We start from the raw sequence: 127760 nt of genomic DNA on the forward strand, positions 1-127760 counted from the left end.
AGGTACAGGGTGAAACTTGCACTCACATCCCAGAGAGTGACTGGTACAGGGTGACAACCACATGCACAAGCATAGACGGGCAGATACAGGCTAAAATCCACACTCCCATACCAGAAACAGGCAGCAACTGATTAAAACCTTACTCATATAATAGAAACTGACAGATACAGCATAAATCCCCACTCACGTACTTGAAACTGACATTTACAGAGATCACACCACACTCACATACAATAGACAGAATGGTACAGAGTGAAACACATACTCACACAGCAGAAGCTGACAGATAAAGAATAAAATCCCAGAGACTGACAGATACGGAGTAAAGACCACACACAAATTCCAGACTCGGAATGAAAAAGGGGACAACATAACTCAGGCACTAGAGAATAACAGCTAGGGATAAATGCCATTACTCACAAACCAGTGACGTACAGATGCAGACTAAACTCCACACTCCCATCCCAGAAACTGACAGGTACTGAACAAAACCCTTACTCTTACAACAGAAATTGACAGGTACAGCATAAAACCCACAATCACATACCAGAGACTGTCAGGTACAGAGTGAAACTCACACTCACATACCAGAGACTGTCAGATACAGGGTGAAACTCACAGTCACATACCAGAGATTGTCAGATACAGAGTGAAACTCATATTCACATACCAGAAACTGAAGATAGTGAAATAACATAACACTCACATTCAAGTGACTGACAGAAACAGAATAAAATCCACAATCATATCAAGAGACTGTCAGCTATAAGAAAATAAGAAATAGTTATAAAGCCCGTCAAGCTAGCTCCGACGTTCAATTCAGATTATGGCCCCGACCTGCACTTAGCTTGCGCGCCAGCCGTTGAGCTGTGGGCCCCCATGGAATTCTGATCCGGGGCCTGGTCCAGCTGCCGGCGCACAAGTGCTTGCATCTCCCAGGGGTGCAGTTAGTTCAATGCCTCCCCGGGATCACGTGGGCCATGGGGAGCCAATCGGAGCAGGGAATGCTCCATTCATAAGATTGACAAGAAGAGCTGTCAAGACTTATAAATAGTATGGCCCCAAAAACAGCACTAAATGTTCAAATAAATTTTTTTATAAATCACATTTTTTAATAATAAACTATAAATTACATGAAATAACTTTTAAACAATAATTTAAATTTTTGAAATAAATAATTTTATTTTCTAACGGGGCTAAAAATAAACTTACCTTGCTTTAAAGAATTTAAAAATAATAAACCTGTCGAAAAAATATTTTAATTTTAATTAATTCACCACTTACTTTGTAAAAAGCAGGCCCTATGCCTGCTTTTTACATGTGTAACTTCTGGAGACTTACCCTCCCGGGAAAACCTGCGAAAATAACCTAAGTTCGATGCGCACGCGCAGCCTCTCCCATGCATGCGTTCGAACTCTGAACCCCTTCTTTCAGCGGAACGGAAGTGCCGGTTTCCCGCGCATGCTCAGTGCATGCAGGAAACCGGCACTTCCATTGGGCTTATGGGTGAGTACCCCGTGCGTACTCACTCGTGGAGACCCGAATTTCTGGGCCCATATCTGATCTTCTGCCACAACTCCAATATCCCACCCTATCCCTATATCCCTTGATTCCCTTAGTGCCACAAAATATATTATCTCAGTCTTGAATACACTCATCGACTGAGCATCCACAGCCCCATGCAGTAGAGAATTCCAAAGATTCACAACACTCTGAGTGGATACATTTCTCATCAACTCATTCCTAATTGTCCGATGCCTTATCATGAGCCTATGAACCCTAGTTCTAGACTCTCCTGCCAGTGGAAACAGCCTCGCCGCATCTACCCCTGGCAAACACACTAAGAATTTGAAATGATTCAATGAGATCACCTCTCATTTTTCTAAATTCCAGAGAATATTTGCCTATTATCATCAATCTCTCCTAATAGGACAGCCTAGGAATCAATCTCGTGAACATTTGATAAACCCCATCTAAAACATGTTTATTCTGCCTTAGATAAGGAGTCCAAATTGTGCAAAGTACTCCAGTTATGGTATAACCAAAGGCCTATAAAATTGCAGCAACACATACTTATACTTTTACTGCAACACCTTTGCAATAAATGCAAAGATACCTTTTACCATTCTAATTGTACCTGCATGATAACTTTCTCTGATTCGAGTAAAAGGACACTCAAATCCCTCTGAATAGGGACAGAGAAAAACCCACATTCACATACCAGAGACAGTGAGTAACAAAGTAAAATCCTCAATCATATAACAGAAACTGACAGATATATAATACAACACATTCACACATACTAGAAAAAACAGGTACAAAATAAAGCCTACATTTTGATACCAGACACTGACTGTTACAAAGAAAAAATCACACTCACATCAAAGGGACAGAGAGGTACAGAGTAAAACACACACACACGTGGCAGAAACTGAATATTACAGTCAAAAACCCACACACACCTCCCAGAGATATAAGCATTAGAAGCACCAATGGGTCATACAGTTACTTGAGCCTCACAGATATAGAATAAAGCCACACTCACACAAAAGGCACTATCAGGTACAGAATGACCATACACACTTCCATGCCAGAAACTGACAGGTAAAGATTAAAACCTGGCACTCAGAAAACAGAAACTGACAGATGTAGAGTAAAAACCACCCTTGCACACCAAAGACTAACAAATACAGAGTAAAATGTGTACACACATCCCAGAGTATGACAGATACTGAGCAAACCCCACAAACACATCCCAGAGTATGACAGATCCAGAGAAAAAAACACACTCGCATTCCAGAATATGACTAATACAGGGTAAACGCCCCACCACACCTCCCAGATTATGACATATACAGAGTAAACCCCCCACCACACATCCCAGATTATGACATTTACAGAGTAAAACCCTAACACACATCCCAGAGTATAACATTTACAGAGTAAAACCCACACTCACATCCCAGAGTGTGACATATACAGAGTAAAACCCACACTCACACACAAAAGACTGTGAGATAAAGTGTAAGTCCCACATTCACATACCAGAGACTAACAGACACAGAGTAAATCTCACACTCACATCCCAGAAACAAGCAAGTATTGATTCAAATCCTCACACATACAACAGAAACTAAAAAGTAAAGAATACAACCTACTCACGCATACAAGAAACCAAAATGTACAGAATAATATCCGTCCTCACAATCCACACACTGACAGGTACAAAGAAAAATGCACACACTGATACCAGAAACTGACAGAGACAGAATAATCAAACACTCGTTCACCTGTGACTGACTGATACAGAAAAAACCCACACTCACATACCAGAAGCTGACAGGTACTTAATAAAACACACCTTTGCATAACAGAAAATGAAGTTAGTGAAAAAGACACTCACATATCAGAGACTGACAGATAAAGAAGAAAAACCACGCCCACGAACCAGAACCTTACAGATTCGGAGTGAACCTTTTCTTCCATAGCAGAAATTGACAGTTAGATAGGAAACCCCACACTCATGTATCAGAAACTGACTGGCACTGAGTAAAACCAGTACTAGCGTACTGGAGATCGACAGAATAGAACCCACGTTCACAAACCAGAGACTGATTGATGCAGAGTAAATCTCACAATCACTGATCAGAAACAGCCAGTGGTAGCATAAAACCCACACTCAAACTTCAGACACTAATAGATAGAAAATAAAAAATGCATTCAAATACCATTGACAGGTACAGACTGAAACCTACATTCACAAACCAAAGGCTGACAGAAATAGCATAAAAACAATTCTCACAGAACAGAAATTGCAAGATGCAGAATAAAACCCACACTCTCTCATCAGAGACTGACAGGTACAGAGTAAAACCCACATTCACGTGCAGAATCAATCAACACTGACACAGATTATCAGAGACTGACAGGTACAGAATAAATCTCAGGCTCACATACTGTATCAGAGAAGACATTTATACAGAATGAATCTCACACTCTCATACGGTGCCAGGTAGTGACAAAGAGAGAATTAATCTAACTCTCACATACAATATCAGTGACTGACAGGTACAGAATAAATCTCAAACTCACATGCCATACCAGGCACTGACAAATATAGAAAATATCTCAATCTCACATACAGTATACAGATTGGCACAGAAAGAGAATGAATCTCACACTGACACAGTGTATCAGACGGTGACAGACCCAGAATTAATACACACTTGTACACTGTATCAGTAAATGAGACACAGTTAACCCCACATTAAAGACTGATTGGTGTAGAATGAATCTCAATCTCACATAAAGTACCAGAGATTGAAAGATATCTAATTATCTAAGGGGATTTGGGGAAAAACTTTTTCACCCAGAGGGTGATTGGAATCTGGAACTCACTGCCTGAAAGGGTGGTAGAGGCAGGAACCCTCACAACATTCAAGAAGCATTTGGATGAGCACTTGAAATGCCATAGCATACAAGGCTACGGACCAAATTGTGGAAAATGGGATTAGATTAGACAGGGCTTGATGGCCGGCGCGGACGAGATTGGCCGAAGGGCCTCTTTCTGTGCTGTATAACTCTATGGCCTAGAAATTCAGTATAGCCACGTTCGGGGTGCTACAATCGGGCGGCCGCTAAAGTTTGCGCCCGGCGCAAGTTCGCGCCACCTTCGCCGATATTCAGTCGCATCGCCCCAAGAGGTTGCTGCTGCGCTAAACCAGGCGATGCATGACTATCATTAGGCGCTAAGCCGGCGGTCCGGGGCGATACCCCGAGGGCGGGTGCAGCGCAGGTGCGGCGAGTTGCTGATTGACGGCAGACACTCTGGCGCCAGTCAGCTCTTAAAGGGGCAGGGTGGACTTGTCTGGCTGCCATGCCCTGCGCACTGCAGCCCTGAAGCAAGGCCTGACCAATGCTGCTTCATCAGTTCTATGCCCTGGACCATGGGGAAGCCCGCTATTCTTTCAAATCCCATTGTACGCTCTTGCTGCTTGTCCAGGGTCATGGGGAAGGAGATGTACTGTCGTCTCCTTCTGAAAAGGGCATTGTTCACCTGTCGGATGCAGCAATGTACTGCGAACTGGGAGATGTTGGCAATGTCCCCAGTAGCGGATTGGAAGGAGCCGGTGGCATAGAAGTTGAGAGCCACCGTCACCTTCACTGCCACCGACAGAGACGTCCTGCTCCTCAGCTGTGGCTGCAGATCTCTGCGAAGCAGGTGGCAGATCTCAGTGACCACCTCCCTTCTGAATCGCAGCCTCCAAACACACTGCTCCTCAGACATGTTCAGATATGAGAACTGCTGGCGGTATACCCTGGGTGGGTAAGGCCTCCTGTGCCGACACCTGTTGGCCCTTCTCCGTCTGGCCATGACTGGCACTCTCTCACGGCGTCTCTGATCCCTTTGAATGCAATGCAGAAAGCCAACGTTTCCACCCATTGTAGCCCCCATTACAGTATATGTGGTGACTCAAGGCTATGGCACTGAAAGTGAAATCCAAGTGCAAAGCTCTGGCCTGAAGCCAGAAATACCTTTGCGAGCGCTGAGTCAAAGCAGATAGCTCTCTGCCTTTGTCTCTCACACAGAAGGATTGGCACAAACTGGCTGTCACTTATAATGCAGGAGGAGTCCCCTTTAAATAGCGCCCCCCGCACCCCGCAGCGACTGGGAACCGTTCCCTTCTACCAGTCGCTGGGGGCGCCAGGCGCAAAGAAGGGCGGCGCCACTGAAGTTCCGGTTTGGGGCGCACAAAGGGCGTTGCACGATGAAATGACGTCAGGACCTGCACGCGCAGCTGAGCGCACGCAAAGACTTTGCGCCGACGCTAAATCTCTAGTGAAGTTGGGGAGAGGCGCAGATCGCGCTGCGCCCGGCCGCTAGCCGCCTATTGCCCAACATCTCCTCCTAAGGCGCTACCGGTTGGCGCAAGCAACTGAATTTCTAGGCCTATGACTCTATGACTATGACTCTACTCTAACACACACATACAGAACAGAGACTGACAGACAGAGAATGAATCTCACAGTAACACAGAGCATCAGAGGGCCTGGCAGATACAGAATGACTAAACAATCACATGCATTACAATTGATTACAGATAGATTCAGTCCCACACTCAGATACAGTACCAGAAACTAGCTGAAATGTAAGGAATCTCAAACTAACATCAAGTAGCAGACTGATAGATGCAGTACGAATCCCACTTTCAAAAACCGAGTGTGTAGCATATTCATGCAGAATCCTTCACTGAAAAACAGTGCGAGAGACAGACTGATTCAAAACTAATCCGACACTAACATACAGTACCAGAGACTGACAGATACAGAATGAATCTCAGGCTCGCACATCCCAGTGACAGACAGATACAGGATTAACATCGCACACGTACATTAACAGAGAATGACAGATTCTGAATGAATCCAAACACTGACACACGGTACCAGATTTTGACGGATACAGATGGAATCCCACCCTGACACGTGATATCGGTGATGGACAGGAAACGAATGGATCCCACACTCACATACTGTAACAGAGACTGAGATTGAGAATGATTCCCACAATTACATAAATCACCAGAGATTGAGTGATACAGAACTATTCTCCCACACACAAATTGCTCGAGACTGGCAGATACTGAACTAATGTGGCGGGGACCACACCGCAAGGCGTGAATATGGTGCACAGTTTGGAGGAAGTACATCTAAATTGCTGTCCCGTCTGATATGCTTGGGGCATTGCATAATGGTGTGGGAATTGGTGAATGGGGAGATGAATCTCCCTCTGCTCTTGGGATGACCTTTCTGACTGCAGTGGACGCACTGGTGGCAAACACGCAATCTGATTGGATACATAAAGAAACCTATCAGAGAGATGCAGAACAATGGAAACTGACATCATTCCTGACCAGCCAATCATAATTATTGCCTTCACCCATCCCTCATTAGTATAGGGCTGTGGGGACAGCCTATTTAAGCCGAGCGCGGAGCCGGTTTGCGTCATTTTGTGTTGACATCGAGTTTGAGAATGGTTGACGAAAAGAAAACAGTGGTCAAGAAGGGCGCCAAGTAAACCGTCACTGAACCATCAGCGAAGGGCGGCAAGAAGCGCAGAAAGTCAAGGGAGGAGAGTTACTCCATCTACATCTACAAAGTGATGAAGCAGGTTCACCCCAACACCGGCATCTCCTCCAAGGCCATGGGCATCATGAATTCGTTTGTGAACGATATTTTCGAGCGCATCGCGGGTGAGGCTTCCCGCCTGGCCCATTACAACAAGCGGCACACCATCAGCTCCTGGGAGATCCAGATCGCCGTGCGCCTGCTGCTGCCCGGGGAGCTGACCAAGCACGCCGTGTCGGAAGGGACAAAGGCGGTGACCAAATACACCAGCTCCAAGTAAAACTCCACGCTGTTCTGAAAACCCAAAACACAACGGTCCTTTTAAGAGCCACCCACAACCTCTCTGAAGGAGCTACTCAAACCCGTGTCCCTTTCGAGACAATTTGCTGCTATTTTTCTCAGTTTACTGTAATTATTTCCTGATCAAATGTTTTTGAGATCATTCTTTTAAGTTCCGGATGCAGATTTAGTTTGGAATTCTCAGATAAGCATTTTCATCGTCCGTTTCGACCTGCGCGTCGCTGTTGAATTTCCATCCCAGCAAACTACAAACACGGTCCATGGTCGTTCGTTGTCTTTACTCTCAGACCGGACGAATTAAAATCTTGTGTTAGGGATGAGGTGGACGAATTGGCTGCACAAATAGAGGTAAACGAACATGATTTGGTTGGGATTACGGAAACGTGGCTCAAGGATGGCCAAGACTGGGAACTCAACATCCAGGGGTATTCGATATTCAGGAAAGATAGGCAAAAAGGAAAGGGAGGTGGGGTAGCATTACTGGTTAAAGAAGGGATTAATACAATTGTAATGAAGGTTATTAGCTCTGATGATGTGGAATCTGTGTGGGTAGAATTGACAAATACTAAGGGGAAAAAAACATTAGTGGGCATGGTTTGTAGACCTCCCAACAGTAAGGCAGAGGTTGGGGATGGCATGAAAAGGGAAATTAAAGAAGCGTGCAATAAGGGCACAGCAGTCATCATGGGTGACTTTAATCTACATATAGATTGGGCCAACCAAATTAGTAACAATACTGTGGAGGAGGAATTCCTGGAGTGTTTACAGGATGGTTTCCTGGACCAATATGTCGAGGAACCAACCAGAGATCAGGCCATCTGAGACTGGGTATTATGTAACGAGAAAGGATTAATTAGCAATCTTGTTGTACGAGGCCCCTTGGGTCTGAGCGATCATAATATGATCGAATTCTTCATTAAGATGGAGAATGAAGTAGTTGACTCAGAGACTAGGGTCCTCAATTTAAATAAAGGAAACTACAATGGTCTGAGGAGCGAGTTGGGTAGGATTGATTGGGGAATGGCACTCAAAGGGTTGACGGTGGATAGGCAATGGCAAACATTCAAAGACCGAATGGATGAGCTACAGAATTTGTTCATCCCAATTTGGCATAAAAATAAAACAAAAAATGTGACTTAACCGTGGCTAACAAGGGAAATTAGGGACAGCATAAGATCCAAGTAGACGACATATAAATTGGACAGAAAAAGCAATAATCCTGAGGATTGGGAGCAGTTTAGGATTCAACAAAGGAGGACAAAGGGATTAATTAAGAAAGGGAAAATAGAATATGAGAGTAAGCTTGCTGGGAACATAAAAACTGACTTTAAAAGCTTTTTTAGATATGTGAAGAGAAAAAGATTGGTGAAGTCAAGCGTCGGTCCCTTGCAGTCAGAATCAGGGGAATTTATAATGGGAAACAATTGTGGTAAACCACTTTTATCGTTCACTATCATTACACTATGGTTATCACTGTTTATATCGTTACACTATGGTTATCACTGTTTACACTGTTTTATCACTACACAAGGTTACCTCTTGCCATGCTGTTATACCTGGGCTGACCACAGCTGACTCCGCCCATGGCTCCGCCTGCTTGCCCAGGTATAAAGGTGGTCGACTGGCTGGTATTCCTCCTTGTTGGATCCGATCACCCACGAGGGTGGGCTCTGTTATTTAGCCAATAAAAACCTATAGTTACTAACTTAACTCGTCACTTTTCATGAACTGAATTGATAGGTATGTCAACAATGAAATGGCAGACCAACTAAATTCATACTTTGGTTCTGTCTTCACAAAGGAGGACAGAAATAACCTCCAAGAGATGCCGGGGAACATAGGGCCTGATGCAAGGGTGGAACTGAAAGAAATCAGTATTTGTAGGGAAATGGTGTTAGGAAAATTGATGGGACTGAAGGCCGATAAATCCCCAGGGCCTGATAATCTACATCCCAGGGTACTTAAGGAAGTGGCCCTAGAAATAGTTGATGCATTGCTGGTCATCTTCCAGAACTTGATAGACTCTGGAACAGTACCCATGGATTGGAGGGTAGCTAATGTTACCCCACTATTCAAAAAAGGTAGTAGAGAAAAAGCGGGGAATTATAGACCGGTAAGCCTGACATCGGTAGTGGGGAAAATGCGGGAATCTATTATAAAAGATGTAATAGCTGAGCACTTGGAAAGCAGCGACAGGATCGGACAAAATCAACATGGATTTACAAAAGGTAAATCATGCTTGACTAATCTACTGGAATTTTTTGAGGATGTAACTGGTAAAATAGTTAAGGGAGAACCAGTGGATGTGGTGTATTTGGACTTTCAGAAGGCTTTCGATAAGGTCCCACATAAGAGATTAGCGTGCAAAATTAAGGCACATGGGATTGGGGGCAAGGTATTGATTTGTATAGAGAACTGGTTGGTGGACAGAAGGCAGAGAGTTGGAATAAACGGGTCATTTTCCGAGTGGCAGGCAGTGACTAGTGGGGTACTGCAAGGATCGGTCCTAGGACCCCAGCTGTTCACAATATATATTAATGACCTGGACGAAGGAATTGGATGTAATATCTCCAAATTTGCAGACGACACAAAGCTGGGTGGGAGGGTAAGCTGTGAGGAGGATGTCGAGAAACTCCAGTACGATTTGGACAGATTGGGTGATTGGGCAGAAACATGGCAAATGCACTATAATGTGGATAAATGTGAGGTTATCCACTTTGGTGGCAAAAACAGGAAGGCAGATTATTATTTGAATGGCAATAGATTGGGAGAAGGGGAAGTGCAAAGAGACCTGGGTGTTCTTGTGCACCAGTCGCTGAAGGTAAGCATGCAGGTGCAGCAGGCAGTTAAGAAGGCAAATGGTATGTTGGCCTTCGTAGCAAGAAGGTTCGAGTACAGGAACAAGGATCTCTTGCTACAGCTGTACAGGGCCTTGGTGAGACCACACCTTGAGTATTGTGTGCAGTTTTGGTCGCCTTACCTGAGGAAGGACGTTCTTGCCATGGAAGGAGTACAGCGAAGATTCACCAGGCTGATACCTGGGATGGCAGGAATGACGAAAGAGGAGAGATTGTGTCGATTGGGCTTATACTCACTGGAGTTTAGAAGATTGAGGGGATCTCATCGAAACCTATAAAATTCTGTCAAGCCTCGACAGACTAGATGCAGGAAGGATGTTTCTGATGGCCGGGGAGTCCAGAACCAGGGGCCATAGTCTAAGGATAAGGGGTAAGCCATTTAGGACTGAAATGAGGAGGAATTTCTTCACCCAGAGAGTGGTGAACCTATGGAATTCTCTGCCACAGAGGGCGGTGGAGGCCAGTTCATTAAATATATTTAAAAAGGAGTTGGATATATTTCTTAAGGCTAAAGGGATCAAGGGATATGGGGAGAAGGCAGGGACAGGGTACTGAATTTGGATGATCAGCCATGATCTCATTGAATGGCAGAGCAGGCTCGAAAGGCCAAATGGCCTACTCCTGCTCCTATCTTCTATGTTTCTATGAAACTTGGATTTCAGTCACTTCGTTCTCTGTCAATACCTTTTAATTTTTTTTATAATGCCAGTTGGGAGTCAACCCATTTGTTAACCCGAGACTTCCTGCAGTGTACAGCCCAGAATGGGAGTTCGTACAGAGACCAGAACCGGGGGCAGTTTGATCACTCTGTCCCTCTTCCCTTCTTACAGAAGGACTCCCTGTTCTGGTTTCACTGCCGCAGCAGCGCCTGTGCAAAGGATCGATCGATAATCTGTGAATCCTCACTTTTACAAAGATTGAACTGGAATGTCTCCCGTTACAGAATCAATGCAAATTGATTCCCGCCCGATACAGTTTGAAATTGAACCCGGAATTAATCCTGATTGTAACAGCCTAGAATTTGCAATGGAGTGATGGAATAAGACAAAAGGAATAAAAAAAATGTCCAGAAATCTTTGGCTAATAGTGAATTTATTAACTTCAAATCAAATCAAATCAACTTTTATTGTCATTGTTAGTGCACAAGTGCAGTACAATTCGCTGGTCTAGGAAAATATTGGCGGGCTTTTTGAAATTAAAAATTCGTTGGCGGTTTGACTGTTGAGAACAATTATTTCCACTAACTTGCCATTGGTGGAAAAACAGACTGTGATTGGTCACCGGAAAACACCAATGAAATTCACCACAGAGCGACCAATTCACCAAGTTCGCTGTCTTCATTCCTCCAGAAGCTTTAAGAAGGGCAGATGTGGGAGGAGCTTCTCATTATAATTCTGAACGAGGGAATTGTGGAGATGTCTGGAAGAGGAAAAACCGGCGGTAAAGCTCGGGCCAAAGCCAAGTCTCGCTCATCCCGGGCCGGACTGCAGTTCCCTGTGGGCCGTGTTCACAGGCACCTGCGAAAGGGCAACTATGCTGAGCGTGTGGGTGCCGGAGCCCCGGTCTACATGGCTGCTGTGCTCGAGTATCTGACCGCTGAAATCCTGGAGCTGGCCGGCAACGCGGCCCGTGACAACAAGAAGACCCGCATCATCCCCAGACACCTGCAGCTGGCCATCCGCAACGACGAGGAACTCAACAAGCTGTTGGGAAAGGTGACCATCGCTCAGGGCGGGGTGCTGCCTAATATCCAGGCGGTGCTACTACCCAAGAAAACCAGCACTGCCAGCTCCAAGAGCAAGTAAAACGCACAAGATTCAATCTAATAACCCAAAGGCTCTTTTCAGAGCCACCCACTTTATCTGTGAAAGGGTTGCTTATTGTTTAGCCATTTTCAGTAAACTGTCGAACATGTAGAAATCCAGATCCACAAACACTGCAGCGGGCTTGCTGTTGGCGAATATTCAGATCAGTGATTCAATATAGAGAAGGTCTGGCTTCAGCAAAAAACAACACTCGGAACCCTAACGAGACCGGCACTCAATGAACACGTTGCTGGGATAGCTGAATATGAACCGATGTTTAGAACCGAGTACAAAGTGAGACCGCGGTTGTTGGGCTTACCGTTTCTTATTGGGACAATAATTCCATAGGGAGAAATATATACATCCGGAACCATACAAACATTTCCCTTTTAATTGGCAGACAGGATCGAACCAGAATTACAGCTCTGGTTAATTTTCAAATATTCCAAATAGTAACTAAAGTTCCCACCTGTCCCCGCATTAAGAGCTGGTTTTAAAGGTGAGATTCAGACTTCAGGCACCTCGTTCTCTCTCGGATCTATCCCGGTATGTGGAATTAGATCAATTTACTATCGTTATTGCCACTTATAGTTTCCGACTCGCACTGGGCGAGATCATTCAGTCTACTGGGCAGCTCACTCACAGTTTAACCTCGATCATAAACGCAGTCAGATATTCAATGCCGAAGTTTATAAATCCCGTTACATTAACACTACAAGACCTGCAGTGTGTGCAGAACCCAGTCTGAGTGGCAGAGAACGCAGCTCTTTTTTTTGCTGATTTGGTGGCTCTTAAAAGAGCCGTTGTTGTATTTGGTGTTAAAGTTTGGAGCCGGGCAGGGTGAGTTTAGGCGCGCTCCCCGCGGATGCGGCGGGCCAGCTGGATGTCTTTGGGCATGATGGTGACTCGCTTGGCGTGGATGGCGCACAAGTTGTTGTCCTCAAAGAGCCCCACCAGGTAAGCCTCGCTGGCCTCCTGCAGGGCCATGACGGCCGAGCTCTGGAAGCGCAGGTCGGTCTTGAAGTCCTGAGCGATCTCCCGCACCAGGCGCTGGAAGGGCAGTTTGCGGATCAGCAGCTCGGTGGATTTCTGGTAGCGGCGGATCTCCCTCAGAGCCACAGTGCCGGGTCTGTAGCGATGGGGTTTCTTCACTCCGCCCGTGGCTGGAGCGCTCTTCCGGGCCGCTTTGGTCGCCAGCTGTTTGCGAGGAGCTTTCCCTCCGGTCGATTTGCGCGCTGTCTGCTTGGATGTTGTCACGGAGCACTTTACGGTGGCGCTTGGCTCCGCCTTTGCCCAGTCCTTTGCCTCCTTTACCTAGTCCAGTCATGATGATTCCTCAGTCAAACTTTCTGCTGAATGAAAAACAAACTGCTTCTGGCTGCTCTTATATACAGCCGACTCCGACCTGACTGAGAAAGCGCAGAGTAAGAGAGGAGGGGAGGGGAGGAGACAGAGTGAGAGATTAAACCGAGAGAGCGGGAGGGGAGGAGACAATTTCAAGAGTGACAGACAGAGCAGAGAGCGGCCTCTGATCTTCCAGTTCCACCTCCAGCTTTCTGCAATCGCCATATTCAAACCGTTTATCGACAGTAGAACCGAAACACAGCGCTCCGCACAAACCCTTACAGACTTGGACTTCATACTCAAGGGTTCCCTGAAACCAGAATCTTTTAAATAAGGTCCTGTTACCATTAACAATCAGTAATATTCCCGCCTATATACAGTTCCTTCTGTCACAAGTCAACCCGTCTCCTTCCATGTCAATCTCAGACCTTATTCCTTCTCCCCACACAGACGGGTTCAGCAGTTTACAAACACCTTATTCCAGGTGATTTGGAGAATCTCATATGTTGGGGTTTAGGTCGTGACGCGGGGTATCTCTGCCAGTGTCTCCGTCTCACAGAGACTCTCACCCTGAACCTGTGAACTGAAAATGACCATGAACTGAGCCTGGAGCCGAACACCCCCCCCAGTTAGAGTGAGGCGGGCCCGGGACATCCCATTCTCTGTGTTTTATTGCAGACACTGGGGGAGGGGTGGGTGCAGCGAATGTCAGCGAGTCACCAGGGAGCCGGGGTTCATTTGAAAAGATTCCAATCGGGAATCTGAGCGCGGCCCCGGGACATGGATCATTTGATTCCGTGATCAGCTCTTTTTGGAAAGACGTGGGTGGCTCTGAAAAGAGCCTTTAGTTTCACATGTTTACAAGTTGTCCTTTTTACTTTCTTTTGCTCGCTGCTTTCTGAGACTTTGCTGATTTGGGCTTGGCCTTCGGTTTTTCCACCTTCTTGGCTGCCTTCACCTTTCCGCCTGTGGCCTTCTTGGGGCTCTTGGGCTTCTTCACCGCCGCCTTCTTCCCAGCCGTCGCTTTCTCTGTCTTTTTTGACTTTGATGCCTTCTTGATGATCGTTTTCTTGGCTGCTGGTTTCTTGGCTGGAGATTTCTTGGCTGCTGGTTTCTTGGCTGGAGATTTCTTAGCTGGTGATTTCTTGGCTGCTGGTTTCTTGGCTGGAGATTTCTTGGCTGCTGGTTCCTTGGCTGGAGATTTCTTGGCTGCTGGTTTCTTGGCTGGAGATTTCTTGGCTGCTGGTTTCTTGGCTGCAGATTTCTTGGCTGCTGGTTTCTTGGCTGGAGATTTCTTGGCTGACGGTTTCTTCACCTTATTTCCCTCTTTCCTCTGGGATTCCTTCTTAGCGAGCCTGAAGGAACCCGCGGCGCCCGTGCCCTTTGTCTGCTCCAGGGAGCCGTTTTCCACTTGCCTCTTGATACTTAACCTGATCTGGGAACTTAACTTCAGCACATCGACGCCGTTGGCAGCCAGAGCCTTCTTTATCGCGGCCAGCGATATCCCCTTGCGATCGCTGCCACTCGCCACAACCTTGAGGATCTGCTCGCCCAACGTGGGACCAACTGGCTTGGAGCGGGGAGCCGCTTTCTTCTTCTTGCTGGGAGACTGGATTTGAGCGGCGGCGGCAGGAGGAGCCGTTTCGGCGGCTGCAGTCTCAGTCATGTCCGCGACTCTGTAGAAAATCTCTCTGATACTCAGAGCTAGGTCAGAAATGAAACGAGAGGCGGTGGCACAGAGCAACTTAAAGGCAGCGAGCGGACGGGGCGGAGACATCCTGCTGTCAGCTCCCGGCCCCTCCAGCCTCTCTGTGTTTCTCTCTCCTCATTAACACACCGATTCCAAATAAACTCGGGCTCTCCAGATTCCCAGACTGGCCTCTTTCTGTCTCGAAGACCGGGATGTTTGCTGTCGAGAAAGTTTCATCAGAATTCAAGGCAGCAATTTCAATTTAAAGCCGTTTCATTGCTGCACTGACCGCGCTCTTTCACCCGATCGCCGACATGTTCTCTGTTTTTTGACTGAAATTTGAAATCAACTAAAACTTCATGTTTAATTCCCACTTCAGGGCTGAGCAGGGGGGCAGGGCGATCCTATGACAGGGAAATCTTTGAATTTTACACAAGAGGGTCTCTGAAATCCGGCGATGAGTGCGGACACACAAACACAGTGACATTAGTCTAACCCGCCCGCCCATTTAACACACCCTCGTTGACACAGTGTTCACTCTGCTCATTCACAGCACAATCTGTTCCCAGATTTACAGTTCCCGGGACAGGTTTTCCTCTCCGCTCGGCCTGTGCTGCCGATTCTCGGGGTTAGTTGGAGTTTCCCAGCTCAGTCAGTGTTAAACACTCTGAGGCCGGCGCTCCTCACAGTGTCTGTTCCCCAGATTCAGGGGCAGGAGCCAATCACAGCTCTGGCTGTGTTCACCCATATCTGGATTGAAGGTATTAAATTGTTCGCAGGCAGGAATATGTTTGATTTATGATCTCACCAGCCATCTAGCCTCTGTCCATCTCTCTCTCCGAAACTGAGGAACAGAACTGAGGAACTGGTGTCCGATGCATTCCATTCTCAACACCCAGAGACAGCAACCAGAGAGAGAGAGAGAGAGACAGAGAGAGAGACTGTATCAGTCTGAATGTTCCTACTCTGAGCCAGGCGGCCCACGCACTCTCTGTTACCGAGATTTAGGGGCAGGAACGTGTCACAGTTTGGCTGTGTGGATCCTAGCCTGCTTTTAGATTACTGTATTATTCACAGAAATAGTGAGACTTTCTGTTCACCGCACATGCCTTGAGCTCGGTTTCAATAGACCTAAAACTGAGAGGTTCAGCATCGTTCCAGGTATAACAGGCAGGGCTGGGGGATAGTACGACTGGGGATTGATCCTGTACACAAGGCAGAGAGACAGACACAGGGCGTGACAGTCAGACAGGCCCGGGATCTTGTCTCGTGTCTGTCGGCGACTCGCCCAGCGGAGACAGGCAGAGACTGATTAAACTCCCCACTCACCAGCAGTTCAGTGTCAGAGATTGACAGAGCCTGTTCCTCTCCACTGTTCCATACAGTATTGGGGAGACAAATCGCTAAAGGGACAGGATTCGAGTCGCTCTCACACTCACCGGCAGCAACTGACGTGTGTCCAGAGTCGCTTTCTCCTCTCCTAATATCTCCTTATCAGTCTCGATGTCAATGTTTCTTTGATAAGGCTCATGAGAAGCTCATTGGGACGATTTATTCCGTTTAAGGCGTTATATATATTCATGTTGTTGTTGTTATTGCTATATTTAATTTGAGTGTCAGGAAGACAGGTCTGAGCATATGTGATAAGCACTTGCCTGCTCCTCCCTCTCTCCCCACAGTGTTTAAAGCGACAGGAAGGGCCCGTGCGAGCTTCCCTCTCCCAGCTCTGCCAGCGGGGGCCGTTTCCTCTGTGCTCGGCTGATGATCGCTGAACACATCAGGGAGCGGAGATATCACGGGCCCGAGTAAGGGAGCAAACAGCAGCCTCCTCACAGCAGCACATCACATTGGGACTGTGTCCGCAGATGGGCTTTGAGTCGGGGTATGTTCAGCGGCAGTCGGGGACATTTTGTACGAGACAGCGTGGAGCAGCAACTCGCTCCGGAACTTGGAGTGAGTGGGGGAAGGGAGAGGCCATTCTCGGGCTGTGTTTGTACAGTGTAAGGTAACATAGAAACTAAATCACCTCGCTCTTTCAAATCATTGCTGCTTTCTTCCCCCAAAGCAGGAGTGGATATTCCTGATTCAGATCCAGTCACACGGTGTCTGTTGTTCTTGAACAGTGAACATTGGATTGGAGCCTGAGAGTGAGGATGTGAGGAGTTTCACAAAGTGCATCTATTGCAGGCACCAGGTGAGAAGTGTGAAAGAACACATTTCAAAAATCGGTGATTTTGTTTCGGTGCGTTGAGTTCTCCAAAACCGTGTTGCTGGTGATTGGGAGATACATAGTCGCTACTTCAGGTACATCAGGATCCGTGCTCTGAGACATTCTGTTAATTACACAGGCCCTCAACTCGGTTTCAATGGAATGATAGAGCCATAATCATAGAGTCATAACGGCACAGAAGGAAGCCATCGAGTCCGTGCCATCTCTCTGCAGAGCAATCCAGTCAGTCCCATTCCCCCGCTCCAACCCGTAGCCCTGCAAGTTTATTTCCCACAAGTCCCCTTGAAGACATTGAGTGTGTCCGCTTCCACCACTTCTGTCGGCAGCGAGTTCCAGGTCCTCAACATTCGCTGCGTAAAAATGTTTTTCCTCACACCACCGCACCACCCACCCCATCTCTTGCCCAAAACCTCAAATCTCTTTCCCCTAGTCCTGATACCAACAACCAGTGGGAAGAGCCTTTCCCCGTCTAGCCGATCCAAACCCGTCATAATCTTGTACACCTCTATCAAATCACCCCTCAACCTCCTTTGCTCTAATGAAAAAAATCCAGCATCTCCAACATTTGCTTGTAGCTAAGATTCCCAATCCGCAGAACTTTTTGATAAAGCTCCTCTGCACCCTCTCAAGGGCCTTCACATCCTTCCTAAAGTGTGGTGACCAGAACTGGACGCAATTCTTCAGTTGTGCCCTAACCAGTGCTTTATAATGATTCAGCATAACTTCTCTACATTTGTACTCAATACCTCTATTTATGAATCCCAAGATCCCATATCCTTTGCTAACCGCTATCTCAATATGTCCTGCTACATTCAGGGACCTATGCCCATTAACTCCCAGGTCCCTCTGTCCCTGCACACTCTTTACAATTGTGCCAATACGTGTATATTGCCTCTCCCTGTTTCCTCTGCCAAAATGCATCACCTCACTCTTCTCTGTTTAAATTCCATCTGCCACTTGTCTGTCCATTCTGCCAATCTTTCTATGTCCTGTTGCAGTCGATTGGTATCATCCTCACTCTATGGCACACCCCCACATGAGGTGTGAATTGGAAATTTAGAAATGTTATTTTGTATTCCAATTTCCAGGTCATTTATAAATATAATAAAGAATGCAGTGGCCCCAGCACTGACAGTTGGTGAACACTACTGTCTACCATCCTTCTCTCTGAATAACAGCCATTTACCACAACTCGCTGTTTTCTGTCCATAGACTGAAAACAATTGCTTTACAGACCAGGTACCTGTGGTTATATTCCAGGAAGCCTTGCAGAATTTGATAGGTAGTCCAATGGGACTGGGAGATATAAACCTGAACTGTGGCAATAGGGTCATCCCATTCATGGTCCAATGCTGGGGTTGGTTTGTGTCTGGATGCTGATAACTTACTATAGAACTGTCCTACACACCTGCTGTGGAGCATCTGGGACCCGCTGTATTGCAGTAAGATCAGACCATGACACAATTTGTATCGCAGTTTCCTCTCCCCAGATACTTTACTTTGTTATTATAAACAAACACATTAATTATTAATTTATTTTTATATTCTACCCACAACTGTCCATATTGTATAACTAATTCTGTTCTCATATTATCATTCTCAGTGCAAAATACTTCACTGAGCCAGAATAAATGTGATCTTTCCTCCACACGGAACAGGAGGAGCAGTGCAGGCAGCTCCTTCTCACACACAGTAAGTACATTATCACTCACAGAATGACAGATTGAGATTGAATCACAATCACTTACTGTAACTGAGATTGACTGACAGATACAGATGAAGACCTACACTCAAATACCAGAGATAGACAGTTACTGAGTAAAATCCACACTCCCATACTAGACACAGACAGATAGACAGAAACTGAAGCTCACATAGCAGATACAGACAGGTAATGACTGAAATCCACAGTCACTCACCAGAAACTGACAGGTACAGAAAACACCCAATGAGAAGCTGACGGGTACAGGACAAAATTCCACTCACATACCAGAAACTGACAGGTACAGGACAAATTCCCCCTCACATACCAGAAACTGACAGATACTGGACAAAAAACCCTCACATTACAAATACTGACAGGTACAGGACAAAATCCCCCTCACAAAACAAAAACTGACAGGTGCAGTGGAAAATTCACTCACATACCAGAAACTGACAGGTATTGGACAAAAACCCATGCGCATACCAGAAACTGACAGGTACAGGACAAAATCCCCCTCACATACCAGAAACTGACAGGTACAGTGGAAAATTCACTCACATACCAGAAACTGACAGGTACTGGACCAAAACCCATGCACATACCAGAAACTGACTGGTACAGTGGAAAATTCACTCACATACCAGAAACTGACAGGTACTGGACAAAAACCCATGCACATACCAGAAACTGACAGGTACAGGACAAAATTCCCCTCACATACCAGAAACTGACAGGTAGAGTGGAAAATTCACTCACATACCAGAAACTGACACGTACTGGACAAAAACCCATGCACATACCAAAAACTGACTGGTACAGGATAAAACCCCACTCACATATCAGAAATGGACAGGTACAGTACAAAATCCCACTCACATACAAGATAATGGCAGCTACATTACTAAATCTCACCCACATATCAGAAACTGTCAGATAAAGAACAAAACCCCAATCATATATCAGAAACTGATATTTACAGGACAAATCCTCCCTCACATTTCAAAATCTGGCAGGTACAGGACAAAACCACACTCGCATATCAGAAGTTGTCAGGAACAGGCCAAAACCAAACTCACAGACGAGAAACTGACAGGAAGAGGTCAAAACCCCACTCACATATCAGAAACTGCCATATACAGGGCAAAACATCACTCACATACCGGAAATTGACAGATACAGGACAATACCCCTCTCACAGATCAGATACTGACAGCTACAGGAAAAAAGAACAATAACATAAAGAAACTGCCAAATACAGGACAAAACCCACTCACATACCAGAAACTGACAGGTACAGGACAAAAACCCACTCACATACCAAAAACTGACAGGTACAGGGCCAATTCAGACACACATATCAGATACTGACAGGTACAGGACAGAATCCCACACACATTGCAGAAACTGAGAAATGGTTCATTCTCGGGTTGGCAATCAGTAACTAGTGGTTTTCCGCAGGGGTCAGTGCTGGGACCCCAACTCTTTACAATCTATATTAATGATTTGGAGGAGGGGACCAAATGCAACTTATCCAAGTTTGCTGACGATACAAAGATGCGAGGGAAAGCAGTGAGTGAGGAGGATATAAAAAACCTGCAAAGGGACATAGACAGCCTAAGTGAGTGGGCAGAAATTTGGCAGATGGAATATAATGTTGGAAAGTGTGAGCTTATGCACTTTGGCAGAAAAAATCAAAGAGCAAGATATTATCTAAATGGAAAGAAACTGCAAAGTGCTACAGTACAAAGGGATCTGGGGGTCCTGGTGCATGAAACACAGAAGGTTAGTATGCAGGTACAGCAGGTGATCAGGAAGGCCAATGGAATCTTGGCTTTTATTGCAAGGGGGATGGAGTATAAAAGCAGGGAAGTGTTGCTTCAGTTATACAGGGTACTGATGAGGCCACACCTGGAATACTGCATACAGTTTTGGTTTCCATATTTAAGAAAAGATATACTTGCTCTCGAGGCAGTTCAGAGAAGGTTCACTCGGTTGATTCCGGAGATGAGGGGGTTGCCTTATGAGGAAAGGTTGAGTAGGTTGGGCCTCTACTTATTGGAATTCAGAAGAATGAGAGGCGATCTTATCGAAACATATAAGATTGTGAGGGGGCTTGATCGGGTGGATGCGGGGTAGATGTTTCCACTGATGGGTGAGACTAGAACTAGGGGGCATAATCTTAGAATAATGGGCTGCCGTTTCAAAACTGAGATGAGGAGAAACTTCTTCACTCAGAGGGTAGTAAATCTATGGAATTTGCTACCTCAGAGAGCTGTGGAAGCTGCGACATTAAATAAATTTAAAACGGAGATAGACAGTTTCCTAGCTGATAAGGGAATTAGGGGTTACGGGGAGCGGGCAGGGAAGTGGACGTGAGTCTAGGTTCAGATCAGCCATGATCCTATTGAATGGCGGAGCAGGCCTGAGGGGCCATATGGCCTACTCCTGCTCCAACTGCTTATATTCTTATGTTCTTATGAACAGGACAAAATAAGTTCCAGAAAGTGACAGTAAAAGGAAAAAACTTAATTCACATATCAGAAACTGACAGGTACAGGAAAAACACAATGAACATACCAGAAAATGTCAGGTACAGGACAAAGCCCCACTCACATACCTGGAACTGATAGGTACAGGAAACATCCCCACTCACGTAACAGTAACTGACAGGTACAGGACAAAACCCCACTCACATAACAGAAACTGTCAGGTACAGGACAAAACCCAAATCACAAATCAGAAACTGACAAGTAAAGGACAAAATCCCACTCACGTATCAGAATCTGACAGCTACAGGAAAAATGAACACTAACATAAAGAAACTGCCAGGTACAGGATGAAGTCCCATTCACTTACCAGGTACTGATAAATGTAAGAAGTCATACAACGCCAGGTTATAGTCCAACAGCTTTATTTGAAATCACAAGCTTTCGGAGCGCTGCTCCTTCTTCAGGTGAAGTGGAGAAATGCATAAAGACACAGCTTATATAGTCAGAGAATCATGTCAGATGTTTACAGGTAACCTTTCCAACTGCCATTTATCACACCTTGGCAGAGAGATAATCACAGCAGTCAAAGGTGTGAATGGTGTCCAAACAGGTCAGTCAGGGAAACATTACATCAAAGAACAATGAGGTGGGGTCACAAGGGGTCAAATATTGCAGATGCTGGGGTCTGTATGAAAAACAAAAAAACAGACAAAAAACATTTTTTTTGGCTGGAAATCACAGCAGGTCCGGCCGCATCTGTGTAGAGAGAACAAGCCAATGTCGACTCGAGTCTGGATGACCCTGCATCAGGTGGGGTTACATGTAGCGTGACATGAACCCAAGATCTCGGTTGAGGCCGTCCTCATGGGTGCGGAACTTGGCTATCAGTTTCTGCTCGACGATTTTGCATTGTCGTGTGTCTCGAAGGCCACCTTGGAGAACTCCGGCATCTCCACACCACAGGTACTGATAGGTACATAACAAAACCCCATTCAGGTACCAGAATCTGACAGCTACAGGAATAACAGAACACAAACATAAAGAAACAGACAGGTACTGGACAAAACCCCGCTCACGTACCAGAAACTGACAGGTACAGGACAGAACCCCACTCAAGTAATGTATATACCTTTAAGGGTGGAACTACTTTTTACAGCTCATGTATACTGTAGCACCGGCAGTGACCACACCTGTATATAGCACTGAGTAGTAATCTGTACAGCCAGTTCCAGAGTGAGCCACGTTGTGTAAACACCGGTTGTACTGTTCTCCTGCAGTCTGTGTCTTACTACTGAGGGACACAACATTGGTGACGAGGCAAATTCGATCCTATCTGCAACTCTGCATCACCTCCCAGGGATTCGTTCCTGGAGACCAGTAGATTGGAGGTCAAGGCCAGAGACACGGGCGTTGACCACGGGCAACCACCCAGTCATCCAGCAGAGACTCAAGAATTGCGGGAGAGGCTGTTGAGAGCCAGGCTTGGCGTTCCAGTCGTGGTGGTCCAGCAAAACGGGCTGGCAACAGGCAGTGCGCAGACCCTTTCCAGACAACGGCAGGCTAGAGCCCGACCGAGCGGCACAGCAAAGGGCTGAGCAGCATCGACGGGAGAGAGAGAGAGGGCAGAGCACACAGGGCACAGCCGGTGTTCAGGGGCCAAGCAGCGTCGACGGGAGAGAGAGGGCAGAGCGCACAGGGTGCAGCCGGTGTTCAGGGGCCGAGCAGCATTGAGGAGAGTGAGAGAGATGCGCAGAAACCCGCGAGGCAGTGCCATTGCCACGAGGACTGCCGAGAGCAGCGTTGGCAGCAGTGTTGGAGAAGCGCGCGAAACCTACAGGGCCCCGCCATTGCCATGAGGACTGCCGAGAGCGGCGATGGCAGCAGCGGGGGAGGAATGAAAGCACGGGAGATGCCATTTTAAGCCATTGTAAACCACACCCAAAATGCCGAAGAGTGGCAGTATCACCGCATTTGACAATGAAGTCGAAGATTGGACTACATATGTCGAACGAATAGAGGTATATTGCAAGGCAAATCAGATGACAAGAAAGCGCCGGTATTGTTAAATTTAATGGGTGCAAAGACGTATGGCTTATTACAAAATCTAGTAACCCCAGCGAAGCCAGCGGAAAAGAGTTTTGGAGACATAGTGACGATACTACAGGAACATTTAAACCCCACACCGCTGCTGATAGCAGAAAGATTCAAGTTTCACAAACGGAACCAGCATAAGGATGAAAGCAATGCTGAATATTTAACAGAACTGCGCAAACTATCGAAACACTGCCAGTTTGGAACGGGACTGGCAGATACCTTAAGGGACAAGTTTGTGTGTGGGCTTCAAAGTGAAGGAACCCAGAAACGGCTTTTATCTGAAAAGGACCTTACGCTGGACAAGGCTTTCAGCATTGTGGTATCATATGAAGCAGCAGCACGGGGCGCTGCAGAGATACAACAGAGACCGCAAGAATATGGCACAAAAAAAATGTCATACAGAACAGAGAAGTGCTATCGCTGCAGCAGAACAACACACAACCACAATGATTGCTGGTTCAAAGACAAAGTGTGCAGACAGTGTGGAAAAGTAGGACACATAGCACGAGTCTGCAGGTCGGGAAAGAAAACCAGCAATAAGAAATCTCCAAAAGAAAAGTACAAGAAGTTACATAAGGTGACGGAGAATAGTTCAGACGAACAAAAGAGTGATACTGACTCCGAAAACAGGGAGTTGAGTTGTCTGAAACTACATAATGTGATCAAAACGGATAATCACCGAACCATTTGGGTCAATCTCAAGATAGCAGGAGTCCAGGTAAAAATGGAATTGGACACAGGATCAGCCCTAACAGTCATAAACTGATGGGACTACGAGCGGCTATTCTCACACATACCCTTGAGAGACACAAAAATTATTTTGAAGACGTACACGGGGCAAAAAGTCTACCCCAAAGGAAAAATAAGGGTGACCGTTATATATAACGGTAAGGAAACACCAAAACTAGACCTGTATGTATTGCAAGATGGAGGACCACCATTACTGGGACATGAATGGATCCGGAAAATACAGCTGGATTGGCATTGGCATTCCACTGACTGTGGCTGCCAAAAAGGATGACGACGTCACACCTGGGCGACTGTCAAAGATCCTAACCGACGCGCAAGAAGTGTTCCAGCAAGGACTCGGAACACTAAAAGGCATGACAGCAACAATTAAAATCAAAGAAAACGCAAGCCCAAAATTTTTTAAGGCCAGCCGTCGAAGCAGTGCTGGAGAGTTTGGAATGTTCAGGAGTACTGTCCAAGGTAGACTGGAGTGAGTGGGCTACATCCATCGTCACTGTGATGAAAAAGTCGTTGAGCAGCACGCCTGGGGAACCAAGGAAGGTTCGCATTTGTGGGGACTTTAAGGTAACAGTGAACCCAATCCACCACACCGTGCAATATCCACTTCCGCGGATTGAAGATATTTTCGCCTCGCTATCTGGAGGGAAACGCTTCACTAAGATTGATCTGGCCCAGGCGTATCTGCAAATGGAGGTAGAAGAAGCATCAAAAAATACCTCCCAATCAACACCCATAAAGGTCTCCACCAACACAACCGGCTGGTATTCGGGGTAGCATCAGCTCCGGCTATTTGGCAAAAGGCAATGGAACAAGTCCTGCAAGGGATCCCAGGGACCCAGTGTTATTTGGACGACATCCTGGTCACGGGCGAAAATGACAGTGATCACCTCGCCAACCTAGAGCAGGTGCTCACGAGATTGAAGGAATATGGGCTCCGAGCTAACCGCCCCAAATGCGAGTTTTTTAAAAAACAGATCTCATATTGTGGCCACGTTATCGATAAAGAGAGGTTACATAAGTCCCCAGAAAAGATTGAGGCAGCAGTCAAGGCTCCAGCACCAGAAAACGTGTCACAATTGAGGTCATTCCTCGGGCTGGTAAACTACTACCATAAGTTCTTGCCAAATTTGTCTGCTATACTACACCCACTGAACACCCTACTGCAAACTGGAGCACCATGGAAGTGGAGTGACGAATGTAAACAAGCTTTCCAGAAGAGCAAAACACTAATCACATTGAAAGAGGTATTGGCCCATTTCAACCCAGCACTACCAATTTGGTTGGCGTGTGATGCATCACCCTACGGCATTGGAGCGGTGCTGTCGCACAAATTCTCGGACGGCTCAGAGAGGCCAATAGCCCTTGCATCACGATCACTAACCTCAGCCGAGCGTAACTACACCCAGATTGACAGGGAGGCCCTCAGCCTAGTGTGGGGAGTGAAAAAGTTCAATCACTATCTGCACGGGCAGAAATTCACCTTGCTGACTGACCACCAGCCACTTGTCTCCATTTTTAATCTGAAGAAGGGCGTTCCGGTGATGACTGCGCAACAACTACAAAGATGGTCACTCTTTCTAGGGGCGCACCACTATGAGATTGAATATAAGGGCACGAAACAGCATGGAAATGCTGATGGGCTATCACGCCTGCCACTGCCTACTGCGGAGGAAGCACCAGCAGTGGATCCTGTCAAAATATTTCATTCGACTATAGTTGAATACCTACCGGTAACTAACGCTCGTATAGAAAAGGAGACCCGAAATGATCCGACACTGTCTCAGGTATATGATTTGACAGTGAAGGGATGGCCAACACATGGCGACTCACTGTTGCCAGCATTCTCATCCAGAAGAGAACAGCTGTCAGTGTGCTGGGGGGCCTTGATGTGTGGATCCCGAGTGGTAATTCCACCCAAGTTAAAGGAGAGAGTGCTCAATGAGCTTCACGAAGGCCATCTGGGAGGGGTGAAAATGAAAAGCCTTGCTAGGGCTTATGTGTGGTGGCCGGGGATCGATCAACAAATCGAGGACCTAATAAAAAGCTGCTCAGGATGCCAGAAGGTCCAAAATGCACCACCACATGCCCTTCTACACCCATGGGAGTGGCCCTCCTCTCCATGGCAATGGGTGCATATTGATTTTGCTGGTCCATTCATGGACTCAATGTTTGTAATAGCCGTGGATGCGCACTCGAAATGGCCTGAGGTCATCAAAATGTCCTCCACCACCACGGAGAAAACTATTGCAGTCCTATGGACCATTTTTGCCAGGAACGGCTTGCCAGAACAGATTTGCACTGATAACGGACCACAGTTTGTGTCCGAAGAATTCCGGAGGTTTATGAAGAAGAATGGGGTAAGGCATTACACATCCGCCCCGTATCATCCAGCCACAAATGGATTGGCTGAGAGGTTAGTACAAACCTTTAAGAAGGCAATAAAGGCTATGTACAATGACAACATTCCGCTGCAGCATAAGGTGGACAATTTCCTGTTTGCCTACCGGAATGCGACACATGCAGTCACCAACCAGGCCTCGGCCATGATGTTCTTTAACTGAAGGTTAAGATCTCGCCTGGAATTGCTCAGACCAAACGTACGAAGAGATGTTGAGAGTAGGCAATTCCAGCACATCCATGAGAAGCCAACAAGGAGCTTCAATGTAGGGCAACCAGTCTTGGCCCGCGACTACCGAACAGAAAAATGGCAGCCAGGAACGATATGCACATGGCAGGGCCCACTAATGTACACAGTGGACGTTGGGGAGAACATCGTGAGATGCCATGCTGATCAGATCCTAGAGTCACAGGAACAAATCAACCCCATGCCTCGCCCATACGTACCTGGTGAGGAACCCGACTTCCAGGTCGCATCTACTCCAGAAAGAGTAGCATCGGAAGCTGATGACCCAACTGACGACAGGGTGCCAGAATCGCCTCCGCACCAAGAGCAAGGCACTTGGGAAAGGCACTATCCAGAAAGGATCAGGAAGCCTCCCCAAAGACTGAATATATAAATGGACTATTTTCAGCTAACGTTGTATGTTAAAAGTGTTAATTGTAATTAGTTTGATATTTAATTGTTAAATGAGTGTTATGGTACTGTTAATCTAAAAGGGGAGGAATTGTAATGTATATACCTTTAAGGGGGGAACTACTTTTTACAGCTCATGTATACTGTAGTACCGGCAGTGACCACACCTGTATATAGCACTGAGTAGAAATCTGTACAGTCAGTTCCAGAGTGAGCCATGTTGAGTAAACATCGGTTGTACCATTCTCCTGCAGTCTGTGTCTTACTACTGATGGACACAACAACTCACATACCAGAAACTGACAGGTACAGGGCTAATCCGACTCACAGATCAGATATAAGACAGTTACAGGACAAAATTCCATGCACATTTCAGAAACTGAGAGGTACAGGAAAGAAACCAAAACACATATCTGAAACTGAGAGATGCAGCACAAAACCCACTCACAAACCTGAAACTGATTGGTACAGTACAAAACCCCACTCACAAACCAGAAACAGACAGTGAGAGGACAAAACCCGACTCACATATCAGATACTGACATTTACTGGACAAAGACCCACTCACATATCAGGAACTGAGAGGTACAGGACAAAAGCCCTCTCAAATACCAGAAACTGACAGGTACAGGATATAACCCCATTCACATACCAGAGACTGATAGGTACATGAGAAATCCCAACTCATATACCAGAAACTGACAGGTACAGGATAAAAACCTCACTCACATCACAGAAACTGACAGGCAAATGCATATCCGCAATAACATGCCACAAACCAACAGGTACAGAATAAAATCCCTCTCACCTACAAGGAGCTGACAGGTACAGGACAAAACCGCACTCAGAGATCAGAAAATGACAGCTATAGTACAAAACCCCGCTCACATACCAGAAGCTGACAGGTACAGGACAAAACCCCACTCACAGATCAGAAAATGGCAGCTATAGTACAAAACCCCGCTCACATAACAGAACCTGACAGGTACAGGATAAAATTCCTCTCACATACCAGAAGCTGACAGCTAAGGGACAAAACACCACTCACATACCAGAAACTGACAGGTACAGGAGAAAACCTCACTCACATAACAGAAACTGACAGGCAAATGCACTTCCACACTCACATAACAGAAACTGACAGGTACAGGACAAAACACCACCAACATACCAGAGAATGACAGGTAGAGGACAAAGCCCCACTCACATACCTGCGGGGTGCTGAATGTTTTCCTGGAGAATGTGATCAGGGATGCGGTCACCTACACTGAGCATGCCAAGCGCAAGACGGTCACTGCCATGGACGTGGTGTACGCTCTGAAACGGCAGGGCTGCACTCTCTATGGATTCGGTGGCTGAACAACTCGACCCTTTCCACCAAACACAACACAAAGGCTCTTTTAAGAGCCACCCACCACCTCACAGAGAGAGCAGTGACCTGGGAGCGAGGGTAGACAGTTGATTTACATTGTGATCGGTGTAATTCTATATTTTACTCCAAGATCTATATCTTGGTGTGTGGATGTTTTAAATCAACATAGGCACGATGGGCTGAATGATCTTTATTCACAGAATCATAGACATTTGCGGTACAGAAGGATTCAGCACAAAAAATATCTATGCTGTCGAATCACACTTTCCAGATCTTGGTCCTTAGCTTTTCAGTTTATGACACTTCAAGGGCGTAACATATAGTTTTTAAATATGATGAGGGTTTCTGCCTCTACCTCACTTTCAGGCAAAACGTTCCAGACCCCCAACAACCTATGGGTGAAAAAAGTTCTGCTCAACTCTCCTCTACTTCTTCTACCAATTATTTTAAATCTTTACCCCCTGGTGATTGATCTCTCTGCTAAGGGAAATAGGTCTTTCCTGTCCACTCTATGTAGGCCCTTCATATACACATCAATCAAGTCTCCTCTCGGCCTGCTAATGTGCGGAATCGTTCTGTGATTCTATAAATGGACGATATCCCGAATGAATAATTTGACTATATTAATGCTGCGACTTCCTCTGAAAAGAGCCGTTGCTTTGTTTTGTGCTTTTACAGTGCGTTTTGAAATTTATTTGCTGTTGTCCCTTCCGACACCCCGTGCTTGGCCAGCTCCCGGGCAGCACCAGGCTCACGGCGGTCTGGATGTGTGGACACAATCCGCACTCTCCAAACTATTGGAGGTTGGTGCCATCTCCTGGCCGCCAGACAGTGGTGCAACAGGAAAACCATTCATCAGTAACTATTTTAAACTGGAGAGAAATAACCTGAACATCTTGTTTCCATTCAGTCTAAGATGATTGCAAAGTGTTTTACACGTCCTGACTAAAGCTCCAAAGACCTATGGCGAATGATCTGTAAATACAGCGTCTAACAATTTAAAATTAGGGCGATGAATTTATCGTGGTGTGGCTCGCTGCCCTCCCTCGCGAGTTCATTGAAGTTCGATTCCAGGCATCGCAGCCAGGCTCCTGTTAACACAGTTTAGGTCATCCTATCGCAGTTTATAGCAGATGCATTGCTGGTCATCGTCCAAAATTCTATAGGATCTGGAACAGTTCCCATGGATTGGAGGATAGCTAATGTAACCCCACTATTTAAAAAAGGTGGTAGAGAGAAAACGGGGAATTACAGACCGGTAAGCCTGACATCGGTAGTGGGGAAATGCTAGAATCCATTGTAAAAGATGTAATAGCAGAGCACATGGAAAACAGTGACAGGATCGGACAAAGTCAACATGGATTTACAAAAGGTAAACCGTGCTTGACTAATCTACTGGAATTTCTTGAGGATGTAACTGCTAGAATAGTTAAATGAGAACCAGTGGATGTGGTGTATTTGGACTTTCAGAAGGCTTTCAATAAGGTCCCGCATAAGAGATTAGCGTGCATAGTTAAAGCACATGGGATTGGGGGTAAGGTACTGTCTTGGATAGAGAACTGGTTGGCAGAAAGGAAGCAAAGAGTTGGAATAAATGGGTGACTAGTGGGGTAATGCAGGGATCGGTGCTAGGACCCCAGCTATTCACAATATATATAAATGATCTAGACGAGGGAACTAGATGTAATATCTCCAAGTTTGCAGATGATACAAAGCTAGGTGGGTGCGTGTGCTGTGAGGAGGATGCAGTGAAACTCCAGTATGATTTGGACAGGTTGAGCGATTGGGCAGATGCATGGCAAATGCAGTATAATGTGGATAAATGCGAGGTTATCCATTTTGGTATCAAAAACAGGAAGGCAGATTATTATCTGAATGGCAATAGATTGGGAGAAGGGGAAGTGCAACGAGACCTGGGGGTCATTGTGCACCAGTCGCTGAATGTAAGCATGCAGGTGCAGCAGGCGGTTAAGAAGACAAATGTTGGCCCTCATAGCGAGAGGATTCGAGTACATGAGCAAGGATGTCTTGCTGCAGGTGTACAAGGCCTTGGTGAGACCACACCTTGAGTATTGTGTGCAGTTTAGGTCGCCTTATCTGAGGAAGGATGTTCTTGCCATGGAGAGAGTGCAGCGGAGATTCACCAGATTGATACCTGGAATGGCAGGAATGACTTATAAAGAGAGATTGGGTCGATTAGGTTTATACTCACTAGAGTTTAGAAGAATGAGAGGGGATCTCATTGGAACTTATAAAATTCTAACAGGACTAGACAGACTAGATGCAGGAAGGATGTTCCCGATGGTGGGGGAGTCCAGAACCAGGGGTCACAATCTAAGGATAAGGGGTAAGCCATTTAGGACTGAGATGAGGAGGAATTTCTTCACCCAGAGAGTGGTGAACCTGTGGAATTCTCTACCACAGAAGGCAGTTGAGGCCAATTCATTAAATATAATCAAGAAAGAGTTAGATATATTTCTTAAGGTTAATGGGATCAAGGGATATGGGGAGAAAGCAGGGACAGGGTACTGAATTTGGATGATCAGCCATGATCTCATTAAATGGCGGAACAGGCTCGAGGGGCCGAATGGCCTACTCCTGCTCCTATCTTCTATGTTTCTACGTTTCCCTTTATTCTCAGACCCGTTCATTTACAGCGCCTGCCGACGAATTAAGAGCTTGTTCTACGGGTAAGACTCAGATTCCAGTCACATCGTTCTCTCTCAAGGCATTTTCAGGTTTTAAAAATAACTGTTGGGGGTTTATTAACCCGAGACTTCTTGCAGTGTAACAGCCCAGAATGGGAGTTCTAACAGAGACCGGAACGGGGGCAGTTTGAACACTGTCCCTCTTCTCTTTTCACAGGGCTCCCGGTTCTGTTTTCACTCCCGCCTGTGCAAAGGATCGATCGATAATTATTGAAACCTCACTTTTACAAAGATTGAGCTGGAATCTGTCCGCTTACAGAATCAATGGGGGTTGATTCCCGCCCGTTACATTCTGAAATTAAACAGGCTGATTATCACAAGCGAAATATGGAATAAGACAAACGGGAATAAAACGTGCTTGGAAATCTTTGGCAAATGGTGAATTTATTAATATAATTCTCAATTTAAAAATTATTGGCGGGGATTTTGAGATTTAAAAAATCGTTGGAGGTCTGACTGCTGAGGCAGTTATTTCCACCCTCTTTGCATTGGTGGGAAAAGCAGACTGTGATTGGTCACCGGAAAGCACCAATGAAATTCACCACAGTGCGACCAATCACAAGTTAGGTCCCTGCATTGCTCCAAAAGGTATAAGAAGGGCAGATGTGGGAGGAGATTTTCATTCTTTCTCTCACCGTATTGATGGTGGAAATGTCTGGAAGAGGAAAAACCAGCGGTAAAGTTCGGGCCAAAACTAAGTCTTGCTCATCCCGGGCCGGACTGCAGTTCCCTGTGGGCCGTGTTCACAGGCACCTGCGAAAGGGCAACTACGCTGAGCGTGTGGGTGCCGGAGCCCCGGTCTACATGGCTGCTGTGCTCGAGTATCTGACCGCTTAAATCCTGGAGCTGGCCGGCAACGCGGCCCGCGACAACAAGAAGACCCGCATCATCCCCAGACACCCGCAACGACGAGGAGCTCAACAAGCTGCTGGGAAAGGTGACCATTGCTCAGGGCGGGGTGCTGCCTAATATCCAGGCGGTGCTGCTGCCCAAGAAAACCAGCACTGCCAGCTCCAAGAGCAAGTAAAGCGCACAAGATTCAATCTAATAACCAAAACGCTCTTTTCAGAGCCACCCACATTATCTTTGAAAGGGCTGGTTACTGTTCTGTTTAATGGGTCACAATTATACCAGATCTGATTTAACATGTTAAATCTTAAAATCTACTTTGAAATTCATTTGCCACAGTTTTGCCCATTACATTATCTATCCACCACTCACCTGACAATCAAACGCTGCCACATAGTAACAGAGTGACAGATACAATTGCTATCCTGTATGAACGAATACTCCCTCACTCATGCAGTACCAGTGAGTGAGTGGTAGTGCTTTTCCTATACTCACCTATCAATCCCACACTAACGCACAGTACCAGAGAGTGACAGATACAGTATCTATCCCATATTCAGCAGTGAATCCCACATTGGCACAAAGTACCAGAATGACAGAGGAAGTGTTTATCCCACACTCAATGATCAACCACACTGTTCACACTAGAATCGGGTGAGCGCGTCCATCTGCATTTAATGGTTCGATAGCAAAATACTGCGGATGGCAGCTGTCTCCCATTCTGCCAGCGCATTTCACACCTAATCTAGAGCTGTCTTTTGTCTCCACTAGTCCTATCACCATCTCGTCTCGTTTTGAATACCTCGTAATGTCTCTTCTCTTGTTGTCTCCCAGCCTGGCATCTTAATCTATTTCATTCCCTGTACCTCTTTAGTCTTGATAAAGGGCTTTGACCCGAAACGTTGACTCTAATTTCTCTCCACGGATGTTGCCTGGCCTGCTGAGTTTTTCCTGCATTTAATGGTTGTTTGGAGTTTTCAGCTGGACCAATAAACTACTTGGCAATGTTTTTAAGCGGAACATAAACAGGGTACTGAGGTATCTGTCGAAATCAAAATGGTTTCTGCTGAATCATTGTCTCTTGTTGCAGCACTCGCTATCGGCCAGGAGATGGCACCAACCTCTAATAGTTTGGAGAGTGCGGATTGTGTCCACACATCCAGACCGCCGTGAGTCTGGTGCTGTCCGGGGAGCTGGCCAAGCACGGGGTGGCCAAGAACGCCAGCTCCAAGTAAAACTCCACAATTTACTGACAAAAAAAAACACAACGGCTCGTTTAAGAGCCACCCACAGCCTCTCTGAAGGAGCCGCCTGTTTAATGCACTGATTTCGTCAGTTTATTCATTCCGGCTTAACGTCCTTTCAATCTGGTGATGACATTATCAGACAAATAGGGAAACTGCCGCATTTTAAAATCTGTCTCTGTCGAATTTATTAATTATAAATAAAAGTATTTATTTTTTTGAATTTAGCGGATTGTTTCAAGATTAATTTATAAATTCTTCAATTGAGGCCAATAGTTATTTTTGTTAAGGTAATGAGATTTCTATCAAGCGACCAATCCGAAGTAGCCTCAGGTTACAGCGGCCTCCTAGAGTTAGAACTGGAGACATTACAGTCCATTCAATGACTTTTCTTAAACCCTTGAATTCCACAATCCCCGCCAGTATCTGTGGAGGAAGCAAACTTCTGAAGGAGAATAATCTCACAAGTTGGCCTCTTGTCATAGAAGCTCGGTTTAAACTATTGTGAGGTGGAAAGCTCCGGTTCCCCGTCACACCATCTGTCTGATATATAAAAGCTGAATGGAAACAGAACACTGAGCGCATGGACACCCAGGAAGACTAAAAGAGCTTTTCACTGTGAGGGGAGAATACAGGGTCCGGCCCAAAGAGTCTCTTGTAACCCTGTCTGTTATGCCAGTGTCTGCAAAATGTCAATGAATGACAAGTATTTCAGCAGGCACTACGGTGCCATTTTAAAATTTCCTCCAACAGCCCCTCCTTTTTGTCCTGGAGCACGATCCTCTTGCTCCCAGATGACCATCGTTCTTCGTTTCTTCACAGGGTTGGTTTACAGCCACTGACTCATCCACTGAGAACCGGCCATTCCGGCCATGTCATCATACGTTTCTTCTTCTTCACCCATATTTCTGGGCAGGAGGTCGGTGTATTCTTCGACAGAAGCTACTGGCAGCACAGCTTTCACAGCAGTTTGACAGCACATTTTAATGATACTCAATGCACAGCACAGCAGTATACATATCACAGCCATGATCAATATCATTTGCACTAGCCAAGCACCCCAGCCTGATCCTCCCAGTAACCAATCAAACCATCCGCCTCCAATATTGGATTGATGGAGCAAAGCTACTTGTTTTTGAATATGGTCCGCTAGGTTGGTAATATTTTCAGAACTGTCTGGGATGTATGTACAGCATTCTGCTACTATCATGGCACATGTACCTCCCTGTGCAGCTAGTAGGTAATCTAGTGCCATTCTATTTTGTAGGGCGACAGTTCTTAGGGCTACCATTTCGGCACTCATCTCTCTCAGGGATTCAGCCGTGTCATTGGCTACTCCCTCAATTATGGTTGCCAATAACCATATTTCTTGAGAAGTAAGCACTATTCCAGCCGTGGGGAACATAGCTCCTAGTAACACCTGCCAGGTGGGAAGTTCTCTTTTAGTACGACTATGCTTTCAATTCCTTTATGTGGTGTATATATGGTACTACATACTACATACCCCAAAAACATGATCCTGCCCAATTCTCTGGTGGCCAGGGGTATGCTCTATGACCGCATATGAAGTATGTCCCATTATATGCTGTCATTATCTGTCCCGGTTGTTCGGGGTTTATGTTGGTGCGGAAGACGGTAAAACCCATCTGGTTGTCAGTATTTGTTCGCCTGGTCCCATTCCATGGTTTATTATTGGTCAAATTCATCAAATTGGTGGTATTGAACCACCAGCTTTCCATGGAATTTCCTGCATTATATGTGGTAAAATTTTGTATACAATGACTTTTCCCCACATCAATTCTGATCCCTTCAGTCTGTTCTGTACCGCGTTCCCAACATATCTCCCCGATCGGCTGGCCCTTTCCTGACGTATTGGCAAGAACTAAAAAGTGGGGTTCTTTCGTATAATTATATGTTGGCTTATACCATTCTTTAAAATTTTCTAACGAATATCCTCCCCCCTGGAACTCATTCCTTAGGCTAGTCCATTTCTGTTCCCAGGTTTTTCCGAAGGTGGATAAAGTGGTATTTTTCGGTTTCGTATGATTTCTATTAATTATCCATTCTGCCATATCTGTGAGGTTCAAGGGTATTGGTCGCAAGGGTATCCCTCCTTTCGCATGAGTGGGAGTATGGCTACATACCCAACAGGCATCTATCCCACTCCGTTTGGCATACTTATATGACATATATAAAAACGTATTTACATACAATCCCCGTTTTCTATGCGGTCCTGTCGCCGCATCTCCCGTGACAATACGTATCAACGCAACTATACACAGTAACTTATACATGTTTTTGATGCAATATTCTTCTTCCAGTTATTGCCGAAGGGGTCTCTTTTTTTTCTGTGGAACAGATTCAGAACAGTGGGGGTAATTATTCACGTTCATGTCCTTTATATAAATTCAACTGAGTCCAATGTTTCCATATGCCCTTTCCCCTTATGTCCAGACAGGCACAGGTGTCCCCACTGATTATGATCTCATAGGGTCCGCTCCATTTCGGCGCGAACCCCGGTTTGCCAGATAGATTTCTTACCATGACCCACGCTCCGGCGGGGGGAATGTCCGGGAGCGTGTTAAGTTCTAGCTCCTTGTCCCTTTCCCGCTGTTGGTCACGGATATTTTTACGCATCTCCTTTAATTGAGTGCTGAGTTCCAAAACGAATCGTTTTAATTTATCTTTTAGAGGACCTACATCGGCCCCCCCTGTTATGATGCCTTCGGGTAATTGCATCGCCCTTCCTGTCATTAGTTCATAAGGGGTAAGGCCAGTCGTTCGGTTTGTAGTGGCCCGAAGTTTCATCAGGATGATGGGCAGCACTTCAGTCCATGTTTTTCCCGATGTTTGCATCGCCTTGGCCAATGCATTTTTAAGGGTACGGTTCATCCGTTCCACCATTCCTGAACTTTGTGGGTGGTAGGGGATGTGGAACTTCTGTTTTATACCCATTAATTGACATACGGTTTTTATGACACTACCAGTAAAGTGAGTGCCTTGATCGGAGTCGATTTGAAGGGGCACTTCCCATCGGGGAATTACTTCTTCTTCTAGGATTCTGGCAACCGTCAGGGCGGTGCAGTTCCGTGTTGGAAAAGCCTCCACCCATCGAGTGAATTGGTCTATGATTACCAGGCAGTAAGTTTTACCGTGGGACGGGGGTAGAGGGCCAGTAAAATTGATTGCAAATGTTCCCATGGGCCTCGTGGCTTGGGTTGATGTCCCATATTAACCTTTATTGGCCTGCCTGGATTCTACTGTGCAGACGTAACACACTAGTGGCAGTGTTTAGCAATATCTCTCCCCATCCCTTTCCACCACCATTCTGTACCGAGACTTCCTGTCATTGCCTCTCTTCCCGAGTGAGAGAGCCCGTGGTGAATTTCCAACAGAGTGTTTTGTATGCACTCTGGGGCCATTAACTTATCATCCTTTCGCCAGACGTTATCGCTCCCTCGTATAGCGCCTTGTTTCTCACACGTACCTTTCTCAACATCTGGTGTGTCCTCGTGCAGTTCTTCAATACTTATCTCATCTCCTGGGTTACTTATGCTAGCCACTGGTGTGTCGCTAATCTCCTCTTGTTCTAACGCGAATTGTGCAGCTTTGTCCGCTGCTTGGTTCCCCTGGTGGTTTAACCAATCTCGGCTAGTTCTGTCCGGCTCTCTCTGGTGTGCCTTGATTTTTATTACTGCAACTTGTTGGGGCTTATTACTAGCCTCAAGGAGGGCCTCTATCCTTCTCTGATGTTTTATAGGATTGCCTCCTGTCGTAATGAATCCTCTCCTACCCCAGGCGGTCATATAGTCATGGACTACCCCAAAGGCGTATCTACTATCTGTGTAGATGTTTACCACTTTATTTTCCGACATCTCCAGTGCCTTAGTGAGTGCCACTAACTCGGCCACTTGGGCTGACAAACCCCCATCGATTCGCCCTGACTCTACTGTTTCCAATCGGTCATTAACTACGGCCCACCCTGTGCGGGGTAGTCCATCCATATGTTTGCGCGACCCATCTACATAAAGTGTTCCTTCGGCCGTCGCCAGAGGGTTATCCTTTATTCTATCTTCTTCTAAGTTCATATCTACATCCCCACAGTTATGAGGCTCTCCGGTTCCTAATATTCCTTCTGCCGGATTGTCCCCCATATCCCTAATGATGGTTACTGCTTTACTCGGAGGGAGGAGGACCGCTTCCCATTTTGCTCGTCTCATATTTGAGACGGATCTCAATTTTCCCGTGTTCAGCATTTCTACCAAGGTGTGTTTGGTGTGAAGGATAATGTTTCCTGTCATCACAATTGGCTCGCTGACCTTTATGGCCCAGGCAGCACAATCTAATGCGGCTATACACCGTGAAAGCCCGGTTACTACAGGTCCTTCTGCAGTGGAGTAGTATGCCACTGGCCTGCGCTTGTCCCCATGATCCTGTGTTACCATCGCGGGATAAAATCCCCCTTCATTATTGCAGTGTATGTGGAAGTCTTTGCACATGTCTGGTAATCCCAATCCTGGGGCTGACATTAATTCTGACTTCAGTTGGATATAAGCTTCCTCCTGCTCTGGGCCCCATTCTATTGAGTCCAGTGCTGGTTTGCCCCCTTTCACTAGCCGCTGTATGGGTTCTGCTATTTTAGCGAACCCTGGGATAAAGTTTCTACTATAATTAAAGAGGCCTAATACCTTCCTTACTCCCCTCACAGTTACGGGCCTGGGCATACTCTGGACAGCGTCCTTTCTGTCCGGTGGCATTTCTTTAAGTCCCTGGGAGATAAGGTGTCCCAGATACAATACCTGGGTTTTTCCTATCTGTGCCTTTTTGGGGCTCACCTTTAGGCCAGCCGTCTCCAATGTTTTTAATACTAGGTACAGGGTCGTCTGGTGCCCTTCTTTCGTTTCCGAAGCTATTAGTATGTCATCAACATACTGGAGAATCATACTCCCGCTGGGCAGTTCTACCCTTTTTAAGATGTCGCTCATGACTCGGTGAAAGATAGCCGGGCGATTGTGAAACCCCTGTGGGAGCCGGGTCCAGGTATACTGTTTGTCCCCTACCGTAAACGCAAATTTTTCCTGTGATTCTGGGTCCAAGGGTAAGGCCCTGAATCCGTTGGCTATGTCCAGGACCGTGAAGATCTGGTGTTCTGGGGCTAGACCGTTTAAGATGGTTGAGGGGCTGGCAACGATAGGATGTAACTTAGGGGTGACCTTGTTGAGGGCAGTTTAATCTATAGTTAACCTATAGCTTCCGTCAGGTTTTCCTACTGGCCATGTAGGGGAATTGGTTGTACTTGTTGTTTCTCTCAGGATGCCTTTCTCTACAAGTCCTTTTACTATGTCTATGACTGCCTTTCTTGCCTCGGTTTTTATGGGGTACTGGCGGTGTGGCTTATGTTCTGGTCCTGGGATCTTGATAGGGTCAATACCAGCTTTTCCTGTGTCTAGTTTTGTTTCTGCCCAAACTCCGGGGACGGCATGGTCCCTTTTTGGGTCTTGCTCCAGTTTCCAATTGGCCGACCGCAGCTATTTTTTCTTGTTTAGCTTTTGTCACTATCTCATCCTTCATCCCGTTTCCGGCTATTTCACATGCCCATGATCATAATTTCTTGCGCTCACTACTCCCATTTTTATGATTGTTTGGTGTGCCGGTGATAAGCCATCCTTAAATGCTTGTATAAATGCCGGATCTGTCCTGACAGTGTTTGGTTGGCCCGAACTTTCCTGGTAAATACTAAATAGTCGCTCGCCATATTCTGAGGCCCCTTCTCCCTTTTGTTTTTTAGTCGCTGTAATTTTACTCCAATTAGTGGGGGAGTCACCTAAAACCCGTTGGACTTCAGTTTTAAAGAGAACAAAGGGTGCATGTTGGGCGTCTACTTTGGCAGTGAGGGCTACTGCATGTGTCCAGCGTCCCCCACTGTAATCCCTTGCGGCTGCGGTGGCGCCCGCACCGGGATCGCCCGCCACAAGTCGCCACCTGTCCGCCGGACAGGCTGCCCGAACTAACTGATGGATGTCTCTTAGATGTAACTGATGCCCCACCCAAACGGTGTTGAGTTCTGCCCAAAACTTTGCGTTCAGGCTACGGGTCTGGAGTTTTCCCAGGACTGTCATGATTTGTTGTCTCTCCCCGGGGGTAAAGGGTTTATAACTCACTGTTGGTGCAGCGGCGTTTCCACCCCGGGTTACTGGGGCCATGTCGACACTTTCTACCTTTTCCTCAAACATGGGAGCCGTTGGATCTAGTGTCTCGTATGGGGGAGGGAAGTAGCATCCGTCCAACCACTCATTCGTCCGCCCTCACATGTAGCACTCTTTTCTAAATCCTTAATTACCTTAACTTGGCAAGTTATCTTTGTTTCGAGAGTTTTAATGTCCTGTGTTTTATCTTTAACAATTTTCTTAATTACATTTTCTTGTTCTATCAGTCCTGACAATTGGTGTACTAGTAACACCCTCGCCTTTTTAGTTTTATCCTTTTTCTGTTTACTCAGCCAATTTCTCTGAAGTTCTAATGTCTGTGATACGTCCCATCCGTCCTTCTGCATTTTTTAAATTAGTGAATGCCTGTCTGTCATATATGAATCGTTGAGGGAGCCCGGGGGCCCCCTCTTAATCTCCTTACCTGACATCATTAGTCCACCGACCTTTCCTCTTTGTCTGGAGTCACGTTTTTGAATGCCCCCCTATTCTTTTCTTCTAAGAATACCCGGGCGTTTTAACATACTCGAAGCGGCGTTCTCAGAGGTCTGGGTTTCTCTGTCTTTCAAGAGTGCCCGGACGTGTAACGTTTTACCCCGCTCCACAAGTTCCTAACATCAGTCTGTTAGTCCCGAATAAGACCTGAGGATTAAAATTTTGTCAATACAGATACGAATATAAGTTCATCACAGACAAATGTCAAGTGCAGACCCACACTCCACTAGTCCACTTACTTATTCTTTGATCACTCTGCGTCCTTATACTTGATCAGAGTACTAAAACACCGGTGACCCTGCTCGCAGTGCCAATTTGTTACCGCCGAATTGGAGCCTGAACGGACCCAGTGATATACAGGGTCGACGTATACCCAACTTCGACTTATAGAGCAATAAACTCAGACTACTGCGGACCTTGCTGGAATGTGCGAGTACACTTTTATTTACAGAGCACTCTGGGAGAAGTGCTATACACCCTCTTGGTGCAATCGCCAGCTTCTCAGCTTTACAATAGCAGCCGCGCTCCTTTTATACAATTTAAAAACAGGAAAGATACCATATTACATTAATTCCTTGGCCAATCTGGTACTTTAGCATCCTTTAACTTTGGCCAATCCGATACCTTAGCAACCCTTAATCACACTCTGTCAAAAACAAGTTGATTATATTATTATACCGTTAGCAAGCAACTTAATTATATTACTGTTCTGTACAAGTGACATCACACATTTGGTGTAAGCAGATCAAGTCAGCTGTCTGTTAAGCCAGTGTCTGCAAAATGTCAATGAATGTCAAGTATTTCAGCAGGCACTACGGTGCCATTTTAAAATTTCCTCCAACAGGAACAGTCCCACTTTGATCCGAATTTCCAGAGTTACATTATGAATCTCACAGTCGTTATCTGAGGAATGTTGTCCTTACCTGAGGAAGGATGGCCTTATCTGAGGAAGGATGTTCTTGCCATGCAGGGAGTGCAGTGAAGATTCACCAGACTGATACCTGGGATGGCAGGAATGATGTATGAGGAGAGATTGGGTCGATTAGGCTTATATTCGGTAGAATTTAGATGAATGAGAGGGGATCTCATTGAAACTTATAAAATTCTAACAGGACTAGACAGAATAGATGCAGGAAGGATGTTCACGATGGCAGGGGAGTCCAGAACCAGGGGTCACAGACTAAGGATAAGGGGTAAGCCATTTAGGACTGAGATGAGGAGGAATTTCTTCACCCAGAGAGTGGTGAACCTGTGGAATTCACTACCACAGAAAACAGTTGAGGCCAATTCATTAAATATATTCAAGAAGCAGTTAGATATATTTCTTAAGGCTAAGGGGATCAAGGGGTATGGGGAGAAAGCAGGGACAGGGTACTGAATTTGGATGATCAGCCATGATCGCATTGAATGGCGGAGCAGGCTCGAGGGGCTGAATGGCCTAATCCTGCTCCTATCTTCTATGTTTCTATGTCACTTGCAGCAGCAGAATAAGATGTTATTTCAAAGCCCAAACACATTGCAATGATTGGCAGATCCATTTTCACTCCCTTACTCACAAACACGAACAGATAGACACTGATATGGAGTCAATGCTCGCTGCTGACAGTACATGGACTATCAAACCAAACAACTACCATACAAGACCAGAGAATCGGAGGTAATGGACTGAACCAAATCCTGAGACAGCCACTTATGATCACAAACTAGCACTAGCTTACACAGATGGAGAAGGAATGCAATCCAACATTCACACAGAGCAAGAATAGTACAGTACAATAGACTGTCAATTACATAATAACTCACATATATTACCAGTCTAACAGATACAGAATTAATCCCACACTCACAAACAGTAGCAAAAACTGACAGCCACAGAATAAAGCCCACATTCACAAAGCAGAGACTGACAGGTACATAGTAAATTACAGAATCACACCAGAAACTGACAGACAAAACAGTACATCTATATACTGGAAAATGAGTTAGAGGATTATCCACACACACATCCCAGAGACGGATATTGCTAGGCGAAATCCCACATTCATATACCAGGTTGACAGCTATAGACAAAATCAATACACATTTAAAAGAGACTGACAGATACAGAGTGAAACTCACACTCGCATCACAGAGAGTGACAGGTACAGGGGGAAACTTGCACTCACATCCCAGAGACTGTCACCCACAACCACAAACAAAGACTGGCAGAAACTCCGCACTTCCATAACAGAAACAGCAGTAACTGATTAAAACCCTTACTCATATAACAGAAACTGACAGGTACAGCATAAAACCCCACTCACGCACTAGAAACTGGCATTTACAGAGATAATACCACAATCACATACAAGAGACAGAAAGTAACAGAGTGATATCCACACCCGCACAACAGAAGGTGACAGATACAGAATAACATCCCGGAGATTGACAGGTACAGAGTAAAGCCCACACTCACACTCCAGACTCTGAATGATAAAGAGGAAAATAAAACTCAGGCACTGGAGAATAACAGATACAAATTAATGCCGCTACTCACAAACCAGTGACTTACAGATACAGAGTGAAACTCACACTCACATACCAGAGACTGTCAGATACAGAGTGAAACTCACACTCACATACCAGAGACTGTCAGAAACAGAGTGAAACTCACACTCACATACCAGAGACTGTCAGATACAGAGTGAAACTCACACTCACAAACCAGTGACTTACAGATACAGAGTGAAACTCACACTCACATACCAGAGACTGTCAGATACAGAATGAAACTCACACTCATATGCCAGAGACTGTCAGATACAGAGTGAAACTCACACTCACATACCAGAGACTGTCAGAAACAGAGTGAAACTCACACTCACATACCAGAGACTGTCAGATACAGAGTGAAACTCACACTCACATACCAGAGCCTGTCAGAAACAGATTGAAACTCACACTCACATACCAGAGACTGTCAGATACAGAGTGAAACTCACACTCACATACCAGAGACTGTCAGATAGAGTGAAACTCACACTCACATACCAGAGACTGACAGATACAGAGTGAAACTCACACTCACATTCCAGAAACTGTCAGATACAGAGTGAAACTCACACTCACATACCAGAGACTGTCAGATACAGAGTGAAACTCACACTCACATACCAGAGACTGTCAGATATAGAGTGAAACTCACATTCACAAACCAGAGACTGTCAGATACAGAGTGAAACTCACACTCACTTACCAGAGACTGTCAGATACAGAGTGAAACTCACACTGACATACCAGAGACTGTCAGATACAGTGTGATACACACACTCACATACCAGGGACTGTCAGATACAGAGTGAAACTCACACTCACATACCAGAGACTGTCAGATACAGAGTGAAACTCACACTGACTTACCAGAGACTGTCAGATACAGAGTGAAACTCACACTCACATACCAGAGACTGTCAGCTACAGAGTGAAACTCACACTCACATACCAGAGACTGTCAGATACAGAGTGAAACTCACACTCACATACCAGAGACTGTCAGATAGAGTGAAACTCACACTCACTTACCAGAGACTGTCAGATACAGAGTGAAACTCACACTCATACCAGAGACTGTCAGATACAGAGTGAAACTCACACTCACATTCCAGCGACTGACAGATACAGAATAAAATCCACACTCGCATCCAAGTGACTGTCAGCTATAAGAAGATAAGAAATAGTAGCAGGAATACATTATAAAGCCCCTCAAGCCTGCTCTGACATTCAATAAGATCATATCTGAACTTCGACCACAACTCCAATATCCCACCCTATCCCTATATCCCTTGATTCCCTTAGTGCCCAAAAATCTATGATCTCAGTCTTGAATACACTCATCGACGGAGCATCCACAGCCCCATGCAGTAGAGAATTCCAAAGATTCACGACACTCTGAGTGGATACATTTATCATCAACAAGTCCTAATTTTCTGATGCCTTATCGTGAGACTATGAACCCTAGTTTTAGACTCTCCTGCCAGGGGAAACAGCCTCGCAGCATCTACCCCTGTCAAGCCCGCTAAGAATTTGAAATGTTTCAATGAAATCACCTCTCATTCTTCTAAACTCCTGAGAACATATGCCCATTATACTGAGTCCCTCTCATCCCAGGAATAAATCTCGTGAACATTTGATGCACCCCCTCTAAAGCATATATATCCTGCCTTAGATAAGGAGTCCAAAATGTGCAAAGTACTCCAGTAATGATATAACCAAAGGCCTATATAATTGCAGCAACACATACTTACGCTTTACTGCAAACCCTTTGCAATAAATGCTAACATATGTTACCTTCCTAATTGATTATTTAACCTGCATGACCACATCCTGCGAATCGTGTAAAAGGACACTCAAATCCCTTTGAATATTGAGAGAGGTAAACCCACACTCACAACCCAGAGACATTGAGGTAAAGAATAAAACACACACACACGTGGCAGAAACTGAACATTACAGTCAAAAACCCATACTCACATCCCAAAGGTATCAGAATTAGAAGCAGCAGTAGTTCATACAGCCCCTTGAGCCTCACAGATACAGAATAAAGCCACTCTCACACACCAGAGACTGGCAGGCACAGAATGAACACCCGCTTTTCCATGCCAGAAACTGACAGGTAAAGATTAAAACATGGCACTCTGAAAGCAGAAAGTGACAGGTAGATTAAAACTCACACACACACACCAAAGACTAACATATACAGAGTAAAAACCGCACACACATCCCAGAGTATGACAGATACAGACTGAAAACCCCACAAGAATCCCAGATTATGGCATATACAGAGAAAAAACCCCACACACATCCCAGAGTATAACATTTACAGAGTAAAACCCACACTCACATCCCAGAGATGGACAGATACAGAATAAAGTGCTCACTCATACTGAGATACAAAGTAAGTCCCACATTCACATACCAGAGACTAACAGATACCGAGTAAAACTCACACTCACATCCCAGAAACTTACAGGTACTGATTGAAATCCACACATACAACAAAAACTAAAAAGTACATAATAGAACCCACTGGCACATAAAAGAAACCATAATGTACAAAATAAATCTGATCCTCACGAACCAGACACTGACAGGTACAAAGAAAATCACACACTCAGATACCAGAAACTGACAGAGACAGAATAATCTCACACTCACTCACCTGTGACCGACTGATACAAAAGAAACCCACACTCACATACCAGAAGCTGACAGGTACATAAAAAACACACATTTGCATAGAAGAAAAAGAAGATAGTGAAAAAAACACTCACATAGCAGAGACTGACAGATAAAGACAAAAATCCACACTCATGAACCAGAAACTTTCAGATTCAGAGTGAATATACTTGGCCTGCTACCTTCAGGGATCTGTAGACATGGATTCCAAGGTCCCTTTGTTTCTCTACACTGCTCAGTGTCCTACCATTTAATGTGTATTCCCTTTCCTTTTTACCCCTCCCCAAATGCATTACCTCACACTTCTCCAGATTGAATTCCATTTGCCACTGTTCTGCCCACCTGACCAATTTATTGATGTCTTCCTGCAGGCCACAGCTTCCTTCTTTAGTATCAACCACACAGCCGATTTTAGTATCAACTGCAAACTTCGTAATCATACCCCCTATATTCAAGACAAGATCGTTGATATGCACCACAAAAGGCAAGGGACCTAGTGCTGAGCCCTGCAGTTTGACTCCCACACTCACACACAGTACCAGAGACTGACAGATCCTGAATTAATCTAACTCTCACATACAGAATCATAGACTGACACACACTAACTCAGAGAATCAGAGCCAGACAGGCACATAATTAATCCAACACTCATATACAGTACCAGAAAATGATAGGGATAAAATGAATCTCAATCTGATACAGAGTGTTAAAGACTGACTGATACAGAATGAATCTCACTCTCAATCTAATACCAGAGAATGACAGGCATAGAATGTACCTCACTGTGACACAGAATATTTGACACTGACTAATTCAGAATCAATTCACACTGACACAGATTATCAGAGACTGACAGGTACAGATAAATCTCACGCTCACATACTGTATCAGAGATGGTCAGATAAACATAATTAATCTCACACTCACTTACATTACTAGATAGTGAGAGACAGAATTAAACTGACATTCACATGCAGTATCAGAGATGACAGATACACAGAATGAATCTCACACTCTGAAACAGTACCAAATCGTGACAGAGACAACATTAATCTAACTCACACATACAGTATCAGAGACTGAAAGGTACAGAATAAATCCTAAACTCACATGCCATAGCAGGAACTAACAGATATAGAATAAATCTCAGTCTCACATACATTATTAGAGATTGTCAGAGAAAGAGAATTAATCTCACACTGACACAGCGTACCAGACGGTGACAGACCCAGGATTAATACACACTCGTACACAGTACCAGCAAATGATAGAGACAAAGTTAAACCCAAATTAAATAATGATTGGTGCAGAATGAATCTCACTCTCACATACAGTACCAGAGATTGACAGATATATAACTACACTAACATTGACATATAGAACAGAGACTGACAGACAGAGAATGAATCTCACAGTAACACAGAGCATCAGAGGGCCTGGCAGATAAAGAATGAGTACACAATCACAGGCAGTACAATTAATTTGCAGAGAGGTTCATTCCCACACTCACATACAGTAGCAGAGTGAGTAGCATATTCATGCAGAAACCTTCGCTGAAATACAGTACGAGAGACAGACTGATTCAGAGCTAATTCAACACCAATGTACAGTACCAGAGACTGACAGATACAGAATAACTCTGACTCCTATCTTCTATGCTTCTTGGTTTCTATATTCAAGAAGGAGTTAGATATATTTCTAAGTGATCAAGGGATATGGGGAGAAGGCAGGGACATGGTACTGAGTTTGGATGATCAGCCATGATCTCATTGAATGGCGGAGCAGGTTGGAGGGGCCGAATGGCCTACTGCTGCTCCTATCTTCTATGTTTCTATAACACAAATAACCTTCAACGTAACACCGGCCGTCGCTGAACATGTTTGAGGGAGCAGAATAGAAACGTGATTTGAGGACAGTATAAATATGGAAGGGGTTTTAATTCGTGACAGCATTGCAGTATTTGAGATGAACGCTGAATCTGATTGGTTTCTTTACGCATCCAGTCAGAGAGCTAGAGAACAAAGGAAATTAACAACGCTGCCAATAAACCAATCGCAATCCTTGCCTTCACCCATCCCTCATTAGCATAGCTCTGTGGGACGGACTGTTGGGGCTGCCTATATAATACGAGCTCGGAGCACCGTTTGCTTAAGTTGTTTACTGATACTGATGAGACGATGGTTGATGAAAAGAAATCCGCTGCCAAGAAGGGCGCCAAGAAAATCGTGAAGAAACCGGCACCGAAGAGCGGCAAGAAGCGCAGAAAGTCGAGGAAGGAGAGTTACTCCATCTACATCTACAAAGTGATGAAGCAGGTTCACCCTGACACCGGCATCTCCTCCAAGGCCATGAGCATCATGAACTCGTTTGTGAACGATATTTTCGAGCGCATCGCGGGTGAGGCTTCCCGCCTGGCCCATTACAACAAGCGGCACACCATCAGCTCCCGGGAGATCCAGACCGCCGTGCGCCTGCTGCTGCCCGGGGAGCTGGCCAAGCACGCTGTGTCGGAAGGGACAAAGGCGGTGACCAAATACACCAGCTCCAAGTAAAACTCCACGCTGTTCTGAAAGAATAAACCCAAAACACAACGGCTCTTTTAAGAGCCACCCACAATCTCTCTGAAAGAGCGACACAATCGCATCTCCCTTTACAATCAATTTACTGCAATTATTTCCTGAACAAGTATCATTGAGAACGTTTAAAGTTCCACCTGTGGATTTACTTTTGAATTCTCAGATAAGCAGTTTTAATGTCTTGTTCGACATTAGCGTCACTGTTGAATTTCTCGCCCTCAGTAAATTGCAAACACGATCCCTGGTCGCTCTTTCCCTTTCTTCTCAGACCCGTTCATTTACAGCGCCTGCCGACGAATTAAGAGCTTGTTCTAGGGGTAAGACTCAGATTCCAGTCACGTTCTCTCAAGGCGTTTTCAGTTTTAAAAATAAATGTTGGTTTATTAACCCGAGACTTCTTGCAGTGTAACAGCCCAGAATGGGAGTTCTAACAGACCGGAACGGGGGCAGTTTGAACACTGTCCCTCTTCTCTTTTCACAGGGCTCCCGGTTCTGTTTTCACTCCCGCCTGTGCAGAGGATCGATCGATAATTATTGAAACCTCACTTTTACAAAGATTCAGCTGGAATGTGTCCGCTTACAGAATCAATGGGCTTTGATTCCCGCCCGTTACATTCTGAAATTAAACAGGCTGATTGTCACAGCCTGGAATGTGCAAGGGTAATATGGAATAAGACAAACGGGAATAAAACGTGCTTGGAAATCTTTGGCTAATGGTGAATTTATTAACATAATCCTCAATTTAAAAAATATTGGCGGGGATTTTGAAATTTAAGAAATCGTTGGAGGTCTGACTGTTGAGGCAGTTATTTCCACCCTCTTTTCATTGGTGGGAAAAGCAGACTGTGATTGGTCACCGAAAAACACCAATAAAATTCACCACAGAGCGACCAATCACAAGTTAGGTACCTGCATTCCTGCAGAAGGTATAAGAAGGGCAGATGTGGGAGGAGATTTTCATTCCTTCTCTGACCGTATTGATTGTGGAAATGTCTGGAAGAGGAAAAACCAGCGGTAAAGGTCGGGCCAAGGCAAAGTCTCGCTCATCCCGGACCGGACTGTAGTTCCCTGTGGGCCGTGTTCACAGGCACCTGCGAAAGGGCAACTACGCTAAGCGTGTGGGTGCCGGAGCCCCGGTGTACATGGCTGCTGTGCTCGAGTATCTGACCGCTGAAATCCTGGAGCTGGCCGGCAACACGGCCCGCGACAACAAGAAGACCCGCATCATCCCCAGACACCTGCAGCTGGCCATCCGCAACGACGAGGAGCTCAACAAGTTGCTGGGAAAGGTGACCATCGCTCAGGGCGGGGTGCTGCCTAATATCCAGGCGGTGCTGCTGCCCAAGAAAACCAACACTGCCAGCTCCAAGAGCAAGTAAAGCGCAGAAGATTCAATCTAATAACCCAAAGGCTCTTTTCATAGCCACCCACATTATCTTTGAAAGGGCTGGTTACTGTTCTGTTCTATGGGTCACAATTATACCAGATCTGATTTAACATGTTACATCTTAAAATCTACTTTGAAATTCACAGATTTGTCGATTGTTATCTATCCACCACTCACCTGACAAGCAAACGCTGCCACACCGTAACAGAGTAACACATACAATTGGTATTCTGTATGAACAAGCAGTACTTGTGAGGGAGTGGCAGTGCATTTCCTATACTCACCTGTCAATCCCGCACTAACACACTGCAAGAGAGTGACATACAGTATCTTCCCATATACAGCAGTGAATCTCACCTTGCCACATAGTTCCAGAGTGATAGAGGAGGTGTCTATCCCACACAATGATCAACCACACTGTTCACCCTAGAATCGGGTGAGCGCGTCCATCTGCTTTTAATGGTTTTTTGGAGTTTTCAGCTTGACCAATAAACTACTTGGCAATGGTTTTAAGCGGAACATAAACACGGTGCTGAGGTATCTGTCAAAAACAAAATGGTTTCTGCTGAATCATTGTCTCTTGTTAGAGCACTCGCTTTCAGCCAGTAGATGGCAAAGACGTCTTACAGTTTGGAGAGTGCGGATTGTGGAAACACATCCAGACCGCCGTGAGTCTGGTGCTGCCCGGGGAGTTGGCCAAGAATGCCAGCTCCAAGTAAAACTCCACAATTTACTGACAGAAATATAGAAATCACAACGGGTCCTTTAAGAGCCACCCACAGCCTCTCTGCAGGAGCCGCCTGTTTAATGCACTGATTTCGTCAGTTTATTCATTCCGGCTAAAGTCCTGTCAATCTGGTGAGGAAATTATCAGAAAATTAGTGAAACTGCCCCAATTTAATGTCTGTCTCGGTTCAATTGAATAATTATAAATAAAATCTTTCTTTTTTGAATTTGGTGGAATGTTTCAAACTTAATTTTAAAACTGATCAATTAAGGCCAATAGTTTATTTTGTTAAGGAAATGGGATTCCAATCAAGCGACCAATCCGAAGTAGCCTCAGGATAGAGCGGGCTCCGACAGTTGGAACTGGAGACATTACAGTCCATCCAATGACTTTACTTAAACCCTTGAATTTCACAATCCCCGACAGTATCTGTGCAGGAAGCAAACTTCAGAAGGAGAATAATCTCACAAGTTGGCCTCTTGTCATAGAAGCTCGGTTTAACCTATTGTGAGGTGGAAAGCTCCGGTTCCCCGTCACACCATCTGTCTGATATATAAAAGCTGAATGGAAACAGAACACTGAGCGCATGGACACCCAGGACGACTAAAAGAGCTTTTCACTGTGAGGGGAGAATACAGGGTCCGGGCCAAAGAGTCACTTGTAACCCCATAATCCTTATAATTCTGAAGCTACTCCTCACCCCAATATATCCCCGCTCCCGGTCCTGGGGCGCTGCTCTCTCTGTGAGGCGGTGTGGGGTTCTAAGAAGAGCCTTTGTTTTGTGCCCTGGATGTTGTCACTAAGCACTTTACGGTGGCGCTTGGCTCCGCCTTTTTCCAGTCCTTTGCCTCCTTTACCTCTTCCAGTTCTGACGATTCCTCACAGGAATATAAACTGAATGATAAACTCTCGCCGTCCAGATATATTTATGAAGCGAGCCCGGATCTGGTTGAGAAAAGCAGAGTGTGAGAGAGGCTGGGAGGAGACAGAATCAGAGTGACAGGCAGAGCAGAGACAGCGTCCTCTGAGCTTCAGCTCCGCCTCCAGCTTTCAGGCTTCAGCATTGAAACACTTGCCTGCTCCTCCCCCTCTCCCCGCACAGTGTTTAAAGCGACAGGAAGGGCCCATGCGAGCTCCTCTCCCCCAGCTCTGCCAGCGGGGGCCGTTTCCTCTGTGCTCGGCTGATGATCGCTGAACACATCAGGGAGCGGAGATATCACGGGCCCGAGTAAGGGAGCAAACAGCAGCCTCCTCACAGCAGCACATCGCATTGGGACTGTGTCCACAGATGGGCTTAGAGTCGGGGCAAGTTCATCGGAAATAACAACAGAAAATGCTGGAAAAACTCAGCAGGTCAGGCAACATCCGTGGATTTGATTGACGTTTCAGGTCGAAACCCTTTTTCAAAACTGGAAAGAAAATAAAATAGATCGAAGGCAGGGCTGCGATCGATAAAAGAAGTAAAAGAGACAATAAAAGGTATTCGAAACCAGACGAGATGGTAATAGGCCGGTGGAGACAAAAGGCAGCTGAGATTAGGTGTGAATTGTACAGGCAGGTAAGAGACAGCTGCCAGGTGGGAGAGAGAAACAAAAGGAAAGGGGGGGGGGGAGGAAGACTCAAAAGAAAGGGGTGGAAAAAATTATAAGTAAAAAAGTAATAGGGGCCGAGGTTATGATCTGAAATTTTTGAATTTGATATTGAGTCCAGAAGGCGGCAAAGTGCCTATTCGGAACATGAGGTGCTGTTCCTCGAGTTTACGTTGAGCTTCTGTGGAACAATACAAGAGGCCAAGGACGGTGAGGTCCGAGTGGGAATGGAGCGGTGAATTAAAATGACAGGCAACTGGAAGCTCGGGGTCACCCTTACGGACTGAACGGAGGTGTTCCGCAAAGCGGTCACCCAATCTGCGTTTGGTCTCCCCAGTGTAGAGGAGACCGCATCGTGAGCAGAGAATACAGTATACTAGATTGCAAGAAGTACAAGTAAATCACTGTTTCACCTGGAAGGGGTGTTTGGGGCCCTGGATACTGGGAAGGGGGGAGGTATAGGGGCAGGTGTTACATCTCCTGCGCTTGCACGGGAAGGTGCCAGGCGAAGGGGAAGGGATGTTTGGGGTGATAGAGGAGTGGACTAGGGTGCCTCGGAGGGAGCGGTCCCTACGGATTGCTGAAAGGGGAGGGGAGGGGAAGATACGTTTGGTGGTTGGATCACTTTGAACGTAGCGGAAATGGCGGAGGATGATCCGTTGAATGTGGAGGCTGGTGGGGGGAAAGGTGAGGACAAGGGGAACCCTATCGTGGTTCCGGGAGGGAGGGGCAGGGGTGAGGGCAGAAGTGCGGGAGGTAGATCAGACACGGTCGAGGGCTGTGTCAACCACGGTAGAGGGGAATCCTCGGTTGCGGAAAAAGGAAGACATGTCGGAAGCACTGGTGTGGAGGGTGGCATCGTCGGTGTAGATGGAGAAACTGGGAGAACGGAATAGAGTCCTTACAGGAGGCGGGGTGGGAGGAAGTGCAGTCCAGGTAGCTGTGGGAGTCAGTGGGCTTGTAGTGAATATTGGTCGATAACCTATCCCCAGAGATGGAGACGGAGAAGTCGATGAAGGGAATGGACGTGTCAGAGATGGACCATGTGAAGGTGAGGGAAGGGTGGAAATTGGAGGCAAAGTGAATGAAATTGTCTAGTTCGGTGCGAGAGCAGGAAACGGCACCGATACAGTCATCAATGTATTGGAAAAAGAGGTGAGGGAGGGGACCTGAGTAGGGCTGGAACAAAGATTGTTTGACATGTCCCACGAAAAGGCAGGCATAGCTGGGACCCATGCGGGTACCCATAGCATCATCTTTGATTTGGAGGAAATGAGTGGAGTTAAAGGAGAAGTTGTTCAATGTGAGAACAAGTTCAGCCAGGTGTAGGAGGGTGGTGGTGGATGGGGACTGGAGGGGCCTCTGTTCAAGGAAGAAGCGGGGTGCCCTCAGGCCATCCTGGTGGGGGATGGAGGTGTAGAGGGATTGTACGTCCATTGTGAAAAGGAAGTAGTTGGGGCGAGGAAACTGGAAACTGTTAAAGTGGCAGAGGGCGTCCGAAGAGTCGCGGATGTAGGTGGGAAGAGACTGGTCAAGGGGAAAAAAGATAGAGTCGAGATAGGAAGATATAAGTTCCGTGGGGCAAGAACAGGCCGAAACGATGGGTCTACCAGGGCAGCCCTGTTTGTGGATCTTGGGAAGGCAGTAGAAGCGGGCTGTGCATGGTTGGGGAACTATGAGGTTGGTGGCAGCGGGGGGAAGATCTCCAGAGGAGATGAGGTCAGTGACAGTGGTTTGATGTTCGGCAGTGGGGTCATGGTCCAGGTGGAGGTAGGAGGAGGTGTCGGAGAGTTGGAAGCCGGGGATTGTCTGTAAGAGACAGATTGGAACAGGAACTAGTTCCTTAACATGGAGTGAGTGGGGGCAGGGAGAGGCCATTCTCGGGCTGTGTGTGTACAGTGTAAGGTAACATAGAAAGTAAACCAGCTCGCACTTTCAAATCATTGCTGTTTTCTCCAAATCAGCAGTGAATGTTCCTGATTCAGTTTGAATCTCACCGTGTCTGTTGTTATTGAACAGTGGATCGAAGCCTGAGAGTGAGGATGTGAGGAGTTTCACAAAGTGCATCTATTGCAGGCACCAGGTGAGAAGTGTGAAATAACACATTTCAAAAATCGGTGATTTTGTTTCGGTGCGTTGAGTTCTCCAGAACCGTGTTGCTGGTGATTGGGAGATACATACTAGCTCCTTCAGGTACATCAGGATCTGTGCTCTGAGACATTCTGTTAATTACACAGGCCCTCAACTGGGTTTCAATGGAATGATAGAGCCATAATCATAGATTAATAACGGCACAGAAGGAAGCCATTCGGCCCATCAAGTCTGTGCCATCTCTCTGCAGAGCAATCCAGTCAGTCCCATTCCCCCGCTCTATCCCCGTAGCCCTGCAAGTTTATTTCCCTCAAGTGCCGACCCAGTCTCCCCTTGAAAACATTGAGTGTCTCCGCTTCCACCACTTCCGTCGGCAGCAAGTTCCAGGTCCTCAACACTCGCTGCGTAAAAATGTTTTTCCTCAAACCACCGCCGCCCCACCCCACCCCATCTCTTGCCCAAAACCTCAAATCTGTGTCCCCTATTCCTGGTACCATCAACTAGTAGGAAGAGCCTTTCCCCGTCTAGCGGTCATAGTCTTGTACACCTCTATCAAATCACCCCTCAACCTCCTTTGCTCTAATGAAAGAAATCCAGCATCTCCAACCTTTGCTTGTAGCTAAGATCCCCAATCCGCAGAACTTTTTGATCAATCTCCTCTGCACCCTCTCAAGGGCCTTCACATCCTTCCTAAAGTGTGGTGACCAGAACTGGATGCAATTCTCCAGTTGTGGCCTAACCAGCGCTTTATAATGATTCAGCATAACTTCTCTACATTTGTACTCAATACCTCTATTTATGAAACCCAAGATCCCATATCCTTTGCTAACCACTATCTCAATATGTCCTGCCACCTTCAGGGACCTATGCCCATTAACTCCCAGGTCACTCTGTCCCTGCACATTCTTTACAATTGTGCCAATACTTGTATATTGCCTCTCCCTGTTTCCTCTGCCAAAATGCATCACCTCACACTTCTCTGATTAAATTCCATCTGCTACTTGTCTGTCCATTCTGCCAATCTTCCTATGTCCTCTAGCAGTCGATTGGTATCATCCTCACTCTATGGCACCCCCCCACATGAGGTGTGAATTGGAAATTTAGAAATTCTACTTTGTATTCCAATTTCCAGGTCATTTATTATAAATATAAAGAATGCAGTGGCCCCAGCACTGACAGTTGGTGAACACCACTGTCTACCATCCTTCTGTCTGAAAAACAACCATTTACCACAACTCGCTGTTTTCTGTCCATAGACTGAAAACAATTGCTTGTACAGACCAGGTACCTGTGGTTATATTCCAGGAAGCCTTGCGGAATTTGATAGGTAGTCCAATGGGACTGGGAGATATAAACCTGGACTGTGTTAATAGGTTTGTCCCATTCATGGTCCAATGCTGGGGTTGGTTTGTGTCTGGATGCTGATAACTTACTATAGAACTGTCCTACACACCTGCTGTGGAGAATCGGAGTCCCGCTGTATTGCAGTGAGATCAGACCATGACACAATTTGTATTGCAGTTTCCTCTCCCCAGATACTTTACTTTGTTATCATAAACAAACACATTAATTATTAATTTATTTTTATTTTCTACCCAAAACTGTCCATATCGAATAACTAATTCTGTTCTCAAATTATAATTCTCGGAGCAAAATACATCACTGAGCCAGAATAAATGTGATCTTTCCACCACACGGAACAGGAGTATCAGTGCAGGCAGCTCCTTCTCACACACAGTAAGTACATTGTCACACACAGAAAGACAGATTGAGATTGAATCACAATCACTTGCTGTAACTGAGATTGACTGACAGATACAGATGAAGACCCACACTCAAATACCAGAGATAGACAGTTACTGAGTAAAATCCACACTCCCATACTAGACACAGACAGATAGTCAGAAACTGAAGCTCACATAGCAGATACAGACAGGTAGAGAATGAAATCCACAGTCACTCACCAGAAACTGACAGGTACAGATAACATCCAATGAGAAGCTGATGGGTACAGGACAAAATTGCACTTACATACCAGAAACTGACTGGTATAGGACAAAATCCTGCTCACATAACAAAAACTGACAGGTACAGGACAAAATCACCCTCACATACCAGAAACTGACAGGTATTGGACAAAAACCCCCTCACATAACAAAACTGACAGGTACAGTGGAAAATTCACTCACATACCAGAAACTGACAGGTACTGGACAAAAACCCATGCACATACCAGAAACTGACTGGTACAGGAAAAAACCCCACTCCCATATCAGAAATGGACAGGTAAAGTACAAAATCCCACTCACATAAAAGATAATGGCAGCCACATTACTAAATCTCACCCACATATCAGAAACTGTCAGATACAGAACAAAACCCCAATCATATATCAGAAGCTGATATTTACAGGACAAATCCTCCCTCACATTTCAAAATCTGGCAGGTACAGGTGTTCTGGACATTATGTGACATTCTGGACATTTTTAAATGCAGTAGCACCCTCTGGTGGTGGTTATTGTGTTAGCAGTGTGTTTGTTTGAAACAGAGGTCATTTGACCTTTGTTCCTTTATTCCTGTGAGCGGTCATTTGACCTTCGTACCTTTCTTCCTGTGTAATCCAGGAAGTAGAATTCCAGGAAGAACCTGGCAGTAATGGAGGATTCCATAAGGGATTCACAATCCAATGTAATCTGATTTCATATGTTAGGCCAAGCGCAATATCTGCGAGTATCTTTGTTTGTTAGCATAATAGCAATGTTGTCAGAGTAGTATTTTGATAACACTATGTTTATAAAAGGTTAATATTTGATAGTTATAGAAGTTAGTCCAAATGTTAGTTAGTTATAAAATTAGTCTATTCTACTGTTGTAAATATGTTTATATCTTATGTAATATCGAATGTATAGTACTCAGTTTATGTACAAAACATACTTAATCTTTGTTTACAGTTTCACAAATTTGTTCAAGTAAAGCTTCAAAACAGCAAACGGCTTCATGAAGAATTATTTTTGAATAAGTGTTTAACTTGCTGGATAACTAGGTAGGAGCACGTCTAGCGCGGCCAGTACAGTGAAAAGATAGCAGTGAAAAGCGGAGCAGGAGGAACCCAGAGTAAGCCTTAACCTCGTAGAGCACATCTACCTCACATCAACATGTCAGAAGATAATAACGAAAATGCTTTGCAGCAAGTAGAAGACCTTAAACAGGCAGACAAAACTGTAGAACGTGACAATCGGTCTATAAGCTCTGGTTACTACAGATCGCAAGTTGGTTCACGGTCATCGGGTGGTTCTAGAGTAAGCATAGCCATCGCCAAAGCAAGGGCTAAGCTAGTAGCAGCTCAAGCCAGAGCTGCGCATGCGGACAGTGAAATAGAAATAAATGTAATACAGGCCCGTCTCCAAGCTGAATCACAAGCCGAACAGGCCCGACACCAACATGACCTGGCCCGTTACCAGGTTGAACGACAAGCTGAACGAGCCCATCTCCAAGCCACATTAGACGCTCTGCAGCAACAAAAAGAGATAGATGTGGCATTAGCCGAGACACAAGTATTCAAGGCAATTTTGGAGGGAGCTGTTCCTGAGACAGCTTACAAACCTTTAATTCCTGTTCCATGGCAGAGTCCACGGCAGCGCACCATAGATTACATGAACGACCATGCCGACATACAGTTTACAGAAGAAAGGGATGGAGGCCCGCACATCTCTACAGACGCAAGCACTTTGTATAACATGCCACAAGTTGCCAACCAAGGTCAAAGCAGATGGCGTGCCTCAAGCCACAGAGTCTCCCCCAGCAGAACGGAAGACACGGTGCAGAGGAATAGGATGCCGAATAGAGAAAGTCAGAGGCAAATCCCCTCTCGGTTCCTTGAGACCCCCAACAGAGCCCCTAGCCAAGGCAACCCTGGCATAGGTCCCAGCACCTACGACCTTGCCAAATACCTTGCACGCACCCAGCTGGTGACTTCGGGGTTAATCAAGTTTGATGACAGGCCGGAGAATTATCGGGCTTGGAAGTCCTGCTTCCACGATGCCATATCGGGCTTAGACATGTCGGCAGGAGAAGAGCTCGGCCTCCTTATCAAATGGCTCGGCCCAGAGTCCGCCGGACAGGCCTGCAGGATAAAAGCGGCCAATGTGGGACAGCTGTCAGAGGGGTTGGAGAAGGCTTGGGCGAGGCTGGAAGAAAGCTACTGCTCGCCTGAAGCCATTGAAAGGGCTCTCTTTGACAGGTTGGAGAACTTTCCGAGGTTGACGAGTAAGGAACCCCAGAAGCTCCGCGACCTTGGAGATCTGCTGTCGGAACTCAAAGCCGCAAAGCAGGACGGCTACCTACCCAGTCTATCGTACTTAGACACTTCCAGAGGGGTAAGGCCCATCATTGAGAAGCTTCCATTTAACCTGCAGGAGAAGTGGATAACGTTTGGATCAAAGTTCAAGCTAAAGCACAACGTGGCGTTCCCACCATTCTCTGCATTCGTCAAATTCATCCGTAAAGAAGCCAAAGCCAGGAACGAACCAAGCTTCAACTTCTTCTCCACCCACCCAGCACTTGCCAGAAGAGACAAGTTCGACAGACATGGAAAGACACCAATATCTGTCCACAAAATGCAAGTGTCCTCAACTGAGCACACAAAGATTCAGAAGAAACCTGAGGATATGAGCAAACAATGCCCTATCCACAACAAGCCCCATCCTTTAAAGAAGTGCAGAGGCTTCAGGGAGATGTCCCTGGAAGATCGGAAACAATATCTTAAAGAGAACTTCATATGTTTCAAGTGCTGCTCTTCCACGAGACATCTCGCCAAGAACTGCAAGGTAGATGCAAAATGCACTGAATGTGATAGTGATCGGCACGTTTCAGCACTACACCCAGGCCCAGCCCTTTGGAAGTCAGAGACGCCTCCTCCCACTTCAGAGCACGGCGGGAAGAGAGAGGGAGCTGCTGGTCCAGAGATTACATCCAGGTGCACCGAGGTGTGTGGAGAAGGAGTGAGCGCAAGAGCATGCTCCAAGATATGCCTTGTTAATGTGTACCCTGCAGGATGTCGCCAGGAATCTGAAAAGATGTATGCCATACTAGATGAGCAAAGCAATCGTTCTCTAGCAAGATCCGACTTCTTCAACATCTTCAAGGTCAAAGGAAGTCCGTTGCCTTACACGCTGAAGACATGTGCTGGACTTTCAGAGACAGCTGGCAGGAGGGCCTGCAGTTACGTTGTTGAGTCAGCCAACGGGAAGGTTAGCCTCCCCCTTCCTACACTCATCGAATGTAATCAAGTCCCCGACAACCGTTCTGAGATTCCCACTCCGAATGCAGCTCGTCATCACCGTCATCTGAGATGCATTGCAGACGAGATCCCACCTCTTGATCCAGATGCAAGCATACTTCTGTTGTTGGGAAGAGACATCCTGAGGGTACATAAGATAAGGGAACAGATCAACTGTCCACATGACGCCCCTTTCGCCCAAAGGCTAGACCTCGGCTGGGTCGTTGTTGGAGATGTGTGCCTCAAAGGCGCTCACAAGCCATCTCAGGTGAGCACACTCAAGACTTCCATCTTGGGGAATGGTCGCCCAAGCTACCCTACCCCATGCAGTAGTCAGATCCGTGTGGTGTTTGATTCCAGTGCACCATATCAGGGAGTTTCACCAAATGACGTACTCCTCACAGGGCCCGATCTTAACAGCAGCCTCTTGGGAGTGCTCATGAGATTCAGGGAAGAGCCCGTCGCCATCACTGCTGATATCCAGCACATGTTACATTGCTTCATGGTGAGAGAAGACCACAGAGACTTCCTCCGCTTCCTGTGGTATCGGGACAATGACCCCAATAGAGACATTGTGGACTACAGAATGCGTGTCCATGTCTTTGGGAATAGCCCATCCCCTGCCGTCGCCATATATGGACTAAGGAGGGCTGCCAAGGAAGAAGACGATGAATTTGGCAGTGATGTGAGAGGGTTCATCGAACGAGAGTTCTATGTCGATGACGCACTGAAGTCATTCCCGACCGAAGCAGAGGCCATCAGTACACTCGGATGAGCCCAGGATCTACTTGCACTATCCAACTTCAGGCTGCATAAGATAGCCTCTAACAGACGAGCAGTGATGGAAGCATTCCCCCCTGAAGATCATGCTAAGGACGTCAAGGACCTAGACCTCTTCACTGATGACCTCCCCTTACAGTGTAGCCTAGTGGTGTCGTGGAACATAGCAACAGACACGTTCATGTTCCAAGTCTTATGCGGCAAGAAACACTTCACACGTAGAGGAGTGCTCTCTACAGTCAACAGCCTATACGACCCTCTTGGCTTCTTAGCCCCTGTCACCATACAAGGCAGACTGCTCCTCAGGGAACTCTCCACATGCGCTGAAGAGTGAGATTCACCTCTCCCTGAAGAGATGGAAGCAGAGTGGGACAGATGGAGAGACTCACTCCAAGACTTACAGGAGATCCGAATACCTTGCTGCTATTCATCTTTCTCTCCCTTAAATGCCCAATTCAAAGAGCTTTGTGTCTTTGCAGGCGCATCCGCTAAGGCCATTGCAAGTGTGGCTTATCTGAAGGTCATCACTCAAGAAGGACAAAGCAAAATCAGCTTCGTCTTTGATAGAGGCAAGTTGGTGCCCCAGCCAGACCTCACCATTCCCAGATTGGAACTGTGCATAGCAGATCGCAACCTACCCCCTCACAGAATTCTATGAAAGCTGCATCCTATCATCGACACCGATGGACCGTCTCTGAGGTGGTTCTTCTTTTGTCGCCAGAGGACTCCAGTGACAAGTAGAGTTCGGACTATGTGGAGTCGTTAATGACCCCAGACGGGGAGTGTTCTGGACATTATGTGACATTCTGGACATTTTTACATGCAGTAGCACCCTCTGGTGGTGGTTATTGTGTTAGCAGTGTGTTTGTATGAAACAGAGGTCATTTGACCTTTGTTCCTTTCTTCCTGTAAGAGGTCATTTGACCTTTGTTCCTTTCTTCCTGTAAGAGGTCATTTGACCTTTGTACCTTTCTTCCTGTGTAATCCAGGAAGTAGAATTCCAGGAAGAACCTGGCAGTAATAGAGGATTCCATAAGGGATTCACAATCCAATGTAATCTGATTTCATATATTAGGCCAAGCACAATATCTGTGAGTATCTTTGTTTGTTAGCATAATAGCAACGTTGTCAGAGTAGTATTTTGATAACACTATGTTTATAAAAGGTTAATATTTGATAGTTATAGAAGTTAGTCCAAATGTTAGTTAGTTATACAATTAGTCTATTCTACTGTTGTAAATATGTTTATATCTTATGTAATATCGAATGTATAGTACTCAGTTTATGTACAAAACATAATTTTTCTTTGTTTACATTTTCACAAATTTGTTCAAGTAAAGCTTCAAAATAGCAAACGGCTTCACGAAGAATTATTTTCTTCTAGGAGCAGGTCTAGTGCGGCCAGTACAATAGGACAAAACCACACTCGCATATCAGAAGTTGTCAGGAACAGGTCAAAACCACATTCACAGATGAGAAACTGACAGGAAAAGGTCAAAACCCCACTCACATATCAGAAACTGCCATATACAGGACAAAACCCCACTCACGTACCAGAACCTGACAGGTACAGGACAAAACCCACTCACATACCAGAAACTGACAGGTACAGGACAAAACCCCACTTCCATACCAGAAACTGACAGATACAGGACAAAAACCCACTCACATACCAGAAACTGACAGGTACAGGACAAAACCCCACTCAGCCATGATCTCATTGAATGGCGGAGCAGGCTCGAAGGGCCGAATGGCCTACTCCTGTTCCTATCTCTATGTTTCTATGTACCAGAGGCTGACAGGTACAGGACAAAAACCCACTCACATATCGGAAACTGAGAGATACAGCACAAAACCCACTCATGTACCAGAAGCTGACAGGTACAGGACAAAACCCCACTCACATACCAGAAACTGAGAGGTACAGGGCCAATTCAGACACACATATCAGATACTGACAGGAACAGGACAAAATCCCACACACATTGCAAAAACTGAGAGGCACAGGACAACAACCACACTCACATATCAGAAACTGAGAGATACAGCACAAAACCCACTCACAAACCAGAAACTGATTGGCACAGTACAAAACCCCACTCTGAAACCAGAAAGACAGGTACAGGACAAAACCTGACTCACATATCAGTTACTGACATTTACAGGACAAAGACCGACTCACATGTCAGAAACTGACAGGTACAGGATATAACCCCACTCACATACCAGAAACAGACAGGTACAGGACAAAACCCAAATCACAGATCAGAAACTGACAAGTAAAAGACAAAATCCCACTCACGTATCAGAATCTGACAACTATAGGAAAAATGAACACTAACATAAAGAAACTGCCAGGTACAGGATAAAGCCTCATTCACTTACCAGGAACTAATAGGTACATAACAAAACCCCATTCAGGTACCAGAAACTGAAAGCTAACGGAATAAATGAACACAAACATAAAGAAACTGACAGGTACTGGACAAAACCCCGCTCACATACCAGAAACTGACAGGTACAGGGCCAATCCGACTCACATAGCAGATATGAGACAGTTACAGGACAAGATTCCATGCACATTTCAGAAACTTTGTGGTACAGGAAAAAAACACAAACACATATCTGAAACTGAGAGATACAGCACAAAACCCACTCACAAACCTGAAACTGATTGGTACAGTACAAAACCCCACTGACAAACCAGAAACAGACAGGGAGAGGACAAAACCCGACTCACATATCAGATACTGACATTTACTGGACAAAGATCCACTCACAAACTTGAAACTGAGGGGTACAGGACAAAAGCCCTCTCAAATACCAGAAACTGACAGGTACAGGATATAACCCCATTCACATACCAGAGACTGATAGGTACATGAGAAATCCCAACTCATACGCCAGAAGCTGACAGGTACAGGACAAAACCACACCCACAGATCAGAAACTGACAGCTATAGTACAAAACCCCACTCACATAACAGAACCTGACAGGTACAAGATAAAATTCCTCTCACATACCAGAAGCTGACAGCTAAGGGACAAAAAACCACTCACATACCAGAAAGTGACAGGTACAGGAAAAAAACATACTTACATAGCAGAAACTAACAGGAACAGGACAAAATCCAACTCACATTCTATAAAGTGACAGGTACAGAACAGAACACCACTTACAGACACACTTGCAGACAAGGTAGTGACACCAATTATAGACAAGAAAGTGACAGGTACAGGGCAAAATAACACTCACATCCCAGAAGCTGACAGGTACAGGACAAAACCCCACTGACATACCAGAAACTGACAGGTCCAGGCAAAAAACCCAATCATTTATCAGAAACTGACAGGTGCAGGAAAAAAACACCACCAACATACCAGAGAATGACAGGTAGAGGACAAAGCCCCACTCACATACCCGCGGGGGGCTGAAGGTTTTCCTGGAGAATGTGATCAGGGATGTGGTCACCTACACTGAGCACACCAAGCGCAAGACAGTCACTGCCATGGACGTGGTGTACGCTCTGAAACGGCAGGGCTGCACTCTCTATGGATTCGGCGGCTGAACAACTCGACCCTTTTCACGAAACACAACACAAAGGCTCTTTTAAGAGCCACCCACCACCTCACAGAGAGAGCAGTGACCTGGGAGCGAGGGTAGACAGTTGATTTACATCGTGATCGGTGTAGATCTATATTTTACTCCAAGTTCTATATCTTGGTGTGTGGATGTTTTAAATCAACATAGGCACGATGGGCTGAATGATCTTTATTCACAGAATCGTAGACATTTACGGTACAGAAGGATTCAGCACAATAAATATCTATGCTGCCGAATCCCACTTTCCAGATCTTGGTCATTAGCTTTTCAGTTTATGACACTTCAAGGGCGTAACATGTAGTTTTTAAATATTATGAGGGTTTCTGCCTCTACCTCACTTTCAGGCAGAATGTTCCAGACCCTCAACAACCTATGGGTGAAAAAAGTTCTGCTCAACTCTCCTCTACTTCTTCTACCAATGATTTTAATTCTTTACCCCCTGGTGATTGATCTCTCTGCTAAGGGAAATAGGTCTTTCCTGTCCACTCTATGTAGGCCCTTCATATACACATCAATCAAGTCTCCTCTCGGCCTGCTAATGTGTGGAATCGTTCTGTGATTCTATAAAAGGACGATATCCCGAATGAATAATTCGGCTATATTAATGCTGAGACTTCCTCTGAAAAGAGCCGTTGCTTTGTTTTGTGCTTTTACAGTGCGTTGTGAAATTTATTTGCTATTGGCCAGCTCCCGGGCAGCACCAGGCTCACGGCGGTCGGGATGTGTGGACACAATCCGCACTCTCCAAACTATTGGAGTTTGTTGCCATCTCCTGGCCGCCAGCCAGTGGTGGAACAGGAAAACAATTCATCAGTAACTATTTTAAACTGGAGAGAAATAACCTGAACATCTTGTTTCCGTTCAGTCGAAAATGATTGCAAAGTGTTTTACACGTCCTGACTAAAGCTCCGAAGGCCTATGGCGAATGATCTGTAAATACAGCGTCTAACATTTTAAAATTAGGGCGATGAATTTATCGTGGTGTGGCTCGCTGCCCTCCCTCGCGAGTTATTTGAAGTTCGATTCGAGGCATCGCAACCAGGCTCCTGTTAACACAGTTTAGGTCACCCTATCGCAGTTTATAGTAGATGCATTGCTGGTCATCTTCCAAAATTCTATAGGCTCTGGAAAAGTTCCCATGGATTGGAGGATAGCTAATGTATCCCCACTATTTAAAAAAGGTGGCAGAGATAAAATGGGGAATTACAGACCGGTAATCCTGACATCGGTAGTGGGGAAATGCTAGAATCCATTCTAAAAATGTAAAAGCAGTGCACATAGAAAACAGTGACAGGATAGGACAAAGTCAACATGGATTTACAAAATGTAACTCGTGCTTGACTAATCTACTGGAATTTTTTGAGTATGTAACTGCTAGAATAGATAAATGAGAACCAGTGAATGTGGTGTATTTGGACTTTCAGAAGGCTTTCGATAAGGTCCCGCATAAGAGATTGGCGTGCATAGTTAAAGCACATGGGATTGGGGGGTAAGGTACTGTCTATGATAGAGAACTGGTTGGCAGACAGGAAGCAAAGAGTAGGAATAAACGGGTCTTTTTCCGAGAGGCAGGCAGTGACTAGTGGGGAACTGCAGGGATCGGTGCTAGGACCCCAGCTATTCACAATATATATAAATGATCTAGACGAGGGAACTAGATGTCATATCTCCAAGTTTGCAGATGACACAAAGCTGGGTGGGCGCTTGTGATGTGAGGAGGATGCGGAGAAACTCCAGTATGATTTGGACAGGTTGGGTGATTGGGCAGATGTATGGCAAATGCAGTATAATGTGGGTAAATGCGAGGTTATCCATTTTGGTATCAAAAACAGGAAGGCAGATTATTAACTGAATGGCAATAGATTGGAAGAAGGGGAAGTGCAACGAGACCTGGGTGTCCTTGTGCACCAGTCGCTGAAGGTAAGCAATTAGGTGCAGCAGGCGGTTAAGAAGGCAAATGGTATGTTGGCCTTCGTAGCAGGAGGGTTCGAGTACAGGAACAAGAATGTCTTGCTGCAGTTGTACAGGGTGAGACCACACCTTGAGTATTGTGTGCAGTTTTGGTCGCCTTATCTGAGGAAGGCCGTTCTTGCCATGGAGAGAGTGCAGCGGAGATTCACCAGATTGATACCTGGGATGGCAGGAATGACGTATAAAGAGAGATTGGGTCGATTAGGTTTATACTCGCTAGAGTTTAGAAGAATGAGAGGTGATCTCATTGGAACTTATAAAATTCTAACAGGACTAGACAGACTTGATGCAGGAAGGATGTTTCCGATGGTGGGGGAGTCCAGGACCAGGGATCACAATCTAAGGATAAGGGGTAAGCCATTTAGGACTGAGATGAGGAGGAATTTCTTCACCCAGAGAGTGGTGAACCTGTGGAATTCTCTACCACAGAAGGTAGTTGAGGCCAATTCATTAAATATAATCAAGAAGGAGTTAGATATATTTCTTAAGGTTAAAGGGATCAAGGGATATGGGGAGAAAGCAGGGACAGGGTACTGAATTTGGATGATCAGCCATGATCTCATGAAATGGCGGATCAGGCTCGAGGGGCCAAATGGCCTACCACTGCTCCTATAGAGTCATAGAGTCATAGAGTTTTACAGCACAGAAAGAGGCCCTTTGGCCCATCGTGTCTGCGCCGCCCATCCATCCCTGTCCAGTCTAATCCCATTTTCCAGCATTTGGTCCATAGCCTTGTATGCAATGGCATTTCAAGTGCTCATCCAAATGCTTCTTGAATGTTGTGAGGGTTCCTGCCTCCACCACCTTTTCAGGCATTGAGTTCCACATTCCAACCACCCTCTGGGTGAAAAAGTTCCTCCTCAAATCCCCTCTAAATCTCCTGCCCCTTACCCTGAATCTATGCCCCCTTGTTATTGACCCCCCCACTAAGGGGAAAAGTTCCTCTTTATCTACCCTATCTATGCCCCTCATTATTTTGTACACCTCAATCAGGTCCCCCCTCAGCCTTCTCTGCTCCAAGGAAAACAACTCCAGCCTGTCCAGCCTCTCTTCATAGCTGAGGCGCTCCATCCCAGGTAACATCCTGGTGAATCTTCTCTGCACCCTCTCCAAAGCAATCACATCCTTCCTATAGTGAGGCGACCAGAACTGCACACAGTACTCCAGCTGTGGCCTCACCAGCATTTTGTACAGCTCCATCATAACCTCCCTGCTCTTATATTCTATGCCTCAGCTAATGAAGGCAAGTATCCCATATGCCTTTTTAACCACCTTATCTACCTGCTCCGCTGCCTTCAGGGATCTATGTACATGTACACCAAGGTCCCTCTGACCCTCTGTACTTCCTAGGGTCCTACCACTCATTGTGTATTCCCTTGCCTTATTTGTCCATCCAAAATGCATCACCTCGCACTTTTCAGGGTTAAATTCCATTTGCCACTTTTCCGCCCATCTGACCAACCCGTTTATATCGTCCTGTAGCCGAAGGCTTTCCTCCTCGCAATTTACCACCCCACCAATTTTCATGTCATCTGCGAACTTACTGATCATACCTTTTACATTCTCATCCAAATCATTTATGTAGATCACAAACAATAAGGGACCCAGCACCGATCCCTGAGGTACCCCACTGGACACAGGCTTCCAGTCACAAAAGCAACCTTCGACCATCACCCTCTGCCTCCTGCCACTCAGCCAGTTTAGGATCCAACGCGCCAAGGCACCCTGGATCCCATGGGCTCTTACCTTCTTGACCAGTCTCCTATGCGGGACTTTGTCAAAAGCTTTACTGAAGTCCATGTAAACCACATCCACAGCATTTCCCTCATCCACCCCACTAGTCACCCCCTCGAAAAATTCGATCAGATTTGTTAGACATGATTTACCCTTGACAAAGCCATGCTGACTATCCCCGATTAATCCTTGCCTCTCCAAGTGGAGATTAATTTTGTCCCTCAGAATTTTTTCCAATAATTTCCCCACCACAGATGTTAGACTCACTGGCCTGTAATTCCCTGGTTTATCCCTGCTACCTTTCTTGAATAATGGTACTACGTTAGCTGTTCTCCAGTCCTCTGGTACATCCCCTGTGGCCAGAGAGGTTCTGAAAATTAGTGTCAGAGCCCCTGCAATCTCCTCCCTTGCCTCCCACAGCAGCCTGGGATACATCTCGTCCGGGCCTGGGGATTTATCCACTTTTTGGCCCGCTAAAACCGCTAGCACCTCCTCCCTCTCGATGCTAATATGTTCAAGTATGTCACAGTCCCCTTGCCCGATTTCTATGTCTGCATCGTCTTTCTCCATAGTGAACACAGATGCAAAAAAATCATTTAAAACCCCGCCTACATCCTCTGGCTCTACACAGATTGCCACTTTGGTCCCTAATGGGCCCTACCCTTTCCCTGGTTATCCTCTTGCCCTTAATATACTTATAAAACATCTTAGGATTTTCCTTTATTTTGCTCGCCAGTGTTATTTCATGGCCCCTCCTCGCCCTCCTAATTTCTTTTTTAAGTATGCCCCTGCACTTTTTATACTCCTCTAGGGCTTCTTCTGTCTTTAGTCTTTTGTAACTGCCAAAAGCCCCCCTTTTATTTCTTCTATGTTTCTATGTTTCCCTTTGTTCTCAGACCCGTTCATTTACAGCGCCTGCCGACGAATTAAGAGCTTGTTCTACGGGTAAGACTCAGATTCCAGTCACATCGTTCTCTCTCAAGGCATTTTCAGGTTTTAAAAATAACTGTTGGGGGGTTTATTAACCCGAGACTTCTTGCAGTGTAACAGCCCAGAATGGGAGTTCTAGCAGAGACCGGAACGGGGGCAGTTTGAACACTGTCCCTCTTCTCTTTTCACAGGGCTCCCGGTTCTGTTTTCACTCCCGCCTGTGCAAAGGATCGATCGATAATTATTGAAACCTCACTTTTACAAAGATTGAGCTGGAATGTGTCCGCTTACAGAACCAATGGGGGTTGAATCCCGCCCGTTACATTCTGAAATTAAACAGGCTGATTGTCACAGCCCGGACTGTGCAAGGGAAATATGGAATAAGACAAACGGGAATAAAACGTGCTTGGAAATCTTTGGCTAATGGTGAATTTATTTATTAACATATAATAATCATCAATTTAAAAATTATTGGCGGGCTTTTGAAATTTCAAAAATCGTTGGAGGTCTGACTGTTGAGGCAGTTATTTCCGCCCTCTTTTCATTGGTGGGAAAAGCAGACTGTGATTGGTCACCGGAAAACACCAATGAAATTCACCACAGTGCGACCAATCACAAGAACGCTGTCTGCATTCCTCCAGAAGGTATAAGAAGGGCAGATGTGGGAGGAGATTTTCATTCTTTCTCTGACCGTGTTGATTGTGGAAATGTCTGGAAGAGGAAAAACCAGCGGTAAAGCTCGGGCCAAAGCCAAGTCTCGCTCATCCCGGGCCGGACTGCAGTTCCCTGTGGGCCGTGTTCACAGGCACCTGCGAAAGGGCAACTATGCTCAGCGTGTGGGTGCCGGAGCCCCGGTCTACATGGCTGCTGTGCTCGAGTATCTGACCGCTGAAATTCTGGAGCTGGCCGGCAACGCTGCCCGCGACAACAAGAAGACCCGCATCATCCCCAGACACCTGCAGCTGGCCATCCGCAACGACGAGGAGCTCAACAAGCTGCTGGGAGGGGTGACCATCGCTCAGGGCGGGGTGCTGCCTAATATCCAGGCGGTGCTGCTGCCCAAGAAAACCAGCACTGCCAGCTCCAAGAACAAGTAAAGCGCACAAGATTCAATCTAATAACCCAAAGGCTCTTTTCAGAGCCACCCACATTATCTTTGAAAGGGCTGGTTACTGTTCTGTTCTATGCGTCACAATTATACCAGATCTGATTTAATATGTTAAATCTTAAAATCTACTTTGAAAATCATTTGCCACAGTTTTGCCCATTAAGTTATCTATTCACCACTCATCTGACAATGAAACGCTGCCACATAGTAACAGAGTGAGATACAATTGCTATCCTGTATGAACGAATACTCGATCACTCACATGCAGTACCAGTGAGTGAGTGGTAGTGCTTTTCCTATACTCACCTATCAATTCGACACTGACAGTACCAGAGAGTGACAGATACAGTATCTATCCCATATTCAGCAGTGAATCCCACATTGGCACATAGTACCAGAATGACAGAGGAAGTGTCTATCCCACACTCAATGATCAACCACACTGTTCACACTAGAATCGGGTGAGCGCGTCCATCTGCATTTAATGGTTCGAGAGCAAAATACTGCGGATGGCAGCTGTCTCACATTCTGCCAGCGCATTTCACACCTAATCTAGAGCTGTCTTTTGTCTCCACTAGTCCTATCACCATCTCGTCTCGTTTTGAATACCTCTTAATATCTCTTCTCTTTTGTTGTCTCCCAGCCCCTTAATCTATTTCATTCCCAGTGCCTCTTTAGTCTTGATAAAGGGTTTTGACCCGAAACGTTGACTCTAATTTATTTCCACGGATGTTGCCTGGCCTGCTGAGTTTTTCCAGCATTTAATGGTTGTTTGGAGTTTTCAGCTGGACCAATAAACTACTTGGCAATGGTTTTAAGCGGAACATAAACAGGGTACTCAGGTATCTGTCGAAATCAAAATGGTTTCTGCTGAATCATTGTCTCTTGTTGCAGCACTCACTGTCAGCCAGGAGATGGCACCAACCTCTAATAGTTTGGAGAGTGCGGATTGTGTCCACACATCCAGACCGCCGTGAGTCTGGTGCTGTCCGGGGAGCTGGCCAAGCACGGGGTGGCCAAGAACGCCAGCTCCAAGTAAAACTCCACAATTTACTGACAAAAAAAAACACAACGGCTCGTTTGAAAGCCACCCACAGCCTCTCTGAAGGAGCCGCCTGTTTAATGCACTGATTTCGTCAGTTTATTCATTCCGGCTAACATCCTATCAATCTGGTGATGACATTATCAGACAAATAGGGAAACTGCCGCATTTTAAAATCTGTCTCTGTCGAATTTATTAATTATAAATAAAAATATTTATTTTTTTGAATTTAGCGGATTGTTTCAAGATTAATTTATAAATTCTTCAATTGAGGCCAATAGTTATTTTTGTTAAGGTAATGAGATTTCAATCAAGCGACCAATCCGAAGTAGCCTCAGGTTACAGCGGGCTCCGAGAGTTAGAACTGGAGACATTACAGTCCATCCAATGACTTTACTTCAACCCTTGAATTTCACAATCCCCGACAGTTCCCTGTGGGCCGTGTTCACAGACTCCTGCGAAAGGGCAACTACGCTGAGCATGTGGGTGCCGGAGCCCCGGTGTACATGGCTGCTGTGCTCGAGTATCTGACCACTGAAATCCTGGAGCTGGCCGGCAACGCGGCCCGGGACAACAAGAAGACCCGCATCATCCCCAGACACCTGCAGCTGGCCATCCGCAACGACGAGGAGCTCAACAAGCTGCTGGGAAAGGTGACCATCGCTCAGGGCGGGGTGCTGCCTAATATCCAGGCGGTGCTGCTGCCCAAGAAAACCAGCACTGCTAGCTCCAAGAGCAAGTGAAGCGCACAAGATTCATTCTAATAACCCAAAGGCTCTTTTCAGAGCCAACCACATTATTTTTGAAAGGGATGGTTACTGTTCTGTTCGATGGGTCACAATTATCTCAGATGTAAATTAGCATGTTAAATCTTAAGTTATACTTTGAAATTCACAGATTTGTCGATTAAGTTATCTATCCACCACTCACCTGACAATCAAACGCTGCCACACCGTAACAGATACAATTGGTATCCTGTATGAACGAATATTCCCTCACTCACAAGCAGTACTAGTGAGTGAGCGGCAGCCGGAACGAGGTGACTCGGGGAGCCCGAGCGGCGAACGAGACACGGACCGATCGGCGGCCGCAGTCCAGCACCCGAGCGACGACCGCAGTCCAGCACCCGAACGGCGAACGAGGCACAGCCCGAGCGGCGGCTGGGCTAGAAAGCCCGGGAAAGGCCCGAGGAGCCAGGCCCAGAGATCTCTGAGGAGAAGGGGAGCAACCAGAAGGCTTCCAGAAGCAAACCAAGACTGTGAGTACAGGGCCCAGGGAGGGAGACTGAAGCCAGGGAAAGGCCCGAGGAGCCAGGCCGAGACAGAGGCACAGAGACCTCTGAGGGGGAGGGGAACAGCCCGAAGGCACCGGGAAACAGCGGCTCACAGACCCAGACCTGAGAAGGGTGTACCCAGAAGCCGAGGCCCAGGGACCACGGGGTCGGAGAGGGGGACCGGGAAAGTTCGCGAACAGGGAGAGGGAAACACCAAACCCGGGGCCCCAGAAAAGCTTATTCTAAGATCAACAATACTTTACCAAAAATGAGCGAATCAGAAGATCCACAACAGCCCCGCTTCCAGATTCCCCCCAACACCGCAAAAAAAGCTATAAAAGCGATCAAGCATGAGCAGATGAGAGAAAAACCAGAAACACTTTTTGCTGACTGTTACAACAATGGGACAAAAAGTAACCTCATTTTCTACTCAGATCAGCCAGTGGCTTGGATCACAGCAATAAAATCACACTATACCAATGTTAAGCTAGAAAATACCGCAAATGGGTCCATAATGAAAATTAACACACCAGGAGACAGTTCAACTACGACGGTCAACGCGTACAATACCGGAACAATATTAGTGCAAGGCAACCTCGACAAATTTGCAACGGCCTTCAGGACACTGAAAAAATTAACTAAGGGGGGAAGGAACAGCCCCAGAGTGGCCCGCACTCCCCCCAACATTGACAACTTACCAGGAGAAAATCTGCCTGGTCAGGAGGTGAACGAGCCACACAGTTCAAACCAGACACTAACCCCGGGGAACCACAGCCACACGATACAACTGACAAACCCCAGCATAACTACCAGGGAGGAAGCCACACATAGTCCCCCTACCATTCCCAGCTCACCAAGAGAAGAGCAGCATAGCCAGGAAGTGAGTGAGCCCTCCAGGGCCGACCAGCCTAGCCAGGAAGTGAGTGAGCCTTCCAGGGCCGACCAGACACATACCCCGGGATCACACAGCCAGATACAACCAAAAGATAAATTTAATCAATTAGAGATAGAGATGGTTAAACTTAGAGAGGACTTCCTCAAAATGAATGACGATCAAAATCAGGAGAGGGAGAGACACAAGAGAGAGCTGAAGCTACTTGAGAACCAGGTGAATCTACTTAGGAATCAGGTGAAAGAGCTGCAGGAAAAAGAAGAGAGCCATAGAGGAGAGATAACACCATTAGACCAGCAACCAGAGGCTAGAGATAAGACAAGACAGAGCCGGACGGAACGGCTGCACTCCCACACGGAACAAAAGCAACAGACACACAATACAAGGGGTGCCACACAGACCGACCAGCATACTGATTCGCAATCTTCCCCCACCACCGTGGAACCACAAGCGGGCCGCTCACAAGAGGTACGCACACACCAGACACCCCAGCCCAGCACACACACTATGAATCCAAGCGAAAGCCACCAGACAGTAAACACAAACAAGGCTGACGTCGTAATACTCATAGACTCAAATGGGAAATTTCTATGGGAGAAAAAGCTATTCCCTAGAAGTAAAGTAGAAAAGATCTGGTGCCCAACAACAAACAGAGCCATGGGATGGCTGACCAAAGCCAGATTAGGCTCCCCCCAACACATAATAATACACACGGGCACAAATGACCTAAAGACCCAACAGAAAGAAGTAGCAACATCGCTCAGAGCAATGATTAGGAAAGCAAGCAGTACATTTCCAAACACTAGAATCACTGTTTCCACAATATTGCCGAGAACAGACTTCAACAACAACACAATTCATGAGATAAATGCCAGCATAGCAAGAGACTGCGAATCAAACCACAACGTACACCTGGCCCAACACCCCACCCTCGATGAGGAATGTCTTTACGACCACGTCCACATCCAAAGGCAAAGAATATCGATCTTTGCTAAAGCCCTGAAGGACGTCGCTTTTAACCGGGTCCATACCCAGACTCCAAGAGGACCCCCCCCGACCACCAGAGATCAGCGGGGTACATATCAGGAACACTACAAGGACCACCAACACACCAACCGAGACCAGAGAGGATCCCCATGCAAAACAACAATATCAGACCTGCACCACTCCTGTCCCACAGGGGAATAGGACTGCTCCCAGCCAGACAGAGGGAGAGATGCACAGGACGTACGCAATACCTCAGACAGAAACAATCCATTAAGAGACAATAAGCAGATGTGCAGCAGCATCTACTTCCGCCTTATGGATCAAGGACTAATTAATAGAAAGAACTGTAACCAAATTGTATTAACTTTTGTAGACAACTGATGTGATCTTTTTTTTCCCACACTTAGACACGACAAACACGTACCACTCTTTAACCTATCATAGTAAAAGATCAAACTTAACATGAAATCCTTATATATTTCGACCTGGAATATCCAAGGTCTACGCTCTTCACTGCGAGAAGTGAAAAGTAGGACCCCAGAGTTCACAGATGAAACTAAAGACCTAGATATTATCATTTTACAGGAAACTTGGTATAAAGGAAAAGGACACACTGGCTGTCCCCAAGGGTACACTGAGCTGGTGGTCCCCTCCAATAAATTACCAAGTGTAACCCAAGGCAGAGACTCCGGAGGCATACTGATCTGGTTTAAAACAGAACTTAAGAATTACATCAAATTTATAAAAAAGGGCGAAAACCATATGTGGCTCAAACTTGAGAGGGAGATTATCTCAAACACCCAAGATGTTTACATTTGTGCACTTTATATCCCTCCAATCGATTCCCCGTACTTTAAAGAGGACACCTTCTCCAACATGGAGGGGGAAATTATCCAATACCAGGCCCAGGGGAACGTGTTGATCTGTGGGGACCTCAATTCAAGAACGGGTGAAGAACCAGACTTCACCAATAATCAGGGAAACAATTACGTTTTCAGGAATAACCACTTTGACATCCCTTCCCTTCCATACAGGCATAACTGCGACAAGCAGTCAAATACCAACGGAAAACAGCTACTACAGCTCTGTCGAAACCTGGGTCTGTACATTATCAATGGTAGGTTCATAGGAGACCTCCTAGGAAGATCGACCTATTGCTCACCTCTTGGCTGCAGCACAGTAGACTATATGATTACAGACTTAGACCCATCCTCTTTCAGAGCATTCACAGTCAAACCACAAACAACACTGTCAGATCACAGTCAAATTACTATGTTCCTCAAAAAGACAGAAACAAACAACATAGAAACACAACCCAGTAAACTGTACAACACCAAAAAATCGTACAGATGGGCCAAAAACGACACGGAAAAATACCAGAAAACAATTAGCAATGCATCAACTCAAGCTCTCTTAGACAGCTTTCTGGATAACATATACACTCACAATAAAGAAGGCGTAAACCGGGCAGTTAGTAAACTAAACAATATTTTTGATAATTTGGCAACAAATGCAAACTTGAAAGCTCGCAAGAACAAACCCAAAACAAAAAACTATGAAAAATGGTTTGACCGAGATTGCCATAACATGAGGAAAAAACTTAGAAAAATATCAAACCAAAAACACAGACATCCAGAAAACGAGGAACTACGCCTTACTTATTGTCAGACACTAACACAATACAGAAACACACTCAGAACCAAAAAAGAGCAATATATTAAGAATACACTCAGCTCCATGGAGGAATCCATTGATTCCAATTGTTTCTGGGAAAACTTGAAAACACTACACAAAAAACAACACGACGATTTGGCCATTCAAAATGGGGACACATGGGTAAACCACTTTGAAAAATTATACCAGAAAAACACACTAAGACCAGAGCAACACCAAATATGCAAAAAACTGAAAAAACTAGAAATGGCCATAAAAGATAACCAAAACCCGCTGGACGCCATAATAACAGAAAAAGAACTTCTTGAAAAACTCAAGGACCTGCGACCAGGAAAAGCCTGCGGGACAGACGGCATACTAAACGAGATGATTAAACACACAGACAACAAAATGAAACTGGCTATCCTAAAACTCTTCAACTTGGTTCTGAGTGTTGGTTATTTCCCTGATATCTGGAACAAAGGACTCATAACGCCCATATACAAAAGTGGGGACAAAATTGACCCAAACAACTATCGAGGCATCTGTGTAAACAGTAACCTGGGGAAGGTATTCTGTAGCATCATAAACAAAAGACTTATAAACTTCCTTGAGGAGCACAATGTCTTGAGTAAAAGCCAAATTGGATTCCTGCCAAACTATAGAACATCCGATCATATCTTCACCCTACAGACCCTAATTGACAAACACGTTCACCATAACAAAAGCAAAATCTACGCATGCTTTGTAGATTTCCAGAAGGCTTTCGACTCCATCTGGCATGACGGTTTATTCCTGAAACTTATCGAAAGTGGGGTAGGAGGGAAAACATATGATGTAATTAAATCAATGTATACAAACAACAAATGTGCAGTTAAAATTGGAGACAAACAAACAAAATACTTCCCACAGGGGCGGGGGGTGACGCAGGGCTCGCCAATCTCACCGACACTCTTTAATATTTACATGAATGGATTGGCAAAACTACTTGAACAATCTACAGCACCCAGCCTCACCCTATATGAATCCAAGGTTAAATTCCTCCTCTATGCAGACAACCTGGTTCTGCTGTCACCTACTAAAGAGGGGCTACAGCAAAACCTGGACCTGCTGGAGTCGTACTGCCAGACTTGGGCCCTGACAATAAATCCCCAAAAAACCAAAGTCCTTGTGTTCCAGCAAAGATCCAAACATCAGGGACCCAAAATAAATTTCACAGTAGGAACAACCAAAATTGAACAAACCACTAACTACACATACTTGGGCTTAAAAATCAGTTCTACGGGAAACTTCAAACTGGCTGTGAATGAACTGAAAGAGAAATCAAGAAGGGCTTTCTATGCCATCAAAAAATCAATCCAAATAGAAATCCCAATTAGCATTTGGCTCAAAATTTTCAAATCAGTAATTGAACCAATTGCACTCTATGGCAGTGAGGTATGGGGACCGCTAACTCAACAAGAATTTGCAAAATGGGACAAACACCCAATTGAGATCCTACATGCAGAATTCTGTAAAAGTATCCTCCGGACTCAAAGGAAAACAGTAAACAATGCATGCAGGGCGGAACTAGGCCAATATCCATTAATAATCACTATCCAAAAAAGAGCCACCAAATTTTGGAATCACCTACAAATGAGCAATCCCCAATGCTATCACTACGACGCCCTGAAATGCCAACAGCTGACCATAAAGAAGAATACCCTCAGTCAACTAGTCCTGGGACTCAGTGAAGTAACTACTAACAATACTAACAATAACCAGCCCCAGGACAGTGACAGGGTAACACAAAGAATTCGACCCAACACAATCGTCGCTAAGCAAAAGGAAAAATATCTGACATATTGAGCAGAAACAACAAAAACCCAAAGCAAACTCAATTGCTACTTGGCCCTAAACAGACAATACAACATAGCTGATTACCTGACCATGGTAAAGGATAACAAACTGAGAAGAACCTTGACAAGGTACAGACTTAGCGAACATAGCCTAGCGATCGAAAAAGGCAGACACAGGCAGACCAGGCTGCCAAGAGAGGACAGGATATGCTCTCACTGCAGTCAGGGAGTGGTGGAGACAGAGATGCACTTCCTCACAGCTTGTGGAAAATATCAGGGCATCAGGGAGAATTTCTACCAAAAATTCTCACAAATATGCCCTGATTTCAGAAATCTGAATGACAACCAAAAACTCCCATTCCTACTGGGAGAGGAGAGAAGCTGTATAACACTGGCGGCACACTATGTTACAGCTTGCCATGAACAGAGGGACAACCAGTAAACTAAGAAAAGAATATATATAAACAATGCGAATGTATATTTATACACTCAGGGATATACCTGTTTATACACTGTATGAATAGAACTGCGTTTATGTGCTAAACCATAAATGTATTTTGATGCTTTGGCAACATAAGATGTAACTTATCATGCCAATAAAGCGATTTGAATTGTGAATTGTGAATTGAGTGTGTGGTAGTGCATTTCCTATACTCACGTGTCAATCCCGCACCACCACACTGCAAGAGAGTGACAGATACAGTATCTATCTTCCCATATACAGCAGTGAATCTCACCTTGCCACATAGTTCCAGAGTGATGGAGGAAGTGTCTATCCCACACTCAATGATCAACCACATTGTTCACCCTAGAATCGGGTGAGCGCGTCCATCTGCTTTTAATGGTTTTTTGGAGTTTTCAGCTTCACCAAAAAACTACTTGGCAATGGTTTTAAGCGGAACATAAACACAGTGCTGAGGTATCTGTCGAAAACAAAATGGTTTCTGCTGAATCATTGTCTCTTGTTAGAGCACTCGCTTTCAGCCAGTAGATGGCAAAGACGTCTTACAGTTTGGAGAGTGCGGATTGTGGAAACACATCCAGACCGCCGTGAGTCTGGTGCTGTCCGGGGAGCTGGCCAAGCACGGGGTGGCCAAGAACGCCAGCTCCAAGTAAAACTCCACAATTTACTGACAGAAATATAGAAATCACAAAGGGTCCTTTAAGAGCCACCCACATCCTCTCTGCAGGAGCCGCCTGTTTAATGCACTGATTTCGTCAGTTTATTCATTCCGGCTAAAGTCCTGTCAATCTGGTGAGGAAATTATCAGAAAATTAGTGAAACTGCCCCAATTTAATGTCTGTCTCGGTTAGAGTCATAGAGTTATACAGCACGGATAGAGGCCCTTCGGCCCATCGTGTCTGCGCCGGCCATCAAGCCCTGTCTAATCTAATCCCATATTCCAACATTTGGTCCATAGCCTTGTATGCTATGGCATTTCAAGTGCTCATCCAAATGCTTCTTAAATGTTGTGAGGGTTCTGCCTCCACAACCGTTTCAGGCAGTGAGTTCCAGACTCCAACCACCCTCTGGGTGAAAAAGTTCTTTCTCAAATCCCCTCTAAACCTCCCGCCCTTTACCTTGAATCTATGCCCCCTAGTTATTGACCCTTCTACTAAGGGAAGAAGCTCCTCAGTATCCATCCTATCTATGCCCCTCATAATTTTGTACACCTCAATCATGTCCCCCCTCAGCCTCCTCTGCTCCAAGGAAAACAAACCCAATCTGCCCAGTCTCTCTTCATAGCTGAAGCGCTCCAGCCCTGGTAACATCCTGGTGAATCTCCTCTGCACCCTCTCCAAAGCGTTCACATCCTTCCTGTAGTGTGGCGACCAGAACTGCACACAGTATTCCAGCTGTGGCCTAACCAGTGTTTTATACAGCTCCATCATAACCTCCTTGCTCTTATATTCTATGCCTCGGCTAATGAAGGCAAGTATCCCATATGCCTTTTTTACCACCTTATCCACCTGTTCCGCCGCCTTCAGGGATCTGTGTACTTGCACACCCAGATCCCTCTGACCCTCCGTCTTGCCTAGGGTCTTACCATTCATTGTGTATTCCCTTGCCTTGTTAGTCCCCCCAAACTGCATCACCTCGCACTTTTCCAGGTTAAATTCCATTTGCCACTGTTCCGCCCACCTGACCAACCCATCTATATCGTCCTGCAGACTGAGGCTACCCTCCTCGCTATTTACCACCCCACCAATTTTTGTATCATCCACGAACTTACTGATCATACCCTTTACATTCATATCCAAGTCATTAATGTAGACCACAAACAGCAAGGGTCCCAGCACCGATCCCTGTGGTACCCCACTGGCCACAGGCTTCCAGTCACAAAAACAGCCTTCGACCATCACCCTCTGCCTTCTGCCACTAAGCCAGTTTTGTATCCAATGTGCCAAGGCACCCTGGATTCCATGGGCTCTTACCTTCTTGACCAGTCTCCTGTGTGGGACTTTATCGAAGGCCTTACTGAAATCCATGTATACCACATCCACTGCTTTACCCTCATCCACACACCTAGTCACCCCCTCAAAAAATTCAATCAAATTAGTCAGACATGATCTTCCCTTGACAAAGCCATGTTGACTATCCCCGATTAATCCTTGCCTCTCCAATTGGAGACTAATTTTGTCCCTCAGAATTTTTTCCAATAATTTTCCTACCACTGATGTTAGGCTCACTGGCCTGTAGTTCCCCGGTTTTTCCCTACTTCCCTTCTTGAATAATGGTACTACATTAACGGTTCTCCAGTCCTCTGGCACATCCCCTGTTGCCAGAGAGGTCCTGAATATATGTGTTAGAGCCCCCGCAATCTCTTCCTTTGCCTCACACAGCAGCCTGGGATACATTTCGTCCGGGCCTGGGGATTTATCCATTTTTAGGCCTGCTAAAACCGCCAATACCTCCTCCCTCTCGATGTTAATATGTTCGAGCATATCACAGTCCCCCCGCCCTATTTCTATGTCTACATCGTCCTTCTCCATAGTGAAGACAGATGCAAAAAATTCATTTAGAACCCCTCCTACATCTTCCGGCTCCACACACAGATTGCCACTTTTGTCCCTAATGGGCCCTATTTTTTCCTTAGTTATCCTCTTACCCTTAATATACTTATAAAACATCTTAGGATTTTCCTTTATTTTGCTCGCCACTGTTATTTCATGGCCCCTCCTTGATCTCCTAATTTCTTTTTTAAGTATCCCCCTGCACTTTTTGTACTCCTCTAGGGCTTCCTCTGTCTTTAGCCTTTTGTACCTGCCAAAAGCCCTCCTTTTTTTCCTAATCCATTCTCGTATATCCCCTGACATCCAAGGTTCCCTGTGGTTTTTGGAACCACCCTTGACCTTTACGGGAACATGTTGCCATTGTATGATCTCAATCTCCCTTCTGAAAGCCTCCCATTGCTCCGATGCGGATTTTCCTACAAGTAGCTGATCCCAGTCCATTTTGGCCAGATCCTGCCTTATCCTATTAAAATCGGCCTTCCCCCAATTTAGAACCTTTATTTCCGGCCCATCCCTGTCCTTTTCCATGACCACCTTAAATCTCACCATATTATGGTCACTGTCACCAAAGTGCTCACCTACTAGCACTTTTTCCACTTGGCCGGCCACATTCCCTAGAATTAGGTCCAGTACCGCCCCCTCTCTTGTAGGACTTTCTACATGCTGGCTCAAAAAGCTCTCCTGGATGCACTTTAAGAATTCTACACCCTCTGAGCCTTTCACACTCTGACTATCCCAGTTAATATTGGGGAAGTTGAAATCCCCCATTATTATTACCCTATTATTTGCACATTTCTCTGAGATTTGCCTACATATCTGTTCCTCTATCTCCCCCTGACTGTTTGGAGGCCTATAGTACACTCCCAGCAAAGTGCTTGCCCCCTTTTTGTTTTTAAGCTCCACCCATATGGCCTCATTAGAGGAACCTGCTAATATATTGAATAATTATAAATAAAATCTTTCTTTTTTGAATTTGGTGGAATGTTTCAAACTTAATTTTAAAACTGATCAATTGAGGCCAGTAGTTTATTCTGTTAAGGAAATGGGATTCCAATCAAGCGACCAATCCGAAGTAGCCTCAGGTTACAGCGGGCTCCGAGAGTTAGAACTGGAGACATTACAGTCCATCCAATGACTTTACTTAAACCCTTGAATTTCACAATCCCCGACAGTATCTGTGCAGGAAGCAAACTTCAGAAGGAGAATAATCTCACAAGTTGGCCTCTTGTCACAGCAGCTCGGTTTAACCTATTGTGAGGTGGAAAGCTCCGGTTCCCCGTCACACCATCTGTCTGATATATAAAAGCTGAATGGAAACAGAACACTGAGCGCATGGACACCCAGGAAGACTAAAAGAGCTTTTCACTGTGAGGGGAGAATACAGGTTCCGGCCCAAAGAGTCACTTGTAACCCCATAATCCTTATAATTCTGAAGCTATTCCTCACCCCAATATATCCCCGCTCCCGGTCCTGGGGCGCTGCTCTCTCTGTGAGGCGGTGTGGGGTTCTAAGAAGAGCCTTTGTTTTGTGCCCTGGATGTTGTCACTAAGCACTTTACGGTGACGCTTGGCTCCGCCTTTTCCCAGACCTTTGCCTCCTTTACCTCCTCCAGTTATGACGATTCCTCACAGGAATATAAACTGAATGATAAACTCTCGCCATCCTGATGTATTTATGAAGCCAGCCGGGATCTGGTTGAGAAAAGCAGAATGTGAGAGAGGCTGTGAGGAGACAGAATCAGAGTGACAGGCAGAGCAGAGACAGCGTCCTCTGAGCTTCAACTCCGCCTCCAGCTTTCAGGCTTCAGCATTGAAATATTTGCCTGCTCCTCCCCCTCTCCCCGCACAGTGTTTAAAGCGACAGGAAGGGCCCATGCGAGCTCCCCTCCCCCAGCTCTGCCAGCGGGGGCCGTTTCCTCTGTGCTCGGCTGATGATCGCTGAACACATCAGGGAGCGGAGATATCACGGGCCCGAGTAAGGGAGCAAACAGCAGCCTCCTCACAGCAGCACATCGCATTGGGACTGTGTCCACAGATGGGCTTTGAGTCGGGGCAAGTTCATCGGAAACCGGGGATTGTCTGTAAGAGACAGATTGGAACAGGAACTAGTTCCGGAACATGGAGTGAGTGGGGAAAGGGAGAGGCCATTCTCGGGCTGTGTGTGTGTACAGTGTAAGATAACATAGAAAGTAAATCACCTCGCACTTTCAAATCATTGCTGCTTTCTCCAAATCAGCAGTGAATGTTCCTGACTCAATTCCAATCTCACCGTGTCTGTTGTTATTGTTCAGTGAACAAGGAAACACAGCCTGACAGTGAGGATGTGCGGAGATTCTCAACGTGCATCGATTGCAGGCAGCAGGTGAGAAGTGTGAAAGAACACATTTCAAAAATCGGTTATTTCCTTTGAGTTCTCCAGAACCGTGTTGCTGGTGATCGAGAGATACATTGTGGCTCCCTCAGATACATCAGCATCCAGGCTCTGAGTCACTCTGTTAACTATTCAGGCCCTCAACTCGTTTTCAATATACTGGAAAAAAATAGATGTGCAGCCCAGCTACCTATGGAATTATTCCAGGAAGCGATCCAGCATTGTACACCTGCTCCCGTGGGAGTGGGAGATATAAACCTGGGGTATGCCAATCGGATGGTCCCATTCATGGTCCAGTGCTGGGTTTGGGTTGTGTCTGTATGCTGATAACGTACTGTAGAACCGTCCTACACACCTGGTGTGGATAATCTGAGTGCCGCTGCACTGTAGTGAAGTCAGACAATGACACTGTTTGTATCGCGGTTTCCCCTCTCCATATAAAAAAACACGTTAATTATTACTTTATTGTTATAGTCTCCCAGCACCTGTCCATATCCTACAACTAATATTGTTCTCTTTGTTATTCCCAAAGCAAAATACTTCAACGAGCCGGAATAAATGGTTCTTTCCTCCACCCGGAACACAAGGAACAGTGCAGTAAGAACATTATCACTCACAGAGCGCAGAGACACAGAACTGGCCTCAGTCCTATTATAACAGGCAACAGAAGCAGTCAGTCCCACAGTAATCCTAATTTCCAGTGTTACATTATGAACCTTAGAGTAACTTGCAACAGTTGAATAAGATGTTGCTTCAAAGCCCAAACACATTGCACTGATAGGCAGATCCATTTTCACACTCTTACTCTCACACACGAACAGATAGGCACTGATACGGTGTCAATCCTCGCTGATGGCTGTACATGGACAGTCAACCTCAATAACTAACATACAAGAGCAGTGAATCCGAGGTAATGGACTGCAACAAACCTCCTCCTGAGACAGTCACAGATAATCTCAAACTAGCATTGGCCTGCACAAGGTGGAGAAGGAATGGAATCCAACAGTTACACAGAGCAAGAATAGTACAATACAAGAGACTGTCAATTACATAATAATTCTCACACTCACATACATTACCAGTATGAGAGACACAGAATCAATCCCACACTCACAAACAGTAGCAGAACTGACAGCTACAGAATAAAGCCCACACTCACAAAGCAGAGACAGACAGGTATAAAGAAAAATCCACAATCACACCAGAAGCTGACAGGCACAGACAAAACATTACATCCATATTCTAGAAACTGAGTTAGAGTAAAATCCACACACACATCCTAGAGACAGATCGCTATAGAGTAAAACCCACATTCGCATACCAGGTTGACAGCTATAGATAAAATCAACACTCACTTAAATGAGACTGACAGATACAGGGTGAAACTTGCACTCACATCCCAGAGAGTGACTTGTACAGGGTGACAACCACACACACAAGCATAGACGGGCAGATACAGACTAAAATCCACACTCCCATACCAGAAACAGGCAGCGACTGATTAAAACCTTACTCATATAATAGAAACTGACAGATGCAGCATAAATCCCCACTCACATACTTGAAACTGACTTTTACAGAGATCACACCACACTCACATACAATAGACAGAATGGTACAGAGTGAAACACATACTCACACAGCAGAAGCTGACAGATAAAGAATAAAATCCCAGAGACTGACAGTTACGGAGTAAAGACAACACACAAATTCCAGACTCGGAATGATAAAGGGGACAAAAAAACTCAGGCACCACAGAATAACAGCTAGGGAGTAATGCCATTACTCACAAACCAGTGACTTACAGATGCAGGCTAAATTCCATACTCCCATCCCAGAAACTGACAGGTACCGAACAAAACCCTTACTCTAACAACAGAAATTGACAGGTACAGCATAAAACCCACACTCACATACCAGAGACTGTCAGATACAGAGTGAAACTCAAATTTACATACCAGAGACTGTCAGATGCAGAGTGAAACTCACGTACCAGAAGATCACAGGTGCATTAAAGATCCAACATTTCCATATCAGAAATTGAAGATAGTGAAATAACACCACACTCACATTCAAGTGACTGACAGAAACAGAATAAAATCCACAATCACATCAAGAGACTGTCAGCTATAAGAAAGTAAGAAATAGTTATAAAGCCCCTCAAGCTTGCTCCGACATTCAATAAGATTATAGCCCAGAAATTCGGGTCGGAGGCTTCCCGCGGGTTTAAGCCCCCGACCTGCACTTAGCTTGCGCGCCGGCCGTTGAGATGTGGGCCCCCATGGAATTCCGATCCGGGGCCTGGTCCAGCTGCCGGCGCGCAGTGCATGCGTATCCCAGGGGCGCAGTTAGTTCGATGCGTCCCTGGGATCACGTGGGCTATGGGGAGCCAATCGGAGCAGGGAATGCTCCATTCATAAGATTGACAGGAAGAGCTGTCAAGACTTATAAATACTACGGACCCAAAACAGCACTAAATCTTCAAATAAATTTTTTAAAAAACAATCACATTTTTTAAATAAACTATAAATTACATGAAATAACTATTTTAAACAATAATTTAAATTTTTGAAAAAATAATTTTATTTTCTAACGGGTCTAAAAATAAACTTACCTTGCTTTAAAGTATTTAAAAATAATAAACCTGTGAAAAAAATGTTTTAATTTTAATTAATTCACCACTTACCTTGTAAAAAGCAGGCCTTACTTCTGGAAACTTACCCTCCTGGGAAAACCTGCAAAAAAAACCTAAGTTCGATGCGCACGCGCAGCCTCTCTGGTGCACGCGTTCGAACTCTGAACCCCTTCTTTCAGGGGAACGGAAGTGCCGGTTTCCCACACATGCTCAGTGCATGCAGGAAACCGGCACTTCCATTGGGCTTATGGGTGAGTACCCCGTGTGTACTCACCCGTGGAGACCCGGATTTCTGGGCCCATATCTGAACTTCTGCCACAACTCCAATATCCCATCCTGTCCCTATATCCCTTGATTCACTTAGTGCCCCAAAATATATTATCTCAGTCTTGAATACACTCATCGACTGAGCATTCACAGCCCCATGCAGTAGAGAATTCCAAAGATTCACAACACTCTGAGTGGATACATTTCTCATCAACTCATTCCTAATTGTCCGATGCCTTATGAGCCTATGAACCCTAGTTCTAGATTCTCCTGCCAGTGGAAACAGCCTCGCCGCATCTACCCCTGGCAAGCACTCTAAGAATTTGAAATGATTCAATGAGATCACCTCTCATTCTTCTAAATTCCAGAGAATATATGCCTATTATAATCAATCTCTCCTAATAGGACAGCCTAGGAATCAATCTCATGAACATTTGATACACCCCATCCAAAGCATGTATATTCTGCCTTAGATAAGGAGTCCAAATTGTGCAAAGTACTCCAGTTATGGTATAACCAAATGCCTATAAAATTGCAGCAACACATACTTATACTTTTACTGCAACACCTTTGAAATAAATGCAAACATACCTTTTACCATTCTAATTGTACCTGCATGATAACTTTCTCTGATTCGAGTAAAAGGACACTCAAATCCCTCTGAATAGGGACAGAGAAAAACCCACACTCACATACCAGAGACAGTGAGTAATAGATGAAAATCCTCAATCATATAACAGAAACTGACAGACATATAATACAACACATTCACACATACTAGAAAAAACAGGTACAAAATAAAGCCTACATTTTGATACAAGACACTGAATGTTACAAAGAAAAAAATCACACTCACTTCAAAGGGACAGAGAGGTACAGAGTAAAACACACACACACATGGCAGAAACTGAATATTACAGTCAAAAACCCATACACACATCCCAGAGATATAAGCATTAGAAGCACCAATAGGTCATACGGATACTTGAGCCTCACACATATAGAATAAAGCCACACTCGCACAAAAGAAACTATCAGGTACAGAATGACCACACACACTTCCATGCCAGAAACTTACAGGTAAAGATTAAAACCTGGCACTCGGAAAACAGAAACTGACAGATATAGAGTAAAATCCACCCTTGTACACCAAAGACTAACAAATACAGAGTAAAACGCGTACACACGTCCCAGAGTATGACAGATATAGTGTAAAACCCACACACACATCCCAGAGTATGACAGATACTGAGCAAAACCCACAAACACATCCCAGAGTATGACAGATACAGAGAAACAAACACACTCACAACCCAGAGTATGACTGATACAGGGTAAACGCCCCACCACACCTCCCAGATTATGACATTTACACAGTAAAACCCTAACACACATACCAGAGTATAACATTTACAGAGTAAAACCCACACTCACATCCCAGAGTGTGACATATACAGAGTAAACCCCCCACCACACATCCCAGATTATGACATTTACAGAGTATAACCCACACTCACATCCCAGAGTGTGACATATACAGAGTAAAACCCACACTCACACAAAAAAGACTGTGAGATAAAGTGTAAGTCCCACATTCACATACCAGAGACTAACAGACACAGAGTAAATCTCACACTCACATCCCAGAAACAAGCAGGTATTGATTCAAATCCTCACACATACAACAGAAACTAAAAAGTAAAGAATACAACCTACTCACACATACAAGAAACCAAAATGTACAGAATAATGTCCGTCCTCACAATCCACACACTGACAGGTACAAAGAAAAATGCACACACTGATACCAGAAACTGACAGAGACAAATAATCAAACACTCGTTCACCTGTGACTGACTGATACAGAAAAATACCACACTCACATACCAGAAGCTGACAGGTACTTAATAAAACACACCTTTGCATAACAGAAAAAGAAGAGAGTGAAAAAGACACTCACATGGCAGAGACTGACAGATAAAGAAGAAAAACCACACCCACGAACCAGAACCTTACAGATTCGGAGTGAACCTTTTCTTCCAAAGCAGAAATTGACAGTTAGAAAGGAAACCCCACACTCATGTATCAGAAACTGACTGGCACTGAGTAAAACCAGTACTAGCATACTAGAGATCGACAGAATAGAACCCACATTCACAAACCAGAGACTGATTGATGCAGAGTAAATCTCACAATCACAGATCAGAAACAGCCAGTGGTAGCATAAAACCCACACTCACACTTCAGACACTAATAGATAGAAAATAAAAAATGCATTCAAATACCATTGACAGACACAGACTGAAACCCACATTCACAAACCAAAGGCTGACAGAAATAGCATAAAAACAATTCTCACAGAACAGAAATTGCAAGATGCAGAATAAAACCCACACTCTCTCATCAGAGACTGACAGACAGAGAATGAATCTCACAGTAACACAGAGCATCAGAGGGCCCGGCAGATACAGAATGACTACACAATCACATGCAGTACAATTGATTACAGATAGATTCAGTCCCACACTCAGGTACAGTACCAGAAACTAGCTGAAATGTAAGGAATCTCAAACTAACATCAAGTAGCAGAGACTGATAGATGCAGTATGAATCCCACTTTCAAAAACCGAGTGTGTAGCATATTCATGCAGAATCCTTCGCTGAAAAACAGTGCGAGTGACAGACTGATTCAGAACTAATCCGACACTTACATACAGTACCAGAGACTGACAGATACAGAATGAATCTCAGACTCGCACATCCCAGTGACAGACAGATACAGAATTAACATCGCACACATGTACATTACCAGAGAATGACAGATTCTGAATGAATCCAAACACTGACACACGGTACCAGATTTTGACGGATACAGATGGAATCCCACCCTGACACGTGACATCGGTGATGGACAGGAAACGAATGGATCCCACACTCACATACTGTAACAGAGAGTGAGATTGAGAATGATTCCCACAATTACACAAATCACCAGAGATTGAGTAATACAGAACTATTCTCCCACACACAAATTACTCGAGACTGGCAGATACTGAACTAATGTGGCGGGGACCACACCGCAAGGCGTGAATATGGTGCACCGTTTGGAGGAAGTACATCTAAATTGCTGACCCGTCTGATATGCTTGGGGCATTGCATAATGGTCTGGGAATTGGTGAATGGGGAGATGAATCTCCCTCTGCTCTTGGGATGACCTTTCTGACTGCAGGGGGCGTGCTGGTGGCAAACACGCAATCTGATTGGTTTCTTTATGTATCCAATCAGAGATGCAGAACAATGGAAACTGACATCACTTCTAACCAGCCAATCATAATCATTGCCTTCACCCATCCCTCATTAGCATAGGGCTGTGGGGCAGCCTATTTAAGCCGAGCGCGGAGCGGGATGGCGTCATTTTGCATCCGAAATCGAATTTGAGAATGGTTGACGAAAAGAAAACAGTGGCCAAGAAGGGCGCCAAGAAAACCATCACTAAACCAGCAGCGAAGGGCGGCAAGAAGCGCAGAAAGTCGAGGAAGGAGAGTTACTCCATTTACATCTACAAAGTGATGAAGCAGGTTCACCCCAACACCGGCATCTCCTCCAAGGCCATGGGCATCATGAACTCGTTTGTGAACGATATTTTCGAGCACATCGCGGATGAGGCTTCCCGCCTGACCCATTACAACAAGCTGCACACCATCAGCTCCCGGGAGATCCAGACCGCTGTGCGCCTGCTGCTGCCCAGGGAGCTGGCCAAGCACGCCATGTCAGAAGGGACAAAGGCGGTGACCAAATACACCAGCTCCAAGTAAAACTCCACGCTGTCCTGAAAGAACAAGCCCAAAACACAACGGCTCTTTTAAGAGCCACCCACAACCTCTCCGAAAGAGCTACTCAAACCCGTGTCTTTTTCGACACAATTTGCTGCTATTTTTCTCAGTTTACTGTAATTATTTCCTGATGAAATGTTTTTGAGATCATTTTTTTAAATTCCGGATGCAGATTTAGTTTGGAATTCTCAGATAAGCAGTTTCATAGTCATTTTCGACCTGAGTGCTGCTGTTGAATTTCCTTCCCAGTAAACTACAAACACGGTCCATGGTCGTTTGTTGTCTTTACTCTCAGACCGGACGAATTAAAAGCTTGTTTTAGGGATGAGACTTGGATTTCAGTCACTTCGTTCTCTGTTAAGACCTTTTAATTTTGTTTATAATGCCAGTTGCGAGTCAACCCATTTGTTAACCCGAGATTTCCTGCAGTGCAACAACCCAGAATGATAATTCGTACAGAGACCTGAACGGGGGCAGTTTGAACCCTCTGTCCCTCTTCCCTTCTTACAGAAGGACTCCCTGTTCTAGTTTCACTGCCGCAGCAGTGCCTGTGCAAAGGATCGATCGATAATCTGTGAATCCTCACTTTTACAAAGATTGAGCTGGAATGTGTCCCATTACAGAATCAATGCAAATTGATTCCCGCCCGATACAGTTTGAAATTGAACCCAGAATTAATCCTGATTGTAACAGCCTAGAATTTGCAATGGAGAGATGGAATAAGACAAAAGGAATAAAAAAATGTCCGGAAATCTTTGGCTAATAGTGAATTTATTAACTTAATTCGCTGGTTTAGGAAAATATTGGTGGGCTTTTTGAAATTAAAAAATCATTGGCAGTCTCACTGTTGAGGCAATTATTTCCACCCTCTTTTCATTGGTGGAGAAACAGACTGATTGGTCACCGGATAACACCAATGAAATTCACCACAGAGTGACCAATCACAAGTTCGCTGTCTTCATTCCTCCAGAAGGTATAAGAAGGGCAGATGAGAGAGGAGATTTTCATTCTTTCTCTCACCGTATTGATTGTGAAAATGTCTGGAAGAGGAAAAAGCAGTGGTAAAGCTCGGGCCAAGGCAAAGTCTCGCTCATCCCGGGCCGGACTGCAGTTCCCTGTGGGCCGTGTTCACAGACTCCTGCGAAAGGGCAACTACGCTGAGCATGTGGGTGCCGGAACCTCGGTCTACATGGCAGCTGTGCTAGAGTATCTGACCACTGAAATCCTGGAGCTGGCCGGCAACGCGGCCCGGGACAACAAGAAGACCCGCATCATCCCCAGACACCTGCAGCTGGCCATCCGCAACGACGAGGAGCTCAACAAGCTGCTGGGAAAGGTGACCATCGCTCAGGGCGGGGTGCTGCCTAATATCCAGGCGGTGCTGCTGCCCAAGAAAACCAGCACTGCCAGCTCCAAGAGCAAGTAAAGTGCACAAAATTCAATCTAATAACCCAAAGTCTCTCTTCAGAGCCACCCACTTTATCTGTGAAAGGGTTGCTTACTATTTAGCCATTTTCAGTAAACTGTCTGTCGAATATGTAGAAATCTAGATCAGCAAACACTGCAGCGGGCTTGCTGTTGGCGAATATTCACATCAGTGTTTCAATATAGAGAAGGTCTGGCTTCAGCGAAAAACAATACACACGGAACCCTAACGGGAGACTGGCACTCAATGAACACGTTGCTGGGAGAGCCGAATATGAACCGATGTTTAGAACCGAGTATAAAGTGAGAGCGCGGTTGTTGGCCTTACCGTTCCTTATTGGGACAATAATTCCATACGGAGAAAAATATACATCCGGAACCATACAAACATTTCCCCTTTTAATTGGCAGACAGGATCGAACCAGAATTACAGCACTGGTTAATTTTTAAATATTCCAAATAGTAACTAAAGTTCCCACCTGACCCTGCATTAAGAGTTGGTTTTGAAGGTTAGATTCAGACTTCAGGCACCTCGTTCTCTCTCTCGTATCTATCCCGGTATGTGGAGTTGGATCAATTTACTATCATAATTGCCACTTATAGTTTCCGACACACAATGGCCGAGATCATTCACTCTACTGGGCAGCTCACTCACATTTCAACCCAGATCATAAACTCACCGTCAGATATTCAATGTCTAAGTTTATAAATCCCCAGTTAAGGTAACACTACAAGACCTGCACGGTATGTGCACAGCCCGATCTGATTGGCAGAGATCGCAGCTCTTTCCTTTGCCGATTTGCTGGCTCTTAAAAGAGCCGTTGTTGTATTTGGTGCTAAAGTTTGGAGCCGGCAGGGTGAGTTTAGGCGCGCTCCCCGCGGATGCGGCGGGCCAGCTGGAGGTCTTTGGGCATGATGGTGACTCGCTTGGCGTGGATGGCGCACAGGTTGTTGTCCTCAAAGAGCCCCACCAGGTAAGCCTCGCTGGCCTCCTGCAGGGCCATGACGGCCGAGCTCTGGAAGCGCAGGTCGGTCTTGAAGTCCTGAGCGATCTCCCGCACCAGGCGCTGGAAGGGCAGTTTGCGGATCAGCAGCTCGGTGGATTTCTGGTAGCGGCGGATCTCCCTCAGAGCCACAGTGCCGGGTCTGTAGCGATGGGGTTTCTTCACTCTGCCCGTGGCTGGAGCGCTCTTCCGGGCCACTTTGTTCGCCAGCTCTTTGCGAGGAGCTTTCCCTCTGGTCGATTTGCGCGCTGTCTGCTTGGTCCTGGCCATTTTCTGAACAGATCTCAGCACAATCTGGAACACACGAACTGTTAAAGCGGAGTCTGCTGTGTGTCCGCCTTGTTATACTCAGTGAGGGATCACCCCAAGCACTGATTGTCTGGAGACCGGCGCCCAGCCAGTTCAAAGCCAACTCTGACCAATCAATGAAACGCTGGAAAGCCAGGCCCCCATTGGCTGAGCTGTGATTAATCGCCCATTTCAGAAAGTCCACCAATTTTAGTGCAGGAAATAACCGTTGTGACACAAATCCATTTAAATTTGCACATATTGAGATGATCATTACCAGAATCATTGAATGTTTTATCTGTAACTTGCTGGGCTTGGTGCTTTAGGGCCCATCCCATTGCCCGCACTCTGGGCTGTTGATGCTGACAAGAGCGGGGAGAGGGACCGCGCCAATCTCCCACTCTTCCACTCGATTCCTCCCACCTCTCCTCTCCAGCCCATTCAGATTTTCCCTCCGCCCGTCCGATTGTGACATAAGCCGCCGCTTTCAGGGGAGAAGATCAGAATTCAGTCGCTTCTCTCTGTCCCCGTGGAGCCTGTGAGAAGGCCTTGGCCAATAATCTGTCATTCAGGAACTGTGCAGTGAACGATCAGATACTCGGCACATTTTAGACTGCTGAATGGAGACTTATTGCCGCCGGTTACAGATAAGAGGATGACAAATTAAACCTGTTCGTAGAACAGCGCCAGGAATTACTGACGGTGAACGCAGACTAAAGAACAAAAGGACGGAGATTTTAAAATCGTTCCCTTGAAATTAGACTTTAGATTAATTCGCTTCTTTCTGGCACTGGAATTGACGGCTTTTTCAAAAAAAAAAAAAATTCAATCATTTCGCCTGGACGACAATTTCAACCAATGATGTGCTTACTTTCTAATCTGTGGCTCTGCGATTGGTTGAGAAATGGGATTGTGAAGCGAATCCCCAATCAGAAGTAAGGTCGGGTTAGAGCGGGCTCAAACTGCGGGAATTTCAGGCCCCCGAATGACTGAACTGAACTTTCACAATTTCACAAACCCTGTCAGTATCAGTGCCGGACACCACCGTCTGGCTGCAAATAATTCACAAGTTGGACACTTTTCAGTAACCCATTCAATGGCTTGTGCCCGACCAGCCATCTAATTATTAAAATTAGAATCATGACATTATAACTGCACAATGAACAAATGTGTAGACGCGATGTGGCTTTACACCGAGAGGGGCAATGTTCTGTCTGAGGAAATAACTCTCTCCATAAACCTGGTGCAACCGAAACTCAAAGATTACAGAACACATCACATATCTGTTAATAATATTTCTGACCACAATCTATTATTGAGAACAATCTACCCCAGCTCCCGTTCCCAGGTCACTGCTCTCTCTGTGAGGTGGTGGGTGGCTCTTAAAAGAGCCTTTGTGTTGTGTTTGGTTGAAAGATTCGAGTTGTTCAGCCGCCGAATCCATAGAGAGTGCGGCCCTGCCATTTCAGAGCGTACACCACATCCATGGCAGTGACCATCTTGCCCTGATCACAGTCTCCAGGAAAACCTTCAGCACCCCGCGGGTCTCCTCGTAGATAAGACCCGAGATCCTTAACACCGCCACGGCGAGCCAGGCGGCGGATGGCTGGTTTGGTGATGCCCCGGATGTTGTCACGGAGCACTTTACGGTGGCGCTTGTCTCCGCCTTTGCCCAGTCCTTTGCCACCTTTACCTCGTCCAGTCATGATGATTCTTCAGTCAAACTTCTGCTGAATGAAAAAGGAACAGCTTCTGGCTGCTCTTATATACAGCCGACTCCGACCTGACTGAGAAAGCGCAGAATGAGAGAGGCAGGGAGGGGAGGAGACAGAGTGAGAGATTAAGCAGAGAGAGCGGGCAAGGAGGAGACAATTTCAAGAGTGACAGACAGAGCAGAGAACGGCCTCTGATCTTCCAGCTCCACCTCCAGCTTTCTGTAACCGCCAATTTCAAACCCTTTATCGACAGTAGAACCGAAAGACAGCGCTCCGCACAAACGCTTACAGACTTGGACTTCATATTCAAGGGTTTCCTGAACCCAGAATCTTTTAAATAAGGTCCTGTTACAATTAACAATCAGTAATATTCCCGCCTATATACAGTCCCTTCGATCACAAGTCGACCCGTCTCCTTCCATGTCAATCTCTGACCTTATTCCATCTCCCCACACTTCCCCACACAGACGGGTTCAGCAGTTTACAAACACCTTATTCCAGGTGATTTGGAGAATCTCATGTGTTTGGGTTCGAGTTGTGACGCGGGGTATCTCTGCCAGTGTCTCCGTCTCACAGAGACTCTCACCCTGAACCTGTGAACTGAAAATGACCCTGAACGGAGGCTGGAGCCGAGCACCCCCCCAGTTAGAGTGAGGTGGGCCCGGGACATCCCATTCTCTCTGTGTTTTATTGCAGACACTGGGGGAGGGTTGGGTGCAGCGAATGTCAGCGAGTCACCAGGGAGCCGGGGTTCATTTGAAATGATTTCAATCGGGAATCTGAGCGTGGCCCCGGGACATGGATCATTTGATTCCGTGACCAGCTCTTTTTGGAAAGACGTGGGTGGCTCTGAAAAGAGCCTTTGGGTTCAGATGTTTACAAGTTTTCATTTTTATTTTCTTTTGCTCACTGCTTTCTGAGACTTTGCTGATTTGGGCTTGGCCTTCGGTTTTTCCACCTTCTTGGCCGCCTTCACCATTCCGCCTGTGGCCTTCTTGGGGCTCTTGGGCTTCTTCACCGCCGCCTTCTTCCCAGCCGTCGCTTTCGCTGTCTTTTTTGACTTTGGTGCCTTCTTGGTGATCGTTTTCTTGGCTGCTGGTTTCTTGGCTGGAGATTTTTTGGCTGCTGGTTTCTTGGCTGGAGATTTCTTGGCTGCCGGTTTCTTCACCTTCTTTCCCTCTTTCCGCTGGGATTCCTTCATAGCGAGCCTGAAGGAACCCGAAGCACCTGTGCCCTTGGTCTGCTCCAGCGAACCGTTTCCCACTTTCCTCTTGATGCTTAACCTGATCTGGGGACTTAACTTCAGCACATCGATGCCGTTGGCAGTGTTATGTATTGTGTGTTCTCCTCCCACCTGTGGTGGCGCTGTCACAGCAGATAAATGGTTGGATGTTCTCTTGGTTAAGTTTAGCTCTCTTCGTTCGGAACTTTCCAGAACTTCCTTCCCTTCCTGAATAAAGCACTTCATGTTTGAATCTCTGAGTTCTGAGTCCTAAATTGTGTCGAGGTAGAAAGGTACCGACAAAAGTGCCGACGATGATTGGATGAATCTGCGTTGTGGGAACTTTCTTGTTTTCGACTACAAAACACTCGGAACAGAGATTGCAGCATCACATTAATGGTACGGCAGTGAGTAAACAGAAATTTTAATTTGAAACGTGAGATGGCTACTCTTTTAGGAAACATCGGTGATTTTGATGAAAATGTGGAGCAATGGAGCGCTTATACAGAACGTTTTGACTATTTTGTATTGGCGAATGCAGTGGCAAACGAAAAGGTCGTGCCTACCTTTTTGAGTGTAATGGGGCTGAAGACATTCAATTTACTTCGCAGCCTCGTGCATTCAGATAAGCCAGGAACTAAAACATATAAGGAAGTAATGGAAATTCTTGGAGCACATTTTTCACCAAAACCTCTGGTTATTGCTGAGAGTTTTAGATTTCACAAACGGAATCAAGTGGAGGGGGAATCAGTGATGATGTTTATTGCTGCTTTAAAAAGGTTGTCAGAACACTGCAAGTTCAAGGAGGTGCTGAAGGACACCATTAGAGACAGACTCGTGTGTGGTCTGCAAAATGCAGCCACACAGAAGCGCCTTCTTACTGAGGACAACCTTACTCTTGAAAAGGCCATTGAAGTTAGTGTCTCCATGGAGATGGCGGAAAAGGAGGCTCACCAGTTGAGTTCAACAGGGAGAGTTCACAAGGTGTCGTCTGAGCCTAAAGGTGCGTGGAATGGCACATGTTACCGTTGTGGGAAAACGGGCCATCACGCTAATGACTGCTGGTGTACGGAGCTGGAATGCCGAAATTGTGGCAAAAAGGGTCACATTGAACGCACCTGTAGAGGTAAAAAAAGAACAGTCAGATCTGGGAAGTATGAAAGCGAAATGTCTGTATTTGGACAAGAGAGGAAAAGGAGTGTTCATTCAGTGCAGTATGATGGAACAAGCAAAACAAAGGGGAGCAACACCTCTGAGGAGGAAGAGGTGCACATACTGACGGTTGCAGGTGGTTCAAATGGCTACTGGGTGCCACCACTGGTGGAGGGACAATCAGTGCGATGGAGGTGGACACAGGCACGGCTGTGTCCCTTGTTTCAGACACTGTCTACAACAAAATGCTAAAGCATCTTACCCTTCAGCCAACAAACATTGTGCTAAAGACGTATACCGTCGAACCTGTGGCCATGAGAGGCACCATTGAGGTGACAGTTAAATTGAATGGACAGACTGCGAAACTGCCACTATATGTGGTAAAGGGAAATTACCCATCGCTACTGGGACGTGCGTGGCTAGAGAAAATCACACTGGACTGGCCTGCAGTCTGCATGATGTCAAAAGGGGAGTCAGGTCTGACTGCAGTGTTAAACAAACATGCAGAACTCTTCAATGGGGAACTTGGGAGCATGAAAAAGATCAGCGTGAGACTGGTCATTAAACCTGACAGCAAGCCGAAGTTTCACAAAGCCCGACCTGTAGCCTATGCAATTAGGCCAAAAGTTGAGGCTAACTTGGAGGCCTTAGTCAAGAATGGAGTCCTGGAGCCTGTGAGCATGAGCAAATGGACCACACCCATTGTTCCTGTCCTGAAAAAGGATGGAACTGTTCGAATCTGCGGGGATTTGAAAGTGACTATTAACCCGGTGCTGTCTGCAGAACAGTACCCTCTTCCCCTCATTGATGATCTTTTTACGGGCCTGGCCGGTGGGCAAAAGTTCAGCAAAATAGACTTATGCCAGGCTTATCTACAAATGCATGTCGATGACAAATCAAAGGAGCTGCTGACAATTGTGACACACAAGGGGCTGTACAGGTACTGCCGCCTTCCGTTTTGAATTACGTCGGCCCCTGCTCTATTCCAAAGGGCAATGGATCAGATTTTGAGTGGACTGCCAGGAGTCCAGCGCTACCTGGACGACATCCTTGTCACTGGGACAAATGAGGAAGATCATCTTCTGAACTTGGATGCGACACTACAACAACTGAAAGAGTATGGACTCAGAGTTCGTAAGGACAAATGTGAATTCTTTCAGTCTTCAGTTGAGTACCTGGGGCATGTGATTGACGCTACTGGCCTGCATAAGGCGCCGTCAAAGGTCAAGGTGATCGTGGAGGCCCCAGCACCCCAGAATGTGAGCCAGTTACGTTCATTTCAGGGGCTAGTTAACTACTATGGGAAGTTTATTCCAGACTTGCAACATTGCTGAAGCCGTTACATCAGTTGCTATGTCAAGGCAAAGCATGGAAATGGACTGAACTGCGCAACGAAGCTTTCGCCCAAGCAAAGAAAGCATTGCTGAAATCGGACGTCCTGACACACTTTGACCCAAAGCTACCCGTGCAGCTAGCATGTGATGTTTCGCCATATGGTGTGGGAGCAGTCATATCCCACATCATGCCTTCTGGTGAAGAGAAACCTATCGCCTTCGCATCATGCACCTTGAACAAGGCCGAGAGTAACAATGCACAGATTGAGCGCGAGGCCTTGGGAATCGTTTTTGGAATTCAAAAATGTCATCAGTACCTGTTTGGGAGAAGGTTCACACTCCTGATGGACCACCATCCATTGACTTCAATCTTTGGGCCCCACACCGGAATTCCATCTCTTGCTGCAAGCAGGATGCAAAGGTTGGCTTTACTGTTGTCAGGACACACATACGACATCAAATATCGCAAATCAGACTTGCACGGCAACGCAGATGGTCTCTCGAGGCTACCCTTGCCTGTTACTCCCCGAGAGCCTCGTCAGATAGACATCTTCTACTTTAGACAAGTGGAGGGAGCACCTGTCACGACAGTTCAGGTGCGAAGGTACACCCGCAATGATCCAGTCCTGTCTGAGGTAATGGACGATGTCATTCGAGGGAGAGCTATAGGAGATTCTCCTAGTTTGAAACCTTACGTTTCAAAAAGAAATGAGCTCTCCGTCCAGGCAGGTTGTCTTCTTTGGGGACACCGTGTCATCATTCCGCCACCTCTGAGGGAACCTATACTGCAACAACTTCATACAGGCCACAGTGGGATGGTTCGGATGAAGGAAATGGCAAGAAGCTACTTCTGGTGGCCAGGTCTTGATGGAAATATTGAGGAGAAAGCCAAAACATGTTCCCCATGTCAAATGGTCCAGAATGTTCCACAGCTGGCAACCCTACACCCCTGGGATTAGCCTGTGGAAGTATGGAAGCGAGTATATGTGGACTTCGCCGGTCCTTTCGAAGAGAAGATGTTTATGGTGGTTGTGGACACTCATAGCAAGTGGCCGGAGGTCGCTGTGATGAGGTCTACCACGGCAGAGAAAACAATTGAGAAACTTGGTGAGATGTTCAGCCGTTATGGCTCACCGGAACAACTCATAAGTGACAACGGTCCACAATTTGTATCACAGGAGTTTGCAACCTTCCTGCATGTGAATGGTGTCCAACACATTAGGTCTGCACCCTATCATCCCTCTACTAACGGCCTGGCAGAATGGTTCATGCAAACTTTGAAGCATGCCTTGAAGGCATCGCAAGGTCAGGGCTCCATCCACCAACGTCTGAAAAGCTTCCTGTTGTCCTACAGGAAAGAGCCGCATGCCACAACCAAAACTTCCCTCACTTCGCTCATGATGAAGAGGCAGTTGCGGACAAGTTTTGACTTACTCAAACCTCCAAGGGCAGAACAGGTTGTCCATAGTCAACAACAAGCTCAAGTTGAAAAGAGAGAGAAAAGAGCCAAGGAGAGACGGTTTCGCCCTGGAGAGCACATCCTAGCTCGAAACTACAACACTGGACCGAAATGGGTTCCTGCTACAGCGTACATGCAGACAGGCCCTGTGTCTTACACGTTTGAGACTGCCGAGGACGTCGTCTGGAGAAGACACACAGATCAACTGTTGCTAGGAGCAGAGACAGCCACAGAGGCTCCAACGGCTGGTTGGCCTGAACTATTTATGGATGATACCGAAAACCAGCATCCTTTGCCACAGTGCTCTTCTCCAACAAAGGAAGTCATAGAGACTGTTCCACCTCAAATCAAAATCAAATCAAATCAAATCAACATTTATTGTCATTGTTAGTGCACAAGTGCAGTACAATGAAATGTAGGCTTGCGGCTCCTGAGAGTTTACATTTAGATTAAGACATTTAAACATTCAACATACATTTGGCTTGTAATACATTAACATAAACATAACCATAATAAAGTGCATTGGCGGATGTGCAGGCATTAGAGTTTATTTGTGGAATTTAGTAGGATGACAGCCCTGGGAAAGAAGCTGTTCCTAAATCTGGTCGTACGGGTACGAATGCATCTGTAGCTTCTCCCAGATGGCAGGAGGGTGAACAGACTGTGGCTGGGGTGGGTAGGGTCTTTGATGATGGACCGTGACCTCCGTAAACAGCGTTTCTGGTATATGTGCTCTATGGTCAGTAGCCGGGTGCCGGTAATGCATTGGGCAGTTTTGACTACCCGCTGCAGGGCTTTCCGGTCATAGTAGCTACAGCTGCCATACCATACTGTGATACAGTTCGTCAGGATGCTCTCTATTGTGCAGCGGTAAAAGTTAGAGAGGATCAGGGGTGACAGGTTACATCCCTTCAGCCTCCTTAGGAAATATAGGCGCTGCTGGTCCTTCTTCACCAGAGTGAAGAAACTCCTGACTTTTGACTGACACAGGCACCTTCTCCATCCAGGCCTGTGTCAATGCCTACTGCTCTGGAAGCCAGCGATGACCACCGGTATCCTGTCAGGGAGCGGCGGCCTCCAAGACACTTGGATCTGTAGGCTTAGTGACTTACCCACAAGCCTGGGGCAGAATAAACCCCAGGGTAAAGTCAGGGTTTGAGGCCGTCTACCTCTACCCTTGGTTAGTGAGTGCATTGAAAGTAACTTACCTGTTGAGGAATAATGTGGACCTTTCATTTAAGAGGGGAGGATTATGTTATGTATTGTGTGTTCTCCTCCCACCTGTGGTGGCGCTGTCACAGCAGATAAATGGTTGGGTGTTCTCTTGGTTAAGTTTAGCTCTCTTTGTTCGGAACTTTCCAGAACTTCCTTCCCTTCCTGAAAAAAGCACTTCATGTTTGAATCTCTGAATTCTGAGTCCTAAATTGTGTCTAGGTAGAAAGGTACCGACACAACAGGCAGCCATAGCCCTCTTTATCACAACCAGGGACATCCCCTTGTGATCACTGCCACTCACCACAACCTTGAGGATCTGCTCGCCCAACGTGGGACCGGCTGGCTTGGAGCGTGGAGCCGCCTTCTTCTTCTTCTTGCTGGGAGACCTGGTTTGAGCAGCGGCGGCAGGAGGAGCCGTTTCGGCGGCTGCAGTCTCAGTCACATCCGCGACTCTGCAGAAAATCTCTCTGACAGTCAGAGCTGGGTCAGAAATGAAATGAGAGGCGGCGGCACAGAGCAACATAAAGGCAGCGAGCGGACGGGGCAGAGACATCCTGCTGTCAGCTCCCGGCCCCTCCAGCCTCTCTGTGTTTCTCTCTCCTCATTAACTCTCCGATTCCAATTAAACTCGGGCACTCCAGATTCCTAGACTGGCCTCATTCTGTCTCGAAGACCGGGATGTTTGCTGTCGAGAATGTTTGATCAGAATTCAAGGCAGCAATTTCGATTTAAGCCATTTCATTGCGGCACTGATCACGCTCTCTCACCTGATCGCGGAAATGATCCCTGTTTTTTGACTGAAATTTGAAATCAACTAAAACTTCACGTTTAATTCCCACTTCAGGGCTGAGCAGGGGGGCAGGGCGATCCTATGACAGGGAACTCTTTGAATTTTACAGCAGAGGGTCTCTGCAATCCGGCGATGAGAGCGGACACACAAACACAGTGACATTAGTCTAACCCGCCCGACCCTTTAACACACTTTCGCTGACATAATGTTCACTCTGCTCATTCACAGCACAATCTGTTCCCTGATATACAGTTCCCGGGACAGGTTTTCCTCTCCGCTCGGCCTGTGCTGCCGATTCTCAGGGTGAGTTGGAGTTTCCCAGCTCAGTCAGTGTTAAACACTTTGAGGCCGGCGCTCCTCACAGTGTCTGTTCCCCAGATTCAGGGGCAGGAGCAAATCACAGCTCTGGCTGTGTTCACTCATATCTGGATTGAATGTATTATAATGTTAGCAGGCAGAAATATGATTGATTTATAGGAATATAGAAATGATGAGCTCACCGCCCCTCTAGCCTCTCTCTGTCTCTCTCCTCCGAAACTGTGTAACAGAAGAGAGCAACTGGTGTCCGATGCATTCCATTCTCAACACACAGGGACAGCAACCAGAGAGAGACAGAGTGACTGTATCAGTTTAAAGTTCGTACTCTGAGCCACGCACTCTCTGTTAGAGAGATTTAGGAGCAGGAACATGTCACAGTTTGTCTGTGTGGATCCTAGCCTGCTTTTAGATTATAGTATTAATCACAGAAATACTGAGACATTCTGTTCACCACACATGGCTTAAATTCGGTTTCAATAGACCAAAAACTGAGAGGTTCAGCATCGATCCAGATATAACAGGCAGGGCTGGGGGATACTGGGACTGGGGATTGATCCTGTACGCAAGGCACAGAGACAGACATAGAAATATAGAAGATAGGAGCAGGAGTAGGCCATTCGGCCCCTCGAGCCTGCTACGCCATTCAATGCGATCATGGCTGATCATCCAAAATTCAGTACCCGGTCGCTGCCTTCTCCCCATACCCCTTGATTCATTTAGCCTTAAGAAATATATCCAACTCCTTCTTGAATATATTTAATGATTTGGCCACTACTGCTTTCTGTGGTAGAGAATTCCACAGGTTCACCACTCGCTGGGTGAAGAAATTCCTCCTCATTTCTGTCCTAAATGACATACCCTTTATCCTTAGACTGTGACCCCTGGTCCTGGACTCCCCGACCATCGGGAACATCCTTCCTGCATCTAGTCTCCCCAGTCCTGTCAGAATTTTATAAGTTTCAATGAGATCCCCTCTCATTCTTCGAAACTCCAGTGAGTACAAGCCCAATCGACCCAATCTCTCCTCATACGTCATTCCTGCCATCCCAGGTATCAGTCTGGTGAATCTTCGCTGAACTCCTTCCATGGCAAGTACATCCTTCCTCAGATAAGGCGAACAAAACTGCACACAATACTCAAGATGTGGTCTCAACAAGGCCCTGTACAACTGCAGCAAGACATCCTTGTTCCTATACTCAAAGACTCTCGCAACGAAGGCCAACATACCATTTGCCTTCTTAACCGCCTGCTGCACCTGCATGCTTAACTTCAGCGACTGGTGCACAAGGACACCCAGGTCTCATTGCACTTCCCTTTCGCCCAATCTATTGCCATTCAGATAATATTCTGCCTTCCTGTTTTTGCCACCAAGGTGGATAACCTCACATTTATCCACGTTATATTGCATCTGCCATGCTTCTGCCCAATCACCCAACCTGTCCAAATCATCCTGGAGTTTCTCAGCATCCTCCTCACAGCACACAGGCCCACCTAGCTTTGTGTCATCTGCAAATTTGGAGATATTACATCTAGTTCCCTCGTCTAGATCATTAATATATATTGTGAATAGCTGGGTTCCAAGGACCGATCCCTGCGGTACCCACTAGTCACTGCCTGCCACTCGGAAAAAGACCCGTCTATTCCAACTCTTTGCTTTCTGCCTGCCAACCAGTTTTCTATCCAATCAATACCTTGCCCCCAATCCCATGTGCCTTAACTTTACATGCTAACCTCTTATGCGGGAACTTATCAAAAGCCTTCTGAAAGTCCAAATATACCACATCCACTGGTTCTCCCTTATCTATTTTACCAGTTACATCCTCAAAAAATTCCAGTAGATTAGTCAAGCACGATTTACCTTTTGTAAATCCAGGTTGACTTTGTCCAATCCTGTCACTGTTTTCCAAGTGCTCAGCTATTACATCCTTTATAATGGACTCTAGCATTTTCCCCACTACCAATGTCAGGCTTACCGGTCTGTAATTCCCTGTTTTCTCCCTACCACTATATTTGTATAGTGGGGTTTGTATAGTGGGGTAACATTAGCTACCCTCCAATCCATGGGTGCTGTTCCAGATTCCATCGAATGTTGGAAGATGATCAGCAATGCATCTACTATTTCTAGGGCCACTTCCTTAAGTACCCTAGGATGTAGATTATCAGGCCCTGTGGATTTATCGGCCTTCAGTCCCATCAATTTCCTTAACACCATTTCCTTACAAATACTGATTTCTTTCAGTTCCTCCCCTTCATCAGACCCTATGTTCCACGACATCCCATGGAGGTTATTTGTGTCCTGTAATGTATATACCTTTAACGGGGGAACTATTTTTTACAGCTCATGTATACTGCAGTACCGGCAGTGACCACACCTGTATATAGCACTGAGTAGTAATCTGTACAGATCAGATCCAGTGCGAGCCACGTTGAGTAAACACCTGTTGTACCATTCTCCTGCAGTCTGTGTCTTATTATACACAGACACAACATTGGCGACAAGGCAAGTTCGAACCTACCTGCAACTCTGCATCACCTCCCGGGGATTCGTTCCTGGTGATCAGTGGATTGGAGGTCAAGGCCAGAGACTCGGCCGTCGACCACGGGCAACCGCCCAGTCATCCAGCAGAGACTCGAGAATTGCGGGGGAGGCTGCCGAGAGCCAGGCTTGGCTTTCCAGTCGAGGTGGTCCAGCGAAACGGGCTGACAACAGGTAGTGCGCAGACCCTTCCCGGACAGCGGCGGGCTAGAGCCCGACCGAGCGGCACAGCAAAGCGCTGAGCAGTTTCGACGGGGGGGAGAGAGAGAGAGGGCAGAGTGCGCAGGGCGCAGCCGGTGCTCAGGGGCCGAGCAGCATCGAAGAGAGGGAGAGAGAGATGCACAGAAACCCGCGAGGCGCCACCATTGCCACGAGGACCGCCGAGAGCGGCATTGGCAGCAGCGCAGGAGAAGCGAGTGAAACCAACAGGGCGCCGCCATTGCCATGAGAACCGCCGGGAGTGGCGTTGGCAGCAGCGGGGGAGGAAGGAAAGCGCGGGAGACACCATTGTAAACCACACTCAAAATGCCGAAGAGTGGCAGTATCACCGTGTTTGACAATGAAGTCGAAGATTGGACTACATGTGTCGAATGAATAGAGGTATACGGCAAGGCAAATGAGGTGTCAGATGAAAAAAAGCGTCGGTATTGTTAAATTTAATGGGTGCAAAGACGTATGGTTTATTACAAAATCTGTTAACCTCAACGAAGCCAATGGAAAAGAGTTTTGAAGACATAGTAACGATACTACAGGAACATTTAAACCCCACACCGCTGTTGATAGCAGAAAGATTCTAGTTTCACAAACGGAACCAGCATAAGGATGAAAGCAATGCTGATTACTTAACAGAACTGCGCAAACTATCGAAACACTGCCAGTTTGGAGCGGGACTGGCAGATACCTTAAGGGACAAGTTTGTGTGTGGGCTTCAAAGTGAAGGAACCCAGAAATGGCTTTTATCTGAAAAGGACCTTACGCTGGAAAAGGCTTTCAGCATTGCAGTATCATATGAAGCAGCAGCACGGGGTGCTGAAGAGATACAACAGAGACCGCAAGAATATGGCACAAACGAAATGTCATATAAAACAGAGAAGTGCTATCGCTGCGGCAGAACAACACATGACCAGAATGATTGCTGGTTCAAAGACAAAGTGTGCAGACAGTGTGGAAAACTAGGACACATAGCACGAGTCTGCAGGTCGGGAAAGAAAACCAGCAATAAGAAACCTACCAAAGAAAAGTACAAGAAGGTACATAAGATGACGGAGAATAGCTCAGATGAACAAAAGAGTGATAACGACTCCGAAAGCAGGGAACTGAGTTGTCTGAAACTACATAATGTGATCACAACGGAGGATCACCGAACCATTTGGGTCACTCTCAAGATAGCAGGAGTCCAGGTAAAGATGGGATTGGACACAGGATCAGCCCTAACAGTCATAAACCGATGGGACTACGAGCGGCTATTCTCACACATACCCTTGAATTATTTTGAAGATGTACACGGGGCAAAAAGTCTACCCCAAAGGAAAAATAAGGGTGACCATTATATATAACGGTAAGGAAACACCAAAACTCGACCTGTATGTATTGCAAGATGGAGGACCACCATTACTGGGATGTGAATGGATCCAGAAAATACAACTGGATTGGCATTCCATACAGGCACTGACTGTGGCTGACAAAAAGGATGACGACGTCACAACTGGGCGACTGTCAAAGATCCTAACTGATGCGAAAGAAGTGTTCCAGCAAGGACTCGGAACACTAAAAGGCATGACAGCGATGATTAAAATTGAAGAAAACGCAAGCCGAAATTTTTTTAAGGCCAGACTTTATGCGATCTGCCCAACCGTCAAAGCAGAGCTGGAGAATCTGGAACGTTCAGGTGTACTGTCCAAGGTAGACTGGAGCGAGTGGGCTACACCCATCATCCCTGTGATGAAAAAGTCATTGAGCAGCATGCCTGGGGAACCAAGGAAGGTTCGCATCTGTGGGGACTTTAAGGTAACGGTGAACCCGGTCCTTCACACCGTACAATATCCACTTCCGCAGATTGAAGATATTTTCGCCTCGCTATCTGGAGGGAAACGCTTCACTTAGATTGATCTGGCCCAGGCGTATCTGCAAATGGAGGTAGAAGAAGCATCAAAAAAAAAACCTCACAATCAACACCCATAAAGGTCTCTACCAATACAACCGGCTGGTATTCGGGGTAGCATCGGCTCCGGCTATTTGGCAGAGGGCAATGGAACAAGTCCTGCAAGGGATCCCAGGGACCCAGTGTTATTTGGAGGACATCCTGGTTACGGGCGAAAATGACAGTGATCACCTTGCCAGCCTGGAGCAGGTGCTCACTAGATTGTAGGAATATGGGCTCCTTGCTAACCGCTCCAAATGCGACTTTTTTAGAAAACAGATCTTGTATTGTGGCCACGATATCGATAAAGAGGGGTTACATAAGTCCCCAGAGAAGATTGAGGCAGTAGTCAAGGCTCCAGCACCGGAAAATGTGTCACAACTGAGGTCGTTCCTCGGGCTGGTAAACTACTACCATAAGTTCTTACCAAATTTGTCTACAATACTACACCCACTGAACACCCTACTGCAAACTGGGGTTCCATGGAAGTGGAGTGACGAATGTAGATGAGCTTTCCAGAAGAGCAAAATACTAATCACATCGAAAGAGGTATTGGCCCATTACAACTTGGCATTACCAATTCGGTTGACATGTGATGCATCACCCTATGGCATTGGAGCGGTGCTGTCGCACAAATTCTCGGACGGCTCAGAGAGGCCAATAGCCTTTGTGGCACGATCACTAACCTCAGCCGAGCGTAACTACGCCCAGATTGACAGGGAGGCCCTCAGCCTAGTGTGGGGAGTGAAAAAGTTCAATCACTATCTGGACGGGCAGAAATTCACCTTGCTGACTGATCACCAGCCTCTTGTCTCCATTTTTAATCCAAAGAAGGGCGTTCTGGTTGATTCGCTATCAATTCTAATAAAAGGCTGGGCAGAGTTCAGAACGACAGGCTTTTATTAACTACTGAATTGCACTTCAGACAGATCAGGACTATGCCTCTAGTGGACGACCGAATGCCAGGAGCTGCCATGCGGCCGCTCTTATACTCGGTAGCCCAGGGGCGGAGTCAGCTGAGGCATAGTCAGGCACAACAGTGAAACAAGAGTGAACGACAACAACAACAACAACAACAGTGAACACAGTGAACTACAGTGGTTTACCACATTCACCCCTCGTTTAAAATTAAGTCCGGCGGGGTGAAGTGTATCAAAAGTTCGAGTAAGCGAGTCTGTCGGGCGGCCTCGTTTGCCGTCGAGATCTTCGTGGCAACGGTTGCGATGGTACAGCTTCCCACGACGCGTCTTGAGCGGGGTCCAGCACCGGCGTATCGTCCCCTTTGGTGTTGGGTGGGCGAGTGGACTCCGGCTGGTCCTGGGGGCGCGGCATGCCGTCTACTGGGGTGGAATGGACAGGGGTGAGAATTGGGTCTACTGAATTTTGGGCCGTGTCGGAGGGGGTCGTGGTGGGGGGCAATGGTGGCGGGTCAGTGGACCCCGAGGGTGCCAGATCTCTAATGGAGACTGTATCCTCCCGCCCGTCCGGGTATGCCACGTAGGCGTACTGGGGGTTGGCATGGAGGAGGTGAACCTTCTCTACCAGGGGAGCCGTTTTGTGGGACCTTACATGCTTCCTCAGCAGGACGGGCCCTGGGGACGTCAGCCAGTGTGGTAGTGAGTTACCGGATGTGGACCTCCGGGGAAAAACAAACATTCGCTCATGGGGGGTTACGTTGGTGGCTGTACACAGCAGTGACCGGATGGAGTGGAGCGCATCGGGTAGGACATCCTGCCAACGGGAGGTCGGAAGGCCCCTAGATTTTAAGGCTAGGAGGGCCGCCTTCCAGACCGTCGCGTTCTCTCTTTCAACCTGTCCATTCCCCCGGGGGTTGTAGCTGGTGGTCCGGCTTGAGGCAATACCTCTCATGAGCAGGTACTGACAGAGTTCGTCGCTCATGAAGGAAGAGCCCAGGTCACTATGAATATAGCTGGGAAAACCGAACAGAGCAAAGAGGTTGTGCAGGCATTTAATGACCGTAGCGGTGGTCATGTCCGGGCAGGGGATGGCAAAAGGGAAACGGGAGTACTCATCAACTATGTTGAGGAAGTACACATTGCGGTCAGAGGAGGGGAGGGGCCCTTTAAAGTCGATACTCAGGCGCTCAAAAGGGCGGGTGGCCTTGATCAGGTTTGCTCTGTCAGGCCTATAGAAGCGCGGCTTGCACTCTGCACAGACTGGGCAGCTCCTGGTCATGGTCCTGACCTCCTCGATGGAGTAAGGCAGGTTGCGGCCCTTAATGAAATGGAAGAACCTGGTGACCCCCGGGTGGCAGAGGTCGTTGTGGAGGCCCCGTAGTCTATCGATCTGCGCGGTGGCGCATGTGCCTCGCGATAGAGCGTCTGAGGGTTCGTTGAGTTTCCCTGGCCGGTACAAGATGTCGTAATTGTAGGTGGAAAGTTCGATTCTCCACCTCAAAATCTTGTCATTTTTGATTTTACCCCTCTGCTTGTTGTTGAACATGAAAGCAACTGAACGCTGGTCAGTAAGCAGGGTAAATCGTTTTCCAGCCAGGTAGTGCCGCCAGTGGCGCACCGCCTCCACAATGGCCTGGGCCTCTTTTTCCACAGAGGAGTGTCTGAGTTCGGAGCCCTGGAGGGTTTGTGAAAAGAAGGCCACGGGTCTTCCCGTCTGGTTAAGGGTAGCGGCCAGGGCAAAGTCGGATGCATCACTCTCCACCTGGAAGGGGATGGACTCGTCTACCGAGTGCATGGTGGCCTTGGCAATGTCATCTTTTATACGGTGAAAGGCTAAGCGGGCCTCCGCCGTCAGGGGGAAGGAAGTGGACTTGATAAGTGGACGGGCTTTGTCCGCATAATGAGGGACCCACTGGGCGTAATAGGAAAAGAAGCCCAGGCACCTTTTGAGGGCCTTGAGACAGTGGGGCAGGGGAAGTTCCATCAACGGGCGCATCCGGTCAGGGTCAGGACTGATGACTCCGTGTTTCACCACGCAACCAAGGATAGCGAGGCGGGCTGTGCGGAATATGCACTTTTCCTTGTTGTACGTGAGGTTTAGGAGTTGGGCCGTGCGGAGGAACTTATCAAGATTGGCGTCATGGTCCTGCAGGTCATGGCCGCAGATGGTCACGTTGTCCAGGTAGGGAAACGTGGCCTGTAACGCATTCTCGTCGACCATCCGGTCCATCTCCCTCTGGAAGACGGAGACACCATTGGTGACGCCAAAAGGAACCCTGAGGAAGTGAAAAAGGCGGCCGTTTGCCTCGAAAGCTGTGTACTGGCGGTCCTCAGGGCGGATAGGGATTTGGTGGTATGCTGCCTTGAGATCAATGGTCGAGAAAACGCGGTATTGCGCTATCTTATTAACCATGTCGGCTATGCGGGGGAGGGGGTATGCGTCCAACTGGGTGTACTTGTTGATAGTCTGGCTGTAGTCGATGACTAGGCGCTGCTTGTTGCCAGTCTTAACGACTACCACCTGGGCTCGCCAGGGGCTGGTACTATCCTCAATAATCCCCTCTTTCAGGAGCCGCGTCACCTCAGATCTTATGAAGGATCTGTCCCCGGTGCTGTATCGCCTGCTCTTTGTGGCGATAGGCTTGCAGTCGCGGGTGAGGTTGGCGAACAGCGGGGGGGGGGTGATTTTGAGGGTGGAGAGACTACAGGTGGGGCGCGGCGGGCAATTTAAAAACTGCTGGTTGCAGACAGTGAGCGGGGGAAGAGGTCCACCGTATGTCAAGGTGACACTCTTAAAGTGACAATGAAAGTCCAACCCCAGTAGAACGGCAGCGCAGAGATGTGGCAGGACGAATAGCTTTACATTTTTATATACGGAGCCCTTCACCGAGAGGGTCACTACGCAGTAGCCACCGACGTCTGCTGAGTGGGATTTCGAGGCCATGGAGATCCGATGGCGCGTTGGCCGGACCGAGAGGGAATAGCGCCGTACTGTATCAGGGTGTATGAAGCTCTCCGTGCTCCCGGAATCAAAAAGGCAAGTTGTGGCGCGGCCATTTACCTGGATGTCCATCGTGGACCTGGCTAGCTGGTGGGGTCTGGATTGATCCAGCGTGATGGAGGCCGCTGTGGAGTCGGTAGCGTCGCTGTAGAACCCCGGTGAGGCGGCGGTGGGTGAGTCGGGGGCCCGTTGGCAGAATGGCGGACAAGATGGCGGCGTCGGAGAGGAAGGACAAAATGGCGGCGCCCATGACGATCCCGATCCCCACGAGGCTGGAGGGAGGCAAGATGGCCGCTCAAACGAATCGCACGCGGCGCTGCTGGAGGTAGGGGTCTTCTGACTTCTGCAGACGCCAGCGTAGTGTCCCTTCTTACCGCAGGCAGAGCAGACCGCATTTTTCGCCGGGCAGCGCGCCCTGGGGTGTTTGGTTTGGCGACAGAAATAACATTTCTGGTTCGGGCGGGACATCGCTGCAGCAGTTGAGGCCAGGGCCCGTGGCGGCGCCGAGTCCCAAGGTGGCGGCGGCTGCGGCATCCATGAGGCGGCCGCGCGGTCCGGGGAGTAGGCCTCCATGTTCCGGTGGGCTACGTCCAACGAGAGGGTGAGTGAAATCGCCTTCTTCAGGTCGAGCTCGCTACTTTCCAGCAGTCGCTGCCGTGTGTGAGTGGACCTGAGGCCCGCCACGAGGGCGTCCCGGATGAGCTCCTCCGTATGTTCCGTGGCTGTTACTTGCTTGCATTCGCAGGCTCGGCCGAGTTCCTTCAGCGCCCGTATGTATGCTTCTGTGGGTTCCCCGGGCTGTTGTTTGCGAGACCCCAGGAGATGTCTTGCGTAAACATAGTTGACCGGGCGTGCGTATTGCTCCTTCAAGATGTCGATAGCCCCCTGGTAGCTCGTAGCGTCCCGGATAAGGGCAAAAGCTCGGTGGTTTACTTTAGAGTTCAGCACCCTGAGCTTGTAGGCATCGGCAGCGACGGTCTCGCCGGATGCAGTCAGAAAAGACTCAAAACAGTGCAGCCAGTGCGAGAACTTAGCAGTCGAGTCCGGTTCTTGCGGGTCCAGTTCCAGGCACTTGATCTTAAGAATCTGCAGCATCGTTTTTTTTTTTTTTTTCAGTAGTTAATAAAATTGATGCGCTATCAATTCTAATAAAAGGCTGGGCAGAGTTCAGAACGACAGGCTTTTATTAACTACTGAATTGCACTTCAGACAGATCAGGACTATGCCTCTAGTGGACGACCGAATGCCAGGAGCTGCCATGCGGCCGCTCTTATACTCGGTAGCCCAGGGGCGGAGTCAGCTGAGGCATAGTCAGGCACAACAGTGAAACAAGAGTGAACGACAACAACAACAACAACATTGAACACAGTGAACTACAGTGGTTTACCACACCGGTGAAGACTGCGCAACGACTACAAAGATGGTCACTTTTTCTAGGGGCGCACAACTATGAGATTGAATATAAGGGCATGAAACAGCATGGAAATGCTGATGGGCTATCACGCCTGCCACTGCCTACTGCGGAGGAATCACCAGCAGTGGATCCTGTCAAAATATTCCATTCGACTATAGTTGAATACCTACCGGTAACTAACGCTTGTATCGAAAAGGAAACGCGAAATGATCCGACACTGTCTCGGGTATATGATTTGACGGTGAAGGGATGGCCAGCACATGGCGACTCACTGTTGCAAGCATTCTCGACAAGGAGAGAACAGCTGTCAGTGTGCCGGGGGACCTTGATGTGTGGATCCCGAGTGGTAATTCCACCCAAGTTAAGGGATAGAGTGCTCAATGAGCTTCATGAGGGTCATCTGGGAGGGGTAAAAATGAAAAGCCTAGCCAGGGCTTATGTGTGGTGGCCGGGAATTGATAAACAAATCGAGGCCCTGACCAAGAGCTGCTCAGGATGCCACAAAGTCCAAAATGCACCACCACAGGCCCCTCTACACCCATGGGAGTGGCCCTCATCCCCTTGGCAACAGGTGCATATTGATTTTGCTGGTCCATTCATGGACTCAATGTTTTTAATAGCTGTGGATGCGCACTCGAAATGCCCTGAGGTCATCAAAATGTCCTCCACCACCACGGAGAAAACTATTGCAGTCCTACGGACCATTTTTGGCAGGAATGGCTTGCCAGAACAGATTTACTCCGACAACGGACCACAGTTTGTGTCCGAAGAATTCCGGAGGTTTATGAAGAAGAATGGGGTAAGGCATTACACATCCGTCCCGTATCATCCAGCCACAAATGGATTGGCTGAGATGTTCGTACAAACATTTAAGAAGGCAATAAAGACTATGTACAATGACAACATTCCGCTGCAGCACAAGGTGGACAATTTCCTGTTCGCCTACCGGAAAGCGATACATGCAGTCACCAACCAGGCCCCAGCCATGATGTTCTTTAACCGAAGGTTTAGATCTCGCCTGGATTTGCTCAGACCAAATGTACGAAGAGATGTTGAGAGTAAGCAATTCCAGCACATCCATGAGAAGCCAACAAGGAGCTTCAATGTAGGGCAACCAGTCTTGGCCCGTGACTACCGAACAGAAAAATGGCAGCCAGGAACGATATGCACACAGCAGGGCCCACTAATGTACACAGTGGACGTTGGGGAGAGCATCGTGAGACGCCATGTTGACCAGATCCTAGAGTCACAGGAACAACTCAACCCCATGCCTCGCCCATACGTACCTGGTGTTGAACCCAACGTACAGGTCGCATCTACCCCAGAAACAGTAGCATCGGAAGCGGATGAACCAACCGATGACAGGGGGCCAGAATCGCCTCCGCACCAAGAGCATGACACTCGGGAAAGGCGCTATCCAGAATGGATCAGGAAGCCTCCCCAAAGACTGAATATATAAATAGACTATTTTCAGCTAATGTTGCATGTTATAAGTGTTAACTGTAATTAGTTTGATATTTAATTGTTAAATGAGTGTTATGGTACTGTTAATCTAAAAGGGGAGGAATTGTAATGTATATACCTTTAAGGGGGGAACTATCTTTTACAGCTCATGTATACTGCAGTACCAGCAGTGATCACACCTGTATATAGCACTGAGTAGAATCTGTACAGATGAGTTCCAGTGTGAGCCACATTGAGTAAACACCTGTTGTACCATTCTCCTGCAGTCTGTGTCTTATTATACACAGACACAACATGTCCTCTTTTGTGAAGACAGAACCAAAATATGTATTTAATTGGTCAGCCATTTCTTTGTTATCCATTATAAATTCCCCTGATTCTGACTGCAAGGGACCTACATTTGACTTCACCAATCTTTTTCTCTTCACATATCTATAAAAGCTTTTACAGTCAGTTTTTATGTTCCCTGCAAGCTTAATCTCATATTCTATTTTCCACTTCTTAGTTAATCCCTTTGTCCTCCTTTGTTGAATCCTAAACTGCTCCCAATCCTCTGGTTTACTGCTTTTTCTGGCCAATTTATATGTCCTCTCCTTGGATCTTATGCTATCCCTAATTTCCCTTGTTAGCCATGGGGGAGCAGTCGCACAGACCCAGAAACTTGTTTCCTATCTGTTGGTGACTCACAGAGCGGAGACAGGCAGAGACTGATTAAACTCCCCACTCACCAGCAGTTCAGTGTCAGAGCTTGACTGAGCCTGTTCCTCTCTATTGATCCATACCAATCGCTTAAGGGACAGGATTCGAGCCACTCTCGCACTCACCGGCAGCAACTGACATGTGTCCAGAGCCGCTTTCTCCTCTCCTAATGTCTCCTTATCTGTCTCGGTGTCAATGTTTCTTTGATAACGCGCCTGTGAAGCTCATTGCGACAAATTATTCCATTAAAGGCGCGATATATATTCAAGTTGATATTGTTGTTGCTTTATTTAATTTGAGTGTCACGAAGATAGGTCTGAGCATGCGTGATAAATAACGCCTGCACCCCCCCCTCTCCCCGCACAGTGTTTAAACTGACAGGAAGGGCCCATGCGAGCTCCCCTCCCCCAGCTCTGCCAGCGGGCGCCGTTTCCTCTGTGCTCGGCTGATGATCGCAGAACACATCAGGGAGTGGAGATATCATGGGCCCGAGTAAGGGAGCAAACAGGAGCCTCCTCACAGCAGCTCATCGCATTGGGACTGTGTCCACAGATGGGCTTTGTGTCGGGGTAAGTTTAGCGGAAACTGTGGGCTCTTTGTAAGAGGCAGGTTGGAGCGGGAACTAGTTCCGGAACATGGAGTGAGTGGGGGAAGGGAGAGGCCATTCTCAGGCTGTGTGTGTACAGTGTAATGTAACATAGAATGTAAATCACCCCGCACTTTCAAATCATTGCTGCTTTCTTCCCCCAAATCAGTAGTGAATGTTTCTGAATCGTTTCCAATCTCACCGTGTTTGTTGTTCTAGGACGGCGAACAGCGGAAACACAGCCTAACTGTGAGGATGTGTCGAGTTTCACAAAGTGCAACCCATTTCAGGCAGCAGGTGAGAAGTGTGAAAGAATACATTTCAAAAATCGGTTATTTTGTTTCGGTGCGTTGTGTTCTCGAGAAGCGTGTTGCTGGTGATCGAAAGATACATTGTCGCTCTGCCAAATACTTATGGATCCGGGTCTTTTATCTAGACAGGCCCTCAACTCGGTTTCAATAGACTGAAAGCAATTGTTTGTACAGGCCAGGTACCTGTGGATATATTCCAGGAAGCGATCCAGAATTTTATATATAGTCCCTTGGGACTGGGAGATATACACCTGGACTGTGCCATTCGGATGGTCCCATTCATGGAGCAGAGCTGGGTTTGGGTTGTGTCTGGATGCCGATAACTTACTATAGAACCGTCCTACACACCTGGTGTGGAGAATCTGAGTGTCGCTGTACTGCAGTGAGGTCAGACAATGAAACTGTTTGTGTCGCGATTTCCCCTCTGAAGATACATTACTTCATTATAAACAAACACATTAATATAACTTTAATTTTATATTCTTGAGACACCAGTCCATATATTATAACTAATATTGTTTTCGTATTATTCTCGTAGCAAAATACTTCAATGAGCCAAAATAAGTGTGATCTTTCCTTCACCTGGAACACAAGGAACAGTGCAGGCAGCTCCTTCTCATACACAGTAAGTACATTATCACTCACAGAGCGCAGAGACACAGAACTAGCCTCAATTCTATTATCACAGGCAGCAGAAGCAGTCAGTCCCACAGTGATCCAATTTCCCAGAGTTACATTATGAATCTCACAGACACTTGCAGCAGTAGTAGAATAAGATGTTGTTTCAAAGTCCAAACATATCGCACTGACAGTCAGATATATTTTCTCTCCCTTACTCCCACACACGAACAGATAGTCACTGATATGGTGTCAATCCACACTGCTGGCTGTACACGGACTATCAAACCCAACAACCAACATACAAGACCTAAGAGAATCGGAGGGAATGGACTGAACTAAACCTCCTCCTGAGAGAGTCATAGATAAAATCAAACTAGCATTGGCCTACACAAGGTGGAGAAGGAATGGAATCCAACAATCACACAGAGCAAGGATAGTCCAGTACAAGAGACTGTCAATTATATAATGAATTTTCGACTCACACACATTACCAGTGTAACAGATACATAATCAATCCCACACTCGCAAACAGTAGCAGAAACTTTCAAGATGCAGAATTAATCTCACACTCACAAACAGTACTAGAGACCGAGAGACAGAGAGAATAATAGAATGAGAATAATCACAATCATTTGGAATACCTGAGACTGACATGACAGGTACAGAGTAAAATCAACACTGACACACCAGTAACTGAGGTGTGAGTATAGGCTTTACTCTGTATTTGTCAGAGACTGACAGATATGGAAAAGCCCACACTCACATCACAGAGACTGACAGTTAAAGCATAAAACCCAACCAGCAAACCAGAAACTGACAGTCACTGAAGCAAACCCATTCTCACATACCAGAAACGGTCAGACAAAGAGCAAGGCCCTAATCACAGTCCAGAGATTGACAGATACATTTTAAAACCCACACTCGCATCCCAGAGCAGACATCTTTAAAGTAAAACACACACTCATATACCAGAAAGTGGTAGGTACTGAATAAAATCCTCACTCACATAACAGAAACTGGCAAGTACATACAACATCCCACTGTCACATATCAGAAACAAACAGATACAGGATTAATACCAAACTCACAGATCAGACACTGACAGTTAAAAAGAAAGAAAACACCCTCATATCCCATTGACTGACAGATACAGATTGAAACTCACACACACCTACTAGAAGCTGAAAGGCACCAAATAAAACCCACATTTGGCTAACAGAAAGATAATGTAGGGAAAGAAACAAAACTCACGTCGCAAATACACGCAGATAAAGCTCAAATAGCAGAATCTTACAGACTCAGAATAACCCCTCTCTTCCATAGCAGAAATTAACAGGTTGAAAGGAAAACAAATACTCATATATCTGGAATTGACTGGTAAAGAGTAAAATCCAAACTCATATATCAGACAACACAGCTAAAGAATTAAGCTCACATTCACATACCAGATACTAACTGATTCAGAACAAAGCCCTCACTTTCATACCAGAGCATAGAATCATAGAACTGTATGGCACAGAAGGAGGCCTTTCAGCCCAAAAAGAGCTATCTGGCCTAATCCAACTTTCTAGCTCTAGGTCTGTAGCCCTGCAGGTTACAGCACCTCAAGTGCATATCCAAGTACTTTTTAAATGTGATGAGGGTTTCTGCCTCTACTACCTTTTCAGGCAGTTCATACCAGACCCCCACCACCCTGTGGGTGAAAAACATTCTCCACAAATTACCTCTAAACCTCCTAGCAATTACTTTAAATCTATACCCCTTGCATATTGACCATTCTGTTAAGCAAAACACATCCTTCTTATCCACCCTATCTAGGCCCCTCATCATTTTATACACCTCGATTACGACTCCCTTCAGCCTCCTCTGTTCGAAGGAAAACAACCCCAGCCTATCCAATCTGTCCTCATAGCTAACATTCCCCAGCCCAGGCACATCCTCGTAAATCTCCTCTGCACCCACTCTAGTGCAATCATATATTTCCTGTAATGTGGTAACCAGAACTGCACCCAGTATTCTAGCTGCGGCCTAATGAGTGTTTCATACAGCTCAACCATAACATCTCCGCTCTTAAATTCTATGCCTCGGCTAATAAAGGCAAGTATCCCTTATGCCTTCTTAACCATCTCATCTACCTGCCCTCCTACCTTCAGGGATCTGTGGACATGCACTCCAAGGTCCCCATGATCCTCTGCACTTCTCAGTGTCCTACCATTGATTGTGTTAGCCCTCCCCAAATGAGTTACCTCACACTTCTCCAGATTGAATTCCATTTGCCACTGTTCTGCCCACCTGAGAAGTCCATTGATATCTTCCTGCAATCTACAGCTTCCTTCTTCATTAACAACCACACGGACAATTTCTTAATCATACTTCCCACATTCAAGTCCTAATCATTGATATGTACCACAAAAAGCAAAGGTCCCAGTAACTAAGCTAAATCTAACAGAATAATGATCACTACCACCAACATGCTCTCCTACTGATACCATTTCCACCTGCCCAGCTTAATTCCCTAAATCTAGGTCCAGAACGGCCCCTCTCTTGTTGGGCTTGCTCCGTACTTGCTAAAAAATCCACTAGTATTATTGCTCTATCTTTGTATGTCTCAGAGATTTTCCTACATATTTGCTCTTCTATGCCCCTCTGACTGTTTGGGGGCCTATAGTACACTCCGAGCAGTGTGATTGCCCCTTTTTTTGCTTTTCCGTTCAAACCATATGGCCTTCTTGGATGATCCTTCAAATATATCATCCCTCCTCACGGCTGTAATTGTTTCTTTAATCAATATTGTGACCTCCCTTCTTTTTTAAACCCCTCTCTATCTCGTCTGAAAAACCTGTAACCAGGAATGTTGAGCTGCCATTCCTGCGCCTCTTTCAGCCATGTCTCATTAATAGGTATATCATACTCCCACTTGTCTAGCTATGCTCTCAGCTCATATGCTTTATTCCCGAGACTCCTTGCGTTGAAGTATATACCATTTAGTGCTGCCAAACTCCCTTGTTGTCTATTTTCTAGCCTATCCTTCCGCTGCCTTCCAAACTCGCTTACTAATTTTCTGCCTTCCATGTCCAGCATTGCTTCTCTACCTTCTGAACCGACTCTCAATTTCCCATCCCATTGCCAAGCTAGTTTAAACACTTCCCAACAGCACTAGCAAACCCCCCTCACCCCCTGTGAGGAATTTGGTCCCGGTCCAGATGAGGTGCAACCCGTCCGGATTGTACAGGTACCACCTCCCCCAGATACGTTCCCAATGCCTCAGGAATGTAAAGCCCTCCCTCCAGCACCATCTCTCCAGCCACGCATTCATCTGCCCTATCCTCCTATTTCTGTACTCACTAGAACGTGGCACCGGGGGTAATCCGGAATTTTCTACCTTTCATGTCTGCTTTTTAATTTATTTCCTAGCTCCCTAAAATCTGGCTGCAGGATGTCATCACTCTTTCTCCCTATGTCATTGGTATTGATATGGACCACGACCTCTGGCTATTCACCCTGCCCCCTCAGAATGTCCTGCAGCCACTCAGTGACATCCTTGACCCTGGCACCAGGGAGGCAACATACCATCCTGGAGTCACGTCAGCGGCTGCAGAAACCCCTGTCTGCTCCCCTAACTACAAAATCCCCTTTGGCTATTGCTCTTCCACTCTTCTTCCTCAACCCTTGCGCAACTGAACCACCTAAGGTGATATGGACTTGGCTTTGGCTGCACTCCCAAGATGAATCATCGCCCCCACCAGTATTCAGAGATGAAAAACAGTTAGCGAGCGAGATGCACTCAGGGGATTCCTGCCCTACCTGCCTGGAACACCTCTTCTACATAAGAACATAAGAAATAGCAGCAGGAGTAGACATTTCAGACCATCGAGCCTGCTCCGCCATTCAATAAGGTCATGGCTGGACTGATCTTGGCCTCAACTCCACTTTCCTGTCCGTACCCCTAACCCTTGATTCCCCAGTTTGTGAAAAATCTGTCTATCTCTGCCTTGAATATATTCAATGACCCAGCCTCCACAGCTCTCTGGGGTAGAGAATTCCAAAGATTCACGACCCTCAGAGAAGAAATTCCTCCTCATCTCCATTTTAAATGGGCGACCCCCTTATTCTGAAACGATGCCCCTAGTTCTAGATTCCCCCATGAGAGGAAACATCCTCCTTGCATCGACCTGTCAAGCCCCCTCAGAATCTTATATGTTTCAATAAGATCACCTCTCATTCTTCTAAACTCCAGATAGTATAGGCCCAACCTGCTCAACCTTTCCTCATAAGACAACCCCTTCAACTCAGGAATCAACCTAGTGAACTTTCTCCGGACTGCCTCCAATGGAAGTATGTACTTTCTTAAATAAGGAGACCAAAATTGTAACAGTTTTCCAAGTTTGGTCTCACCAACGCCCTGTACATTTGTAGCAAGACTTCTCAACTTTTATCCTCCATCCCCTTTGCAGTAAAGGCCAATATTCCATTTGACTTCCTAAATATTTACTGTACCTGTATGCTAACCTTTTATGTTTCATGTACGAGGCCTCCCAGATCACTCTGTACCGCAGCATTCTGTAGTCTTTCTCTATTTAAATAAAATTTTGCTTTTATATTCCACCTAGAAAAGTGGATCACCTCACATTTTTCCACATTATACTCCATCTGCCAATTTTTTGCCCATTCACTTACGCTATCTATATCCCTTTGTAGACACTTTGTGTACTCCTCACAACTTGCTTTCCCACCTACCTTTGTATCGTTAGCAAATTTGGCATGTCCTCCATGTCATTAATGTAGATTGTAAATAATTGAGGCCCCAGCACTGATCCCTGTGGCACCACACTGGTTACAGTTTACCAACCTGAAATTGACCCATTTATTCTGACTCTCTGTTTTCTGTTAGTTAACCAATCCTCTATCCAATCTAATATATTACCCCCAACACCGTGAGCACTTATCTTATGCAGTAATCTTTTATGCGGCACCTTATCAAAAGCCTTCTGGAAATCGAAATACACTACATCTATTGGTTCCCCTTTATGCACCCTGCTTGTTACATCCTCAAAGAACTCTAGTAAATTTGTCAAACACGATTTCCCATTTTAAAACTATGTTGACTCTGCTTGATTGTATTTTGATTTGCTATTACTTCCTTCTGTCTGGCAGTCACCCATTCCCTCTCTACCTGCACACTCTTAGGCTGCAAGGTGAGCACCTCCTGAAACGTAATATCCAAGAAATTCTCAGCCTCACGGATATATCCCACACTGACACACTGTCCCAGAGACTGAAAGATAGAGAATCTATCTGACATTCAACAGTGAATTCCACAATGGCATATAGTACCATGTTTGACAGATGCAGTGTCTATCCCACACTCAATGATCAACCACACTGTTCGCAATAGAATTGGGTGAGCGTGTCATAAGAACATAAGAAATAAGAGCAGGAGTAGGCCATACTGCCCCTCAAGTGTGCTCCACCATTCAATAAGATCATGGCTAATCATTGACCTCAACTCCACTTTCACGCCCAATCACCGTATCCCTTGATTCCCCTAGAGTCCAAAAATCTATCGATCTCAGCCCAGGAATCAATCTAGTGAATATTTGTTGCACCGCCTCCAAGGCAAGTATATCCTTCCGCAGATAAGGAGACCAAAACTGTGCACAGTACTCCAGGTGTGGTCTCAACAAGGCCCTGTACAATTGCAGCAAGATTTCTTTACTCTTACACTCCAATGCCCTTGCAATAAAGGCCAACATGCCATTGCCCTTCCTTATTGCTTGCTGTCCCTGCAGGCTACCTTTCTGTGTTTCTTGCACGAGGACACTCAAATCTCTCTGAACACTAATTTCCGGGCTCTGTGTTTACAGTGTAAGTTAACATAGAAAGTAAATCACTTTGCTCTTTCAAATCATTGCTGCTTTCTTTCCCCAAATCAGTACTGGATGTTCCTGATTCATTTCCAAACTCATCATGTCTGTTGTTGTTGGACAGTGAACAGTGGAAGCGCAGCCTGGCATTGAGGATGTGGACAGTTTCACAAAATGCATCTATTGCAGGCAGCAAGAGAGAAGTATGAAAGAATACATTTCGAAAATCAGTTATTTACTTTCGATGCGTTGAGTTCTCGAGAACCGTGCTGACCCTCCAGAAATACATTGCAGCTCCCTCAGATAATTCAGGATCCGGGCTCTGACACATTCTGTTAACTACACAGGCCCTCAGCTCGGTTTCAATAGACTGAAAACAATTGTTTGTACAGCCCAGGTGCCTGTGGTTATATTCCAGGAAGCCATTCTGAATTTTACAGGTAGTCCCATTGGAATGGGAGGTTAAACCCTGGACTGTGCAATCGGGTGGTCCAATTCATGGTCCAGTGCTGGGTTTGGGTTGTGTCTGGATGCTGATAACTTACTATAGAACTGTCCTACACACCTGGTGTGGAGAATCTGAGTGCCGCTGTACTGCAGTGAGGTCAGAAAATGTCACTGTTTGAATCGCGGTTTACTCTCTCCAGATAATTTACTTTATTATAAACAGACACATTAATTATAACTGTATTTTTATAATCTCCTGGAACCTGTCGTTATCTTATAACTAATATTGTTCTCGTATTATTATTCTCATAGCAAAATACTTCAATGAGCCAGAATAAATGTGGTTTGTCATCGACCCGGAACACAAGGAGCAGTGCAGGCAGCTCCTCCTCACTCACAGTAAGTACATTATCGGTCACAGAGCACAGAGACACAGAATTGACCACAATCCTATTATCACAGGCAACAGAAACAGTCAGTCGCACAGTGAACGGAATTCCCCCTTTCACGTTATGAATTCCCCTGTCATTTGCAGCAGTCGAATAAGATGTTGTTTCAACGACAAATCATATCGCACTGAGAGGCAGACCCATTTTCACGCCCTTACACACACACGACCGGATAGACAATGACACGGTGTCAATCCACGCTGCTGGCTGCACAGGGATTATCAAACCCAACAACTAACGGACAAGACTAGAGAATCGGAGGTAATGGACTGAACCACACCTCCTCCTGAGACAGTCACTGATAATCTCAAACTAGCACTGGCCTACACAAGGCGGATTAGGAATGGAATCCAGCAGTCACGCAGAGCAGGTACAGTAGAGTACAAGAGACTGTCAATTACATAATAATTTTAACACTCACACACATACCAGTCTAACAGGTAAATAATCCATCCCACACTCACAAACATTAGGAGAACTGACAGTTACAGAATAAACCCCACACTCGCAAAAAAGAGACAGACAGGTACAAGTAAAATCCACAATCACACCAGAAACTGACAGGTACAGACAAAACACTACATTCATATACTAGGAATTGAGTTAGAGTAAAATCCACACACACATCCTAGAGACCGATAGCTATAGCGTAAAACTCACACTCACATACTAGGTTGAAAGCTATAGATAAGATCAACACTCATTTAAAAGAGACTGACAGATACAGAGTGAAACTCGCACTCACATCCCAGAGAGTGACAGGTACAGGGGGAAACCAACTGCATAGACTGGCAGATACAGGCTAAACTCCACAATCCCATCCCAGAAACTGTCAGCGACTGATTAAAACCCTTAATCATATAACAGGAACTGACAGGGACAGCATAAAACTCCACTCACGTACTAGAAACTGACATTTACAGAGATCAAACCACATTCACATACAACAGACAGAAAGGTACGGAGTGAAATCCACACTTGCACACCAGAAGGTGACAGATACAGAATAACATCCCAGAGACTGACAGGTACAGAGTAAAGCCCACACTCACACTCCAGACTCTGAACGATGAAGAGGAAAACAAAACTCAGGCACCAGAGAATAACAGATACAGATTAATGCCATTACTCACAAACCAGTGTCTTACAGATGCAGTTTAAATTCCACACTCCCATCCCAGAAACTGTCAGGTACTGAATAAAATGCTTACTCTTACAGCAGAAATTGACAGGTACAGCGAAAAACACACACACACATGCCAGAGACTGTAAGATACAGAGTGAAACTCACACTCACTTACAAGGGACTGCCAGATACAGAGTGAAACTCACACTCACATACCAGAGACTGTCAGATACACAGCGAAACTCATTCACATACCAGAGACTGTCAGATACAGAGCGAAACTCACTCACATACCAGAGACTGTCAGATACAGAGTGAAACTCACACTCACCTACCAGAAACTGTCAGATACAGAGCGAAACTCACACTCACATACCAGAGACTGTCAGATACAGAGTGAAACACACACTCACTTACCAGAGATTGTCAGTTATAGAGTGAAACTCACACTCCCATACCAGAGACAGTGTGATACAGAGTGAAACTCACACTCACGTACCAGAGACTGTCAGATATAGAGTGAAACACACACTCACATACCAGAGACTGTCGTATACAGAGTGAAATTCACACTCACAGGAAATGCAGGTGCAGAATACATCCAAGATTTGCATAACAGAAACTGAAGACAGTGAAATGTAATACAATCCAGAGACTGAAAGATAAAAAAAATCCACACACGCATCCCAGATATTGTCAGTAATAAGAAAATAAGGAATAGTAGTAGGAATTCGTTACAGATCCCCTCAAGCTTGCCCTGCCATTCAATAGGATCATGGCTGAACTTTGACCACAACTCCAATATCCCACCCTATCCCTATATCCCTTGATTCCCTTAGAGCCCAAAAATCTATGACCTCAGTCTTGAATACACTCATCGACTGAGCATCCACAGCCCCATGCAGTAGAGAATTCCAAAGATTCACAACACTCTGAGTGGATACATTTACCATCAACTTATTCCTAATTGGCCGAAGTCAGACTAGGACCCCTAGTTCTAGTCTCTCCTGATAGGGGAAGTAGCGTCGCAATATCTACCCCTGTCAAGCACTCTAAGAATTTGAAATGTTTCAATGAGATCACTTCTCATTCTTCTAAACTCCAGAGAATATATGCACATTATACTCAATGTTTCCTCATAGGACAGCCCTCCCATCCCAGGAATCAATCTCGTGAACATTTGATGCACCCCCTCTAAAGCATGTATATCCTGCCTTAGATAAGGAGACCAAAATGTGCAAAGGGCTCCAGTTGTGGTTAACCAAATGCCTATATAATTGCAGCAATATTTAATTGTATTTTTACTGCAATCTCTTGTAATAAAGGCTAACATACCATTTGACGTCAGAAAACTACTAGGCACTTGGTCTAAGTATTAAACAAGGCTTTAATCAACTATTTTTGAACATGGAGATCTAGTTGGTCCTTCACTAGTTCCTGTTAATGAATGTCCTGAGCAAGCTGGGCCCGTGCCTGAGTATTTGTACTCTCCCTGGACAGCGCCACCAGCAGGCCACCCAGTATCATTTCATAAGTCATTTCCACATTAATGACAAGATTCATGTTACCATTTACCTTCCTAATTCATTGCTGTACAGGCATGATAACTTTCTCTAATTCATGAGAAACGACACTCAAATCCCTCTGAATAGGAACAGAGAAAAGCCCACACTCACATACCAGAGACTGTCAGGAATAGAGTAAAATCCTCAATCATATAACAGAAACTGACAGATACCCAATACAACACACTCACATATACCAGAAACCACAGGTACAAAATAAAGCCCATATTCACATACCAGACACTGGCTGTTACAAAGAAAAACGCACACACACATCCCAGAGACAAAGCGGTATAGAGCGAAACACACACACACACACACACACACACATGGCAGAAACTGAATATTTGAGTCAAAAACCCACACCCACACTCACATCCCAGAGATATAAGAATTAGAAGCAGGAGTAGGCCATATGGCCCCTCAAGCCTCAGTCACAGAATAAAGCCACTCTCACACACTAGAGATTGTCAGAGCATGCTTCCATGCCAGAAACTGACAGGTAAAGATTAAAGCCTGGCACTCGTAAAGCAGAAACTGACAGATATAGAGTAAAACCCACCCGCGCACACGAAAGACTAACAGATACAGAATAAAACCCCCACACACATCCAGGAGTATGACAGATACAGAGTAAAACCCCCACACTCAACCCCGATTATGATTATATCTATCTATATATATAAACGGATACTTCTGTCTATCTGTCTGTCTGTCCTTCTGTCTGTCCTTCTGTCTGTCGTTCTGCCTGTCCTCGGGTGTGCGTCTGTCCGGCTATGCGCTCGAAAGTTACAGAGCGTACCTACGCGTGCGTTACGTCGAAACAAAGCTTACCTTTCCAAAACGGTCTGAAGCATATTAACGTTTCGGCCGGGCTAAAATCGCGCCCGCGGTATCCGAAAAACCTTCAAAATTCCGCTCATTAGCATCTCATTATCCGCTCATTAGCGACAGAGTGACCTCGAGGTCGACCAATCGTACGCCAGGTTCCTGGCGCGTGCAGCCGGGCCCTCCTATGGTCGAGTGATGGGACGATTGACCAATCCTACGCTTTGGTGACCTGACGGTCGACCAATCGGTGCGTGTGTGGGCGGGCATTATCGTTCTGAACCGAGGTGAGTCGCCACCATCTTGATTCCAAACTTTTCCTTTCTTTTTCCCGCTTTCTGCGTCTTTCAAAAAAACGTTGCTTTTAAAACACAAATTCTTTTAAAAAAAAGTTAATTACTTTCTAAATCATTTATCTAATCTCATTAATTTTCCTACCTTTCCCCGTTTTACCAGGTAGGCCTTGAAGCCTCGGCCTCTCCTCCGCACCCACGCCCGAGCTAGGCACCTCCCGGCCCCAGTCAACAAGCGGCCCCCGATCGCCGCCATCTTTGTGAAGGCTGGAAGGGTGGGCCTCAGCCGGCTCTCTCTCTTCCCCCCCAGTCGGTCTCTCTCTTCCCCCCAGTCGCTCTCTCTCTTCCCCCCCAGTCGCTCTCTCTCTTCCCCCCCAGTCGCTCTCTCTCTTCCCCCCCCAGTCGCTCTCTCTCTTCCCCCCCCAGTCGCTCTCTCTCTTCCCCCCAGTCGCTCTCTCTCTTTCCCCCCAGTTACTCTCTCTCTTCCCCCCCAGTCGCACTCTCTCTTCCCCCCAGTCGTTCTCTCTTCCCCCGTCGCTCTCTCTCTTCCTCCCAGTCGCTCTCTCTCTTCTCCCCCAGTCGCTCTCTCTCTTCACCCCCCGTCACTCTCTCTTCCCCCCCAGTCGCTCTCTCTCTTCCCCCCAGTCGCTCTCTCTCTTCCCCCCGCAGTCACTCTCTCGCTTGCCCCCCCGTCGCTCTCTCTCTTCCCCCCAGTCGTTCTCTCTCTTCCCCCCAAGACGTTCTCTCTCTTTCCCCCCCAAGTCGTTCTCTCTCTTCCCCCCCCGAGTCGCTCTCTCTTCCCCCCCCCAGTCGCTCTCTGTCTCTCTTTCCCCCCCCCAGTCGCCCTCTCTCTCTCTTCCCCCCCCAGTCACTCTCTCTCTCTCTTTCCCCCCACCCCCCCAGTCGCTCTCTCTGTCTCTTCCAACAACAACATGCCCTCGAAAAAGCCTCGGCACCGCCGGGCACTCCAGCTAGTCTATCCATCGATATATATAAATCGGTCGATCTGTCTGTCTATCTGTCATTCTGTCTGTCATTCTGTCTGTCATCGCCTGTGCGTCTGTCGGGCTATGCACTCGAATGTTACAGGGCGTACATACGCGCGCGTTACCTCCAAAGAAAGCTTATGCTTCCGAGACGGTTTTAAGCGTATTTACGTTTCGGCCGGGCTGAAATTGCGCCCGTGGTACCCCAAAAACCTTCAATGTTCCGCTCATTAGCATCTCATTATCCGCCCATTAGCGACAGAGTGACCTCGAGGTCGACCAATCGTACGGCGGCTTGCTGCCACGTGCGGCCAAGCCCTCCTACGGTCGAGTGACGGGACGATTGACCAATCCTACGCTTTGGTGACCTGACGGTCGACCAATCGGTGCATGTGTGGGCGGGCCTTATCGTTCTGAACCGAGGTGAGTCGCCGCCATCTTGCTTCCATTCTTTTTCCTGCTTTCTGTGTCTTTCTTTTCAAATATACATTTCCTGCAAAATAAAATTCAATTTATTAAATTCTTTTAAAATAAATCACTCATTTGTAAATATTTTATCTCACCTGAACATTCTTTTTCCTACCTTTGCCTATTTTTTTCTTAGGCCTGAAAGCCTGGGCCTTTCTTGCCCAGCCAGGCCCGAGTTAGGTAACTGGGCTGCTGCTAAGCTCCTCACCACCCCCTACCCCGTGACACGTTACCCGGGGCAACGGCGTCAGCCACGAGGGTCAGGGTGCGCGTGCAGCAGGAGCAGGTGAGACTCTGTTCCGCGCTCGGCTTGGGCGGGGGGGCGGGCTCTCGAGAGTGCGGATCGGGTTACCCCGGCAACGGGAGTGCGGGCCGGCTGGGGCTTGGAGAGCGCGGCTCTCGGCTGGGGGGGGCGGGGCTTGGATGGCACGGCTCTCGGCCGGGGGGGCGGGGCTTGGACAGCGCGGCTCTCGGCCGGGTGGGCGGGGCTTGGAGAGCGCGGCCCCCGGCCGGGGGGGGGCGGGGCTTGGAGAGCGCGGCTCTCGGCCGGGGGGGGCGGGGCTTGGATAGCGCGGCACTCGGCTGGGGGGGGCGGGGCTTGGAGAGCGCAGCTCTCGGCCGGGGGGGGGCGAGGCTCAGAGAGCGCGGCTCTCGGCCGGGGGGGGCGGGGCTCAGAAAGCTGGGCTCTCGGCAGTGTGGGGCAGCGCGGCAGGCTTACCACGGCAACCGGGCGTGGCCGTGCCTGTCTCTCAGCCTCAAGCCCTCCCTTCCTCTCTCCCCCCCGCCCTCCTCCCCCCTTCCTTCCCCCCTTCCCCCCGCCCTTTCCCCCACACCCCCTCCCCTCCCCCCTCCCTCCCCCCGCACCCCCTCCCCCTCCCTCCCCCCCTCCCCCCCCCGCACCCCCTCCCCTCCCCTCCCCCTGCCCCCCTCCCCTTCCCCCATCCCCCACTTCCCTTCCCCCCTCCCCCCTCTCCCCCTCCCTTCCCCCCCCTTCCCCCCCCTCTCCCCCCCATCCCTTCCCCCCTTCCCTC

The 127760-nt window shown here is 46.4% G+C and overlaps 8 protein-coding genes, 1 long non-coding RNA gene and 2 pseudogenes across 9 annotated transcripts; 7 read left to right on the plus strand and 4 right to left on the minus strand.

The window, feature by feature from the left end:
* The first annotated feature begins 11553 nt into the window (after nucleotides 1-11553).
* Nucleotides 11554-12088, plus strand: LOC147098357 (histone H2A type 2-C-like). The gene has a single exon (XM_085970014.1). It carries the CDS (start codon nucleotides 11651-11653, stop codon nucleotides 12086-12088), a length of 438 nt encoding a protein of 145 aa, XP_085826140.1. The 5' UTR covers nucleotides 11554-11650.
* A 2201-nt stretch (nucleotides 12089-14289) lies between these two features.
* LOC147098358 (histone H1.01-like) lies at nucleotides 14290-15098 on the minus strand. Its single transcript, XM_085970015.1, has 2 exons — nucleotides 14476-15098; nucleotides 14290-14415 (listed from the first exon to the last, which is right to left on the minus strand). The coding sequence occupies exons 1-2, from the start codon at nucleotides 15096-15098 to the stop codon at nucleotides 14307-14309; spliced, it is 732 nt and encodes a 243-aa protein (XP_085826141.1). The 3' UTR covers nucleotides 14290-14306.
* Nucleotides 15099-28948: 13850 nt separating this feature from the next.
* On the minus strand, nucleotides 28949-50107 carry LOC147098359 (uncharacterized). The gene is made up of 3 exons (XR_015074172.1): nucleotides 49833-50107; nucleotides 40228-40445; nucleotides 28949-35945 (listed from the first exon to the last, which is right to left on the minus strand). It is a non-coding gene; the product is annotated as an uncharacterized LOC147098359 (long non-coding RNA).
* Nucleotides 47679-48125, plus strand: LOC147098360 (histone H2B-like). Its single transcript, XM_085970104.1, has one exon. It carries the CDS (start codon nucleotides 47690-47692, stop codon nucleotides 48062-48064), a length of 375 nt encoding a protein of 124 aa, XP_085826230.1. The 5' UTR covers nucleotides 47679-47689; the 3' UTR covers nucleotides 48065-48125.
* On the plus strand, nucleotides 49078-49511 carry LOC147098361 (histone H2A type 2-C-like; annotated as a pseudogene).
* Nucleotides 50108-68878: 18771 nt separating the features above from the next.
* LOC147098362 (histone H2A-like) lies at nucleotides 68879-69301 on the plus strand. The gene has a single exon (XM_085970016.1). The coding sequence runs from the start codon at nucleotides 68887-68889 to the stop codon at nucleotides 69274-69276; it is 390 nt and encodes a 129-aa protein (XP_085826142.1). The 5' UTR covers nucleotides 68879-68886; the 3' UTR covers nucleotides 69277-69301.
* Nucleotides 69302-70763: 1462 nt separating this feature from the next.
* On the plus strand, nucleotides 70764-71288 carry LOC147098363 (histone H2A type 2-C-like). Its single transcript, XM_085970017.1, has one exon. The coding sequence runs from the start codon at nucleotides 70836-70838 to the stop codon at nucleotides 71070-71072; it is 237 nt and encodes a 78-aa protein (XP_085826143.1). The 5' UTR covers nucleotides 70764-70835; the 3' UTR covers nucleotides 71073-71288.
* A 17216-nt stretch (nucleotides 71289-88504) lies between these two features.
* LOC147098364 (histone H2B-like) lies at nucleotides 88505-89145 on the plus strand. The gene has a single exon (XM_085970105.1). The coding sequence runs from the start codon at nucleotides 88700-88702 to the stop codon at nucleotides 89072-89074; it is 375 nt and encodes a 124-aa protein (XP_085826231.1). The 5' UTR covers nucleotides 88505-88699; the 3' UTR covers nucleotides 89075-89145.
* Nucleotides 89146-90113: 968 nt separating this feature from the next.
* LOC147098365 (histone H2A type 2-C-like) lies at nucleotides 90114-90519 on the plus strand. Its single transcript, XM_085970106.1, has one exon. The coding sequence runs from the start codon at nucleotides 90129-90131 to the stop codon at nucleotides 90516-90518; it is 390 nt and encodes a 129-aa protein (XP_085826232.1). The 5' UTR covers nucleotides 90114-90128; the 3' UTR covers nucleotide 90519.
* An 861-nt stretch (nucleotides 90520-91380) lies between these two features.
* On the minus strand, nucleotides 91381-91791 carry LOC147098366 (histone H3-like). The gene has a single exon (XM_085970018.1). It carries the CDS (start codon nucleotides 91789-91791, stop codon nucleotides 91381-91383), a length of 411 nt encoding a protein of 136 aa, XP_085826144.1.
* A 2625-nt stretch (nucleotides 91792-94416) lies between these two features.
* On the minus strand, nucleotides 94417-103990 carry LOC147098367 (histone H1.5-like; annotated as a pseudogene).
* Between the last annotated feature and the right edge of the window lie 23770 nt (nucleotides 103991-127760).

Source organism: Somniosus microcephalus, chromosome 29 (genome assembly GCF_052327205.1).
Source record: "Somniosus microcephalus isolate GS21.2 chromosome 29, FLI_Smic_1.0, whole genome shotgun sequence".
NCBI classification, from domain to species: Eukaryota; Metazoa; Chordata; class Chondrichthyes; order Squaliformes; family Somniosidae; genus Somniosus; species Somniosus microcephalus.

Excerpts from the sequence above, each read along its gene's own strand:
- LOC147098364 (XM_085970105.1), top strand. The coding sequence starts at position 88,700 with ATGGTTGACGAAAAGAAAACAGTGGCCAAGAAGGGCGCCAAGAAAACC.
- LOC147098358 (XM_085970015.1), bottom strand. The coding sequence starts at position 15,098 with ATGACTGAGACTGCAGCCGCCGAAACGGCTCCTCCTGCCGCCGCCGCT. Across the intron at positions 14,416-14,475 it reads ATCATCAAGAAGGCATCAAA|CCCCAAGAAGGCCACAGGCG; the intron begins GTCAAAAAAGAC and ends GAAGCCCAAGAG.
- LOC147098360 (XM_085970104.1), top strand. The coding sequence starts at position 47,690 with ATGGTTGATGAAAAGAAATCCGCTGCCAAGAAGGGCGCCAAGAAAATC.
- LOC147098357 (XM_085970014.1), top strand. The coding sequence starts at position 11,651 with ATGTGGGAGGAGCTTCTCATTATAATTCTGAACGAGGGAATTGTGGAG.
- LOC147098365 (XM_085970106.1), top strand. The coding sequence starts at position 90,129 with ATGTCTGGAAGAGGAAAAAGCAGTGGTAAAGCTCGGGCCAAGGCAAAG.
- LOC147098362 (XM_085970016.1), top strand. The coding sequence starts at position 68,887 with ATGTCTGGAAGAGGAAAAACCAGCGGTAAAGCTCGGGCCAAAGCCAAG.
- LOC147098366 (XM_085970018.1), bottom strand. The coding sequence starts at position 91,791 with ATGGCCAGGACCAAGCAGACAGCGCGCAAATCGACCAGAGGGAAAGCT.
- LOC147098363 (XM_085970017.1), top strand. The coding sequence starts at position 70,836 with ATGGCTGCTGTGCTCGAGTATCTGACCACTGAAATCCTGGAGCTGGCC.